At 41.8% G+C, this 113,053-nt stretch overlaps 2 protein-coding genes and 1 long non-coding RNA gene across 9 annotated transcripts; 1 reads left to right on the forward strand and 2 right to left on the reverse strand.

Annotated features, from left to right (window-relative positions):
• The first annotated feature begins 3,672 nt into the window (after positions 1 to 3,672).
• On the forward strand, positions 3,673 to 4,665 carry LOC134312159 (uncharacterized). The gene is made up of 3 exons (XR_010011506.1): positions 3,673 to 3,702; positions 3,822 to 3,937; positions 4,572 to 4,665. It is a non-coding gene; the product is annotated as an uncharacterized LOC134312159 (long non-coding RNA).
• A 1-nt stretch (position 4,666) lies between these two features.
• Positions 4,667 to 84,871, reverse strand: asap1a (ArfGAP with SH3 domain, ankyrin repeat and PH domain 1a). The gene is made up of 29 exons (XM_062993867.1): positions 84,811 to 84,871; positions 79,908 to 80,034; positions 47,725 to 47,797; positions 41,386 to 41,531; positions 39,177 to 39,251; positions 34,966 to 35,015; positions 34,649 to 34,778; positions 33,210 to 33,295; positions 32,206 to 32,281; positions 31,971 to 32,057; positions 29,463 to 29,563; positions 26,478 to 26,547; positions 25,339 to 25,423; positions 25,150 to 25,198; positions 23,919 to 24,082; positions 20,758 to 20,891; positions 19,881 to 19,972; positions 19,438 to 19,624; positions 17,103 to 17,188; positions 16,901 to 17,016; positions 16,228 to 16,295; positions 16,016 to 16,123; positions 13,321 to 13,549; positions 9,418 to 9,582; positions 8,423 to 8,498; positions 7,923 to 7,987; positions 7,281 to 7,840; positions 6,568 to 6,690; positions 4,667 to 4,756 (listed from the first exon to the last, which is right to left on the reverse strand). Exons 1-29 carry the CDS (start codon positions 84,867 to 84,869, stop codon positions 4,682 to 4,684), a joined length of 3,462 nt encoding a protein of 1,153 aa, XP_062849937.1. The 5' UTR covers positions 84,870 to 84,871; the 3' UTR covers positions 4,667 to 4,681.
• Positions 84,872 to 88,354: 3,483 nt separating this feature from the next.
• On the reverse strand, positions 88,355 to 107,503 carry ubtfl (upstream binding transcription factor, like). 7 transcript variants are annotated; one of them, XM_062993872.1, is made up of 20 exons: positions 106,876 to 107,503; positions 103,261 to 103,381; positions 102,766 to 102,947; positions 101,772 to 101,855; positions 101,511 to 101,666; positions 101,343 to 101,407; positions 99,870 to 99,990; positions 99,669 to 99,779; positions 98,915 to 99,042; positions 97,207 to 97,348; positions 97,071 to 97,112; positions 96,865 to 96,972; positions 96,608 to 96,763; positions 93,076 to 93,204; positions 92,654 to 92,739; positions 91,626 to 91,815; positions 91,466 to 91,513; positions 90,154 to 90,219; positions 89,817 to 89,927; positions 88,355 to 88,967 (listed from the first exon to the last, which is right to left on the reverse strand). In XM_062993872.1, the coding sequence occupies exons 2-20, from the start codon at positions 103,316 to 103,318 to the stop codon at positions 88,896 to 88,898; spliced, it is 2,055 nt and encodes a 684-aa protein (XP_062849942.1). In that variant the 5' UTR covers positions 103,319 to 103,381; positions 106,876 to 107,503; the 3' UTR covers positions 88,355 to 88,895. The 7 variants fall into 7 exon arrangements, with proteins under 7 accessions (XP_062849942.1, XP_062849943.1, XP_062849940.1 ...); XM_062993873.1 differs by having other exon boundaries at positions 89,817 to 89,924; positions 106,876 to 107,502; XM_062993870.1 differs by having other exon boundaries at positions 89,817 to 89,924; positions 90,088 to 90,219; positions 106,876 to 107,499.
• Positions 107,504 to 113,053: the final 5,550 nt, after the last annotated feature.

Here is a 113,053-nt window from a genome sequence, read left to right on the forward strand (position 1 = left end):
CACATTCATGCTTTCATACTGTATTTTTACAGTATAAAACAGTATACAATATACCATACAGTATACCCCCCTCCACCACCACCATGTTTTTGGCCAAAAGTATTTGGACACATGACCATGAGCTTAATTAGCCGCGACTGGGTTCTTCGAATTCGATACCGAACCGAGGCATTCGGTTCACTGTTCACTATAATTTCAACTACAGCTTCAGGGACGCATATTCACGCTTTTATGCTGTATAACATGTTTTTGGCCAAAAGTATGTCTGTGGGAATTGGTGCCTGTTCAGAAGTGTAGCGACATTAGCATACACCGCTACCTTTTTGACACTTGCACACGACTCGACTCATTAAACTGCCTTCAACTGATATTAACCTGCATGCATTGATTAGCCGCGACTCGGTTCTTTGAATTCAATACCGAACCGAGGCATTCGGTTCACTGTTCAATGTAATTTAAACTACAGCTTCAGGGACGCATATTCACGCTTTTATGCTGTATGACATGTTTTTGGCCAAAAAAAAGCTCCCTTTTGACACTTCCACACTATTTGATTCATTGAACGGCGTTCGAATGATATTAACCTGCGTTTATTAATTGGCTGCGACTCGGTTCCTCTGAATCCCGAATTCGATACCAAACGGGGTCATTCGGTTCGTTTGGATCACCACTCAGAATGGCGCCCAGAAATCGCTTTTACGCTTTAATTTCAACTACAGCCTCAGGGATGCACATTCATGCTTTCATACTGTATTTTTACAGTATACAATATACCATACAGTATACCCCCCTCCACCACCACCATGTTTTTGGCCAGAAGTATTTGGACACATGACCATGAGCTTGTTGGACATCCATTTCCCCAAATGGCTGAGCACTGATGTCGGTCAGGAAAGCCTCAACCGTTGTTCCAGTTCATTCCAAAGCTGTTCAGCCTGGAGTTTCTTTAAACCAAGAGCTTTTTAGGTCCATATGGGTACAGTCATGCTGGAATGGAAAAGATTTTGTTTGTTTGTTTGTTTATTAGGATTTTAACGTCATGTTTTACACTTTGGTTACATTCATGACAGGAACGGTAGTTACTCATTACACAAGATTCATCAGTTCACAAGGTTATATCGAACACAGTCATGGACAATTTAGTATCTCCAATTCACCTCACTTGCACGTCTTTGGACTGTGGGAGGAAACCGGAGCATTTACATTACATTTACATTTTCAGCATTTAGCAGACGCTTTTATCCAAAGCGACTTACACAATGAGCTGAACACAATGAGCAATTGAGGGTTAAGGGCCTTGCTCAGGGACCCAACAGTGGCAACTTGGTGGTGGCGGGGCTTGAACCGGCAACCTTGTGTTTACTAGTCCAGTACCCTAACCACTGAGCTATCACTGGCCCGGAGCACCCGGAGTAAACCCACGCAGACACGGGGAGAACATGCAAACTCCACACAGAAAGGACCCGGAGCGCCCCACCTGGGGATCGAACCCAGGACCTTCTTGCTGTGAGGCGACAGTGCTACCCACTTAGCCACCGTGTTGCCCGAATGGAAAAGAACCTTCCTTAAACTGTTGCTGCAAAGTTGGAACTTGGAAGCATATTATTTCCTTCATATATTATAACTGAATGTTTACACCTGTTAGCAATCAATGTGGCTAAAACACATTAATTAAAAAAATAGAAGTGTCCCAATACTTTTGTTTTTACAGTTTAAGTCTTTGTAGTCCAGTATTCAGTGCAGTAAACATGAATGGCCCAGTTTCCAGCTGAAGTAACACATTCTTTCACAAAATTCAATCCACTGCTCAAAAATTTAAAACACATTAACTTAAGATACACACACTGACGACAAGGAACTGTTTCGCTTCAACATAAAATATTTATTTATAAATGATAATCGATAGTGGAGTGTTTTTTTTTCCAGACTAAACTTACAGTGCAGCAAAACACAGACGAAAAATCAACAAGGAATGAGTGGCAAAATTCATCCTTAATATTGATAACATGAGGATCCGATCCAGTTCTTTTATCTGCTTTCAGATACAAGATAGTGGGTCCTGTCTGCCATAAAATCACAATTTTGGTCCAACAACAGGCTCACTGTGAGTGTATGATACAGGTATTCGGTTCCACAGGTATTGTTTAGGTTTAGTTACTTAGCGTTAAGTAGCGTTGTTGTTTTTGCTTGTGCTGAATCTGGTCTCTGCACCCCACAGGTCACAGCTAATGCCTCTGTAACATCCTAAAATTAAGAAATATTCTTTTACTTCATATACACTTAAAGGGATACCATCCCTTTACATACTGACACACTGCAGCCCTATCAACGGCAAATACTATCAACAGCAAGTTAGTAAAGGAGGCGTTTGCTAAATACGCCAAAATACATTAATAAACTCAAGTCTTCCCGGTTGAGGAAAGGTCAGGAGGTGGCGTGAAGCTCATTCGGATCTGGTTTTCTACCCGTCACTTGTCGCTCTTCTCCTAAAATCATATTCAAATAAATCCAAGCGTACATAACATACGAACAAAAGACCACAGTTCCACAGGTATCGTAGAAAGCAAACAGATCATCCCAAATATATGCTGACCTACCAATGGTGGTCAATCTACAAGTGTAGAGGAGGTGATGATGGGCTTTATTCATGGCTTTTTTAGGGATCCAAAACCCTAAAACCATGGGACAAGTACACTGTTCCGTATTTGAGAATTTAAGCTATATGAACTAAAACACTGTCCAGTAAACCATGCATAGAATGTAATCAAATAAAAAAAGAACCTCATGTAAAATGTGTGTATTCATTGTTTATGTACCTGTAAAGTGAACAGGAAATGTACATTATTTAATCGTTCATTATTTTAATAACTGCATTATTCCGATCAAGCTCACGGCGACGAATCAGTACCCGCAACATGGCGCTAACCCATTACATCCAACACACTAGTACATATACTTACTTCTTTATGATAAGGGAAACTGGGAGTGTCTAATGCACCTTAATCTCGTTTTTGGAGTCTAAGGGAGTCTATCGTTGACTCATTTACACCAGAGACTCTGAATTAAGTAGGTAATGAATCCTGGTTGCTGGAGTTGTATGGTACTAACACCACCAGCTGTGCCGCCAAAAGGTAGAGTAATTTCTAGTACTGTTGCCATTAAGAACGTAATTGACAAATGGATGTTGGAACAGCAGGTGGAATTTGTGCCACCCTGGAAGCAATTCTCACGTCTCATCTCAATTTGAGAATGTTGTGGCCTAGTGGTTAAGGTACTAGACTAGTAATTAAAAGATTGCTGGTTCAAGCCCCACCATGCTAGGCTGTTGAGCCCTTGAGTAAGGCCCTTAACCCTCAATTGCTCAGACTGTATGCTGTTGCAGAACTGTAAGTCGCTGGTAAATGCCAAAAATGTAAACGTTCTCCATGATCATAACACTTTATGCTCCAGAAGTATGTGGACACTGGACACATTGGAATATGTCTGTGGGAATTTGTGCCCAGTCAAAATGCTAATTTTTCAGGTACTGACATTAAACAAGAAGACCTGGCTCTTAATTGCTGTTGCTGTCTATTGTCTGTTGTTGAGGTCAAGTGGAGTTCTACCCACTCTACACCAACCATGTCATCCTGAACCTCGAGGTACAGTCAAGCTGGAACTGATATGACCTTCCCCAAAATGTTGCCCTGAAGTTGAAAGCATGTAATTACTTTTATATCGTTCATTTGAGATGCAATGTAATGTAGCAATGGGTGTGGCTGAAACACCCAAACTCTTTCAGAAAGGTGTCCACATACTTTTGGCCATACTGTGTTTTTGAGATGTCTTATAGGTAAAGGAGACGACCGGCATGATTGGCACGAAGACGCTCGCACGGAGATGCTGAATAATGGAGAGCAGTGCGTGATGCTCCGTACGTGATACCTCTCTGTAGCAGGTGAAAAGAAGCGGTTCAAAACTGCACATGCCAAAGGGGTGTGTTTTATGCACGGCCCTTCTCGGTCAGGGTAGGAGTCTGCAGCAGTATAGGAAAGATTATAGACAGCTGGGTAATTTAATACGACTAAATGCATAAATATAATTTTTATCCCTGGTTACTTGAGGACAAGACTAATATAATATTCAGTGGAACCTTCATTTTTTTTCTTATTTCATTCATCAATCCGTCCAGGATTTGGAAAGATGACTCTTAAAACACCAAGCTAAAATGTCAAGGAGTCAGTCCAGCTCCCGAGCAAGCAGGGGTTAACATACATTAGCACACTTACATCTTACATAACGTAGGTACATAAACACACACGTATGGTGTGCATACATATGTACAGACACACGCTAACGATGAACATACGTACAATTCCATACGTGAACACATACACGGTTACAGCATACACTGAGAGTGTTAAGTGCTAGTTTCCGAAGATAGCTACTGCATACCCAGGTCAGCATGCTGCGCCGCCGCGGCTACGGTAATACTGGTAGGCATGAGAATGCAGTTTGTTAACACGTTTGTTCACGTGTTCCTTGTGTTTTTTATTTTTGTCTTGATTCCATGTATCTTTTTTTTCTTGGAGATGGGTTTGGGATACAGCAGCTATTTACAGAGCGGAGCCCGAAGTCCAGTGAGAGGCGAAAGGGGCGGAGCTTGTGCTACAGGGTGGCCTCACACGTGGCAGTCGTGTCGTCAGTCGGACACAATGTGCACGAAGGACATCGGGAACACGCCTTTCCTCTCCGGATGCCCTTCTATGTGCCCGATCTAATAAAAACAAAATGCATATAAAAGTGCGTCACCTGTTGTGCTTTGTATGAGAAATACAAACAATGCAAATGTTACATTCAAAAGTCAAAAGTTTACATACACCTGTAAGGTAAAAGTAATTTAACGTTAGACAGACAGGGATTCAATTATAATTTTATTTATTAGAAGAAAAAATGAAGAAAAAAACCAACTTCCCCTCGGTGTGTAAAAGTAATTGCATGTTTTATTAATCAACTAGTTAGCTACTTTAATTCATGGTAATAAATACATTTAATTACAGTAGATAATTAGATGAAACCTTTTCAGGATTGTAGTGAATAAAATGTCTCAACAAACACTGTACTATGCCACAATCAAAATACAGTAGCTGTGTTTGAAACAGCCAACGTTCACACAACCAATGACTGCAAAGTCATAAAGGCTGGCTGGCTGGCTCTCTCTCTCTCTCTCTTTAATCACAGACTGACCCCCATCTTTACCTGCATGCTGCTTATATATCCGTAACTCCTTCCCCTGGCTAAACCAATATTATTATTAGGTAAGTCAAGAGTACTGAATGTACCTATAGTTCTTTTCTTACATTGGGTAATAGCAACAATATACTGTCTACTTATACACGCTCGTGGCCATGGCACTTTCCGTATATACGATCATTCACATTATTTATATTGTACACTTTCTCATCATTTAACAGATCTTTTCTCCCCTCTCCTTCCCAGCAGATGGATCAACCCAGGTAAGTAAAACCCTATTGTTCCCTAATTACTCTTTTAGACATTCATTCACCGGTTCAACAGGTAATTCAGATTCAGATTCAGATTCAGAAAACTTTATTCATCCCCGAGGGGCAATTGAGGGCACAGAGCAAAAAGCAAAAAAAAAAAATTAATATAAAGTGACTAAGTAATTAAATACAAGATATAAAGTGACTGACTGTTAGGTATATACACAGTAGTGCAAATTGCAATGAGGTATTACGAGGAAGTGTTTGAATGGAAAGGCCTTGAGTTTAGGAGCTGGACGGATCTGGGTACAAAAGTCGCCCTTCTTCTTTTGAGTCTTGCACGCCGGACAGCGAAGCCGGCGGCCTGAGGGCAGCCACTCAAACGCTAAGTATAGAGCGTGGGAGGGGTCTTGGGTAATCCGATGTGCAAGCCTGCGTGTTAAATGTTCGTACACTACAGACAGATTTCTGAGTGGCAGTCCAATGGTTTTCCCGCAGATTGTAATGTTCCTCTGTAGGCGGTTCCTATTCTGAAGGCTGGTTGAATGGAACCAGCAGGTGATAGAGAAGGTGGTGATACTCTCAATGAATGTAAGTACATACAATAGTCATTCTGGTGATGGGTAAGGGTAGCTTACTTCATCACACACTGTCAAAGATAGATCATCAGTCACTTAATTAAAAAGGAATTGTAATTGTTAGTAATCAGGTAGCTCTGTTATATTTTTATTTGTTTTATTATAAAGTCTGTGGCCTGTGTTTGCATATATACTTTCATCTGGTCCCCATCAAGAAAAGTTTAAACACCTGCCATAAAGTTTGCTCTATTAGATAATTATAATGAAGAACATCCAGACATCAGTCTGTTACCTAAAACCTCAGGCTTAAATATGTATGCAACAGTGCTGTGAAAGATCTCCAGCGATCTCTTGGTCAATCGAAGACCTTCAAATTTTTCTTTACATGATACAGATGTTGCATAACCTTTTTCCTACATGTGCCTCATGTTCTTGTTGTTACCCTACAAATGTATAGAAACATTTGACCTTAAATGTATGTGGACACCCAGTTTAGTCATACTCACCCACCACTCCTGGTCCTCCTCCCCTGTAACGATGATGACCTCTCCCTCAGTGAAGGTCAGCTCATCATCGTTGTCAGCTTGGCAATCGTAGATGGTTTTTACCCTTTTGATTTTGCTCTTCCCCTATGGAACAAAACAAAGCAGTAATTCACTGACAAAAATATTGGGACGCCCCTTTTTAATTTTAAAATTTGTGTGTTTCAGCCACAACGACTACTAACAGGTGTAATAAATCAATTACATAAAGGAAATGGCATGACTGTGCCCATCCGCTTCTTTTAACCTGCCAGCTGCAGACTCTCAAATAGAGCCGTACTGCTTACGGAAAGCCGTGCTGCCCTGAATCATTCGCCGCTCATGTTTGCAACTCTGTCAACCTCCCTCTCTCAGTGGTGGCCAATTGTGACCGCTGAATACCTGGCCAGGTTGATAGCACTGCTAAAAATTGAACTCAATGCTAGCGCATTATAATTCTTCCACCTGAGCACCCTGGACCAGCTATTTAAAGCCAGTATTGTTCTGTATGGTTACCAGAAGTTAAACAAATCCCAACCCTTATGCCAGGCGCCTTCACGGACTCTGAACAAGAAGCCAAAAATGGGTCGTGGTTGTAATTCGTAGCAGGCCAAATGTTCAAAACACAATCAAAACCTTCAGTTGTGGGGTTTGCTGAAGTCGACAGCTTTATTCCTTCCCACACATCTGCTACTTACCGTGTTTATCTTGCGTGGCAGAGGAACGGGCATCTCCACGACGCCCGCCGGTGCACCGTTGGTGTCCTCGCTGGCTTGCCTCGGCGAGAGCTCGGACTGCTGCGTGGAGGACTGAACCTCCACCTGCTGCGTTCTGGAAGACGCGTCGGCTTCTAGCGTCGGCTGTTTTGGAGGCGGCTCGGTGGTGGAGGACGCTGGAGGTTTGGAGGGAAGGTCAGAGAGCTGAGGCTTAGGTGGAAGATCCTTCAGTTGGGGTTTGGGAGGCAGATCAGACAGCTGGGGTTTGGGGGGTAAATCTGATAGTTGGGGTTTCGGGGGAAGATCGGAAAGCTGAGGTTTAGGGGGCAGGTCCAAGACGTGCGGTTTGGGTGGAATCTCGCCCGTCTGGGATTCCTTTCTTTCGGCCGCCTGTGGAATTTTGGGAGGAGGCTCGGTGGGTCTGGTGATGGTGTCCGCAGCTCTGGTGGGCGTGTCCGCCAGCTGGGTGGGCTTCTGCAGAACTTCAGGACCCTGACCTGGTTTGTCCACTGAGGAAACGCCCGGAGTCTTTCGTAACGCCACTGTGAGAAGAAGAGAATCTTCAGTACATGGGTACAGCAGTGCTCATGGGTAAAAATTTTAAATAAAGGGGTCAAAACTCACCTTTTTGAGGTAGTTTGGGTAAGACTCTCGGCCCCAGAGTTGATTTTGTATTACTAGAAGTAGTGCTGAAAAAAGAAAGAGGTGAATGATATACGTATATACACACTGTATGGCCAAAAGTATTTGGACACCCGACAATAAGCTTGTTGGACACCGCATTAAATATTTTGTATTAAATAGAGCTATAACAACAGAAAAGCGTCTCATAAGACTATGTCTGTGGGAATTTGTGCCCATTCAGTAAAAAGAGCACGGCATTTGTATGGCTGGGCACTGATGTCGGTCAACAAAGCCTCAATTGATGTTCTGATTAATTCTAAAGCTGTTCAGTGGAGCTGAAGTCAGGCACCTCCCTCCCTCGGACACACCCAGGAGGATAACGTAGGCCATGTAGTGTTTATAATGGTCCATATATTAGAATAAACAAGAGAGACAGAGAGAGAGAGAGAGAGAGAGAGAGATAGAGATAGAGAGACATTGGAATTAAGCACTATTGGCACCTTTGCTGCTGCTGAATTCCTTCAAATTTGTTAGCCGGGGAGGTCCTGTTTGCAGGAGGAGGGGTCTGGTCACTCCCTGAGGATCAGAAAAATGTAAATATATTTAATTAAAATGCAATTTAGAAGGCAAACAGAGGTCACATCAGAGAAGCATAACAGTGTGTTTATACTCGTCAGATTTGGTTCAATTTAAACATTTAAATTTTGCATTTAGGAGACGCTTTATCCAAAGTGATTTACAATTATGACTGAATACATTTCAAGCAATTAAGGGTGAAAGGGCTTTCTTAGGGGCCCAACAGTGGAAACTTAGCAAGGGTTGGACTTGAACCGGCAACCCTCTGATCACCAGTACCTTAACCACTGAGCTACTAGCACTACCACTGCCACAAACTTTGGTGTAAACGCTGTTAGTGCGATTCAATACAGTAAGTGCGAAGCTTCCTTTTGACCCTGGTGCACACCAAATAATTGGACCGAGGCCGCCTCAGCAGCAGGGTCAAGGTCCATTTCTAAGCAAATTTGTTTCTTGTTTGGTCTGGACCAAGGGAACCGAATTACGAGTATAAACACACCCCAAGAGTAAAGAAGAGACGGAGAACCTGGGACTGTCGCCCTGGTAAGAAGTCACAGCCATTTAAAAAATACTTTTCCTGCAAATTTGTCACCGCCAAATCCTACCTGTTAGCTTAGAGAGTCTTAGTACACAACAGCCCTTAGTCTAGAAGTTTGGAGGCTAGCATGTGCTTCCTCCAGATCATCTATTTTCAAAATACAGTTCATGCAATATCACAGAACAGCTGAACTTAACTGAAGGGGGCGCTACCTGCTCTATTCTGTATTTGTAAGCTCGCAGATGAACGTGATTGGCTAGTGTCACTCTGACAGACAGAACAGTCTGTTAAAGACCCCCCACCCCCAATGGTGCTATTCTGCTGACTACTGGTAACAAAATTCAGTTGTTCATTTTGAAATTGTACACGGTATTAAACTACCTTTGTTCTGTGGCCCCTGGAGGACCGGGCTGGGAGGGTCCGACAGTGTGCGTTTGTGGCCTCCCGGAGGAGGTGGAGGAGCCCTTTTCTTAGACAGAGTGGAGCTGCCGCTCGGACACGGCTGAGGACCCAGCGGGAGAGAGGTGGGAGGGCCGGTGGTAGGAGCTGTAAAGTAAGAGAGACGTGTAAGTAAACTAAAGCATGAAGTCCATCGTCAGCACTGTGGATTTAAGCACCGATCCCCCAGAGATGCTGTTTTGTTACAAAAAGAGGATAAAAAGACATAAATGTATCAGACCAGAGCATCATCTGATCTGAGAGATCAGTACAAACCCAGTACCAAAAGGTTACAAATGGAGTCAAGTGGCTCATGCTGGTTTGACTGGTTCTTGGTACTGGTAGGGGCAATTTAGAGAGGCCAGTCTACCTACAGCCATTGCATGGTAAGTTAGAGGAAATTTTAGTAAAGATCTTGTATTTCCTTAAAGGTTCTAAACAAGCCCCTCTTATACGTCTGTGGGAATTTGTGCCCATTCGGTCAAAAGAGCATTTGAATGGTTGATGTTGGAAAGCATCAGTTGATGTTCCGGTTCATTCCAGAGCTGTTTAGGTCAGGCTCCGTGCAGGTTTCTTTAAACCATGGCATTGAAAGCTCAGTAATCATAAGGTTGCCAGTTTAAGCCCCGCTGCTGCCAAGTTGCCAATTCTTTCTGCATTTTTCCACATTTTTCTCCTATTTTAACATAGCCAATCCACTGCCGAGGACCCCGATGGCGTGTATATGTGCCTAACACACACTCACTCCAATGTGTGCGCAGTCCACCAATCCCTTCTTATCCTCCCATACTTCTGCGGATTTGCGCGTGAGGTCGGGTACGCGTACGGAGAGCCACGCCCCGATCTCTGCGCTCCTCCACTTTCTGTACAGGCGCCCTGGGCAACCAAGGTCCTTGCACAGCGTTTATAACCCCACCGCGTAGTCCGGTCTTTTCCCACCCAGCAGACTGAAAGCCAATTGTGCCTGCTAGAGGGCGCCCAGCCACCCGGTAGCAGTGGTGAAATTCAGCTACCTTAATAGTTAAATGTAAACCTAGAAGATCAAACTATGGTGTGAGACTCCGTCTCAAATACAATAATAAAATTCTCGTCCATTTTTTGCCCTTTTCTGCGTCCACAGAATTGGTTGGGAGTCATGTTTTTATCAGCTTTAGAGTTCGACACCGATTGCTAACTTAATTGCCGTAGGATTGCTAGGACCGCCTCATAGTGCAGATTAACCAGTAAACATGAGACACTTGAATGGGAAAAGGCTCATTAGGTAGGGTCTTAGTGATAATGGCAGATTCCTTTTGTTCAGCAGACCAGTATAACAGTCTTCAGGCAGGTGTGAGTGACGTGCGGTGTGGAAATTGTGGCCTGGAGAGCCGAACATTCCTTCCTAGTCGAACAAACGCTGACTGCCCGACTGCCAACAGCCCGGGGCGAGAAGAGGGCGTGTTAACGACACTGTGTGCAAACATGTCAGCCTCACAGACCTCAACAACACACCACGATCATCAGCACGCAGTAACACACAGAATCAGACAATAAACGTACGCCATCTGTTCAGGTCTGCCATGCAAATGTAGCTTCCTCTCTGAAGTGAAACATTGTGGTTGGTTGAGATCGTGTCGCAACCGTGTTACTTCCTCCCTCGGGCTATAAACGGTAACTAGCGCCGAGCAGAGACACTTGAAGAGGAGCCGTCGCCCAAACTGCACCGCTGTATTCACACATGCTATGTAGGCCGTACAGTATGTTAATATGCATGCTGACAAGGTCGTAAACTTTCAAGACATAAATGTAAACTATTAAGGCGTTCATATTTCCGCCCGTATCCATAGCAACATACAGAAGTGTGTTGTGGTTTCCTTAGTAAACAGACAGACAACGTCTGCAGGTGATCCTAACATCACAGTGTACACTATATGAACAAAAGTATTAGGACACCCCTTAAATCAATTACATAGCAAAAATTTAATGCATCCAACTTACAGTGTATCACAAAAGTGAGTACACCCCTCACATTTCTGCAAATACGTTATTATATCTTTTCATGGGACAACACTATAGAACTAAAACTTGGATATAAGTTAGAGTAGTCAGTGTACAGCTTGTATAGCAGTGTAGATTTACTGTCTTCTGAAAATAACTCAACACACAGCCATTAGTGTCTAAATAGCTGGCAACATAAGTGAGTACACCCCACAGTGAACATGTCCAAATTGTGCCCAAAGTGTCAATATTTTGTGTGACCACCATTTTTATCCAGCACTGCCTTAACCCTCCTGGGCATGGAATTCACCAGAGCTGCACAGGTTGCTACTGGAATCCTCTTCCACTCCTCCATGATGACATCACGGAGTTGGTGGATGTTAGACACCTTGAACTCCTCCACCTTCCACTTGAGGATGCGCCACAGGTGCTCAATTGGGTTTAGTCCATCACCTTTACCTTCAGCTTCCTCAGCAAGGCAGTTGTCATCTTGGAGGTTGTGTTTGGGGTCGTTATCCTGTTGGAAAACTGCCATGAGGCCCAGATTTCGAAGGGAGGGGATCATGCTCTGTTTCAGAATGTCACAGTACATGTTGGAATTCATGTTTCCCTCAATGAACTGCAGCTCCCCAGTGCCAGCAACACTCATGCAGCCCAAGACCATGATGCTACCACCACCATGCTTGACTGTAGGCAAGATACAGTTGTCTTGGTACTTCTCACCAGGGCGCCGCCACACATGCTGGACACCATCTGAGCCAAACAAGTTTATCTTGGTCTCGTCAGACCACAGGGCATTCCAGTAATCCATGTTCTTGGACTGCTTGTCTTCAGCAAACTGTTTGCGGGCTTTCTTGTGCGTCAGCTTCCTTCTGGGATGACGACCATGCAGACCGAGTTGATGCAGTGTGCGGCGTATGGTCTGAGCACTGACAGGCTGACCTCCCACGTCTTCAACCTCTGCAGCAATGCTGGCAGCACTCATGTGTCTATTTTTTAAAGCCAACCTCTGGATATGACGCCGAACACGTGGACTCAACTTCTTTGGTCGACCCTGGCGAAGCCTGTTCCGAGTGGAACCTGTCCTGGAAAACCGCTGTATGACCTTGGCCACCATGATGTAGCTTAGTTTCAGGGTGTTAGCAATCTTCTTATAGCCCAGGCCATCTTTGTGGAGAGCAACAATTCTATTTCTCACATCCTCAGAGAGTTCTTTGCCATGAGGTGCCATGTTGAATATCCAGTGGCCAGTATGAGAGAATTGTACCCAAAACACCAAATTTAACAGCCCTGCTCCCCATTTACACCTGGGACCTTGACACATGACACCAGGGAGGGACAACGACACATTTGGGCACAATTTGGACATGTTCACTGTGGGGTGTACTCACTTATGTTGCCAGCTATTTAGACATTAATGGCTGTGTGTTGAGTTATTTTCAGAAGACAGTAAATCTACACTGCTATACAAGCTGTACACTGACTACTCTAAGTTATATCCAAGTTTCATGTCTATAGTGTTGTCCCATGAAAAGATATAATGAAATATTTGCAGAAATGTGAGGGGTGTACTCACTTTTGTGATACACTGTATATGCAGCAATAGTTTAAGGAAGGTCCCTTCCATTTCCAGCTTGAGAAGTATCCACTGGTGCTATAATTAAGGCCCTACCTAATTCACAGACTTAAAGTTTTGTGTTTAGTGATTTAACATTTTTTATTCATGTAGCGTTCGAGTGTCTCACGTTGGTTAATTTGCACTATGAGGCGTCCTAGCAATCCTACGGCAATTCAGTCAAAATGTCCAAGATGTCAAATGTTGCGCAACCGTTAGCGATCTCATTAAATAACACATTTTCTAACGCGTACCTTTAGGGCCGCTCTTGACGGCTGGCGTGGGAGCCTCGGCCCCGGGAGAGGCGGGCGTTTCGGTGGACGTGCTGTACACCGGGTTAGCAAAAGCACCGTATGAGAGCCGCTGCTTGTCCCTGTGGCTCAGGTAGCCGGGTAATGAGAGCTTTTCCTGAGGTGAGACGCTCGACGGGTGGCAGAAGCTCTGCGGTCGTGGAGAACGCTCCTTCTTCACCGGACTCGGCTGCTGTTCACATAAAAACAACAAACAAACAAACAATAACCACCCAGTATACAATTATATACATTATACGTATATAGCTACATATCTTTATAATAAAATTATAGCTGTATACATTACAATATATTATATACATTATATGCATTATATATGTAGTTACATGTTTATTATATTTAAATTATATAGTTATATACATTTTACGTGCTGCTAACATGTTTAGTTATTGCATTGAATTACATATTATAGTTATAGTTGTCATGGTGATGGTGAACGCTGGCGCATTTGGCTGCCGCTACCGTTGCCGTATTTTATTTTATTTTATTGTATTTTATTTCATTTTTATCGTAATTTTCTTTCATTTTCATCTTTTCGCACACTCCTGTGGTCACTAGCCATTCGTGCATTTTTGGGTCGTGAGAGTTACGCTGGTGTGTTTGGATGCCGCTTCTCCCCCAGTGAAACTGTTTGAACGAAAACATTGCACGAAACATTGTACTGGATTTTATGCATTGGATTTGGGATCTTTTTTACTGTGCTTGTGTTGCTGATGCTTCTATGATGTGGAGCGGTGTATCCGGAGCAGCGAGAGTTAGCGGATAACTCCTTTCTCTGTCAATGTGGATTGTTTGGAATTGCTCCTTTGGCTGCTGGGATTGGATGGCTTGGAGTCTCTGCAACTTTTCTGGTCTAGACAACGTCTCCGGTCTCATCATGACGATGGAGTGCTCTTTCAGTGAACTCTACGCTCTGGGACATTCACGGTATAAACTGCTCCACCGCGACATTGGTATTTTGCAAAGGCCTAAATATTCCCACCGAGCCTCAGTTCGGACTTTTGTTTACCAACAGCATGCTAAAAGCAACATTCCCTCACTCCGGTCACTGCAACGCCGTGAGGTTGCCAAGGTGATGCTAGGCTCCTCCCACCAGAAGTACGGAAATCTTATCTGCAGCAGTGTTCAAAACCCTCAAAACATCTTTTCCAGCTGACTCAGAACTGTGCCACATGTTTGGTGTTTCCTATGTTTGTAAATATGTATTTTATTTATTTTTGCTTAGTCAATGTGTATTTTATTTATTTTGCTTAGCTTTTCTATATTTTTATTGTACAGTGTCCTTGGGTGTCATGAAAGGCGCTTTTCAAATAAAATTTTATTATTATTATATTATTATTATTATTATAGTCATATTTATGTAGTTATAAAACTATTATAAACATATACATTTTTATGTAATTATTAAAAATATACAAAATAACAGTTATACTGTATATTTTATGTAGTTTTTTATTTTTATAATGTATAATTATACAGTTATATGCTTTTTATGTAGTTATGTTTTTTATTATATACTATTTTACACTTACATTTGATGTGGTTATAACATTGTATAAAAGTGTACAGTTATATACACAATTGTTTATCGGTAGTTATAACATTTATGTTATATAAATTCTACAGTTATATACTTGTATACATATTTAAGAAAATATAACATTTATTATGTAGGTATACACATTTTCTGTAGCTATAAATTCTCAAATATATGAAATTATAGTCGTATACATTACATTATACACTTTATACATTATAAATGTAGTTATATGTTTATAGTATAAAATTATATGCATTTATGTAGTTATAACATTGTATAAAAATGTAGTTATATATGTATATCAGTAGTTATAAAATTTTACTATATAAATACTAGTTATATACTTGTGTACATGTTTATGTAATTATTTAATGTAGTTATACACATTTTCTGTAGCTATACATTTTAAAATATAAAAAAATACAGTTTTATACATTACATTATATACATTATATATTATAAATGTAGTTACATGTTTATTGTATAAAAGTATATAGTTATATACATTTATGTAGTTATAACATTGAATAAAAATTTACAGTTATGTTAATCAGTAATTATAAAAAATTTATTATATAAATAAGATTACGTAGTTATGCACATTTTCTGTAGCTATACATTTTTAAATATATACAATTATAGTTTTATACATTATATATGTAGTTACATGTTGATTACACAAAAAGTATATAAACATGAATAAAACAGTTGATAAATTTATGTATATAAAGGAAACGATATGCTTCCAACTTAGCAGCAACAGTTTAGGGAAGGCCCTTTCCTGCTGCAGCATGACTGTGCCCATGTGCACAAAGTTAAGGGCATTTCATTTCATTTATATGACTGATTTGGTTTGTATATAATAATTATGAGGTGTTCACTTACTTATGTCTGATTTATGAAAACAATAATCACACATTTAATCCCACACTTTGTAGGATACGATTAGTGCAGCTTGACTTTCACACTTAAATGAAAGCTGTGGTTTTTTTCACGTCCTGTACAAGCTAAAGTGTTTATTACACTGGTGAGTCTTTTGACGTGTCACTGTGACTCGAATCCTTGGTTTAACACTAAACTGAAGTGTGCATATCTAACCTTGTCATCCAGATCATCATCGCTCTCATCGATCTCCTCCAGCCGCAGGTTCCAGTCGTACTCCACGTGGACATGAGGGTTGAACTTTCCAGCTGCTGCTTCCACCAACTACATACACACACACAGATGTGGCTCATACTTCAAATGCAGTGTCCAGCGTATTACAGTCTAGAAAGGTCCATCGCTACATTAAATGCTGTGTGGACACTTACAGGTTCCTCACACTGGACGCTCTTCAGCCTCCTTGCAATATCCAGCGATGTCTCCCCGTTCTGATTAACTGCAATGAGAAGATACTGATTAGACGAGTAAGTTACTGCGACTGTGTCTAATGTCCCAAGTTAAACAACACATAGTGTACAAGTTATTTTAAGAACAGTGGTAGGCTAGTAGGTAGAGCTGTTGGTTATTAACTGGAAGGCTGTGGGTTTGAATCCCAGCTTTGCCATGCAGCCACTGTTGGGCCCTTGAAAAAAGTACCTTAACTCTTTTGCTCTGGTCACAGCTTCCAAACAATATATATTATGAAAGTCAAAGCACAGTGTCAGCCATTGTACAATGCCCCTGGAGCCGAGAGGGTGAAGGTCATTTTTTCAAGGGTTCAACAGTGGCTGCATGGCAAAGCCGGGATTCAAAGAAGAATGGCTTAAAATCCCTCTGACCACTGTGCAGGACTTGTATATGTCATTTCCAAGACGAATTGACGCTGTATTGGCCGCAAAAGGAGGCCCTACACCATACTAATAAATTATTGTGGTCTAAAACCAGGTGTTTCAGTTTCATTGTCCAACCCCTGTATATATATATATATATATATATATATGTTTATATATTTATATGCTCATATTCATATTGTGTTGCATATTGTGTAGCTGTTCCACTGACCTATATCGATCATCGGCTTCCCCCTGAGTAGCAGTTTTATACACTCAGGCTTCTCGTAGGTGCAGCAGTAATGAAGTGCCGTGTTCCCACTCTCCGTCTGTCTGTCCAGAGAACCACTGTTCACGCACACACACACACATCAGCACCGTGTTCTTCTTTATTTACATTAAGGAGTATTTAAAACTACAGGGGAAACAAGCACCTGTTCTGAACTAGAAAATCCACCAGGGGCAGCGAGGTCTGGTCCACGGTCCGCACAGCGAAGTGCAAAGCCGTCTCACCGGGGTCCTGCGCATTAAGTTAAAAGCATGAGTTTAATTAGAAATAAATATTTGATTTAGAAATAAATACATTATTTTGCAATCTTAATCAATATTTGTGAATCACATATATTATTAAATAAAACAGTGTTTTTGTAGTGATAATATACAATTATTGGATGCTGCTCTATACACTGTCAGCCTTCTGTACCCCATTTATCAATCAAAAGACCACACAACCAATACACGTCCCATTTCATAACATACAGTATTAAAACAGTGACCTCTATCTGATTTATATGGCTGGGCACTGATGTCTAACAAGAAAGTTCAGTTGATGTTCCGGTTCATTCCAAAGCTGTTCAGTGGGGCTGAGGTCAGGGGCACAGGGGCGTAGACACGCGGGAACAAGTAAGGGCCCTCCCTAAACTGCTGCTGCAAGTTGGAAGCATGTGATTTCCCTTCTATAGCTGATTTATTACACCTGAATCTGACGTGTTGGGTTGTCCCAATACCTTTGCCAATATATTGTACCAAAAAGGCCACCACATGAAAGGACGGTTCGTCTGAACTTTAAATAATTCTGCATCTTTAAACAGAGCCGTAGACAACTGAGACAGTCTCAGATCCTGTTTCTATTACAGGTACTGAAACACGCCATAATAAAGCAGCTATAGACGTGGTGTGACATTTTGTTTTGGAGGAACGGGCACCGGCCACCAACGTTTCACATGCACATGTAAAAAAAAAAAAAATCTCAGTTTCAGATTCTATCATTTATCACGACAATATCATCTGGATCAATATGTAAATAAAAAACTACTACTTAAAGTCTAAAGTGAAGTGGGACTATTTAACCGGGGGTGGTTTATGGCAGAGGGGAACCTTCATGGCCCCTTTACACCCTTAGACAGGGCCTAAGATATTCCAAAAAAAATATTTTAAAATCAAGCAGGTCGCCGCTCAGGTGGCGCAGCGGTAAAAAGACACGCGCTGCAACCAGGGCTGGATCTCGAAGGAGCGTCGTTTCGAATCCAGCTCTGCCTTTACGGTCGAGGCTGGGCGGCTATGGACAATGAATTGGCCTGTTGTCCGGGTGGGGGGCGGGACTTGAGACCGTAGGGGATGCTCTCTCAGGAACGGGGCGGTTGCGCCCTCTGCTGGCTGGTTGGTGGCGCCTGTATGGAGACGGGAGGGGGTGTGGCGGAGTGTGTGATCCTCCGTGCACGGTGCTCTGCCACGCTACACTCGTCAAGTATGGGTGATAAGACGGTCGATTGGCTGTGCACGTTTCGGAGGAGGCGTGGAACGGCCTCGTCAGCCCCAATCAGGAGCAGGAATCCGCACTAATGAGAGGATGATAGATGGGATGAAATTGGACGCGCTAAACTAATATAAATCCAAGCAAATAAATCCTTCATACCCGCCTGTTCAATTTGTATTGAATTTTAAAAGTGTGGAAACTTTTTGAAGATCCCTCATATACGATTTTTATGCATGTGCACAGTTATGTTAGAACAGGAAAGGGCCTTCTCCAAACTGTTTATAAATGTGAAGCACTATAATAGGCGGCCTAAGTATGTGGACACGGGATTCTGGATTCCTGTTTCACACTTATTACTAACACTGGTGAAGTCACATCAGCTCTACAGAGATCAGGAAGTTGTGTTTCTACCCTGTAGTGATCAGAAGAGGCCACATTGGCCACAAATGCCCTTAAGGGCCAAACGGTTCAACCAGAAACACTGTTGTGTTTTTAAACGTGTGTGTACGTAGAGGAGAGAAAAACGAGAAGTGAATCTAGCGCTGTGAGAAACACTATAACGTTTATTTAGCAGCTTTTCCTTGACATTACAGTGTCCGGTGTATTGCTGCTGGGGAGCCTGACTGCACCCCAGGAGGGTATATTTGCCTGACACATGTGCACAGTCCATTCACATGTACTTTGGTGGATTTGTGCATGAGGCCAGTCTCTCGCAGGGAGAGTCACACACTGACCTCCACATTCTTCCACTGACCAGAGTCCATACATAGCCTAGGAGGCCCCGCCCCCTTTTTTTTTTTTTTTTAGTCCTGTCTTTTCCCATTCAGCAGACTAGTGGCCAATTTTATCCGCCTGCTAGGGGCACCCAGTCAACCGGTAGCACAGCAGAGATTCGAACTCAGAATCCAGAGAATTCAGGATCCCAGTGCTGGTGTGGTAGTGGAAAATCCTGCACATCATCTTGTGTGTTAAATTTTTTGAGTTGTATTTTTGTGTTGCTGTTATTTGTGTACCTGTCCTGCCTCTGGAAACGGCTCCAGCAGCTCCACCCCATCGGCATAGAGCTGCACGAGGCCCAGCAGATCGCGAGTCCTGACCGCCTCGTACAGGTCGCCGTGCCTCGCCGTGGCGGTGGTCGCCGTACGCCGCGCGAACCGATGCTCCACGTACTTGGCATTAATATATTCCTTCCTCTCGGTCCTGGAAGAGAACAGAAATGACTCTTTATCCATTTACTACTTCATCCTGATCAGTGTCACGGAGGGTCCTTTAACAAGGCAACAAGCAACTACAAAGTTAATTATTCACATACACACACACACACACGGGCAGTTATAGAATTCAAGCCAATCTGCAGGTTTTGAGGAGGTAGTAAGACACCCATGCTGAATCTAGGAGAACATGTTAAACACCTTGATATTCCAGTAATGAGAAGACAGGGCGCATGTGTACTTACATGTCACTGGATGGTGTAGGCTTCGGTGACGGGCTTGGAAGATTCCCTTCCAAAATTTCGTTAAAACTACTGTTCCCTATATTCTTGGCCAGCTGTCAAAAGAGCAAAACATAGTAAATAATATTTTAAAAAGCTTACAAAAGGCTTTAGTGTGTAATATATGGTCCCATGAGTCTCTCTGGTTTACTAAGAAATAGTCTACGACAGGAGAATTCAGTGTGTGACAGTCTCGGCCCTTCTAGATCGGAGTTGGTGGACATAGCAGTTACAAGAGAAAAATAAGCTCCAACTAGAAATGACTAAATTAAGTGGAAGAAGGGGGCGGCCCTTCGAAATGGGGATAAAATTCAGTGGCAAGCACTAAAAACCGAGCCTCAAAGAGGCAAATCTGCACGGTGTAGGATGCAAGAGCCGCAAAAGCTGTTTCATAACGTATCATGTTAACACAGCCTGAAATAGATTTCCTTATTTGCAGTATTTCTTCTTGTTTTCTTAGATTTAGACATAACCAATTCCCCAGTGCACCTGCAAACTCAATTTTTTTCTAATAGGCAGCAACAGATTCCTACAAAGAGCTTCTTTTTCCATATTCTTTTGCTGCTCATACCAGCACCTTGACCAGACGGTATCCACTGCTTCTCCAAAAGTGTCAGTGGAACCCTGACCTGAAGCCCTGACCTGGAGCCCTGACCTGAAGCCCTGACCTGAAGTCCTGACCTGGAGCCCTGACCTGAAGCCCTGACCTGGAGCCCTGACCAGGCCACCTGAGGTCCCCTTCACCATTACGTATTTTAAAAATGAGGTAAACACTCCTGATTGGTCCTTACAGGATCCTAAACGTTAAACATGATTGGTTAGTTTTACCAAGTCGTCTTACCAAGAGTTCTGAGGTGCCTAGTTTGTCCAGTTCCATGGACTGTATGCGTGAGATGTGGACGCCCATCTCTCTGTGAATCCCTGAACACTCGATACAGGTCAGGATACCCAGGTTAGTGGATAACCATTTAGGCTCTGCAACACACACACACACACACACACACACACACACACACACACACACAGTCCACATTAATGGCATTAATAAGCAGAAAAAATTTATCCAAAGCGACTTACAGTATTATAACAATATACTGTCTAAGCAATTGAGGGTTAAAGGCTATGCTCAAGGGCAAAAAAGTGACAATCTGAGAGTGATGGGGCTTGAACCAGTGACCTTAACTGCCTGCAATTCACAACCTGCAATTCACAACGTAACCAGAAGATGGTGCTGTTTTCTACATTTTGAGGTACAACAGTAAAAGAAAACGAGAACAAACAAGCTGGATGTTTACTGGTCTGGACACCTCTGGACACAGCCTGGACACCCCTCGGACTACCGTTAAATCACATTAAAGAGCTATGAAGCCACGACAAGAGCTCAGGATCAGGAAACTCACGATCAAAAATGCAAACCTGGTCTTCACATTTCCACACGTCCAGCAGTAGCTCAGCAGTTAGGGTGCTGGACTGGTAATCAGAAAGTTGCCAGTTCAAGCCCCACCACCGCCAAGCTGCCACTGTTGGGCCCCTGATCAAGGCCCTTAACCCTCAACTTGCTTGAGTTGTATTCAGTCATAACTGTAAGTCACTTTGGACAAGAGTGTTCGCAAATGTAATTGCAGCATTTAGGGGCAGTTGTAGCCTAGCGGTTAAGGGACTGGACTAGTAAGCAGAAGGTTGCTGGTTCAAACCCCACCAGGTTGCCACTGTTAGGTCCTTGAGCAAGGCCCCTAACCGTCAATTGCTTAGACTGTATACTGTAAGTCGTTTTGGATAAAAGCATCTGCTAAATGTCATTTCATGTCAATGTACAGTGTCACAAAAGTGAGTACACCCCTCACATTTCTGCAGATATTTAAGTATATCTTTTCATGGGACAACACTGACAAAATGACACATTGACACAATGAAAAGTAGTCTGTGTGCAGCTTATATAACAGTGTAAATTTATTCTTCCCTCAAAATAACTCAATATACAGCCATTAATGTCTAAACCACCGGCAACAAAAGTGAGTACACCCCTAAGAGACTACACCCCTAAATGTCCAAATTAAGCACTGCTTGTCATTTTCCCTCCAAAATGTCATGTGACTCGTTAGTGTTACTAGGTCTCAGGTGTGCATAGGGAGCAGGTGTGTTCAATTTAGTAGTACAGTTCTCATACTGGTCACTGAAAGTTCCAACATGGCACCTCATGGCAAAGAACTCTCTGAGGATCTTAAAAGACAAATTGTTGCGCTACATGAAGATGGCCAAGGCTACAAGAAGATTGCCAACACCCTGAAACTGAGCTGCAGCAGAGTGGCCAAGATCATCCAGCGTTTTAAAAGAGCAGGGTCCACTCAGAACAGACCTCGCGTTGGTCGTCCAAAGAAGCTGAGTGCACGTGCTCAGCGTCACATCCAACTGCTGTCTTTGAAAGATAGGCGCAGGAGTGCTGTCAGCATTGCTGCAGAGATTGAAAAGGTGGGGGGTCAGCCTGTCAGTGCTCAGACCATACGCCGCACAATACATCAAATTGGTCTGCATGGCTGTCACCCCAGAAGGAAGCCTCTTCTGAAGTCTCTACACAAGAAAGCACGCAAACAGTTTGCTGAAGACATGTCAACAAAGGACATGGATTACTGGAACCATGTCCTATGGTCTGATGAGACCAAGATTAATTTGTTTGGTTCAGATGGTCTCAAGCATGTGTGGCGGCAATCAGGTGAGGAGTACAAAGATAAGTGTGTCATGCCTACAGTCAAGCATGGTGGTGGGAATGCCATGGTCTGGGGCTGCATGAGTGCAGCAGGTGTTGGGGAGTTACATTTCATTGAGGGACACATGAACTCCAATATGTACTGTGAAATACTGAAGCAGAGCATGATCCCCTCCCTCCGGAAACTGGGTCGCAGGGCAGTGTTCCAGCATGATAATGACCCCAAACACACCTCTAAGACGACCACTGCTTTATTGAAGAGGCTGAGGGTAAAGGTGATGGACTGGCCAAGCATGTCTCCAGACCTAAACCCAACAGAACATCTTTGGGGCATCCTCAAGCGGAAGGTGGAGGAGCGCAAAGTCTCGAATATCCGCCAGCTCCGTGATGTCGTCATGGAGGAGTGGAAAAGCATTCCAGTGGCAACCTGTGAAGCTCTGGTAAACTCCATGCCCAGGAGAGTTAAGGCAGTTCTGGGAAATAATGGTGGCCACACAAAATATTGACACTTCAGGAACTTTCACTAAGGGGTGTACTCACTTTTGTTGCCGGTGGTTTAGACATTAATGGCTGTATATTGAGTTATTTTGAGGGAAGAATAAATTTACACTGTTATATAAGCTGCACACAGACTACTTTTCATTGTGTCAAAGTGTCATTTTGTCCCATGAAAAGATATACTTAAATATCTGCAGAAATGTGAGGGGTGTACTCACTTTCGTGATACACTGTAAATGTAATTTCACATCTCGATATAAAATATCTCGTTTTCTTCCCACAATGCTGTGGTTCTAATTCAAAGTGGAGAACAGCCGTTCAGGGTTATCAGGCAGCCGGACAGCTACACGGACACACGATTGGCTGTGTTTCTGTAAGAAAAGCTATAACGCCACACAAGCTCACAACAAACAGGACTAATAAACATACAGAATGGAAGCGGAGAGTCTGCTTCAACTGCAGAGCTGTAAAGATTCTTCTGTTTAAATCGGAACTAATATGAGCGCTCGTCACTCGCAGTAGCTGCGATCAGCCACCCAGGAGGGGTTGTGCCAGTCTAGCACCTCTGAACTAAACTGAGGTGAAAGACGGTGAGGAGTCAGACAGACGGATAAACACTGATACAGAAAGACGGGGTGTTACAGAGAGACGAAAGTGTGAAACTGTCGGTGCAACAAACACAAACATCCTCTTTCGGGACATGCAGACGTGCAAATGAAAACACATGTGTCAGCTGTGTGTCTGGTTTCTTCACCTGTTAAATATGCTTCAACACACACACACACACACACACGTCTGACCTGGTGCTCCACAGTCGCAGCACATGTCGTTGCCAGGCATGCGCAGCACATCCTCGATTATGGCTTTCGTCAGATCTTCCAGGCCGTCGTCTCCAGCGCTCTGCTCACCCCGAAACGCCATGTTTAACGCCTCCTCTTTACTGTTAGTCAGCACTGAGATCCAGCTGTTCACACACACACACACAGCCATTAATTAAAGGTACAAACCGAGCGCAAAAAGAAAGCTTAACTAAAAGGGAAAGGTATCGACTCTGAGTCAAATGGGGAAAAGAATCGTGACACAGAGTCGACTCAGCAGCTTGGAGAGTAGCTTGTTTGGAGCGGAGGCTGTTACAGCAGCAAATGCAGATCTACTCCATTTAAATGTCCATGATTAACATGTGCAACAGGCATGTATGTAAACATCACATATTTTTTGGACTGTATTGGCATTAGTTTTTGGAAACACACACACACACTTCTCACACGTGCTTGTACTAAGAACACAGATGGTCACACACACACACACACACACACACGCACACACACAAAGAAAGCTAAACTAAAAGGGAAAGGAATCAACTCTGAGTCAGATGGGAAAAAGAATCATGACACAGAGTCGACTCAGCAGGGTGATGCAGAAATGAGCACAAGAGTAGCTCGTTTGGAGTGGAGGCTGTTACAGCAGCAAATGCAGATCTACTCCATATTAATGTCCATGATTAAGATGTTTAAAGAGGTGTGTGTCCATGAGTAACATGTGTAACAGGCTCACTCACATTTTTTGGACTGTATTGGCATTAATTTTTGAAAACACACACACACACACACACTCTTCTCACACGTGTTTGTACTAAGAACACAGATGGTCACACACACATACACACACACACACACATAGCCATTAACACAAGGTACAAACTCAACACATAAACACACACAAAGAAAGCTAAACTAAAAGGGAAAGGAATCAACTCTGGGTCAAATGGGAAAAAGAATCATGACACAGAGTCGACTCAGCAGCTTGATGAAGAAGCAAGCACAAGAGTAGCTTGTTTGGAGCGGAGGCTGTTACAGCAGCAAATGCAGATCTACTCCATATTAATGTCCATGATTAACATGTGTAACAAACGTGTATGTAAACGTCACACAAAAACGCATTTTTTGCATCAATTCTCAGAAACACACACACACACACTTCTCACACGTGTTTGTACTAAGAACACAGATGCACACACACACACACACTTACATCACAAACTCCTGTTCATCCTCTGCCTGGAAGTGATACGTGCGATTATCTGCGGAGAGAGACGCAGAGGGGGGAGTGAATTACATTAACAGCACTTTTACTCGTTACACCGCCCTCAGCTCATGTGTAATAGACTTTACTCTGTGTGTGTGTGTGTGTGTGTGTGTGTGTGTGTGTGTGTGGACTCACGAGAGATCAGGTCGAAGCACTTCTTATCCTCGCCCGGTTTAACCTGACAGGTGAGCAGGTTCAGTCGGACCGGCTGTCTGTTGGACTGCACAGTAAAACACACATATACACACATCAGTGTTGATGTTTTTTACTCACAGAGTGATATAGGTGTTGCATAACCATTTATTATTATTTAAAAATAATTAGTTTGAATGGTTGCCGAATGAACCCTAGGGCACAATCGTAGGAGTCACGCTGCTCACAGAAACCGCATGATGTTATGTGAACCTAGCCATTGTGGGGAAACGTCAGTGCCTGGGTCCTAAGCCCAGATAATCAGGAGGGTTGCATCAAGAAGGGCATCCGATGTAAAACTGTGCCGGATGAAACGGAAGCAGCTGAAAGGAATCATTCAGTGGGTGGGTGCCACTGTGTGAGTAAATGACGATAGAGTGCGTTTTCATAAATGTAGTGTAATAAATCAATTATAGAAGGGGAATAAATTACTTCTAACAGTTTAGGGAAGGCCCTTTCCCACCCTGTGGACAAAGCAAGCTATATAAAGACATGCAAAAAGCTTGTTTTAAAGAAACTCCATTCGCCTGAACAAAGCGCTGACCTCAGCCCCACTGAACAGCTTTGTAATAAACTAGGACATCACTTGAGACTTTCCTGACCAACACCAGTGCTTTTTTAACTGAAGAGGCACAGATTCCCACAGACATACTTTAAAGTCTTGCAGCTGTTGTTGTCGCTGAAGAAATCACATAGACGTCACTCTATTTTAACACTATTTATTTTTTTAAATAGGACGTCCGACAAGCTCATGGTCAGGTGTCCAAATACTTTTAAACAGCGGTTGCCACGGCGTCCTGCGCACCACCGCTTACATTGGAAGAAATAGAAATGTCTGATCAGAATGGGCACCGCACGCCCACATGATTCCAGCTGATTTCACCGCGTGTTCGAACCCCCACTGTGCCGCCGCACTCCAAATCCTGTCTACATGAGTTACTGCACAGCAGGGGGCAGGTAAACACACACACACACACACACACACACACACACACACACACACACACACACACACCAGTATGCAAAGGTTTTACACCTATAAATATGATGTCAAGGGACACTTCCGGGATAAGAGCACTCACCGTGGCATGAGAGATGGTCAGGATTCCACCCTTGACCGAACACTTCCTCCGCTGCCACACCTTCCGGATTCTGCATTAGCAAATGAAAAAGAGCACTTTATTAGGAACACCTGTCAACAGTCATTGGGGTATTCCTCTCTACTGATGTTGACCTCTACCATACAGATACCATACAGACTTTGTGGGTATACAGTTACTGATTGTAGGCCATATGTTGCACTGTACATTATTGAATCCATTATTAAATCAGTTACATTAAAGTTTCTACAGGAATACTATTCCATCATCGAAGGAAAGTCCAGAAATGATCAAATAAGGGTGTACAGGTGGCGTAGCGGTAAAACACGTTGGCACACCAGTGCTGACATTTCGAACTCATCGATTCGAGTCTCAGCTCTGCCACCTGGCAGACTGGGCGCCTACAAGAACAACGATTGGCTGTTGTTCAAGGGGGGTGCCAGAGAGGATTCCTCATAACTCATGCTGTTACAACCTCTGCCGGCTGATTGATGTGTGCCTACTAGTGCTGGACAATAATTCGATATCGATATATATCGCGATAGAAAATGTTTCAATAACGGTGATATGATTTTTAAACAAATTCGATCAATATGCATACGTCAGTGCGTGATGACGTACGCCACAGGCACGAAGCCAGTGCTCAGCGTTACGGCTCTGATTACACTCCGCTACAACACGGTGGTTATTAGCGACTAAATGAGTTCAACAGCTGTGAGTGAACGAGCATCCACAGTTAAAAAAGAAGCAGTAGAAATAGTTGATAAGGGAGAAAAAAACTAGACCCTTTTTTCTGTAGTCTTCAAGCACAACACCTGCTGTAGCAAATTCTGCAGCAACTATAAGCACTTTTGTTCGAAAATGTTTACATACAAATAATAATCAGTCCATGTTGTGGATTAAAGTTAGTTAAGACCAGAGGTGGAAAGTAACGAATTACATTTACTCGCGTTACTGTAATTGAGTGTACTTTTTTGTTTTTTGTGTACTTATACTTTTTAAAGTAGATTTCACAGCCTGTAATTTTACTTTTACTTAAGTATGTTTTGTATTAAGAATTGTAATTCGCTACATTTTAAATAAGATCCGTTACTGAGTAAAATAAACGCTAAAGAAATCGCGTCTGGGAAACTACTGCAGTAAATTCTGCGACGGGGAGTCGAATCTTTTGTCTCGGTTCCTTTTAAAGAGCCGTATATATACATAACGACTCCCAGAAGAGTCGGTTCCTTTATTTCAGGTTAAAGAGCCGTTCAATAGATTCGAATCATTCTACGACACATCACTAGTGGTTATACAGTTTGAAAAAGTTTTATGGCACTTGAAACGACACATTACACATCCCTAAATGTTTTAGATGTTGTATCAACATGTTTCTTCTATTATATTTGAATTAAAAAACATCTATTGTGAGATTTATATCCACTCGTCCTGTTTGCATTACACAGAAGAGACCCCCCCTGCTGTTAATAAAGTAACGAAGTGAAGTTTACTCTGAGTACATTTTAAATGAGTTACCTTTTACTTTTTACTTGAGTAGATTTTTAGACTAATAACTTTACTCGTACTTAAGTAAAAATACATTAAAGTAATAGTACTTTTACTTGAGTACAATATTTTAGTACTCTTTCCACCTCTGGTTAAGACATATGTTAATATATTATATTATATATTGTCAAAGCTTATGTTTAATTGAGAATGATGTCGTGTTTTTCTCTGTATACAAATGCTGAATACAAGTAAAAGGTAAAAGCTAATTTATTATTATTTCTAAAATATTATGTAGTTGTAAAGGGTGAGATTTCATAGACGTTTGCAGGGTTCAGAGGTTCGCAGGTACAGCCTTTCAATGTTGGTGTTCTTGGCAGTTTTTCTGACATTTGTATTATTCATATCGATATCGGAATTATATCGTATCGACCGAAATTAGGAGTTATATCAAGATATAAATTTTAGCCATATCGTCCAGCCCTAGTGCCTACACAAAGACGAGGGATAATGAGGAGGAGTGTGTGACTCTCCATGTGCAAGACCGATCCTCATATGAACTCGTCTCTGGTGAAAAGATGCAGTCGGCTACTGCACACGTGTCGGAGGGGGCGTGTGTTTGTCACGACTCTCCTCAGTCAGGAGTGGAGGTCAACATCAGTAGAGAGGAAGCGTAATGCAATAGGGTAATTGGATCTGACAAGATTGGGAAAAAAGATTTCAAAAGAGATCACGAGCTCTTGAGATTTACTATCACCCAGCCGGGCAACTACACAGACATACAATTGGCTGTGTGTCTGTATAGGGCAGGATGGTGGCTGAACAGCCTTTCCTAATAACTGCTGCTGATCGATAGCACCTACACAATGATAAATTGAGGAATGATGGGTGATGATGGGGATTGGTGCGTGACTCTCAGTACGCGATACATATCTTCATAAGAACCCGTCTTGTGCAGGTGAAAAGAAGAGATCGGTACGGCACATGCACCATAAGGGACGTGTGGCAGTTGCGACCCTCTATGGTCAGAAGTGGAGGTCAGGAGCAGTAGAGGCGAATTACAATCGGGAATTGGATATGACAATATTGCTGGGAAAACATTAGGGGGAAAAAATAAATCCAAATGGGCCATTTTATTTTCTGTATTTGGGGGAGGGGTGAATGGGGTAAATAAATTGTGAATAAATGAATGCACTGTGCTCGATAACAACTAAACCAAAGCCCCCCCTAGTGGCCAGATCTGGTTTACAGCCTACTCATATTGTTAAATCATATTTGGCATTAATGATCTGAAATTATTCAGCGTGAGAAATCCACAATAACAGAAACTGGGCGAGTGCTTTCTTCACACCACTGCATATGCTGGACACAGATGTCTGAAATAAGGTTGAAATGATCAATTAGTCAATGATATGATATGTGATTATTTTTTGTGGATTTCGGTACAGTGTTGCTGGAATTAGCGGCAGGGAGACTCACCCGACGCTCTTCTTCATCAGATAGCCCTTTTTCTCACTGCCAAACTCTTTATTGCCCTGAAGCTGATGCATACTGTAGCCGCTCTGCTTGCTCTGTGAGTCCTACACACACACACACACACACACACACACACACACACACACACACACACACACACACACACACACATGACCCACAGACCTAACAGCATTCATGATATTAAACAGATTCAAGGATACGAACAGGCCTGTCACAATTTTTAACTACAGTCGACGACTGACAATTAATAGTGATTAAAAATGTATAGACACAATCTGAGCAATTAAGTGCTACGGGTCTTGCTCAGGGACCCAACAGTGGCAACCTGGCAGTGGAGCCCTGACCTCAGCCCCACTGAACAGCTTTAGAATTAACTTGAACATCAATTAAGGCTTTCTTGACCACTATCAGTGCTCGACTGACCGATCAGCCATAACATTAAAACCACCTCCTTGTTTCTACACTCACTGTCCATTTTATCAGCTCCACTTACCATATAGAGGCACTTTGTAGGTCTACAATTACTGACAGTAGTCTATCTGTTTCTCTACATACATTTTTAACCTGCTTTCACCCTGTTCTTCAATGGTCAGGACTCCCACAGGACCACCACAGAGCAGGTATTATTTAGGTAGTGGATCATTCTCAGCACTGCAGTCACGCTGACATGGTGGTGGTGTTAGTGTGTGTTGTGCTGGTATGAGTGGATCAGACACAGCAGCGCTGCTGGAGTTTTTAAACAACGTGTCCACTCACTGTCCACTCTATTAGACACTCCTACCTAGTTGGTCCACCTTGTAGATGTAAGGTCAGAGACGATCGCTCTATTGCTGCTGTTTGAGTCGGTCATCTTCTAGACCTTCATCAGTGGTCACAGGACACTGCCCACAGGGCGATGTAGACTGGATGCTTTTGGTTGGTGTATTATTCTCTGTCTAGCAGTGACAGTGAGGTGTTTAAAAACTCCAGCTGCGCTGCTGTGTCTGATCCACTCATACCAGCACAACACACTAACACACCACCACCATGTCAGTGTCAGTGCAGTGCTGAGAATGATCCACCACCCAAATAATAAAAAATAAAACAGATGGACTACAGTCAGTAATTGTAGAACTACAAAGTGCTTCTATATGGTAAGTGGAGCTGATAAAATGGACAGTGAGTTTAGAAACAAGGAGGTGGTTTTAATGTTATGGCTGATCAGGGTATAATATATAAGGCCTAAATATAAAATGCTATTTTCCTATATAGCACTTAAATCAGTGTATGATATTAAATATGTTGTATATGATATAACAGTGTGTGTTATTTTAAAAAAATCCACTCATGCTCGGAAACTGTAGAAACGTTCACAGTCGGACAACAAAACATCACTTATGTGCACTTACTCTCCTAGACTTCAGTCAGAAGGCAGTAAAATAGAGAGAGACAGAAGAGAGTCAGAAATGCTCTACAATGCAGAAGATTTGATTTAATGTGCTGAATGCAGATAAGAACACACAACATATACACCTGAAACCAGAGCACTGTGCTTAAGAAGGGACTTTAAATCAAGCCCATAAAACATCAAACACTTGGAACTACCTCGTAAAAAAAAAGCCCATATCAGACCATGTAAATCTGCAAACAACACAAAGCCGTTCGCTCTGTAGTTCTCTGCAGGCTTCAAATGTCACTTAAAACAAATCCTACTCATAAAAAGTGAACTCAGATCTTTAAAACTAAGTTCAGTCTGCATGAAGTTGAAGTCTGGACACTGAAGAAAGAGGAAAAAAAGACAAAACTGCTGAAAATCTCATAGATGAAGATGATCACCACTGAGCGAGTTTACGAGATGGCCAGAACAGAACAGGAGCTAATGAACCATGTTAAGTCCTGCAAGTGAAGTTACTTTGATCGTGTTACTTTGATAGTGACCCACATGACAACATTGAAGGCAGGCTTATGACAGGACTCTCAGTGGATATGAGACAGAGTGCATTGGAGAAAGCTGACCCATCTGTGCAGCCAACCATCACAAAGTGAGGACGGTGTAGTGACATGACATGACAGGACAATCTGGATTGCTCATATTATCCATTAAAGCAGTGTTCCCCAACCTTTTTTGCACCACAGACCGGTTCCATATAAGATATAATTTCACAGACCGGTGGGGGGATTTAAAATAGAATAACTGTACTACTCACAAATGAGCTTTTTTTTCGCTGCAACAAGATGCTGCTCCCACCTAGGGGTGATTAGAAACAATAACACCCATGAAAAAGTAGTGTTTTCATTGCTGATGTAGCGATCTCTAATTATTTATTCTTTCTGTGCAGCCCGGTAATAAATGACCCGTGGCCCAGTGGTTGGGGACCGCTGCATTAAAGTCTGTCACTAACGCACACAAAACATACATGAGGTCAAAATCCGAAGCCACTATTGGCTGGGTTTTCATCTGAAGCGGACCTATAACGATAACTTGGGGAATTCCAGCACTCCTGTACCTACCTCCTTCTGATCCAGCTGTAAGGAGGACTTAATGAGGTCTCTGAGAGCGGTCAGCTGTTTCTTCTCTTCGTCCTGGGTTTGCTTGATCTGAAATGAAAGTATCAAATTACTGCTGAGTCACGGTATAAAATTACTGCTGAGTCACGGTATCAAATTACTGCTTTCCTCGGTACAGTCCGGCAGTTTTAGGCACAACGTAAGTGAAAACAAAAGAGGGGCTGAGAGGGACACTCACGTTATAAAGGTCAGCTGCTAACTTCTCGATGTATTGCTTCATCTTGTCTGCAGTTTTTAAGCCATCCTGGAAAAAGCTTAAAAACAATTTTAAATTAAAAAAAAAGGAAATGGTCGCTTTAGTGTATATACACCGATTAGCCATAACATTAAAACCACCATTGTCCATTTTATCAGCTCCACTTACCATATAGAAGCACTTTGTAGTTCTACAATTACTGACTGTAGTCCATCTGTTTATCTACATACTTTTTAGCCTGCTTTCACTCTGTTCTTCAATGGTCAGGAGCAGGTATTATTTGGGTGGTGGATCATTCTCAGCACTGCAGTGACACTGACATGGTGGTGGTGTGTTAGTGTGTGTTGTGCTGGTATGAGCGAATCAGACACAGCAGCACTGCTGGAGGTTTTTAAACACCTCACTGTCACTGCTGGACTGAGAATAGTCCAAAAACCAAAAATATCCAGCCAACAGCGCCCCGTGGGCAGCGTCCTGTGACCACTGATGAAGGTCTAGAAGATGACCGACTCAAACAGCAGCAATAGATGAGCGATCGTCTCTGACTTTACATCTACAAGATGGACCAACTAGGTAGGATTGTCTAATAGAGTGGACAGTGAGTGGACACAGTATTTAAAAACTCCAGCAGCGCTGCTGTGTCTGATCCACTCATATCAGCACAACACACACTAACACACCACCACCATGTCAGTGTCACTGCAGTGCTGAGAATCATCCACCACCTAAATAATACCTGCTCTAGGGTGGTCCTGTGGGGGTCCTGACCATTGAAGAACAGGGTGAAAGGCGGCTAACAAAGCATGTAGAGAAACAGATGGACTACAGTCAGTAATTGTAGACCTACAAAGTGCTTCTATATGGTAAGTGGAGCTGATAAAATGGACAGTGAGTGTATAAACAAGGAGGTGGTTTTAATGTTATGCTGATCGGTGTATATATGTATGCTGCTGGGGGAAGAGCTGAACAACACAAAGCGTACTTACTTGCACTGTGCGTGATAATACTTAATGAGGTTCTGCAGGAGGTCCACTCCCTTCTTGGTCTTAATCTCGTTCACTTTGATCAGGTACTGTTCACAGAAACAAGCAAACAGACGGAACAAAGCAAGCAGTCAGAACCACACATGTGATGAAACCCCCTGTTATGAGGTATTCCTTAAATACGGTGTACGTCTCAGAGGAGCCTCAGTGGGAACAGATGATACGTAATGATCTGCTCACTCCAAACCACCTGCTGTGGAATCACAGCCACACGGAACGTGCATGAGGTAAAACAAGAAACACATATGGTATATGGCTTAAAGTATTTGGACACCCGACCATAAGCTAGAATATTTCAGCTATAATAAAAGCGGCTGTTCTGATAAGGCTTCTTACTCACTCACTTTCTTAACCGCTTATCCAGTCAGGGTCGAGGGGGGGTGCTGGAGCCTATCCCAGCTTTTCAATGGGTGCCAGGCACACAGTAACACCCTGGACAGGGCGCCATTCCATCGCAGGGCAGACACACATACACACACACCAATACCCTATAGGGCAATTCAGTGTCTACAATTAACCTGACTGCATGTTTTTGGACTGTGGGAAGAAACCCACACAGACAAGTGGAGAACATGCAAATTTCGCACAGAAAGGACCCGGACCGCCCCACGTGGGGATCGAACCCAGGACCTTTTTGCTGTGAGGCAACAGTGCTACCTACTGTACTTAGCCACCGTGGGCGGCACAGTGGCTTAGTGGGTAGCACTGTCGCATCACAGCAAGAAGGTCCTGGGTTCGATCCCCAGGGGGGATCCTTTCTGTGCAGAGTTTGCATGTTCTCCCCGTGTCTGCGTGGGTTTCCTCCGGGAGCTCCGGTTTCCCCCCACAGTCCAAAAACATGCAGCCAGGTTAATTGAAGACACTGAATTGCCCTATAAGTGAATGGGTGTGTATGTGTGTGTGTGTGTGTGTCTTCCCTGTGATAGACTGGCGTCCCGTCCTGGGTGTTACTGTGTGCCTTGCGCCCATTGAAAAGCTGGGATAGGCTCCAGCACCCCCCGCGACCCTAACTGGATAAGCGGATAAGAAAATGAATGAATGTCTGTGGGAGTTTGTGCCCATTCAGTAAATCTGACAGGGTTTGTATGGCTGGGCCTCAATTGACGTTCCGGTTCATTCCAAAGCTGTACAGTGTGGCTGAGGTCAGGGCTCTGTGCAGGACACTCAGCTTTGTACACAGGGGTACAGTCATGCTGGAACAGGACAGGGCCTTCCCTAAACTGTTTCTGCAAGGTTAAAAGAATATCACTTTATTTCCTTTATATACCTGATTTATTACACCCGTTTGCAATTGTGTCTTATACACACAAACTCAAACATTAGAACAGGTGTCCCAATACTTTTGACCACACAGCGTGTTTGAACATCTGCGACATGCTCACCTCACACATCTGCAGCTGGAAGATCCTGCGTTCCTTCTCCATCTCCTCTGCGATCTCGGCCCCGGTGATCTCGGTGCGGATCATCCCGTGCTGCTTCGCGTGCTCTCGCTTCTCCTTCTCGATTTTCGTACTGTGCAAACACATCCACACGGGATCAAAACACATATCGTCTGAGTTCTGACTGTCTGTGGTCGTTTACAGCATCGTATAAAGCGGATATTGATTACTGAGTTTTCATTACTGTGGATTGCTTTGCATCTAGAGGGCAGAACGTGGTGAAACACTAGTAATAGTAATAAAAACATAAAACTACTTACAACTTCGCTTCGTAGTCCTTCCAGGCTTTGTCGAAGGGCTTTTTGAGATCCTGTGAACGACAAATATGATGTAAATCTAATTAAAATCTAAGCAAATTGTACCTGGTAGTAAACTGTACATTATTTAGAAAAAAACACATTATTTACTTTAACGATAAAGTGACGTTTGGCCATTTGTAATACCATAAAAAAATTTACAACGCACACTAACACTAACCATGTCGGTGTCACTGCAGTGCTGAGAATGATCCACCACCTAAATAATACCTGCTCTGTGGTGGTCCTGTGGGGGTCCTGACTATTGAAGAACAGGGTAAAAGAAGCACCATATAGGGTGCTTCTATATGGTAAGTTGAGCTGATAAAATGGACAGAGTGTAGAAACAGGGAGGTGGTCATAATGTTATGCCTGATCAAACATTATAATACAAGCATTTATCACAAATACTACTTATGCTCATACACATGCACCAAACAACTCCCCACTACATGGTGATCAAATATCTAATGCCAGAGCTTAATAACAAAAAATAAACTCCAAAAATGTCATCCATGCATGATACACAACAATCCAAAAAGCATCATGTGATTTTACTTAATGCTTTGCTTAATGCTTTGCCCCCATAAATGCTTGATGAGGTTCAGGTCAATAGACTGTGGAGGAAAGTCCACAACAGTCAGCACTACTTAATATTCTTTGGTGATCGATATGTTACTGAAAAACATGTGAGCTGTGTTTCTGGTTGTTAGCCTGCTGCAGTATGAATCCTTTTTATGTATTTTTTAATAATTAAAAAAAAAAAAAGTTACTTCTTATTTGTCAAGGTGATGATTCTGTGAGAAAGTCTCCGAGAAAGGCCAACTACATCCAGACTTAAATATTCCTGCCATCACTGTTGTTTTGACATAGTGGTAACTGTCTCATGTTCTTTTCCCAAATAAAGCTTTATCTTACAGCCATAAGTCGTGGATTCATTACGAAACAGGATTTTACTGAAAAATCTACTGAATCTACTGAAATATGTTTCTCTTAATCCAGGCCTAGAGTTTTGCCTTGTTTGCTTTGTAGAGATTTTAATATAACACTGAACTTATAAGGCAGATTATTTAGACGCACTACTTAGACAGCGATCACGTCACCCCAGATTTAGCTTACTAAGCTAACACGTTTAGCCTCAGGTCATTCAAACCAATGGCTGAGGCGACACAACTCGCTAGCATGCCAGCTAACGTCTCCCTCTGTGTACCAAAAACACTTAAATTGTCACTAACGAGGGCCGCTAAGGAGTTGGGGTTTCGAATACATCGTATCGAATCTCAGCTCTGCCTTTCCGACTAGGCTGGGCGGCAGCATGAACAACGATTGGCTGTTGTTAGAGGGTAAGAAAGTCGGATCATAGGTCCTCATAACTGGTGCGACTGCGGCCCCTGCTGGCTGACTGATGGCCCCTGCACAGGGCTGAGGAATAATGCTGATGGGGGTGTGGCCTCCGTACACAGTGCCCGTCAAGTGTATGAACTCGACTCGTGCAGGTGAAAAATGCAGTCTGTACTGACTGTACGTGCCGGAGGGGGAGCGTATGTCAGTTGAGAGGCGTCCTCAGTCAGCGGTGAAGGGTCGAATCAGTATAGAGGACGCAATCAGGGTAACTGGACACGACTAGATTAGGGGAGAAAATTGGGGGGAAAAAGTGGGAAAAATTGTCACTAACGAGCCCAAATTTACAAATAAATGACACTTGTATAATTATACATTTATACATATAAAAAATCAATGAGAATTTATTTACATTTAAAAAGAACTCCGGTCATTGCTCCACATTCATCCACTATATTTGTAATTATTATCGGTGTGAATCAGATGGCGCTAAATCCAGACTATAAGCGTCTCTCAGTCTCTCAGATACGACCGATTACTACTCAGTGCAGAAACTTCTTACAAAAGATCCCTCGTATATAAGTATAAAAACCAGCATAAGAAGAAGAGAATGGAAACTGACTGGTTAAAGAGTTCTCCGTTAGCTAGCAAGCAGGAAACTAAACAAATATCATGACAGATATGCTCGGCGTAGGGCTGGGTTCTGTCCTGAGCTCAGGGCATCCCACAGGGACTGTACTTCCTACTTTCAGGAGCCATATCCGGTGCTTTTCTGCTGGCTCATACACTAAAGGGCAAGAAGAAAGAGCAAACGGACAGAAAATGAAAGCGTGAGAAAGAGGAGAGGTCAGATGTAAAACCACTTGGGCTACACGGCACGGCAGGAGAATAGAAGGATCATCACTTCCTTTCTGAAATTCAGCTGATGCTGCAGGATGCTTTTGCCAGCTAAGCGTAACGCGAAAGCAAACAGCCGTTTCAAAGGCACTTAGAGGCTGGAATCAAATAACAGCTTCGTGTTTAGCATCATAACTGCAACAGCGTTACATTATTTAGTTTTAGGACTGACCATTGGTCACACAGACATCAGCATAAAGTGACCTAGACCTGTGTTGAAATATGTGAATTTAATGATTAGAAGGGGTGTCCCAATACTTACCTTTTCTTCCATATTAAACAGTAGCTAATATAAACAGTTAGCAATGAACTACTTGATTTGCTGTTAGAGACTGTGTAGGAGAGTATAAGAGTGTTTCTGTCAGTGGGTGGGATATATTACACAGCAAGTGAACATTTTATCCTCAAAGTTGATGTTAGAAGCAGGAAAAATGACCAAGCGTGAGGATTTGAGCGAGTCTGACAAGGGCCAAATTGTGATGGCTAGACGACGGGTCAGAGCATCTCCAAAACTGCAGCTCTTCTGGGGTGTTCCCGGTCTGCAGTGGTCAGTATCTATCAAAAGTGGTCCAAGGTTGGAACAGTGGTAAACCGGCGACAGGGTCATGGGCGGCCAAGGCTCAATGATGCACGTAGGGAGCGAAGGCTGGCCCGTGTGGTCCGATCCAACAGATGAGCTACTGTAGCTCAGATTGCTGAAGAAGTTAATGCTGGTTCTGATAGAAAGGTGTCAGGATACACAGTGCATCACAGTTTGTTGCGTATGGGGCTGCATAGCTGCAGACCAGTCAGGGTGCCCATGCTGAGTGAGCGTCGGAACTGGACCACGGAGCAATGGAAGAAGGCGGCCTGGTCTGCTGAATCACGTTTTCTTTTACATCACTTGGAAGGCCGGGTGCATGTGTGTCGCTTACCTGGGGAGCACATGGCACCAGGATGCACTATGGAAAGGCGAAGGCAGTGTGATGCTTTGGGCAAAGTTCTGCTGGGAAACCTTGGGTCCTGCCATCCATGTGGACGTTACTTTGATACGTCCCACCTACCTAAGCATTGTTGCAAACCATGTTCACCCTTTGATGGAAACGCTATTCCCTGATAACTGTGGCCTCTTTCAGCGGGATGATGCGCCCTGCCACAAAGCAAAAATGCTTCAGGAACGGTTTGAGGAGCACAACAACGAGTTTGAGGTGTTGACTTGGCCTCCAGATTCCTCAGATCTCAATCCAATCGAGCGTCTGTTGGATGTGCTGGACAAACAGGTCCCATCCATGGAGGCCCCACCTCACAACTTACAGGAGTTAAAGGATCTGCTGCTAACAACTTGGTGCCAGATACCACAGCACACATTCAGGGGTCTAGTGGAGTCCATGCCTCGACGGGTCAGGGCTGTTTTGGCAGCAAAAGGGGGACCAACACAATGTTAGAAATGTGGTCATAATGTTATGCCTGATCTTTGTATATTATCACATTTACTCGTAGATATAGGTAAAGAAATGTTACTAGACTTATTTTAGTATCTTCCTGGACATTAAAAAAGGGATCAAAACAGATCATTAAATTGTTTTTATTAACTTATTTATGGTAAAAAAAAAAAAAGTAATTTAATACTGTAGCACAATCCCCAAACTTCTCATTAGCGATCATGATTAAGTATAACTAAGATTTCTCTGTGGTCATCACACTATTTACAATCTCATTCAGCTAGATTCCTCTACTCTACTCTATCCCGGCACTCGAACACCAGCACGCAGCTACACAGTTTACCACCGGCTCTAGCACCCATTAGTTTTGTTAAGGCCCGACGTGGAGCGCTCTCTAATTCAACCTCCGAGAGATTTACAGCGCAACTCCGTCTCACCAAAGCACTCGGGATGGTGCCGTAAATCAGCGCCTTCTTTAAAGAGACTCCTTTCCAATTAGGGAAGCAGGAAACTCACCCCTTTCACTCCTTTGAGGTCGCCTTTCAGCAGAGAGTCCAGGGTGAAGATGACGTTGTGGCTCAGGCTCTGGAGCTGTGAATGGATGAAAGAAAGAGTTCAGTGTTACACAAATACAGAGTCTAAAGATCCGAAAGTTTATTTCAGGCCATTTCTGCTTATTATTTAGTTCGATCAGTGTGTTTTTGTGAGACTTGACTGTTTATTCAGGTGATTTCTGTATGAAACATCGATAGATAAAATGTCACCAGGGCTGCATTTTTTTTTCCTTTGAATGTTTCATTTTGCAAATTACAAATTGGTAGGGATATAACGATGCACCACAAGACAGTTAAAAATCAAATCATATGTGTAACGGTTCAAATCGGTTTAATGTATAATGAATCGATATTCACTTTAAACAGCAGAGGGCACTGGCGCTATTCACCTCGCCTGGTTGACGTCACTACAGGGTTGCCAGGTTCGGAATTTTCCAGTCAAATGTATTTATGTGAGTATACTTTCTTTATTTGTATAACTCATTTATTTATTTAATGTGGGATTTATTTAATTTCAGTTTTTTTTACACAAAAAGGGAAATGTGCAGCATTGTTTTGCATAGTTTGTACCTACCTCAAAAATAAAAGGGCATTCATTATTTAGAAAAATAAAAGATAATCACAAATACAGCATTTCATTTTTTATTTTTTTTAAGAAAAATATTAAAAGAAAACTTTCTTATAATTCGTCTTTAATTTAATTTTGTTTAAAAAAATCGGGAAAAAATTGTATCGTGAACCCAGTATCATGAATCGCATCACATCGTGTGTAGAGTGTATCGTTACATCCCTACAAATTGGGTCAATAATGAAAAAGTGGAGAACGTTCAATCAATAAAATCAAACAAACTAATCAGCAGACTTCATTATCCTAGCTGGACTGTTCTGATAATTAATCTTAGGGTACGTTCACACTAGCTGCCTTTTTATTAACTGCCAACGACCTCAATACTTATAACGTAATTAAAAGAGGACGTGCGGAATGTAACCTACCATTTACGTTTTCAGCATTTAGCAGACGCCTTTAACCAAAGCGAGTTACAGAAAAATTGTCTAAGAGTTGAGGGTTAAAGGCTATGCTCAGGGGCTCAACAGTGACAACCTGGCAGTGATGGGGTTTGAACCAGCCACCTTCTGCTTACTGGTCCAGTACCTTAACCGCTAGGCTACAACTGCCCTTGATCATCATGCCACATGAGCTCACAAACATATATCCAATTTAAATTAAGAGCTGAAGGTGGTTGCATGGACTGCCTTATCTCTCGATTTAGGATGTTTGACCTTTTAAGTCCATCAGAAGAGATCCCATAACCTTGGGACAGTTAAAGATAATTTGCAGCGAGGAACAGGTCAGAACATAAACCCTCTGCTGCATAACAAGTCTTTATTTACTATTTTATTTATACACTTTTTCTCTTTTTCTCCCTATTTTAGCATTGCTAATCAGTCTTCCACTGCTGGGGACCCCAATCATGTCTGAGGGGGTATATTTGCCTGACACACGCACCCTCAGACACATGCGCACTACAACCCCCCCCTTCTTATTCATCCATACTTCGAATTATTCGCATGTGAGGTCGGTCTTGCGCACGGAGAGTCACACATTGATCCTGAACATCTGTACAGGTGCCTTGGGCTACTTACCCTTTTTACAGTACAATTAAATTCTTCATCCACATATCAGATTGGAGGGCTAGCCATTGTACTGCATACTTGAAGCTGAAAGGGCCCAACAGTGGCTGCATGGCAGAGCCAGGATTCAAACCCCCAACCTTCCAGTTGGTAACCCACAGCTCTACCCACTGGGCTACCACTGTCCCAATCAAAGTCTGGACTATAAGGTAACGTTGCACTTTTTGGAAGACGTAGGTCCCGCTACATCTGCCTGCCTCAGCGCTCGATATCAACGCCTGCAATCAAACAGCTTTGGTAGTGTGATGGTGCGAGGCGCGGCCATTCTCAATCGTTTGATCAGCTGAGCCGTAAAGAGCCACACTACCTTGTCACAGGTTAGGAAACCCGACCACCCCACAGTAACAGTCTTCTATTTCCTCAGCATGTCACTCTTTAGCTCTTTAAAACACAGCATGGTTGTAGTACAGAGACATGGTGACTGGGTTTTAATCTAGCATGATGTACTTCTGCTATTTCAAACACGTCAGACTTCTCACCAGGTTTTTGAGCAGCGCTGCCAGTTCTTTAACCAGGCTGGAGAATTTGATGAAGGCCGCCCCCAAATCCGAGCTGTCCCGGCTCATAAAGTTACTGCCAAACTTGTCCAGCGCCTGTCCGTAGTTCTCCTCGTTCTGCACATGCTCTGTGGGGAAACAGACACACAGACATGAAAGCAATAAAACATTTTCAGTTCTGATTATTAAAAGTGAAAGTAAAACCTGTGACCTTCTTCCAAATCTGTGATTGCAAATGCTTAGTGTCTGTTTTAAGTGTGAAAAAAATTACTTTTCCCCCCCATACTTACGACACAAATCACTCTAAACAAGAAGAATGAGCCATCAATCCACTTATCAAATTAATTTACTTTAAGGGCACTTTGTTTTTAAGTTAATTTACCCCGCACATGATTTAAAAAGCTCAAGTTTAGCAATAATATTTTGTCGTGAAAACTTAGTGGTTTAAAAAATCCAATTTGTAATATTAGTGTTACTCTGAGTTCCTCAAAATGTTATATAATAATATTTTTATTTTTATTTTTTGCTATTTAAAATAATAACAAGATAAACAATTATAACAATAATAACAATATAAGTAAAATAATATTAATAATAATAAGCAATTCCTTAAATTTCTGAAGAAAAAAATTAATAGCAAGATAATAATAAGAAGAATAGAATAATAATAATAATAATAACAATATAATATTAAGAAAATAATAATAAAAAGAAAATAATAATAATAACAACAATATAATAATAAAAAATTATAATAATTATAACAATATAATAATAAGAAAATGAAAATAATAATAATAACAACAATATAATAATAATAATAGTAATACCAACAACATAATAATAATAATAAGAAAATAACAATAAATACAATAATAATAACAATATATTAAGAAAATAATAAAAAGCAAATAATAAGAAAAAATTCCTTTTATTTCTAAAGAAAAAATAAACAATAACAATATAATAATAATAATAATAGTAATACCAACACTATAATAATAATAACAATATATTAATGTTAAAAAGAAAAATAAGAATAATAACAATAACAATATAATAATAAAATAAAAATAATACTAATTAGGGCTGTCGCGGTGAAAGAATTTCCCTTGCGATATTCAGACTGTCTCAATATCGCGGTATGCGGTGATATCGCCATTTTTTTGTTTTTGAAAATTACTTAATTGATCTGGATTTTAGAGCTATATAAACAAGCTTTATTGTTGGGCTATGATTCGGTATATTATTGCTTTATAATGACAAAGATGAGACAGCTTTAAGACCAATGAAATGCGTGTTTATTGTTAAATACAGAACAGAGCAGGGATGCGCGTCTTTTCTCTATTAAAAAAAGGTTTAAATTAAGCTTCTAGCCTAGGCTAGATATACACTGTGAAACGAAAAAAAAGTGTTTAGGCTAAATATTTTAAATGCACATCTAATCAAAATATGATAAAAAAAAAAATAGAATAAAGAATAAAGTCTGTAAGAGTTTAAACCTGCGTTATCATGCGTGCTAGAAGAACCAACATGTTCACCTGATGTGGTTTGAGAGGATCTGAGTGGGGTAGCGATGTTCCCGGCGGCACTAAAACTCTCTCTGATGGTGTGCTCGTTACACTAATACACACGTGTATTGTACTTACATGCGACTTTACACAGCAGAGGAAATCTAGCCTGGTTATTAATGCGCCACTATTAACCATCTATTTAGTAGGTGTAATTATCATAACAATATATACTACATTTTAAGTTATTATTCGTTTCAATACATTTTTATTCAATGAAAAAATACATTTAAATCATTCCAGCAAGAGAATATTTGCAGGCTGCAATGCCATATTAACTGTCATTAAGTGTTTTAGTACACCAAGGCTTTTTGAATATAGTCTAAATTACAAGTATTTATTGAGTGTGAACTCAATTTGATCATTAATAAACTTGCCTATAATTAATGTTGCGATTATTTACATTTTAAAACACAAAGCCTGACACTCGGCAGCAACGGATGGAAACAGTTGTTGGGAAAATGTCGCTCTTAGCTCATTTTCATTATGAATTTATTTAACATTTATTACACCCGAATGTAAGAGTATAAAACAAGATGGACCCTGCACCAATAAAAAAATAAAAATAAAAAAAAGAGAAGGAAGAAAGAAAAAACGTGAATATCGCGGTGATGCGGTTGGCTGGTCTATACCGCGATATTTCAAAATTGCGGTTAGCGCGACAGCCCTAATACTAATAACAACAATAATATACTACTTCTAATAATAATAACTAAATAAAAAAGAAATATTTGCAAGAAAAATGAAGCTAATTAGACCACAGACATCATTGTGTGTAACATACAAATTAAAAACTGCCTCTGACTTCACTCCTAAGAATCAATATGGCAAGATTCATTAGTAAATGGGAAACTTCACTTGTAAATAATTTGAGGGGGAAAAAACGATAACAAAAAAAAATTATAACAAAATAATAAATAATAATATATTTAATGTTTTTTTGTATTAGATCTTAATAAAAAAAAAAACATAATCACACGACCGCTAGTTAAAGCTCATAGAAACATCCTGGCACAATCCCTCCATTGTTTACATTCACTGAGCATGTATTGTTTTAGCCTTTCCCTTAAGGCCAACCACAGAAAGGGCGAATTTCGACCTTGCCCCACTAAGCACCCAGCTGGGCGGAGAAACCGCGAGAGTGAGAAACGCAGCTGTACAGTAATCCGTCTCCAGCACAAAGCATTCTGGGATTCCGGGCTAATCCTCAGCCTGCGACGGCTTCCTGTACGAGCGGCGGCTCACGGGAAACCTAATAAAGCAGCAGAGCGCAGACGCAGACATTCAACCACAGCGCAGGCCACCAGGGAACAGAGGGAAGATTGAGAGAGCAGATGGACAGAAAGGACTCGTATAAAGAGTATATATACACATATGCAGGAAAAGGTCAGCTGAGTGAAGCAGGACATGATCAGCGGGAGGGAAACACTCGGTGTGGAACACCAGGCTTTTCAGGGAGTGATCCTCGCTGCTTGGTGTAAGCCCAGCCCTTGGCAAAACCACATGATTAGATCATTTTGTCATGTGCAAAGGGACAGACAGCCAAGCTTGTATAACCAGAGCACATCGTTTCCCAAAAACAGCCAGTAGAGGGCCGATCAGTGTCCAAAAAAACAGCTAAAATAAAAAAAGTTTTACATGATTTAGGACTGTTACGGTTGAGATTTTAAGTTTATTTACATTTGTAAGTGACATGTATGCCTGATTTTTTACAAGGGTTCCTTTTTTCTATTCTTTTCAGGGTACAAATATACATAAAGCAGCTCGGATTATTAATCTGGTTGTGCAGGCCCTCAGATGGTGCAGTGGTCTACTGTTTTAAACCCTGTTTTAATCTGCATTTTACTTACCGTTGCAACTTTTTTGGAATCAGGTTTATATTACATCTGCATTACTCACTACGGTTCCAAACTTGGAACTGACATTTGTGTTGTAGCCAAACCACAAGCGATTGGCTTCCAGTGTGTGCCCGGAGAAGCCAGATTCTGGCAGACTGAGTCCTGTTTCCAAAAAGCAGACTTTCGAACCGCCAGTGGAAGCAGCAGTGGAAGATTTGTTTGTTTCATGGATTCATGAATAAAGCTCAGAAACATTTTTTTTTGCATTTTCCTCCCAATCTAGTCGTAATTATCCGATTGCATTACACTTCCTCTCTACTGATTTTCACCTCCACTCCTGACTGAGCCGACTGCATCTTTTCACCTGCACGAGGCGAGTTCATTTGCAGATCAGCTTTGTGTACGGAGAGCCACACCCCAATCAACGCACTCTTTCCCCGTCCCTGTGCAGGTGCTGTAAATCAGCCAGCAGAGGTCGTAATTGCACCAGTTATGAGGTTTCAGCTCCGGCTTACCCACCCTGTATAAACAACAGCCAATCATTGTTCATGTAGCCGCCCAGCCCAGCCGGATGGCAGAGCCGAGTTTTAAACCGCCGAGTTCGAAATCCCAGCTCCGGTGTGCTAGCACGGTTTACCACTGCGCCACCTGAGCGGCTATTCAGAAACATTTATGACGCTCCAGGTTTCAGTGGCGCTCAGGATTTAAAAAGCTAGTAGAGCAGTACACCATGCTACCATTGTGCCAACAGTACAGTTTGCTGTTTTGGGAGACCTCTTGACTACACAGCACGTGAGCCAGTTGTGGTGGTATTTCAGAAGGTATTTTAGAAATAAAATTCAAGTCGAGGCGCCCATGTGGCACAGCGGGATATTAGCACACTAGCACAGGTTTTTGGTTAGCAGACCGAGGCGCCTGTGCAGAAGCACAGGCATAAAGGAAGGGGCCCACTAGGACTGTGCATACATCAGAGGGCATGTGAGCAGCAATATACCCTCTTCGAACGCAATTAGGGATTCACAGCAGAGAAAGACAAGTTGACTATGCTAAATCAGGAGAAAAAGGGAGAAAATGCATCAATAAATAGAAAAAAAACCCTGCTCTAGAGTACGAGACACTTCACACTAAACGCAGTGATGAGTGTGATGAACTGAGAGCTCACCGCTACGACTTTATTGGACGAGACGGCGGAAACAAAAACACAGTCACAGGCTGGAATGAAGACGCTGAATTTATGTGCTGACTGTCAATGCAGCACTGAGGGGTCAAAAGCTAATGGCGGTGTGAGGAACACTGAGGTCAGTGCAGGGTCAGCGCATCAATCTGGAGGAACGGAGTGTTACTGCTGATAAAGTGGACGTGTATACACACCACTGCATTAAATCAGTATAAACTATTATCAGAGCAAACACTAAAGCAAAACAATGAAGGTTTAGAAGTTAAAGTTGAGTTTATTGTGTGTTTGTTTGAGGGAGGGGTGGGGAGGGGTGAGGGGTTTGTTAACACTTATGTCCCTTTTAGGAGACCCTGTTTGACCAGAGGTTTGTGGACAACCAACAGCAAAACATTATATCAAAAATCACTACGAATAAACAGCTGATTCCTTTTTGCTGCTCAGGAAAGGCTTTCCACTAGATTTTGGAACAGGACTGCAGGATTTCAGGTCTATTTGGCCTTTATATTGAGCACTAAGGCTGGTCAGTAAAGCATCACATGCAGTATCATAGCCTCTCAGTTCCGCTTCTCATCTGTAACAGCTGTTAGTTGAGGCAGGTGCATATTAGCATGATGAAGCTAAGCTAAAGAATATGTACAGAGGGAAATTAGCTACAGCTAACAGGTTTGATAAAAGGCTAAAGCTAGACGTCCTAAATGAACTAAGATAGGCTATGTAGTGCACTCATTCACTTGCTTACCCACTACCCATTCACTCACTAACTCACTCACTTACCCACTCACTAACTCACTTAATTTACCGCTCACTTACTTACTCACTCCCTAACTTACTCGCTCACCCATTGCTCACACACTCACTAACTCACTCATCCGCTCACTTCCTCGCTCATTCACTTGGTCATTCACTCACTAACTTACCCGCTCACTCACTCGCTTACTCACTCATCTGCTCACTTCCTCGCTCATTCACTTAGTCACTCACTCACTCCTTAACTTACCCGCTTACTCACTGGCTTACTCACTCACTCACCCACTACTCATTTGCTCACTAACTCACTCACAACTCATTCACTCACTCCTTAACTTACTGCACTTACTCACTCCCTAACTTACCTGCTCACTCACTCATTCACTCGCTCACCCACTCGATTGCTCACACACTCACTAACTCACTCATCCGCTCACTTCCTCGCTCATTCACTTGGTCATTCACTCACTAACTTACCCGCTCACTCACTCGCTTACTCACTCACCCACTCGCTAACTCACTCATCTGCTCACTTCCTCGCTCATTCACTTAGTCACTTACTCACTCCTTAACTTAACCGCTCACTAACTCACTCACTAACTCATTCACTCACCCGCTCTCTCACCCACTCACTTACTAACTCACTCTTTGCCTAATCACTTGCTAACTCACCCACTCAATTACCAATTCATTTCCTCACTCAGCTGTAAGTTGAGGTGGATGCATATTAGCATGAGAAAGCTAAGCTAAAGAATATGTACAGAGGGAAATTAGCCAGTTTGCTAAGTCGCTACAGCTAAAAGGTTGGATAAAAGGCTAAAGCTAGACGTCCTAAATGAACTAAGATAAGCTATGTAGTGCACTAGAAATGTCTAGGGGCCATGTCTAGGGCACTAGGATTGCACACTGATTTAAACTTGTGTTAAACTAAAATGTTGTAATGTTATTTTTGAATAAATTATTGGAAGTTAAGGTGGCGCTCTCTTACCTTGGCCAGAGTTGTAAATCGCTTTGACAGACTTCTTCACTTTCTGCAAAGCTGTGCGGTCCTGGTCCAGCGCCTGGTCAGAAGAGAAGAGAAAAGAAATAAAAATAAAAATAAATAAATATAAAAATACCAGCACTGCTTTTACATGGAAAACATCCACAGCCACATCTGGGCTCGTGTTTTGGCCTGTAAAACATCTGTAAGCAAATTCACGATGTGACGTGTTTTCATTCACGCTGCACCGTCAGACCCAGAACCGAAGCACAGGGGATTCCATCTTCCCCCGTAACCATGGCAACACCGCAGGGCTCCTGGTTTGTATCGTTTTCTTGAACCCGGACGGGGTAACGTGTGGCGAGTGCAGGATTCTCTCCGTCTCTCAGTTTTCCATTAGACCTCCAACGCTGAGACGACTGGAGAAAGACTGAAGCTCTGATTACTGAATGATTCAATAGTGTCAGTGAGTCCATGAGAGATAAATCACCAGTCAGTGTTTGTATCTCTCTCTCTCTCTTTCTCTATCTATCTATAAATATGTACCCATATGTATGTATTTATATGCACAACACACACATTCATTAACACATCTGTTTTACCGCCGCTTTATCTTATTTAGGGTCGTGGTGGGTACGATTCACTGGGCGAAAGGCAGGAAACACCCAGGACAGATCGCCAGTACATCCCAGGGCAAACACACGCACATACACACACAAACACACACTTACACTTACTCCCTAACTCGCTCTTTAACTCGCCCGCTCACTCACTAACTCACTGACTCACCCGCTTAATTACCCACTCATTTACTCGCTGAGGAAAGACTGTGGGAGGAAACCGAAGCACCCGGAGGAAACCCACACGGACACGGGGAGAACATGTAAACTCCACACAGAAAGGACCCGGACCATTCCACCTGGGATTCGAACCAAGGACCTTTTTGCTGTGAGGTGACAGTGCTACCCTACATAAACACACACACACACACTATGGACTGAGGTATTGGAACACCCCTTCATGTTAATGAATTCATTTGTTGCAGCCAAAACAATTGATATGCTTCCAACTCTGCAGTCTATCTAGACAGACAGACAGACAGACAGACAGACAGACAGACAGACAGTGGCCAATTTCACTAATAATCTTCTGACTAAATAAAAGCAACAACTGCAGTTCTGTTTAATTTCATTTCCACAGAAGAGTGGACGCTTTAATATTAGTAAAGGAAATGAACGCCACACTGATTGCTCTAGTTTAACATGAGATGTAAGAGTGTAAGGAGTCAACTTCTGGCCACATGTTTGGTTAGTCAGTAGTGGTCTCTGGTCATTCATTGCAGTAACTGTATACCCAGAGTAAAAAACTAAACAAGCTGTAATGAGTGTAAAAATAAATACTACAGCATTATGTTGATGCATTACAGGGCAGACGGCCAAATCCATTATACCCAGAGTCAGTCCTGCCACTCTGATTTCTCCTGACGTGGACGTTTTTAGATGATGGTGGTTGTTTGTAAAACTGTTTGATATTCCGTCCTGCTGAGAATATGAAATACAACACCAAACAGAACCAAACTGAACACACTTCCTATTTCTCTACTGTTTTATACATTCACATTCTGTTTCATCCTGATGAAGGGAGCAGTTGGTACGTCTCCAACCAAAAAACACAGATGGAAAAGGGTGCCAATTCATTTCACTTGCTCATTCACTCGCTCACTCACTCATTCATTCGCTCCCTAACTTAAATGCTTACTCACTCTCTCATTCACTCGATCACTCACTCACTCCCTAACTTACCCGCTTAATCACTCCCTAACTTACCCGCTCACTCACTCGCTTATTCACTTGATCACTCACCCACTCACTCACACGCTCAATTATGCTCATTTACTTGCTTACCCACTACTCATTCGCTTATTAAGTCACTCACTCGCTCACACAACCACTCACTAAGTTACCCGCTCACTCACTTGCTCACCCACAACTCATTTGCTCACCAACTCACTCACCTGCTCACCCACTCACTTGCCCGCTCACTCGGCCCCTTACTCGCTCACCCACTCATTATCTCACTTGCTCACTAGTCATTCACTCACTCACTTCTTAACTTGACGCTCACTCACTTACTCCCTAACGTACCTGCTCACTCACTTGCCTATTCACTCACTTACTCACTATTCATTCACTCACTAACTCACTAACTCGCCCACCCACTTATTCGCTTGCCCAGTCACTAACTCACTTACCCTCTCACTTCCTCTCACTTGCTCACTAACTCACCTGCTCACTTCCTCACTCATTTACTTGCTCACCCGCTCACTTGATTGCTCAATTACCCACCCACTCACTCATTCACCCGCAATCAGTAACTCACCTGCTCACCCACTCACTTGCTCGCTTACTTGCTCACCCACTCACTCCCTAACTTACCCGCTCACTCACTCACTAACTCACTTACTCCCACTTTCTAACCTTCCCGCTTACTCACTCCCTAACTTACCCGCTTACTTGCCCACTCACTCAATTGCTCATTCACTCGTTTACCCACTCACTCCCTCACTCCTTAACTTAACTTAACCCTCTCATTCACCTGTTCACCCACTCGCTTGGTCACTCACTCACTCAGCCACTCACTAACTCACTTGCTTACTCACTCATGTTCTCACTTCTTTGTTTATTCACTTGCTCACTTGATCCCTCACTCACTCCTTAACTTACCCGCTCATTCACTAATTATCTCACTTACTCGCTCGCTCACTCACTAACTCACTCACCCGCTTACCTACTACTCATTCATTCACTAACTCACTCACCTGCTCACCCACTCACTTGCCCGCTTACTCACTCGCTCGCTTATTTACTCACTTACCCACTCACTTACTCGCTTGCTCATTCACTTGCTCGCTCATTTACTCACTTACCCACTCACTTGCTCTCTACACGCTCATTCGCCCACTCACTCACTACTGGCAATTTATAGCAATTCATGTTCTGTTGCTTATAAAATGTGAGGTGAAACAGAAGCATTCAGTAGAAAAACCCAAGCAGACACAGTGAGAACATGACGAGTTATACAGCTGATATAAACTGATATTAGTGATATAGTACCACACAATGTAGCAGATAGAATACAGTTTGGGATACAGCCATAAGAGAAACAAAACAAAACACACCATTCTTGCAACTAAGAGCCTTTCCTAGGGGCAAGGGGCAGTCTAGTACCTTAACCACTGAGCTAGCACTGTCAGTGCTATGTATTTAAAGCGCTATTAAAAGAACACAGAAAACGCGCCTCATGTCATCAACTCAGCTGTGCTGGGAGCTTAACAGGAAGCTGCTCATCAGTAAAGGCGGTGAAAGGGTCTCGGAGGCATGCGCCCGGCTGATTGTCCAGCGGTGCCACGTCCTGCTTTACATGTGTAGATGATAAGCAACGTCTCATCAACGTTTACACACTTCCTGTGTAAAGTCACAAACAGAGAGGACGTAGTAAAGCACTGATAGTAAAAGCTCCAGCATGGCTAATGAACTTTTTCTGGTCATTAGATCACGTTCACGTCCTTCAGTAAGATTTCTCAGCTCCTCATGAACTGAGTAGACATGACTAGATCTGAGCTAACTGCTTCTCTTTACTACGCTAAAGATTGAGGTTACAATAACAAACTTACCAACATGTCAGCTCAAATCATTTAGCGGACTAATGGCAATTCATAGACGAATTATAGAAAAAAATGAATGTTTTGTCTCCGTCGAGATCCTTGCAAAGCAGAATGTACGACCTGCAAAGCGGACACGTACGAATCAGTGTGAAATAAAGGCGCCAGTTCAGTAAAAAACCCAAAACTGCAGCTAAAGGAGAGAGTCTGTCAGACAGACTGGGTAAAACAGAATATGCTGTTACTGCTGCAGAGGGAGTTTTTGCATTTTTACACCAGGAAGCTTCACAACAGCTACAGATCAATGGGCTGATTTTCCAAGTGTGCATACTAAGATGGCGGTCATTGTCAACGCCGTGATAGCGCCACATTCTTTCAAAATAGCTCTACTGATGAACTATTATATTTGTTGTTTTTATTGTTTAAGGCTAAATGCTGAAGTGAAGGGAATAAGATTATCTGACCATAAATGCATTTGTTAGTTGTCTTGTTAAAGAGTAGCTGTTTAAGCCGCTCAGGTGCCGCAGCGGTAAAAACACACGCTGGAACCAGAGCTGAGATCTCTAATACATCGTATCGATCTCAGCTCTGCCTGCCGGCTGGGCTGAGCGACCACATGAACAACGATTGGCCTGTTGTTCAGATATGGGCGGGACTAAGCCGGATGGGGTCTCTCTCCCATGACTGGTGCAATTACGATCATCTGCTGGCTGATTGATGGCGCCTGCACAGAGATGAGAAAAGAGTGCTCTCAGGGTGTGCCTCTCCGTAAACACCGCTGACTGCACTCGTCGAAGTGTAGGTGATAAGATGTATACGGCATGCTGCCCACGTGTCGGAGGGGGCGTGGGTTAGCTTCGTTCTCCTCAATCAGAGCAGGGATCGGTACTGGTGGAGAGGAAGCATGATGCAATCGGTCAATTGGACGCGCTAAAAAAGGAAGAAAAAGGGGAGTTTCTTTACAGGTTTCTTAAAAGGAACACAAGCCTATGTATTGTTTCCACCAATGAAGTGAGTCTATATCAGTATCTACACTAGGGGACATCAAGTAAGCAGTCAGCTCAGCTTTGATTTTGTCCTCTTTGACTGGGGGGTGCATGGAGGTGGCACATTCTGCTTCTAACAATATAAACTACAATTCCCATGCGCCCTCGGTGCCCTCACGTGACTATCACATGTCCCCGGTCAGCCAATCCTGCGTCTCCGGAGTTTTTTTTTTGTTTGTTCGTTTATGCATTTTCTCCCCTTTCTTTCTCCCTTTTAGCGTGTCCAATTGCCCCATTGCATCATGCTTCCTCTCCACCAATGCCGATCCCGGCTCTGATTAAGGAGGACGGAGCTAACCCACGCTCCCTCCGACACGTGGGCAGCATGCCGTATACATCTTATCACCTACACTTTGACGAGTGCAGTGCAGCTCAGCGTTGTGTACGGAGAGACACACCCTGAGAGCACTCTTTTCTCATCTCTGTGCAGGCGCCATCAATCAGCCAGCAGAGGTCTTAATTGCACCATCATGAGAGAGACCCCATCCGGCTTAGTCCCGCCCATATCTGAACAACAGGCTAATTGTTGTTCATGTGGCCACTCAGCCTTAGTCGGCAGGCAGAGCTGAGATTCCATACGATGTTTTCGAGATCCCAGCTCTGGTTCCAGCGTGTGTTTTTACCTCTGCGCCACCTGAGCTGCCCCCGTCTCAGGAGTTTTGATTCAGTTCAGCTGTGTTCAATTCCATGAATAGGGGCCAGTGATAGCTCAGTGGTTAAGGTACTGGACTAGTAAACAGAAGGTTGCCGGTTCAAGCCCCGCCACCACCAAGTTGCCACTGTTGTGTCCCTGAGCAAGGCCCTTAACCCTCAATTGCTCATCGTGTTCAGCTCATTGTGTAAGTCGCTTTGGATAAAAGCGTATGCTGAAAATGTAAAAGAATCTTATTTAAACACTTCTGTTTGTCTGTCTCGTTGTGAAGTATTGCCGATCGTGTTTGCGTGCCTTATTTCTGAATCTAGCCGTTACCGTGTATGACCCTTGTTGTCTGCGCCCTTTTGGTTTTCTCTGCCGGTCTGTTTATCCTTTGGTTTTCGACTCTGCCTGATTTTGTACACTGATTTTTTTGCTTTTTTAATATTAAACTTTCCTTGATTTATATTCCGTGAGCGTCTGGTCAGTTTCTGCCTCGTGACATGTTGGTATTTTAATTCAAATATAAAGTATGTAAACAATCGTGATTGTCACATTTCTAACATCGTTAGAATTAACCAAATTAATGGTGAAAATCACCCAGCACTAACCGGGTGTATAGATGCACCTTCGTTAAAGCATATCTGTCTGTATTTTACATAGAAAACATTGAGCCTGACGTTCCAGCAGTTCTTCAGTGTAGAAAATGATCTCATGCTCTTCTGGAGCTAATGAATGGAACATAACATGTGTTTTCAATGGAGAATTAGCCAATTCCTTTCCTCTGTGAGCAAGGTTTCACATGTCCTGCTTATGTTAAAAGATTTTATGTGTGTCTGCGTTCTATATGACTTGAATATAAATGGCATGACATGCAAAAAAATGTTGTAGGACTATGGTTGTAAAACTCCAGCTGCAAAAATTCATGTTTTGACGTACCCAAGAGCATCTTAAACGTTTACTACACAGTCCAAAGTTGTGTTGCTACGATACCGGATTTTTGCTTTTTATACACGAGGGGGTTTTGCCATTAGTTGACGGTTAACCAATAACAACTAGCACACAGTGTCGCATCAGAACGTTTGTGATTACAGTGGTACCTTGATACTTGACGTCAGTAAATACTACATAAAGTGCCCCACAGTGGTCATTATCATATTTAACAGACTATAAATCCTTAAATTCATCTGACCAGTGTTCGATTCATGGCTACAGCCTTGCATTGAACACATCAACTTGGAATAAGAGACCTGAGATATCTTTAATATATATACAGTACAGGCCAAAAGTTTGGACACACCAGCCAAAAGTTTGGACACACCTTCTCTTCAATGTTTTTTCTTGATTATTTTAATTTTATACATTGTAGTTTAATACTGAAGACATCCAAACTATGAAGAATTATGTAGTGAACCAAAAAGTGTTAAACAAACCAGAATATGTTTTATATTTTACCAACTCTACCTCTGCACAACCCAACTGATGGTCTCAAACACATTAAAAAAAGCAACAAATTCCAAAAATTCACTCTAGACAAGGCACAAACATTCATTGAAAACCATTCCAGGTGGAAACCTAATAAAGCTGGTTGAGAAAATTTCAAAGAGTGTGCAAATCTGTCATTAAAGCAAAAGATGGCTACTTTGAAGAATCTAAAATATAAAACATATTCTGGTTTGTTTAACACTTTTTTGTTTACTACATAATTCCATATGTGTTCCTTCATAGTTTGGATGTCTTTAGTATTAATCTACAATGTAGAAAATTTAAAAAAAATTAAGAAAAAACACAGGAATGAGAAGGTGTGTCCAAACTTTTGGCCTGTACTGTACATATACAGTGTATCACAAAAGTGAGTACGCCCCTCACATTTCTGCAAATATTTCATTATATATTTTCATGGGACAACACTATAGAAATAAAACTTGGATATAACTTAGAGTAGTCAGTGTACAGCTTGTATAGCAGTGTAGATTTACTGTCTTCTGAAAATAACTCAACACACAGCCATTAATGTCTAAATGGCTGGCAACATAAGTGAGTACACCCCACAGTGAACATGTCCAAATTGTGCCCAAAGTGTCAATATTTTGTGTGACCACCATTATTATTCAGCACTGCCTTAACCCTCCTGGGCATGGAATTCACCAGAGCTGCACAGGTTGCTACTGGAATCCTCTTCCACTCCTCCATGATGACATCACGGAGCTGGTGGATGTTAGACACCTTGAACTCCTCCACCTTCCACTTGAGGATGCGCCACAGGTGCTCAATTGGGTTTAGTCCATCACCTTTACCTTCAGCTTCCTCAGCAAGGCAGTTGTCATCTTGGAGGTTGTGTTTGGGGTCGTTATCCTGTTGGAAAACTGCCATGAGGCCCAGTTTTCGAAGGGAGGGGATCATGCTCTGTTTCAGAATGTCACAGCACATGTTGGAATTCATGTTTCCCTCAATGAACTGCAGCTCCCCAGTGCCAGCAACACTCATGCAGCCCAAGACCATGATGCTACCACCACCATGCTTAACTGTAGGCAAGATACAGTTGTCTTGGTACTTCTCACCAGGGCGCCGCCACACATGCTGGACACCATCTGAGCCAAACAAGTTTATCTTGGTCTCGTCAGACCACAGGGCATTCCAGTAATCCATGTTCTTGGACTGCTTGTCTTCAGCAAACTGTTTGCGAGCTTTCTTGTGCGTCAGCTTCCTACTGGGATGACGATCATGCAGACCGAGTTGATGCAGTGTGCGGCGTATGGTCTGAGCACTGACAGGCTGACCTCCCACATCTTCAACCTCTGCAGCAATGCTGGCAGCACTCATGTGTCTATTTTTTAAAGCCAACCTCTGGATATGACGCCGAACACGTGGACTCAACTTCTTTGGTCGACCCTGGCGAAGCCTGTTCCGAGTGGAACCTGTCCTGGAAAACCGCTGTATGACCTTGGCCACCATGCTGTAGCTCAGTTTCAGGGTGTTAGCAATCTTCTTATAGCCCAGGCCATCTTTGTGGAGAGCAACAATTCTATTTCTCACATCCTCAGAGAGTTCTTTGCCATGAGGTGCCATGTTGAATATCCAGTGGCCAGTATGAGAGAATTGTACCCAAAACACCAAATGTAACAGCCCTGCTCCCCATTTACACCTGGGACCTTGACACATGACACCAGGGAGGGACAACAACACATTTGGGCACAATTTGGACATGTTCACTGTGGGGTGTACTCACTTATGTTGCCAGCTATTTAGACATTAATGGCTGTGTGTTGAGTTATTTTCAGAAGACAGTAAATCTACACTGCTATACAAGTTGTACACTGACTACTCTAAGTTATATCCAAGTTTCATGTCTATAGTGTTGTCCCATGAAAAGATATAATGAAATATTTGCAGAAATGTGAGGGGTGTACTCACTTTTGTGATACACTGTATATATACTGTATATGTTTATGCATTTTCTCCCCTTTATTTCCCTTTTAGCGTGTCCAATTGCCCAATTGCGTCATACTTCTTCTCCACCAATGCAAATTCCTGCTCTGATTGCGGAGAACGAAGCTAACCCACGCCCCCTCCGACACGTGGGCAGCAGCCGTATGCATTTTATCACCTGCACTTTGCAGCTCAGCGTTGTGTATAGAGAGACACACCCTAAGAGCACTCTTTTCTCATCTCTGTGCAGGCGCCATCAATCAGCCAGCAGAGGTCGTAATTGCATTAGTTATGAGAGAGACCCTATCCGGCTTAGTCCCGCCCAAATCTGAACAACAGGCCAGTCGTTGTTCATGTGGCCGCTCAGCCTTAGCCAGCAGGCAGAGCTGAGACTCGATACGGTGTATTCGAGATCCCAGCTCTGGTTCCAGCGTGTGTTTTTACCGCTGCACCACCTGAGCGGCCAAACCCGAGATATCTTAAAGCTAGGTTCAAATATGGACTGTCAGGTGCGTACACTTCCAGTGGGAAGAAAAAATAAAAAATAAAACCATGGTTCCTGGATCTCAGCACTCTTCCAGGAAGAGAAAACCTTCATTAAAACTTGAACCCTGGGTCATGCACACATATGCAGGTCAGCAGGGAACCACCGCGAGCGGCACATCAGTGGTGCAGTATGGAAAGTGGAATGCATAATTCTGAGAAAAGTGCTGAGGCCAAGAGTCTGCTGTCTGTTAGAAAACAGAGATGTTGCAGCAGGACCGTTCACCACACTCCACACTTCACGGCTTCGATCTGCCAAGAAAAGAGACGAGACGCAACACTTTCCAAACGCCGACTGCAAACCGACACGACTGAAATCACAGCGCGGCAACAAGTGAACTTAACGCCCCGTCAGTATCAACACAGCTAAACAAACCCGAGCGCTCGGAGGCCTTAGTGGCCTCAGTAAATGTTCCTCTGCCAGAGCTGGAGGCAGGATCTCAGATACAAATAGAGCAGCACGTTGTAGAAATTATGGTCTGTTTACTGTGTATGCCCAGCCGTGGATGTCCTGACTCAGCACAGAATGTTCCTGAGTTCTTTAGGCCTTTAGATTTTATAGCATCTGCTTATGTATGAATCCGGGATCCAACCCAAACTTGCACACAAAGTCAGGATGGGATTCCTAGAAAAAGCTAGAAAAATAATAATAACGGCTGATTAACCAGTAACCATGACGCTTAGTTTGCAATATTTGGTTTCAACTTCATTGTAAAACACTTTTAATGCTTTACCACAGCTTTATCCAGGTCAGGGTCCCCGGAATCACAGGGTGTCGACTATCCGCCCCGATTCAAACATAGCCAATCATGTCTGTTTGTAGATGCCTGACTGGCTGATTCGAAGCCTAGATCTCAGCAGTAGTGGGCTAGTGTAGTTTACCACTGCACCACCCAAGCTTCCCTCATCCTACCCTAACTTTTTATATATATATACACTGATCAGCCAAAACTTTGTTAGTCCACTTTCATGCTGTTCTTCAATGGTCAGGACTCTCCCAGGACCACTACAGAGCAGGTATTATTTCGGTGGTGGATCATTTTCAGCACTGCAGTGACACTGACAAGGTGGTGGATTTTTAAACACCTCACTGTCACTGCTGGACTGAGAATCATCCACCAACCAAAAATATCCAGCCAACAGCGCCCCGTGGGCAGTGTCCTGTGACCACTGATGAAGGTCTAGAAGATGATCAACTCAAACAGCAGCAATAGATGAGCGATCGTCTCTGACTTTACGTCTACAAGATGGACCAACTAGGTCGGAGTGTCTAATAGAGTGGACAGTGAGTGGACACGGTATTTAAAAACTGCAGCAGCGCTGCTGTGTCTGATCCACTCATACCAGCACAACACACACTAACACACCACCACCATGTCAGTGTCACTGCAGTGCTGAGAATGATCCACCACCTAAATAATACCTGCTCTGTGGTGGTCCTGGGAGAGTCCTGACCATTGAAGAACAGGGTGGAAGCAGGCTAAAAAGGTATGTAGAGAAACAGATGGACTACAGTCAGTAACTGTAGAACTACAAAGTGCTTCTATATGGTAAGTGAAGCTGATAAAATGGACAGTGAGTGTAACTAACATGACCATAAAGTTAACGGCAGCTAATAGCTTACTTTTGGGGTTCATTAAATAATCTATATCCTGTATCTCAAAGTTACACCTGACACAGATTTAACATTAACTAATATAATATAATACATGTATACATGTATATCAATATCAGGAATATTAATTATTATCTGACAGATTGAGAAAAAACAGCAGCATGAATCCAACAGTAGCTTCTTTGTCTTTGAACTTTGTAACAACTCGTGGTTGATGTCTGGACTCAAACCTCAGCTGAAGATCTCCTCTCAACACATCAAGTGCTCTAATTAAATGTGAATGAGAGGAAATCTGACACCCTTTTAACGCGCATGAGCAGGACGTGTTGCGCCACAGTGGTGTCATGCTGAAAGGTGCACGCCTGCTGTCGGGTGCATCCCCCACCATAGCAGTTAAGTAATATTAAACTCAGCAATGAATGGTTAACGTTCTTTTTAACATAAATATGTTGTGTTATGCACTAACTCGACTTGACTAACCCATATAACATATACATTATATTAAATAATGTTCTCGAGAGTAGCTTTGAGAAATGGGTTGTATCTTGATTAGAATATTTAGCTTTAATAGGCGGCTTGTTACACAGACAAGATTTGTCACACCTGAGGCTATCGCCCTGTCCAGGGTATTCCTGAGTTCTGCCTAGTATTTCCCACTGGAATTGGGACTGGAATTGATAACCACAATTTTTGCTCCTAGTAGAGCAAATATCCACCATTATGATAAAGATAATAACTAATCTTTTTAATCAACAGCATTAAACAAACACTGACTAGTTTGTCATGTATCTATAGATGAATATCTGTACTCCAGACCCACTGCAACTCATCATCAGCTACAGAAAATAAATGAATGAATAAAACAAACAGGCTGCGTTGTTTACACTAGCCGACCTAAGGTTTAGTGATATAGCTAGCCTGAAGACAAATGGCTTCAAATGCTACATGCTAATATATATTTTTTGTTTAAAAACATACATTCAAAATGTAGAACCAGTCCCGGTCGTAGCGTTTATGTTTCATTTAGTTCAGGCTAATAATAGTAAACAATGCTAGGCTACACTACTGGCAAGACTGATTGTCAGTTAAAGCTTAATAGCCAGCTAGCGATGGGTTTTGGTTAAGAAGGATTTTTCTGTTACACAGAAGCAGCAAGTTTAAAATTCTGTGTTTGTTATGGTCATATTAGTGGCTGTAAACATTCCTCCTTGTTTCTGTTTTTCATCAACCAGACAAAATAGGTTAAATTACAAACACATTTCTAGCTTCATCAGATCAGTTTACTTTACAGGGTACAAGCAAAAAGGCTTTTATACACTATATAGAGAAAAGAATAAGTCCTTAAGTATTTACTCTGTTAGCTCGTTAGCTTTATTATAGATGTAGAGTTTGTGTTTATTAGCCAGCATGCTAACCTCACATACACTGCATGTTAGCGAACTGGAAGCTTGAGTATTAATGTTTCGTAGCCAAACCAACACCAAAATTCAGCCTTATTCTATCAATTTCATAGAAGATTCAAATAAATGTGCTTTTACTAATAACAAATTGCATTTTAGCCTGAAAAGCAAAGTTAGGGTGACCATACGTCCTCTTTTTCCCGGACTTGTCCTCTTTCTGGGTCGGACAGGGATTTCTAAATCACCAAAAATGTCTTGGATTTAGCTTTTGTCATCTGCACACGCTATTCTTTGTGTGGTTCAGCACTGATTCCACATTTCTCTTTAGATCTATTTAGATTCTCTTAATAAATGCCCAACCGCAAATGAAAATTCACAGACAAATTACAGAAAAAAATTCAGTGCTTTTGTGTCGCTCGGGATCCCTGGGAAGCAGAATGCATGACCTGCAAAGTGTCCAATAAAGGTGATAATTCAGCAAAACACAAAACTGCAGCCAAAGGGGAGAAAGTTCATCAGGTAAAGACCGGGTAAAACAGAATATGTTGTTACTGCTGCAGAGAGTTTTTGCATTTCACTCCAGGATGCATCAGCTACAATAAAAGCTACAGATCTTTGGACTGCAGCACATCTGCTTTGTTAAAAAGTATTTTCCTGTTTCTGAAACAGCGTAAACATTTCCAAATGCACGTACTAAGATAGAGGTTATTGTCAAAGCCGTGATAGCACCACATTCTGTCGAAATAGCTCCACTGATTACCTATTTTATTTGTTGTCTTTATTGTTTAGAACATTTACATTTACATTTTTGGCATTTAGCAGACGCTCTTATCCAGAGCAACTTACAGAAGTGCTTCCATAGTAAAAATTATCTTACTCTAGTTTAAACAACAGTTCCAGAACACAAGTCTGCTGAAACCCTGTTAGAACCAAAGTGTATTTTGTACAATTTTATTTTAGTACAAGTCAGCTTATGTGTTTAGTAAAGAGGTGATGAATGTTTTTAATCGCTTTTTAAAGACAGCAAGAGACTCAGATGTTCGGACAGACAGAGGAAGCTCGTTCCACCACTTGGGTGCAAGTACAGAGAAGAGCCTTGATGCTTGTCTTCCTTGAGTCCTGGATCAAGTCGAGCGAGACTAGTGGCTCAGAGGTTGCGTGGTACAGAGCGGGGTCCATTTTTGGCTTTGTAGGCGAGCATCAGTGTTTTAAACTGAATGTTTGCAGCTACAGGAAGCCAGTGAAGAGAACGCAGCAGTGGCGTGATGTGGCAGTGTTTAGGTTGGTAAAGAAATACGATTAACACACGCGAGACAGATTTGTTAGTTGTTTTGTTCAAAATAAGCAGTTTATTTATTAAAGTTCAATAACATAGTTGCATTATTAATACATTTGTTAACCCAGTGCCATCTTACCACAAGTGTCCTCTTGTGGTAAGAAAAGCTGTGATCAGAAAAGCTGTGTTTACACGTACCCCAGTTAGCATAAACTAGGTCTCATTCCTTGTAAAAATGAAACATCAACAGTGAGCAGTTTTAGCAGAACTGTTCAGACGGTCAGATGTGGACCAGATGAGATGAGTCTCAGAACCTGTCCAGAACGAAGTAGGTCAGTCTTAACATTCCCGCTGTGTCGGCTACTTTCGACATAAACAAATGAACTCGTTCCACCATCGCACGTCTTGAATATCGGCACACGGAACAGAGAATCTCTACAGTAACATCGGCATTGTTATGAAAAAGCTACTTGAGGCGAAGGCAGAGACGGGACGAGCCGCCGCACTCAAGATTCCACAGGAAATGTGTCCAAAAAAAGAACCTTTTCCTGAGCAACCGTCAATTACACTGCATTGTGTCCCGGCAGACTGCTTTTACACACACGGGCCTCCTTCCTTAAGAACAGATCGATGTAGCATACTCTCGTTATTCAGATAAAGATTCACAAAGAATCAGGAAATACCCAAATAATGCAGAGTATCAGACATCCGTGCTATCAGCCGAACGTCTTATCACTTAGAACACCAAGGCCACGGCACTAAGTGTTTTTCTTCTGCTTATCTGATTAGTAGCAGACTTATGGCAGGTTTGCTTTGGATGTAGTTCTTAAATCACCTCTGATTTGTATACTGACAAAAAGAACTAGCCCTGTTCTAACAGAGGAAAAGAACTAGCCCTGTTCTAACAGAGGAAAAGAACTAGCCCTGTTCTTACAGAGGAAAAGAACTAGCCCTGTTCTAACAGAGGAAAAGAACTAGCCCTGTTCTAACAGAGGAAAAGAACTAGCCCTGTTCTAACAGAGGAAAAGAACTAGCCCTGTTCTAACAGAGGAAAAGAACTAGCCCTGTTCTAACAGAGGAAAAGAACTAGCCCTGTTCTAACAGAGGAAAAGAACTAGCCCTGTTCTAACAGAGGAAAAGAACTAGCCCTGTTCTAACAGAGGAAAAGAACTAGCCCTGTTCTTACAGAGGAAAAGAACTAGCCCTGTTCTTACAGAGGAAAAGAACTAGCCCTGTTCTAACAGAGGAAAAGAACTAGCCCTGTTCTAACAGAGGAAAAGAACTAGCCCTGTTCTTACAGAGGAAAATAACTAGCCCTGTTCTTACAGAGGAAAAGAACTAGCCCTGTTCTTACAGAGGAAAAGAACTAGCCCTGTTCTTACAGAGGAAAAGAACTAGCCCTGTTCTAACAGAGGAAAAGAACTAGCCCTGTTCTAACAGAGGAAAAGAACTAGCCCTGTTCTAACAGAGGAAAAGAACTAGCCCTGTTCTAACAGAGGAAAAGAACTAGCCCTGTTCTTACAGAGAAAAAGAACTAGCCCTGTTCTTACAGAGGAAAAGAACTAGCCCTGTTCTTACAGAGGAAAAGAACTAGCCCTGTTCTAACAGAGGAAAAGAACTAGCCCTGTTCATACAGAGGAAAAGAACTAGCCCTGTTCTAACAGAGGAAAAGAACTAGCCCTGTTCTAACAGAGGAAAAGAACTAGCCCTGTTCTTACAGAGGAAAATAACTAGCCCTGTTCTAACAGAGGAAAAGAACTAGCCCGGTTCTAACAGAGGAAAAGAACTAGCCCTGTTCTAACAGAGGAAAAGAACTAGCCCGGTTCTTACAGAGGAAAAGAACTAGCCCTGTTCTTACAGAGGAAAATAACTAGTCTGGTTCTTACAGAGGAAAAGAACTAGCCCGGTTCTTACAGAGGAAAAGAACTAGCCCTGTTCTTACAGAGGAAAATAACTAGTCTGGTTCTTACAGAGGAAAATAACTAGCCCTGTTCTAACAGAGGAAAAAAACTAGCCCTGTTCTTACAGAGGAAAATAACTAGTCCGGTTTTTACAGAGGAAAAAAACAGCCCTTACAGAAAAGAAAAGAACTAACCCTGTTCTTACAGAGAAAAGAAAAGAAGAAAAGAACTAGCCCTGTTCTAACAGAGGAAAAGAACTAGTCCGGTTCTTACAGAGGAAAAAAACAGCCCTTACAGAAAAGAAAAGAACTAACCCTGTTCTTACAGAGAAAAGAAAAGAAGAAAAGAACTAGCCCTGTTCTTACAGAGGAAAGAAATGAAGAAAAGAACTACACTGCACATCTTTGAGATAAATTGAACCATCAATGTGCCTGACATGACAAAATAAGCACAAATTCCCACAGTCACAGACTTCAAGTCTGCCTCGATTATAGAACAGCACGCTTTGATAACTGAGCTGTGTTTTTAGCGCTGAACCTGGTCTCTAACGCTGGCAGAGTTTCTCTCAGGCAAACACCCCATCTGCACTGATTCCACATCTGGCTCAATGGCTGGAGAAAAGGTCCGACATAAAACAGGTCACCACGGCGATTTATCTTCATCAACTACACACCCAAAGTGGAGGAGAGGGGTGGACCACACGATCCGAATTTGGATCCCAAGGACATTGTTGCAGTTCTACTGTAAAACCCTGGTATTTCAGAAGCGTCACAGTTCAGCAGGGGTGAGGGAGTGAGCATTAATATAAGAGTGTGAGCTCACATCATGCCAGACCTTTCAGTGCAGTAATCTGAGGCTGAGCTTTCTCTGTATCTACTGTGCCAAGTCTGTAATGCCACCGTCAGAACATCGGTAATCTAGATCTGGTTTGTGGCTGCATCAGCCATTCCTTTGCTTTTAGGTAGTAACACGTGTAAGTCACGGCCCTCCCCGGAGTAGAGCACGAGCGGGTAATGGGATACGACTAGATTGGAAGAACTGGGAGAAAATGCATGAAAATAATAATAAATGGGTGGCACGGTGGCTCACAATAACAACGCAGCGTCTGATGTTTCCTTAGCGATGAAGGCAATCCCATGCAAAATATATGCGATGCAACCAACTGAGTTCTTTTCAAATGTAAATAAATTCTCACTGATTTTTAATTTGTATACAGGTGTAATTATACAAGTATCCTTTATTTGCAAATTCAGGCTCTTCAGTGACAGTTTTCGGTACACAGAGGAAGACGTTAGCTGACATGCTAGCAGGTTGTGTCGCCTCAGCATGTTGGTGTGAATGTCCAAAGCGACTTACATTCATCACTGAATACAGTTCAAGCAATTGAGGGTTAGGGGCCTTGCTCAAGGGCCCAACAGTGTCAACTTAGTGATGGTAGGGCTTAAACCGGCAACCTTCCGATTACTCGTCCAGTACCCTAACCACTGAGCTATCGCTGCCCTAGCCCAGCTTGTCATCGTACGACGCCCCAGAAGCGGACAGTGTTAAGGGCCTTGCTGCTTAGCTGAGCCTAGATTTAAACCAGCAATCTTTTGATTGACAGCCCAAAACTTTACCCACTAGGCTCCACAACTATTTTATTTTTAATTCACCCACAAAAAACATTATATCTGTAAATGTTTTGCTTATTTTTGTGTGTGGGTGTGTGTGTGTGTGTGTGTTGTACTAGGAAACTTCCCCTACAGTCTCAGATCAGACAAGTGCCGGTGCAACCAGACACGATCAGCTCTACCAAAAAGAGGGAGGTTGATGACGTGATTACCACTCCAAAAGCGACCCTGCACTAGTGGTGGCTAACCTATTGTGAGTGTCCGCCACTGGCGGGTGAAAAGAAGCGGTTGTCGTGTTACGTGTCAGAGGAGGCGTGTGCTAGTTGAGCATTTCTCCCCCTTTTCACCCAATACAGTTGTACCCAAACAGACATGATCACCCTCTCTCATCGCTGCTGCCACCCACAACCTGGTTAAAGAGGGGGGGGCAAGACTGTCATGTCCCCCTCAGACACACGTGTATCCACTGATTACTTCTTTTCAACTGCTAGGGGCGGGGTCTCACAAAGCGTGGACACCTCGACCAGTCAGCAAAGTGCAACCCTGTTGTAGTCAATGTCCCGCCCCTTACAGGCAAACAGCCAATCGTGTGTCTGTGTAGCCACCTGTCCGGCTGATACCTGCGCTAATTAACTTCAAATTCTAATCTCAGCTCTAACATGCAGCATGCAAGCGGTGGAACTTAAATGGCATTAGCGCAATCGAACGCTCTTGAGTGCACGTCGCATGTTGTTTTCTGTTAATGAGAAACGACGCTCAATCAAACTGCCATTTCGAGTGGCTAATAGCGTCCATTAGAGCTAAATGGAACGGCGCTGTATTAACACAGTGGTTCTGGTTATTCGCTGAAGTCGGAGCACTTAAGCTCTCGACTGGACAGCTAAAGGAAGCGCACATCTGTTCCTGGGCATTACGGCTTGGCACGAGCAGACGCACTAATTCCTGCTTCACTGAGGCCAAATGGAACCCGTTCATCTCAAAATGTGTTTGGCTCCGGTCGGACACAGAGTATTTGTCAGTTTCTTGTGTCTGTCTTCAGGAATAAAGCTGCACAGCATGGCCAAAATTATGTGGACACCTAACTAAGCTTTTGGACGTCCCGTTTCCAAAACGAATAATATAAATGAATATGTCAGTTTTGTATCTCCAATCCACCTCACCACTTGAATGTCTTTGGACTGTGGGAGAAGACCCATGCAGACACGAAGAGATCATGCAAACTCCACACAGAAAGGACCTCGACTGCTCCGAATGGGAATCGAACCCAGCCACCATGCCACCCAATAATATCGAAATACTGTGATCTTTCCAGCTATGACTACAGCCACTCTTCTCAGGAGGCTTCTCACAAGGCTTTGACGCATGTCTGTGGGGATTTGCGCCTGTTCAGTCAAAAGAGATTGTATGGCTGGGCCTCAGTTGATGTTCCGGTTCATTCCAAAGCTGTTCAGTGGGGATGAGGTCAGGGATCTGTGCAGAACACTGGAGCTTCTCTGAACCATGTCTTTATAAAGCTTGTTTCATGCACAAACAGGAACGGGCCTTCCTTAAACTGTTGCTGCAAAATTGGAAGCATGTCATGGCATGCCCTGTATACAGTATAATCGATTCATTACACCTGCTAGCAACTGTTGTAGCTGAACATACCAGCACAACACACACTAACACACCACCACCATGTTATTGTCACTGCAGTGCTGTGAATGACCCACCACCCAAATAATACCTGCTCTGTAGAGGTCCTGTGGGGGTCCTGACCATTGAAGAACAGCATGAAAGGAGGCTAAAAAAGCATGCAGAGAAACAGATGGACTACAGTCAGTAATTGTAGAACTACAAAGTGCTTCTACATGGTAAGTGGAGCAGCTGCATTTGAATCTAAAAATGCGACGCTCACACCTCGTCAGGTTTTGGTGCAGTGCAGAACGTTTCACTGTGTCTCTTCACGAGAGATTCAGTCAGCATTCGTGTCACTGAAGCACCGAGCACAGAGTCGCTCCTCAAACAGAGGATTAATAACTCAGACAAAGACCCCCCTCGTACCCCTGCGCTTCCACAAACCTTTCTTCATTCTAGCAACAGCCCGAAGAAGTACGAGCCGGCCCAAGTACCAAGTACGAGCCATTTCAAAGTGTCTTCAGGTTCGGGACATTACGAGAGGACAAAGAGGGGAAGCTTCAATTATTAGGAGAGGGTAAACGAGAGCAGAGAATACACAGTTCCCGGCAGGTCAGCCATACATTAGGAGCGCCATCTGTTCCTCGTATTCAGACGGGAGGGACGGGAATGTGAGCAGCACCATGGAAACTATTATCAGGTACGGTATGGATTAGAGAGGCGGAGAAAACAGAGGAAGGAATAAAAGAATAGACGGGACAAGAGCGACAACATAACGACCAAGTGCAAGGTTGCCACAGTCTCACTTAATCCCCCAAAATAATGAAACCCTCCAACATGGAATAAACTCACAAAATATATAAGTACTCGGACTCCTGACCATGAGCTTGTTGGACATTTTATTATAAAAACAAATAGTATTTAAATAGAGTGACCTCTATGTGACATTTTCAGCTAGAACAACAGTCACACTTTGAATCATGTCTGTGGGAATTTGTTCCCAGTCAGTCAGAAGATGAAAGCAATTCCAAGCACTTTGTAGTTCTACAATCACTAACTGTAGTCCATCTGTTTCTCTGCATGCTTTGTTAGCCCCCTTTCATGCTGTTCTTTAATGGTCAGGACCCCCACAGGACCACTACAGAGGAGGTATTATTTGGGTGGTGGACCATTCTCAGCACTGCAGTGACACTGACATGGTGGTGGTGTGTTAGTGTGTGTTGTGCTGGTATGAGTGGATCAGACACAGCAACGCTGCTGGAGTTTTTAAACACCTCACTATCACTGCTGGACTGAGAATAGTCCACCAACCAAAAACATCCAGCCAACAGCGCCCCGTGGGCAGTGTCCTGTGACCACTGATGAAGGTCTAGAAGATGACCGACTCAAACAGCAGCATTAGATGAGCGATCGTCTCTGACTTTACATCTACAAGGTGGACCAACTAGGTAGGAGTGTCAAACACTCATACCAGCACAACACACACTAACACACCACCACCATGTCAGTGTCACTGCAGTGCTGAAAATGATCCACCACCTAAATAATACCTGATCTGTGGGGGTCCTGACCATTGAAGAACAGCATGAAAGGGGGCTAACAAAGCATGTAGAGAAACAGATGGACTACAGTCAGTAATTGTAGAACTACAAAGTGCTTCTATATGGTAAGTGGAGCTGATCAAATGGACAGTGAGTGTAGAAACAAGGAGGTGGTTTTAATGTTATGGCTGGTCGGTGTATAACGGATTTTTTACACCAGTTAGCAATTGCTGTGGCTGAAACACTGAATTCAATGATTAGAAGGGGCGTCCCAATACTTTTGTCCATATTGTTTATCATGACTCACACATACCAAAACAAAAACACACAGTAGACTTCCTCTACACCGATCTACTGAAAGAGGCTGACAGGTTACCCCTCTGAGACGAGCCGGTGAAACATGAGTCACTCCGATCGTCCTCACTGCTACCTGACAGACCGTAAACACACCAAACCAAACCAAACCCCCCTGTACAGAACATCATATCTCATGAGTAGGGCTCTACTAAATTCACAGGAAAATGTTCTTAATGGGCAGTTATTACATTAAACGTATAAATTAATTGATAGAATAAATGGAAGCTACAATACACAGCACAGGTACCTTAATAGATGAATGAAAGGGCTCCGTCTCAAATCCGAAAATCCTCGTCCGTGTTTTGACCCCCTCCAAGTCCACAGAATTGGTTGGGAGTTTTCCAAACTCAGTTACCCGAGTCATGTTGTTAGCTGCTTTAGACTTCGACACCTTGGACATTGTGACTAACCGATTGCTAACTGAATTGCCGTAGGATTCATAGTGCGAATTAACCAGTAAACGTGAAGCACTTGAACGCTGCACGAATTAAAACGTTAAATTTTAAAGTTTAAAGATTGAATTTCACAGCAAATTGCTTATTACACAGGAAAAGGCTTGTTTAGGTAGGGACTAGGGCTGGCTCTATACCACTTTCTAAGTCCGATACCGATACTACAAACTGAGTGCGGCCGTAGGGCGGCTGTAGCCTAGTGGGTAAGATACTGGACTAGTAATCAGAAGGTTGCCGGTTCAAGCCCCACCTCTGCCAGGTTGCAACTGTTGGGCCCTTGAGCAAGGCCCTTAACCCTCAATTGCTTAGATTGTATACTGTCACAGTACTGTAAGTCGCTTTGGATAAAAGCGTCTGCTAAATGCCGAAAACGTAAACAAGTATCTGCCGATACCGATACCAATCCGATACCGTCATTTTTCCTCTCAAACAACTAAGCAGTAATAATACACGTCTCAATGCACTATGGTTAAACTAGCTATCTAAATAACAATGATCAGACTGTGAAACAAATATTCTAAATGAATAAATACAGAACCTACAACATCACACTAATACTAAACTGCTGTTTTTACACACAGAACATTTAGCAGTATTTTTTGGCTTGTTTAACAGCACCGTACACACATTTAAAATAAAATTTTAAGTGCAAATTTAAAGTTTTCAATTCCTTGAGTTTAAAATAACTCCACACAGCTGACATTACAGCCACGCTACTAACAGGTTTCACTTACGTTCGAGCTGAAGTTCACGTGACACATCTCGCTTTACGGCGTGTCGTCCAAAGTGTCTACAATTGGAAGATGTGGATGTCAATCAAACGCGATGGACCAATTAGAATTGACGCAGAGTTGAGATGTTCCGTTAAAGTTCTGTCACGTTTTTAGATGATTAAACCCTGCTGGATTTTGAAGAGGACGTCTGTCGGGAAACGATGTAGTTTGTTGTATTTCATAACACTAATGGATTAATGGTTGAGGATGTGAGATATCTCCAAGCCGGGACAAGATAGGTTTTCGGGTGAGCGATTTATCATTTATGAAGCAATTTTTATTGTGTTTAAACAGTGTTTTTAGATGTGGCAGTAGTAGATCATTTTTAAAATGCTAAAAATTTAAAAAGATCAGTGTGTTTAAATTTCTAAATGGCCTTATTTACATTAAGTGTTATTTACATTAAGTGTTATTTACATTAAGTGTTATTTACATTACAGTATTGGATCAGATTACATGTTTTTTCCTTCCGATATCCGATCCAGTGATTTGGGCCAATATCGGAGCCAGCCCTAGTAGGGATTATTTGAAAACCTCGGGGTTGAGTAAGCGTCGGATGCAGCTAGTTAACTGTGAGTATTACTTTTATGACTATGAGCATGTGAATATTTCAGGTGGCGCATTACGTGAATATTAAACCATAAAAGGTAATAAAACACATGACATGAGAATAAATGTCACACAGGTATAAAAGTTACATTTAAAAGATCATGATTGACTTTATACAATAATAATAATAAGGCAGATTTAACACCTTTACTGAATTTGTCATATACACCATATTGCCCGACTCCTGAAAAACAACCCCACACCATAATCCCCCCTCCACCAAACTTTACACTCGGCACAATGCAGTCAGACAAGTACCGTTCCCCTGGCAACCGCCAAACCCAGACTCATCCATCGGATTGCCAGACGGAGAAGCGTGATTCGTCACTCCAGAGAACACGTCTCCACTGCTCTAGAGTCCAGTGCCGCCGTGCTTTACACCACTGAATCCGACGCTTTGCATTGCGCTTGGTGATGTAAGGCTTGGATGCAGCTGCTCGGTCATGGAAACCCATTCCATGAAGCTCTACACACTGTTCTTGATCTAATCTGAAGGCCACATGAAGTTTGGAGGTCTGTAGCGATTGACTCTGCAGAAAGTTGCCGACCTCTGTGCACTATGCGCCTCAGCATCCGCTGACCCCGCTGTCATTTTACATGGCTACCACTTCGTGGCTGAGTTGCTGTCGTTCCCAATCGCTTCCACTTTGTTATAATACCACTGACAGTAGACTGTGGAATATTTAGTAGTGAGGAAATTTCACGACTGGACTTGTTGCACAGGTGGCACCCTATCACGGTACCATGCTGGAATTCACTGAGCTCCTGAGAGCGACCCATTCTTTCACTAATGTTTGTAGAAGCAGTCTGCTTAGTGCCTAGGTGCTTGGTTTTATACACCTGTGGCCATGGAAGTGATTGGAACACCTGAATTCAATGATTTGGATGGGTGAGTGAATACTTTTGGCAATATAGTGTATTTATATTCATGTTTACAGTACAGTAAAATTCTTCTTCTGCATATCACAGCTTGTTTGGAAGCTGGGGTCAGAGCGCAAGGTCAGTTCGAAATACAGGGTTAATGCGGGTTAACCTCGTTCCCAGACTGTGGGTTCTTCCCTTTCCTCCAGAGCCTACACACCAGCATGTCTGCCAATATTGAATGTTTGGTGTTGTGGTTAAAAAGACCACACCGGTGCTGTTGTATTGACTTTTGTACCAAAGCTGGCTGTACGGCTTTACGCTGAATGGATTTGTTTGCACGTTTATATAGAGTCTGTCTGAAAAACTAGTGAGCTGCCTTGCTGCCTACTGCATACCTGGGCAGCCGCCTAAATAGAGAGGGTTCTAATAATAATAATAATAATAAGACATCAATTTCATAAGGCAGATTATTTAGATGCACTACTTACACGGACATCACAGTTTTCGCTGACTAAGCTAACACAGTTTATTCAGTCTCATTATCAGTCAGAATTAAAGCACCTCAGTAGGAGCATTTTAACGGGATCTATTAATTAAAAGACATGCCCTCTTCTCAGGAGTGTGTAAGTAGAGAGATTGCGTTTTTCTCACATTTTTGCTAAATGTGAAACATAATTAGATGCAGTTTTTTGGCAAGGCATCATGGGACTTTGGATGATAATAATATAATACACTGATCAGCCATAACATTAAAACCACCTCCTTGTTTCTACACTCACTGTCCATGTTATCATATAGAAGCACTTTGTAGTTCTACAATTACTGACTGTAGTCCATCTGTTTCTCTGCATACTTTTTTAACCTGCTTTCACCCTGTTCTTCAATGGTCAGGACCCCCATAGGACCACCACAGAGCAGGTATTATTTAGATGGTGGATGATTCTCAGCACTGCAGTCACGCTGACATGGTGGTGGTGTGTTAGTGTGTGTTGTGCTGGTTTAAGTGGATCAGACACAGCAGCGCTGCTGGAGTTTTTAAACAACGTGTCCACTCACTGTCCACTCTATTAGACACTCCTACCTAGTTGGTCCACCCTGTAGATGTAAAGTCCGAGACGATCGCTCATCTATTGTTGCTGTTTGAGTCGGTAATCTTCTAGACCTTCATCAGTGGTCACGTGACGCTACCCACGGGGCGCTGTTGGCTGGATATATTTCTGGTTGGTGGACTATTCTTAGTCCAGCAGTGCTGCTGTGTCTGATCCACTCATACCAGCACAACACACACTAACACACCACCACCATGTCAGTGTCACTGCAGTGCTGAGAATGATCCACCACCCAAATAATACCTGCTCTGTGGTGGTACTGGGAGAGTCCTGACCACTGAAGGTAACAAAGCATGCAGAGAAACAGATGGACTACAGTCAGTAATTGTAGAACTACAAAGTGCTTCTATATGGTAAGTGGAGCTGATAAAATGGACAGTGTGTGTAAAAACTAGGAGGTGGTTTTAATGTTATGGCTGATCAGTGTATAATATAATGGATAGCCCTGTATATTATAGCATGGTCCCTGATGCAGAACAATTCCCCGGCAGCCTTTCGAACCTTGTGACAGGGCCATGTGGAGTCCAGCAGGAGAAAACCCCTGTGCTCTTGTCCTTTCAGGTCAGGTGTGTAGTGGCCCATGTGTAAGTAGGTTAATCCGCTCTCTGCCTCCTCGCCGTGCTCCTGGAATCACCGCCCAGGAGAATAACCTCGTTCTGCTACATGAGCTCTCGGGTTATTCTTAGATCATCACAGATCTTAAGCAGGTCTGGAAGTGGCTTTCTAAGATTTGCTAAGAATTGCTTCTATGACTTAATAATCTCCTGTTTTATATATAGAAAAAAGCCGTAATCCAATTCAATAACCTGAATAAATTCACACTGATGTGTATCAAGGGCACTGAATTAAAAAAAACACAGATTCACAGATATTTAAAGAAAAGTGCCAAATTTCACAGCAGTCATTAAATGACACTCATAAACTGGAAGCAACATACACAGCACAGCTACCTTAACTCCAGCCGTATGCATTTTGTCACCTACACTTCGACGAGTGCAATGCGGATCAGCACTGTGTACGGAGAGACACACCCTGACAGCACTCTTTTCCCATCTCTGTGAAGGCACCATCAATCAGCCAGCAGAGGTCGTTATTGCATTAGTTATGAGATCCGGCTTTAATATCCCACCCCTATCTGAACAACAGGCCAGTCGTCGTTCATGTGGCCACTCAGCCCAGCCGGCAGGCAGAGCTGAGACTCAATACGATGTATTCAAGATCCCAGCTCTGCTTACAGTGTGTGTTTTTACCGCGGCGCCACCTGAGCGGCGAAAGCCAATATCTTCAAATGAAAAAAAGCAAACCTGGAACAGTACTGAATCGTCAAGGAAAATAACTGCCAGCTTACCAAAATTCCTCCAAGTGCACAATGATGTGTCATCCAGGAAGTCCAAAAACACAGATAAACATCTAAGAAGCTGCAGGAACTGACTGAGTTCAGATAATATCGACAATTATGATTCTAGCATTGATATCCGTTAAGAGAAATGCATGGCAAACACTACTGTCATCCAGGAACAACATACAGGTTCCTCTAACATTTGCCCTAAAAATGCCCAATGTTGCCCATGCCCATGCCTTTTCTCGTCTCAAGACAAACAACATTTGGGTTTCGGCGTGAACGAGTCAAAGCCCTGACTTGAACCGTACTGAGATGCTATGGCAGGACCTTAAACAGGCAGTTTAAGGTCCTTTAAAAAGCCCTTTAAAGTGGCTGTATTAAGGCAACGAATTAAATTCCAAAATTCCTTTACAGCGATGTGAAAGACTGATCTGATCTTCAACTATCAAAAGTGGCTGCTGGTGCTGCTGGAGGTGGCAGAACCAGTCTATCTTAACCAGATTAGAGAAAATTAACTTTCCCCAGAGGCAATGACCTTAAAAAAAGTTGGTTTTAGTGTTTTGTTCTGGATGTTTCTGTTCTTTAGAAATCTTTCCACTTAAAAATTAAGCAAAGGGGTGAAATCTTAGCTCTGCTATTGGTTTGGCTGGGAGCCTGTTGAGTGGGAGGGTCAGAGATTCCTTATTAATGCTGCAATTACGGCCTCTGCTGGCGGGTCGATGGTGCCTGCACAGGGACGGGGAATAATGGACGGCAGTGCGTGAGTCTACATAAGCGATACTGATCTCCATTGCGGGTGAAAAAGAGGCGGTGTGGAAGGGGGCTTATTAGGTGGCCCTCTTTGCCCACTGTAAAGATTTGCACCAGTGGAGGAGAGATATACAGGGTAACTGGATATGATTAGATTAAGAGAAAAGGGAAAATGCATAAATAGAAATTTAAAAATCAAACTAAAAATATGAAGAAAAATTCAGGAAGTAAGCAAATGCTTTTTTCATTCCACTGTACATATTTAGGAGTTGTAGCCTAGCGATTAAGGTACTAGACTGGTTCAAGCCCAACCACTACCAGGTTGCCACTGTTGGGGCCTTAAGCAAGACCATTAACCATAAGTAAGTCACTTTGGATAAAAGAGTCTGCTAAATACAGAAAATGTAAAGATTAAATTACAATCATATGTTTGGCTCCTTGTTATCAGCTGAAATGTCCTAATAATTTCTACGTATATCTAATTTAAAGAAAACCAAATGTCAGCAAGCACACCTAATGCAGCAGACTGATTTTTATTCCTTCCCTCCGTGCCTGTTTTTTGCCGCTTCTTAAGCTCGGGCTCATGAATAAAAATGAGACGTTGCCAACTAGGTCATGGCAACATGGAGCACATCTGAGTTCATTTATGTTGCGCGGCGTTTGTGTTATTCACTAATTAACTAGGGAGGATCTTATTACATGAGGACTTTCTACAAAAGACTGTGTATCCCAAAAAAGCTAAGCTGATGGATCAACTACAAAAAAACATTGTTTATAACAACAGTACAAGTAAAATACATTCTTATGTTCATCTATTTATAGTAACAGATGAATACATTTTTACTTTAATTATTACATATGAACAGTTGCTTGTGGGTCTGAGAGCTTATAAAGCCACAATAAGACAAACTGTCAGTGAATAAAGGTAATTTGATGTTGTTACAGCTCACTTCCCCTCACATTCACATGCTAGATTAGATTACAGGATTTAAAACTGTGCTAAATACTTGCTACTTATTGTAGCTATATTATCAATTTTCATTTTACTGATTTTAAAATTGTAATCTCGTTTATTAAACGTATATGATTTATATATATATATATATATATATATATATATAGTTTTCTCCCCTTTTTCTCTTTTTTAGCGCGTCCAATTGCCCGATTGCGTCATGCTTCCTCTTCACCAATGCCGATCCTCGCTCTGATTGAGGAGAACGAAGCTAACCCACGCCCCCTCCAACACGTGGGCAACAGCCGTATGCATTTTGTCACCTACTTTTTGACAAGTGCAATGCGGATCAGCACTGTGTACGGAGACACACACCCTGACAGCACTCTTTTCCCATCTCTGCGCAGGCGCCATCAATCGGCCAGCAGAGGTCATAATTGCATTAGTTATGAGAGAGAGACCCTATCCGGCTTTGAATATTCCACCCCTATATGAACAACAGGCCAATCGTTGTTCATGTGGCCGCTCAGCCCAGCCGGATGGCAGAGCTGAGATTCGATACGATGTTTTTTACCGCTGCGCCACCTGAGCGGCAAACGTATATGTAAACGTGTATTTTTTACTGATTGATGATGAGTGTCATTAAAGGTGCCATTAAATAAAATGTATTATTATTAATATTATTATTATGATGATGATTAAGTGAGCACCCTAAAAAAACACCAAGAACAGAATGTCTAACCCGAAAGAACTTGAAATGCAAGAAAAAGAGTGACGGACCTGAAGAAATCCCACTCTTACTATAAAAATAACAATTAAAAAATTCTGCACACAGAATCACAGAGCAAATCAGTGTTCTCCAATAACACAACAAAGTCCCAGTAAACACAGAAAGGATATTTATCGATAGATTCAAGCACTGGGTCTCTTGTGCACTATTATTCACCCTCCAGTCTCAGTACTTGGTGGAACATGATTTTGCCTGGATAACCTCTAATTAGCGATTTCGGTAAGAGCTAGCAAATTTGTGAAACCTCTCTTGTGGAATCTTCACCCATTCTGACGTTTGCTCTCTTTAAATCCCACCAAAGATTTTCTCTAAGCCCGCTCCAGGATATTCCAGGACTGATTCCCTAACCAAGCTTTGGTTGACTTGGAAGTGTGCTTGGGATTATTGTCCTGCCAACTCCTGCAGCAGAAAAACATCCCACATCATCACTGACAGACCTCCATGCTTGATCATGGGGAGAGAATTCTTCTGGTCAGAAGCTTCATCTTTCTTGTGCCAGACAAACCATTTGGCCAAACAGTTCCAGTTTTTCTGTAGAATTACGTCAAACACTCTGCAGGACTATCCAAATTCCTTCTAGCGTATTCCAACCGACCCTTCTTGTGGTTCTCGGTCGACAGTGGCACGCTTTGTGGAGTTCAGCCATAAAATCCTTGGTTGTTAACAGATCATTGTATGGTTGCCACTGACACATTAGTACCAGCCTTCATCAGGTCATCCTGTAAGTCTTTTGCAGTAACACTGAGGTATTCGCGTCTTGGTGAGACTGCTAAAGCTTCTGGACGAAATAGCGAAAATTCTCCAACAGTGAGACTCCCAATAGCCTCTCTAGCTCCTTAGTTTTCACCATGGTTGCAACACGCCTTAAACATTTGAATATAACACATCACACCTGAAGCAAATGAAGCATGGTTATTGAGTTCCCACTGATTTAATCATGTTGTAACCCAACTTTAGGTCATACAAACAGATCAGTATGGATTACACTGACTGAGGATATTTGACCGAGCTTCTCTAGAATGTTATTTGTTTTCATTTTAAATAACTAATTTTTTTCCCCTTTTTTTCCCCCTTTAGCGCATCCAATTGTTCAATTTGCATCGTGCTTCCTCTCTGTCTATGCCGAACCCTGCCCTGACCGAGGAGATCGAAGCTAACCCATATCCCCTCTGAAACATGAGCAGCAGCCAGATGCATTTTTGCCACCTGAGTGAGGTGAGTTTGGCGCCACCTAGCATTGCATGCGGAGAGACACACCCTAAGGGCACTCTTCCTCATCTCTTGTGCAGGCGCCTCTAATCAGCCGGCAGAGGTCGTAATCGCATTCTGACAGAGAGAGACCCACATCCGGTTCTTTGTCCCACCCCCCCAACTGAGCAACCGTTACCCATACAGCCACTCAGCTTCGAACCGGTGAAGCACAGCTGGATTCGATACCACGTACTCAGAATCCAGCCCTGGTTGCAGCGTGTCTTTTTACCGCTGTGCCACCTGAGCGGCTTAAATAACTCATTATTGATTAGTCATTAAACTGCTGTCCCAATTAAAGCTTTCTATTAGATGAGAGCATGATTTTTCATGATCTATATGGGCCGGTTTTTCAGTCATTGCTTTTCCTAATCAGTCCTGACCAGACTCCCAGTTCTTGCTGCTGAAAACTGGTTCCCATATCAAGACACAAACATCACATTTTAGTGGAGATGGTGTTGCCTGGCAAACATATTATTTAAAAAAGGACTTCCTGCTGGCTTTTGGTGGAACACCTTGAATATGCCTGACCCCTGAGGGAGTCAGAGAGACAGCTGGTGTCACAGTAGTCCTTCCAACAAGTGTCCATCTAATGTTATCACGTTTAGTATATTTAGAGACGTGGCCCTGACCTAGGTAATGCGGCAGCTGTATAATATTTTCCAAGCTTAGAGCCAAAATAGACTTTATTTCAATTTATTCCCTGAACAGTCTACCATACTGACAGACCTCAAAAAGATGCTTACAATAATTAAAAAACAGCGGATCCTCACATTATGTACACTGACTATTAACAAATTTACAACAACAAAGTTGGCCAGAAGACTGATTTGCTCTATTTAAAATGTACAATCTAAGACAATAATATCAAATAAAGCAATAAAAAGTCATTGTAGTTCTAAGCCCAGAGAGCAAAATAATTCTGACAGCATCTAAATTCAAATCATATTTCTCAAATGAATGTGGACAGAATCTTTGACCTTCAACAAGATACACGGCTGCAGTTTAAAATCCAGACAAATGATGTAAAGACAAAATCTGCAAGTGATCAAAACTTGTCTGATCCTGAACATGGCGGTGTGTGTAATCCAACCAGAGCAACAACAACATCAGCCTGTAATCCTGCCCAGTAAAACCGTTATTCCACTGCAGCCTGTAATCTACATGCACCAGGCTTTCATTTCAGCTGGGCATCAACAAATACCGGGCACACCCTGCATGCATCACTTTTTTGAGAATGACCCAAGCCTGGATGAAAAAAAAACAACAATCCTGAATGAACAGAGTGTTTGATTTGATGTTTCCACATGCCTGACCTCATCTGTGCGAATCGTGGTGCGAATCTGAGGTCGCAGCATGATTAGCTGATCAAGAGAGCGAGCTCGGTCTTGAGCTCTCCTCTCGAATGTGTAGAGGAGGTGGGAGAAAGGAGGATGATAGCCAAGCTGTCATCTATCCTGGACAACACCACACATCCACTACACGAGTCTGTAGGGGTCCTAAAAAGCTCCTTCAGTACCAGACTCCGACACCCCCTGTCCTTCATTCCTGCAGCCATCAGGGCTTACAACAACATGCAATATATCACTCATATCTACACTTACATGTCTATAGTGCAATACAAAGAGTGCAATATGTAATCTATTATTCATATGTTTATCTTGCCTTATCTTGCCTTATCTTGTCCTGTCTTATCTTGTCTTATCTTATCTTATCTTAACACCAGCAACCGAAGGAACAATTAAATGATCTGCTGGCACAGATCCTGTACAATATCAAGTCAGTGTGTTGAGTCTATGTAGGCAATAAAGTATTATCTTATCTTGTCTTGTCTTATTTTATCTCAACACCAGTAACCAAAGAAACATATACATTATCTGCTGGCACAGATCCTGTACAAGATCAAGTCAGTGTGGTGAGTCTATGTAGGCAATAAAGTATTGTCTTATCCTATATTATCTTGTCTTATCTTGCCTTATCTTATCTTATCTCATCTCTTGACACCAACCACGAAGGAACAATTAAATGATCTGCTGGCACAGATCCTGTACAAGATCAAGTCAGTGTGTTGGCAATAAAGTTTTGTCTTATCTTATATTATCTTGTCTTATTATGTTTGATCTTTTCTTGCCTTATCTTGTCTTATCTCTTAACACCAGCAACCAAAGGAACAATTAAATGATCTGCTGACACAGACCCTGCACAAGATCAGGTCAGTGTGGTGAGTCTATGTAGGCATTAAAGTCTTATCTTATATTATCTTGTCTTGTCTTATCTTATCTCATCTCATCTCTTAACACCAGTAACCAAAGAAACAAATAAACGATCTGCTGGCACAGAGTGTTGAGTCTATGTCAACAATAAAGTCTTATCTCATCTTATCTTATCTGATCTCATCTTATCTTATCTCTTAACACCAGCAACCAAAGGAACAATCAAATGATCTGCTGGCACTGGTCCTACACAAGATCAAGTCAAGTGTGTTGAGTCTATGTATCTTAAATTATCTTGTCTTGTCTTGCCTTATCTCATCTTATCTCTTAACACCAGCAACCAAAGGAACAATTAAATGATCTGCTGGCACAGATCCTGTACAAGATCAGGTCAGTGTGTTGAGTCTATGTAGACGGCAGTGATTCATGGACAAATGGAGATGAGACAGGCCCTTACCTCCTCCAGCACGCTGACCGTGTTCCTGCAGTTCTGTAAGCGGGTGGTGAAGCTCGATGTGGTCGGGGAGTTGTAATCCTCCGTGGTTTCGGACAGAAACTCGGACACGGAGATCTGATCCGGCATCCTGGCACACGCGATCGCCCGGTAAAGATGGAGGAGAGGGTTTTGATCAGAGATGCAGCAGCATTAATTACAAACACAAACTGCTTACCACGGCGGAGCGAGCTTTCCTAACGCAAATCGCAATGCGTAAAATCACCCAAACGCGGCGGACTGTCGGTGCGGGCAGCGCGCTGCGTACTCGGACAGACTGGATTCGGGTGTAATATCCACCTTCTGTCCTTTACTCCTCTCTGATCGCCCTCGTCTCTCTAAATACTAACAACACCACGGTTCTCCTTTAGTCTCCCGGTTATAAGATGCTCGGCGGTTCAGAATTCCCTCCCCATTTCGCGATCCACAAACTCAGCGTGCTCTCGTTTTCCTCTGCGCTGTTTTATTTTAAAGCATCATTGTTTTACTGGCTTGTTTAGTGACAGTGATTTCATTCTGAATGTTTAATCCTTTCTCTCTTTATGCGCTTTTCTCCAGTTCAATTCTCCTGCTCGCTCTCTGCTCTCTTGACATGAGCGCGTGCACGCGTCCCGAAACCCTGCCCACCGCCGGTCACGCGCAAAAACCAGAAGACTGTCTGCGCATGCGTCCTAGTGCAGCTGCTATCCCAAAGCGCATATGACGAACTATTGTAGCATAGATCTTCCACACATGCATCAATTATATCATTTTTGATCATTTTAATGCCACCTTTACCTGCCTAACAACAAATACAACATTTAAACTTTCACATTACATCAGTTTATTAGGATTTTAACGTCATGTTTTACACACTTTGGTTACATTCATGACAGGACACAATACACAAGATTCACCAATTCACAAGCTTAATGTCAAACCCAGTCATGGACAATTTAGTATCTCCAATTCACCTCACTTGCACATCTTTGGACTGTGGGAGGAAACCGGCGCTCCCGGAGAAAACACAAGCAGACACAGGGAGAACATGCAAACTTCACAGACCCGGATCGCTCCTGACACATGGGGATCGCACCCAGGACCTTCTTGCTGTGAGGTGACAGTGCTACCCACTGAGCCACCATGCCACCCTCACATTACATTACATGTCACACTCACTGTCCATTTTATCAGCTCCACTTACCATATAGAAGCACTACAATTACTGACTGTAGTCCATCTGTTTCTCTGCATGCTTTGTTAGCCCCATTTCACCCTGTTCTTCAATGGTCAGGACCACCACAGAGCAGGTATTATTTAGGTGGTGGATTATTCTCAGCACTGCAGTGACACTGACACGGTGGTGGTGTGTTAGTGTGTGTTGTGCTGGTATGAGTGGATCAGACACAGCAGCACTGATGGAGTTTTTAAACACCTCACTGTAACTGCTGGACTGACAATAGTCCACCAACCAAAAATATATCCAGCCAACAGCGCCCCGTAGGCAGCGTCCTGTGACCACTGACGAAGGTCTAGAAGATGACCGACTCAAACAGCAGCAATAGATGAACGATCGACTCTGACTTTACATCTACAAGGTGGACCAACTAGGTAGGAGTGTCTAATAGAGTGGACAGTGAGTGGACACGGTGCTGCTGTGTCTGATCCACTCATACCAGCACAACACACACTAACACACCACCACCATGTCAGTGTCACTGCAGTGCTGAGAATGATCCACCACCCAAATAATACCTGCTCTGTGGTGGTCCTGTGGAAGTCCTGACCATTGAAGAACAGGCTGAAAGCAGGTTAAAAAAAAGTATGTAGATGGACTACAGTTAGTAATTGTTGAACTACAAAGTGCTTCTATATGGTAAGTGGAGCTATTAAAATGGACAGTAAGTGTAGAAACAAGGAGGTGGTTTTAATGTTATGGCTGATCGGTGTATATACTGATGTAGCAATTTCCAGTTGTGAGGGAGGAATTCTATCACAATCTTAAAAAGAGTAATTAGCTGTCAGATTTTACTAATAAGTTGGACTGCCTTTCAGTTTTGGTGTTTTAGAGCACTAAGGTGTGTCTGTACAACAACTGTGATAAGTATGTTTACAAATGTACAGCCTTCTAGACAGTTCTCAATCTTCCTAGGAATGTGGGTCTAAATTGACCAGCTGGTCCTCTACACAGCCATGTCAATGGCAGAGACAGGGGGCAGGTGGTGGAAGCCCTGTGATGGATTGGCATCCTGTCCATAGTTTTCCTGCCTTGTATCCAGTGTTTTTGTCTGAACCGGACCTGCCATGACCCGGATTGGGCAACTGGTAAAAATCCAACAGGACAACCAACAGGACAGTTATGCCAAGCACACCGGTAAATCAACACCAACATCAGAATGGCTAAAGAAGAATTACATTAAAGTCAAGACCACAACCCCATGGAGATGCTGTGGTGGGATCTTATGACAGCCGTGCTTACACTAATGGCCTCAAACATTATTGAACTAAAGCAGTGTTGTAAAGACGATTGGGCCACAATCTGAATGGTTTCTGAATGTTTGTTTACTTTATTGAAATCTGTTGTAATTTTTGATGACATCTGAGGTTATTTGCTTAATAATCATTTTGTCAGGACCACAAAATTGTTATTTTGGCTCTGAAAATTAAAGGAGAGTGTACTTCTCATGACCTAGTCACAATGAAAATTAACTCTGAGGTTGCACAGCACCAAGATCCTGGTGACCCGGGTTCTGTCACTGTCAGTAAAGAATTTTGGCATGTTCCCCTGTGTCTGGGTTTTTTATCCAAAAGAATGCAGAAGGTGGATAGTTTTGAATAAGTAAAAGAATGATTAATGATGGTGTGGAGCCCTGCAATCAACTGGCACCCTGTCAAGTGTGAATTTCCGCCTTGTGCCAAGTGTTTCCAGGTAGTGTAGGACTGAAGCGGAGAAAATAGATAATAAAAAGAAAAGAATGTAGATGCTGAAATCCCTCATTTTTGAGGTAGTACATGATTGTTGCTGTAGTTTTTATCTTTGAAATTTACCATAATGTTTGACAATATTATATAAAATGCTATTTATTTACTGCTTTTACTGTTCATTTGTGTATATAGCCATGTAAGCAGCTCTAGTGCCAATAAATAACACCTTTATATATTAACATAGTGATTATTTGATACATACATCTTAATCTCATTGTAATGCTGCCATCATATACAATAATTATTTAGTCAGTTGTTTAACACAAATCCATACTAAATACAGCTAGTCAATGATCATTAAAATTAGAAAGCATTGATTGTTTATAATTAAACGTATTGATGGTTGTCTCTCAGACCAATCACACGTCATGTACAATTAAATTCTAATGCAGAACTGGGGTTTGTTGGCACAGTGGTTTTTTTCGGGACATTAAGCAGAGCTGTAAGAAGAATGTAACAGTGAAATGTTCACCCTCATGAGCTGCATCCGCTGGTTTCATTAAGACGTAAAAGGAACTGTAAAAGATCATCTTTAATATAAGGTGAAGATTCTAGAGATATATATTATTATGAAGACCCAATGAAACCCTTATCAGTATAAAGCTGAGGAAAACGGACAATGAATGACTCAAGATATTCAAATTAGTTCAGACTTAAAACTCAGGAGGGCACAAATTTATATATTTGAAAAAAACATAGCTTCTTTATTCAGGGATATTATGGGATTATTTTGAAAATATGACAACTGCTGGCTCAACAATACACATACAACTAATAAAGTTTATTTTGTAGCATTGCCTCCTTTTTTTTGTTAGCGATTATTATTGACTACAGATGGTGACTTCTCTGAGCCCATATACATCAGACTAAGTCACAAGCATTACCACAGGGACTCTAGAAAGATCTCAATTGGAGCCAGTGGCATTTCTGGATGTTGCTGATACACTGTCTAACCAGTATTTCAATAAGAAAATACTTTTATTTGAATAATTTCGGCAATGATTAATAAGCCTCAGCTGGTGACAGCTTTTAACCCTGTTGCTGTAGCTTCTAATTTCTTAAACAACCATGTTGGAAGATATTTTTATGGTTGTTGATTTAATATATCTGTGTTTCAGAAGGGTCATATTATTGCCCTACATCAAGCAAAAGAAACAACAGAAATTAATGCTGAAATACTGGAATACAACGCATTATTAAAACCTGAATGTATATTGGTGAAAATATTGAATATCTTTACTTTTTTTCAACTAAATAAAGTAAATGAATGTTTTCAAATTAATGCTTTAAGTCTTATTTGCATTTTAGCTACTGTCCCAACATTTTTGGAACTGCGTATTTAAAGCCAATCGATGATCTGATCATCTAGCTTACGCCTCACCTATGCGGAAAAACTAGAGATATTTATATTTTTCCAGACTTGTATTTTTTTCCTCAGGTCTGCTGGACTTTTCTTTAATCATGGCATAGTGTTCCTGTAGAAAATTTAAGGTGTCAGTGTTGCTTTGGTAGAGTTCACAAGGGCATTATGAATGCTGGAAAACTTTTCCTAAGTAAATGTAATCATGTTTTACAAAATATGTTGCATTTTACTGAAATTCTCTTTGTGTCACACGTTTTATGATCTAAAGTCATTCATTTTACACCACTGTTCATAATGTCTGTAAAGCTTGTTCCTCTTGGAATCACAATAAAGATTAAAAACTGTGCCAACCAACCCCAGTTTCTTCAACACTGGGGCTGCAGGACTGCAGGATCTTCTGCAGCATGACTCGAAAAGAACCATACAGCCTACTGATGGTTGATGCTCGATATGGAATGATTGAACTGAACCAGGAATAAAAGTTATACAGAAACTTCTGTGAGCAACCTCATTAGAAGTGTGTGGACATTTGTAACTCACCGGCTCCATAGAGAATCCCTGGAGGAGAAGCTGGATAAACGTGAGGATGAAGCCCTCATGACTTTAGTGGTCACCTCAGTAAGGAATTCTGCGATCAGATATATATAAAACCCATCTTTAGACCTGGACTCAACACAAGACTATAAGGCTATATATTACAGACTCTGTATAAGAGCTGGTATATATGCTGGTATGTATAGATCTATATGCAGCTGCACAGATCGAGTGAACCACGCCTAATAAACTCACCGACACCGCCGCACTTTCAGCCGCACTTAGTTTTGTTAGAAGATCCAGTTGTGCATTAATGTGCGTCTGTTCCAGCGCCACCATATTCACTTCATCTTCACCAGTGATAAAAGCAAAGAAATCCACACAGTCGGGTCCTGGTTAGGCTACTGCACCGCAGGAATGTGCGCACTGGTCTGCCCCATCTGGAGCTGGCGAGGAGATCAGCGTTTGGACAGGAAGCGAGAAATCCGGCCATGTGGGCCAGAGGTGGGCCGGGAAAAGAGGGGGGAGATGCCTCCTAAACCTCATGCTACATTCACTTAGAACAGTCTAAACGTGCAGTGTTTATGAAGACTGTTAGACAGATGTGCAACAAAAGACACATCTGAAACTGGATGCGTTGGATGCGACGTAAAGGGAGTCAGTTACTGATGAGTCGTTTGAGAACGAGTCGGCACTTTGAAACCACTCTTTTGAAGACGCACAGATCACAAAGCCATCAAACCGAGGTTGAGAAAACAGCAGCTGAACATTTTAACAGCCGGGCTGAGATGTTTACATTCCTCCTGCCTTCACTCAAGGGTGTTCTGGGATTATAATTCAGGTGGGACCACGATTTTTGCTCAGGAGCCACATGTTTGCGTCAGTGGCGGCTCCTGCCAAATCTCTCAGGGGGGGCAATTGTTGCTATGATGGCCAAGGTGACCCGTTCAATGGGTAAATTAAAGCTTAAATAATTAACATCTTAAGTCATCTGTCAGTTTGCCCTCACAAATAACTGAACATGGAGACAGACCAGCTTTACCATTAATCATAAAATTAAGTAAAACCTTCACACTAACAATTTAATTCAGTCTCCATCAGATAGCATTTTATTTTAGGTGCAGCAGATCCAGAATAAAGATTGGCATCGGGGCTGATGTGCAATGAATAAAGAAGTACAATTAAACTATTGGGGAGATACAATAAGTGCAATCACAATTCACTATTTAAAAATTACATTACTTACTTGTAATTTACTTGTAACTTATATGATTTTTCCCCCCTTTGTAGATACTTGATGTTTAAATTTGGTCTGGGTGGCCGTAATTCTTAAATTGCTAATTTATCCTGATTACACGATGGAGTTGCTCCGAACTGAGGTGATGGTAGTCATGGTGACGAGATTGCGACACCAGGTTATGTGTGACGCAAGCTTAGTGCGAGCCCTCCCGGAACCCAGACAGATTGTATTGCAGCGCCTGCAGTTCGAAAAAAAAAGAGCCTTAACATGAGAGTCTATGAGAGCAATCCGGGGCGAATTTCAGTTAGACTGAAATCGCCCCAAAAGGGGCGGTACTGTACGGAACACAACTCTACGTTGATTGGACTATGATATTCCAAGGCAGGACAGACTGTCCAGAACAGTCACAGCTGTGATAAAAAAACTTCTTCCCTTTCGCCTTTTGGTGGTGCGTCACCCGATCGCCCTAAGGAACGAGCCGCCCCTGATATGCATTCAAATTACAAAAAGAGACTCCTAGCACTTCTACCTATTCATTCTTTTAGTCATTGTCTGTTTTACCACTTTACCACTTTATATTAACCAGGGTCAGAAAATGTAGGAAACACCCCGGGCAGGTCGTCAGTCCATCACAGCTCCAGCTGGCCTGAATGCATGTCTTGACTTGTGGGAGGAAACCGGAGCACCCGAAGGAAACCCATGTAGAATCTGGGAGAACATGCAAACTCCACAAAGAAGGGATCCTGGCCCAGGCCCGTCTTGCTGTTTGGTGACAGCTCCTCCCACTACACCACAGCACCACAGTATAATATATGTTTAACATCAATCACTATTGCATATCCTTCACTTCAAATGTATTCGAAGCATTGCTACTAATGTACGTGACACCTTATATGGAAACTGGAGGCCTTCTACTCTCAGGATCCTTTACTACAACCTCATATTTCTCATTTGCACACTCATACATACATACTACATAATTCATGCCTGTCTATATGTTAAAGTGAAACATTGTACTTTGCATACAATCTCCACTGGAGATTTATCTAATTTATTTCCTAAATAGAGCACCTACTAGTCATCAATCCTACTGATAACTGTTAAAATTACTTCATTGTTGTTTGTGACTTGGTAAGTAAACTGTTATTACCATATTGTTAATGTTTATAGCACAACTCAGTTTCATTGGTTTCCTATTTGAGTTCATGAAGTGTGACGCTGTTAATACCTTATTCATTCCGCAAAATATACTGCTGGATTGTAAATGTGGTAAATGTGTTGTAATGCAGTATCGAGCAGCCAAAAGTTAGTACTTTATAATTTTGCACTTTTGTAATTTTGCATCATAAAATGAAACATATAAACATATACTTTGTGTAAATGTATCATTTTACACAGCAGGTATATATTTAGTGTTATTCTTGCTTTGTGCAGGGTTTATTGGGTAGATTTTATACCTAAAAATATGCAAACCATGACCATGAGTGTGTGTGAATTTCTTTCATAAAAAGCAAAACATTATTTATTATTTGTACAACAATTACATTACATGGTCAGGTAGCTCAGCACAGTGGTCTGCTATGCTGACCCAGCAATGCTGATATCCAGGTTAGATTCTCTGGTGCGATCATCTTTTATAGCGACACTGTATGGACAAAAGTATTGGGACACCTATTCTAATTATTGAATTATTGTGTTTTAGTCACAATGATTGTCAACAGGTGTAAGAAATCAGTTATAGAAAGGGAATTTCAGCTTTCCAGCTTTGCAGCAACAGTTTAGGGAAGGCCCTTTCCAGTTCCAGCAAGAAATTAAGAAAAGCAAGAAACTCCAGTGACCTGCACAGAGCCCTGACCTTTGGACTAGTATTCAGAAGATTGCTGGTTCCAGCACTGTTGGGCCATTGAACAAGGCCGTTAACTCTTAATTGCTTAGACAATATACTGTCACAGTACTGTAAGTCACTTTGGATAAAAGCATCTGTTAAATGCCAAAAACAGAAACGTAAGTCCATCATGATAAACAAACTTACCCCTCAAACTTTAACAGACAAGGCTCACATGACAACCAGGTTATACAGTTGTGGGTGTGGTGCAAATGTTCATGAGAACATAGAGGTGGTTTGGTTTGTTAGGGGTGGTACTTGGTGTAAAATAAAACAACTGACCCTATTGTAAGCATAGTTAAATGAGGGAGGGAGGGATGGATAGATAATACCAAGGAAAATTAAGACTAGAGTTTAGCAAGTTTTTGTCTGGTCATTGTCAAAACAGGTGAGATAAAGCAAATAAATATGACTCAAGTAGAGAATAAAAGAGAAAAAGTGCATTTATTGTGGCTGATCTGTCCAAAAAAAATGAACAAACATGACCAGAGTAGCTTAACACAGCGCTCTGAGCCTCAACAAATGGACCGAGGTGTACAAACATCCATCCCAGGCGGCTGGGCGTCTCGCACTCTGTTCAATCCATTCATCACCCAGGGTCAACCTCAGACCAACGATGACGCTCTCGAAAAACTTAAACTGCTTTTATCAAATGATTAAAAAAGGAACAGGCAACACCAATTTAATAACACACCTATATAAAGGCAATAAAAATGCTTCAATAAACACACACGTAACAGCTCGTTAATAACAGAGGTTGTCCGCTTGACTTTGAGTCTGTGACGTGGACATTTCGAGGGGAGAGCCGTCGCCCTTGCAGGTGCTCTCCCTTTCTTAGACGAGAGGGAAACACTGGCGCGTGCTGTGGCGCTCACAGTCGCCGGTCCCTCCCTCATTTTCTCGAGGGAGGTTGCTAAAGGGGTGTGTCCTGCACAGCCCCCAAACACCCTTTAAGGGTCGGATGCATTAGTCCGAATCGTATTCGCTGCTATCGTCTGTTGAGCCACTTGAACCCTCAGACTGGTCGTCGTCATCGTTCTGTAAAACAAACAGGAAAGCACTTAGAATGATGGATGTACTGACTCCTCAGAGCACTTCTACAGACAGGGTGAGCACAGGTACGTTTATATAAACATAAATGCATTACATACTGTACTTATATTCAAATATTTAACCCCACCCTACCTCTTCTTTCCCCATTGTCACAATTTGGATATATCCAATTCTCCTGTACTCTGCAGGTTGGCACACAGACCATCCAAAATGTGTGAGGCTGCCAGTCTTCACCAAATTTGAAAGAGAGCCTTAGGGCGCATTCACATGAGAAGCGACACAACCGCTTTTGCGTCGGCTGTGCTGTTGTTTCCTATGGATTGTGGCGGTGCTACTTAGCTTGCCGCCACGCTTCTCTAAGCTTTTTGGGCTCATGGCTCAATGTTCGCCTGATTGCCGCTGACCTTTTCAAAGTGCCTCCAATGAGACAAACTGTTCGTTATGATGCTGTAAAAGTGTCTCAGACCGTACAAACAACACTTATTCGAACGAGCGAGGAATTTCATTAGTGGAGAGAACTTATGAGCACAATTTCTCAGATCCCCGAGCTGTAACACAAGTTTAAAAGTGAAACAGTGAGGACAATCCAGATAAACACATACACGTGGAGCTTTCAGAGGTATTCCTCACAAATGCAGGTTCATCTCATATTCGCACTTTGATGACGTCACTCAAGCCGAGCGCTGAACAAAGCGAGGCGCAAACAGCTTCTCATGTGAATGTGCCCTTAGCATATACTAAGGATTGCTCTCTCAGACACAGCCAACTGTGTGTTGAGTGCCCAACTTGGCTGGTGACAATGCTGGGACTCTGCACTGAGGTCTGCACATTTACCTCATCCTCGTCGTCGTCACTATCCGAGGAACCGGAGGACTCGTCGTCTTCCTCCTCGGAATCTGTCGAGTCTGACTTTTCTTCCTCCTCCTCTGACTCTGAGGTGTCCTGCTAGAGATCACAGAGTCTTCTAATTCTCTCACACTGCATCTATTTACTGTACTGCACACGAGCTATTTTATAACATTGATTTATCATATCGCTGAGGCCCGAGTGGCCCTTTGGTTTTTTGACTGTTTTGGGCAAGGGGCCCAGAGAGAGCGAGCGTTACCTTGACCCGGTACGCCATGGAACGTTTGCCCCCCCCGGCCCCCAGCGCGGCAGCTCGGTCACCTACCGCCTTGCCCTTGGTGACGCGCACTTTGGCCCCGGGACCTCCTGTCTTTGACGTGCTTCGCCGTTTCTGTTGAGACACAGACAGGGTAGAGAAGAGGGGTAGGGAAGAGGGAAGGGCAAGAGGAGAACAAAACAAACAAACAAACAAAAGAAAAACACAAGAAACAACAGTTCAAGCTTAAAGCCAACAATTAGTAGCCACAGAGTAGCCCACAGAACAGTACCGCCTGTCAGGTTAGTTTGATCTACACAGTGTACGTGATCAGGGTGTCTGCTGGCATCCATACGACTTCAGTACTTTTGAAACGTTCCTAAATGTATTAAACGTACCTAAAGATATTTTATGTTCCATTTTCAGTGTTGTCACTGGCCAATTTTAAATATAAACAAAACACACCAATACACACAACCATCACATGCATGCAAGTCACACATGCCATGGTCACTGAGCCCGACGCAAACGGTCACTTTGCTCAGCGCTCGGCTTGAGCGGTGCAGTAAAACGTCGTGAAAATGCGAATATGAGACGAATCTGCATTTGTGTGGAATAATCATCAAATCCACTCTGAAATCATCCACGTGTATCTGTGTTTATCTGGATTTTCCTCACTGTTTCACTTTTAAACTTGTGTTACAGCTCGGGGTTCTGAGAAATTGTGAGAATCAGCTAAAACGCTTATCATTAAAAAAAAAAGCTTAATGTGACAATGTAATAAAAGAACGACATAGGAGCACTAAACCTCTCTTAATTATTACTGCTCATAAGTGTCTCCACTAATGAAATTCCTGGCTTGTTGTTTTAGTACTATAAGTCACGTAATCTCTGTTCACGTTAAGTGGTGTTCATGCTGCCTGAGTCACTTTTGAGTCAGATCAAACAGTTAGTCTCATTGAAGGCGCTTTGAAAAGGTCAGCGGCAAACTGGGTCTATATAAAATATATTAGCATTATTTTAAATTCTATGACTATTATTCATGTCGGAAAAAAAGACAATTTTGCCTTTTTAACTAGCAGTGATTAAAAAAAAAAGGGCCATGAACTAAAATGAGAAAAAAAAAGAAAACCAACAGACACTGTGATGATTTAGGAATTAGGAAAAATTATCAAAGTGCCAAAACAGCCTCAACTTAGTATTATTTGACTAAGTAAACAGCAGAATAATTTCTTGCCATGCAGAGCAGAGTACATGCACATTTTTAAAGATTACATTTAGTTCTTAGATTATATTCAGTTCTATACACATTATTTTATTATGATGTTAATTAGCAAGATTATATAGGGCTAAAAGACAAGCTGAAGGAACTCATACTTACTGCAGCAGTAAACTCTTTATAAACCGCTCGTTCCTGAGGAGATAGAGACTGAGAGAGAAGAAAAGAAGAAGAGAATAATGACATTCGCAGTTCAAGACTCGGGAACTAAAATGCACTCGCTGAAGAAGAGATCGAGACGTTAGGAAAACTGGATGCGAACCTTCACCCAGGCTTCTAGCTCGGCTTTGTACTCCAGCTGCTGCTCCTCTACCTGCTTCTTGTACTTGTCCTTCTGACTCTGGCTGAGCTTGTGCCAGCGCTTACCGATCTCCACCATGCGCTCCTTCAGGCTGAAGTGATTCAGCTCGCCGTTGGTCAGCAGCTCCTGCGAGAACATCTGATAGCCGCTCCTGCAGCCGGAACAGAAGAAATTGCGACATGAGGGACTTTGAGAGAGCACAAAGTTTAGTGTAAAGAAGCTCCAAATAACTCAGCCTCACTGAACAGGTTTGGAATGAACCGGAACATCAACTGAGGCCTTTTTGACCAACATCAGTGCCCAGCCATACAAAACCTTTTTTCTCCAATTCCCCCCCCCCCCCAATTTCCCCCTCTAATCTAGTCGTATCCAATTACCTTGATTGCATTACGCATCACCTCTACCAAATCAACCCTCCACTGCTGACTGAGGAGCTTCTCAACTGTCACACGCCCCGTCCAACATGTTAGCAGTACCGACTGCCTCTTTTCACCTACACGAGGCAAGTTCATATGCAGACCAGCCTTGTGCATGGAGAGCCACACCCTGATCAGCATTATTCCCCAACTCGCCATCAATCAGCCAGCAGAGGTTGTAATTGTCCGGCTTTCCCACCCTGTGAACAACAGCCAATTTTGGGACAATTTTGTGTCTCCAATTCATCTCACTTGCACGTCTTTGAACTGTGGGAGGAAACTGGAACTCCCGGAGGAAACCCACACAGACACGGGGAGAACGTGCAAACTCCACACAGAAAGGACCCGGACTGTGGCACCTGGGAATCGAACCCAGGACCTTATTGCTGTGAGGCGACAGTGCTACCCCACCCAGCCATACAAATGCTTTTTCTTTTTTTGAAAAGGCACAAATTCCGACAGACATACTTCAAAGTCTTGTGAGAAGCCTCCTCAGAAGAGTGTTTATACAGATTCCACCCTATTTTAATTTCATTTATTCAGGATAGAACAAAATATATATTTTTTACATACACTGGAGGTTTCTTGGGTTCTCCGTCAAACTTGGGTTTCCTCCGACCCTGTACGGTGGGCACCGTTCTCATCTCGACCAGCTCCCTCTACAACACAAACGCACACAGAACTTCAGCTTCCTTCATTCTCTTTCAAAATAACTCAGCAGCAAAACGAAGCAGAACACAAACACAGAACACACGTCAAAGCTGTGCACATGATCAACCTAACACAACGTGGAAAAACAATTCTAGTAACGTAGAATTCAGTGAATTAAGTACAACACTGGAATAAAGAAACTCGTAGAATGGAGACAGCAGCAGGCACTGCTTCACTTCTCCCCTGCTTTACTCTGCGGAAGAGGAAGGTTAAGCGACGACCAACATTTTGACATTTCTTCAGCAGGGATGAGAAGACAGTGGTCAAAACGTTTGGTCACTGACCACGGTCCGGTACTGAACCTCGTATCGCTTCTGGTCCTCGGCAGCCTTTTTAATCCATGGGATCTTCTCCTTTTTCTCCATGGCTTTCCAGGTAGCCTCCATGGCGCTCTGTGCTTTTTTCCGATCATTCTGCAGAGAAAATAGGCAATATTCAGTTGTACAGCAAAATCTCTTTGGATTTCTGAGCTGGCTAATGTAAAGACTTTTTTTGGCTGCTCCTGTATTTAAGGGTCACAGCAGCAGATCACTTTGGTCTGCATACCAGATTTCATGCAACCCTTTTAATTTTTATTTCGGCTGGAGGCCATCCGCCTTTATGAGACATGGTCAATTACTTCTTAAGCGTCTTTGAGTATCTTGAAAAGCGCTATATAAATAAATGTATTATTACTTCTGGGTAGACACCCGACATGAACAACAAAAGCTTGGTTTAAATTGGTCCTGACTTCAACTGAGGCTTTCTTGGCCGACATGAGTACACAACTTCCAACAGGCATACTTCAAGGTGAGCGTCTGTAGTTATAGCGGAAAAGATCACACTATTTTAATTCCATCTGGTATTTAAATGAGATGTCTAGCAAGCTCATAGTCTGGTGTTCAAATACTTTGGCCATATAGTGTACATTACAAGAGGAAATAACCTGGTGTATATTGTCAATGTCAATGTTGTTTTAACAATCGTGTTTGAAATCAATGTGGTCCAATGAAGGTCTGTGACAAATGATCTCTAAACATGTGTTTTAATACTTAGCAGCGTTAGGGCTGCACGATATTTCGTTTCAGCATCGTCATCGCGATGTGTGCATGCGCGATAGTCACATCGCAGGACGTGCGATGTTTCTTAATGCAAATTATATCAAATACGTCATGCTACAACTTTTTTTGCTGCTTGACACAAAACGAAAATTCACACCGTTCTCATTTTCAATGACGGCTCACACGCCTTGTGTACCGAGCAGCAGCCAGTCAGAGGACTCAAAGGATCCGGGTTCATTGAGATTTCGGACTCGTGATTCCTGATTCAGTCCAAAGATTCGAATCATTAACCCGGTTGATTCAGGAACCGCCCAGCTCTAGTATTGAACAGTCTTATCTGCAGCATTTCTCTCCCATTGATAAAAATACGGAACAAAGCGCGTCCTGTATCAGTTCAATACGGAACGCGACATTTAGTTTTCAAATACGGAACGATTCCGTATTTTACGGGACGGTTGGCAACCCTAGCGCTAACATGTCAATATAACATCTCGATTCGTGTACAGAAAACAGTTACATTTGCTGACAAGCCCAAACTTGCTAATAAAAACACTCGTTAAAAATCAGTAATTATTTATTTACGTTTGAAAATAACTTTGTCCGCTCCGTCAGCCATGTTTATTTTTCTGTGAGAGAAGAGATATTGAAGCTTTCTTAGTTTAATGCTCAGTTTCAACCAAGTACAAAGATGTAGCTGGTCATAATCTCTTGTAACTAGGGTTGCCAACCGTCCCGTAAAATACGGAATCGTTCCGTATTTGGAAACTAAATGTGGTGTTCCGTATTGAACTGATACAGGACGCGCTTTGTTCCGTATTTTTATCAATGGGAGAGAAATGCTGCAGATTAGACTGTTCAATACTAGAGCTGGGGCGGTTCCTGAATCACCCGGGTTAATGATTCGAATCTTTGTACTGAATCAGGAATCACGAGTCCGAAATCTTAATTAACCCGGATCCTACGAGTCCTCTGACTGGCTGCTGCTCAGTATACAAGGCGAGTGAGCCGACTCACCGGAAACACCTCTGACTCTGATCATTTGGCTGAACCGGCTTCACTCCAGTCTATGAATCTAAGTAATAAGTTAAATATTCCAATAAACAGCGATTACACACACTGGTATTCGTTATGTGGCTGATTTTATGCACATGCTATTATTATTATTATTATTATTATTATTATTATTAATCAGTAGTAGTGGTATAGATTAGTAATGCAGCATATTTTCTTGTAAGCAAAAGAACATAATATAGTTATATTATTATTAAAATGCAAATGCTTACAGGCTACTTTAGTACTGTACCACTTAAGGAGTATCATAGCCACCATGGTAATTTTAAACCCTTGACCCATTAATATACCCATCTGATTGGTAGGTGAGTCCACCCCCCTCTCCCACATGGTCAAGTATTCACTTAAAAAAAAGTGTCAACTTGTCACTGACAGGAGGTGCCAAGAGAATTAAGAGAGAAGGATTTATTTACAGAAGATGAATGCATGGAAGACAAGTGATATTTGGATGCATTTTAATGCAATAAATCAATCGCAATCAGAATGTCAGTACAAGTGACTCAACTGACTCAAGTGACCCAAGTGAACCGGATCACATTACTGAGTGACTCAGAATAACCCAAGTCCATAAAATGAACTGAATTTACCACCACTATAAATATTTTGCTGTTTGAGTAGCGCAGTGGACAGCGCTCACGTTCTTCTGCTCTAGGTTCGAATCCGGCTTAGGGCAAAACTAAAGTAACACAAGCAGGGCCGGCGCTATGGGGGCGCTGGGGTAGGCATTTCCCCAACCCTCCCCCAATTTTCTTACTGCCCCCCTAAGCAACGCAGTCCAGAACCGGGCTGCATGTCGGTGTGAAGATGGATTATGTAAAAATGTTGTTTTCACTATTGAGAAAAAATGTTACATGATGTTGTTTATGCATGTTCTTTTACCTAAAATATGGTTCTGATTTATCATTAAAGAATGAAAATTCTTTAAATCCCTTAAATTAAACATTTTGATAATGTTTCTATGATGGTGTAAGACCCGTTATATTGTTTACAGGTGCTCGCTCGCTCGCTCAGGTAAACAGGGTGTTCCTTATTTCCAGTTCTGAAAGTTGGCAACCCTACTTGTAACCCTTGTAGGCACCACGCTTTTTCACAGATGAGCCCCTTATTTAGAGTAAGATACATGCATTATTAATATTACTAATAATGTGGTGAAAATTCCTGCATTTTTTTAATATCGCAATATATATCGCAGGGGAAAAAAATCGCAATGTCAGTTTTTTCCAATATCGTGCAGCCCTAAGCAGTGTAGGGTTTATATAGCAGAAGAGATATAAAAAGAGTAAGGTGCAAAAATACAGTACTGTGCAAATTGCAATACTGTGATGCAATAAGATACAAGTAATACAGTCACTGAGTAGTTGTATGTATTGAAGTTGTCAGAGTCCAGGGAACAAGACAGTATTGGTTGTGTGTGCGCGCGAGTGTGTGTATGTGTGTCTGAGTTTTTTGTGTATATTAGTGTATGTATGTGCAAGTGTGTGTGAGTTTATGCATGTGTGTGTTTGTGAGTGTGCGTATGTGCATGTTAGTTTGAGTGTGTATGTTCATATGAGTGTGTTTAGATATGTAAGTAATTCTGTGTCACAGTGTGTGTGTGTGTATGTATGTGTGTATTTAAGTATGTAAGTGTATATGTATGTGTGTGTGTGAGCCTGAGTGTCAGTTTTGTATTCCGAATTAAATTCTGGAGGCTAGTTTAGCTCACCCTGTATTTGGCCAGGTAGTCTCCTATCACGCTCTGCTGCCACATCTCCTCAGCAGTTTTGGGAGTCTCCGGGAGCTGTGCCTTCTTCTTTCCATCCCTCTTATCTTTTGTCTGGCCATGCGCCCACTGGTCTACCACTGGGTCACGGCTGCGGTCCTACAGCCCAAAAATCAGCATTTCGATGGTTTTAAGAAGCCACATTAGCAGTAACTGACTGTATGAGTGCTCAGGTTTAATGGATTTAAGTTGATACCCACCTTGCTTACAGGGGATTTAGCACCAAAAGCACTGCAGAGCATACTGAGCTTGGTGCCTCCCAGCTTCTCCTCGGTCAGTACTCGATCCCGTTCCTCATCTGGCAGGGTCTGTGGGGAAATTTAGGAAAAATTAGTTCGGTTAGAGGAACAAGAACAAAGCACGCCTTAAAACCTTAATTTAATTTGAAAAATATGAGGATTCTCACCTCCAGGAATCTCTGAAGATCAACCTCATACTGCTTCTTTTTCTGACAAGGTAAAAGTTTACATTTTGTAAGATTCTGCATGTAAACACAGTATGTGTATAAACTTTCCGCTCGTGGCTTGTGTGTTTTAGGTTACCTGTTCACATCGTTTCTGGAACATGTCCTTTTCCTTCTGGGTCATAATTTTCCACTGCTTGCTGCACAGCACCATCCTCTCTGTACTCGGCACATCCTTCATGTTCACCATCAGCTCAGCGCAGTATAGAGAATAGCCGTTCCTGCAAATAAAACCGTGCTTACTGTGTCTGCAGGTAAATTAATCACTGGTGGAACATCATCTAGGTATTTTTGCTAGGTGCTGACAAGCCTCTGATGCCTCTCTTGTGGAATCTTCACCCATTCTGCTCATGTAGAAGCTTCCGGCTCATTGAGGTTTGATGTCTTGTGTGTTGCAACCAAAGATTCTCTATAAATAAGACCCTACCAAATTAACAGCCACAAAAATTGCACCACGGACCGTGAAATGAGGAGATAATTTTTGTATTTTAGACAGAACATGAAGCCTTGCATCATCGCTGAATGTTCTAGGTTTATCTGACCCGGTATGAAGTCCAAGCAAACGGCGACGGAAGGTCAGACTCTGTCTGTTACCGCTGCAAAAGGGGAATGAATGTGAGTCGCATGGAGCTTAGCGTGGCTCTCCGTACGCAATACAGCTCTCTATGGGTGATAAAAAGGGATGTGGTGATTCGTGTGGTTGCTCTACTTGATTAGATTTGGGGTTGTCAAAGTGAATTCACAATCGGGAACTGGAGATGACTCGATTGGGAGCTAAAGGAAATCCATAAACATGTTCTAGGTTTACATGTTTTAGGTTTACAGGTTCTATGTTTACAGGTTCTATGTTGGCATGTTCTAGGTTTACAGGTTTTAGGTTTACATGTTTTAGGTTTACATGTTTTAGGTTTACAGGTTCTATGTTTACAGGTTCTATGTTTACATGTTCTATGTTTACAGGTTCTAGGTTTACATGTTTTAGGTTTACAGGTTCTATGTTTACAGGTTCTATGTTGGCATGTTCTAGGTTTACAGGTTTTAGGTTTACATGTTTTAGGTTTACATGTTTTAGGTTTACAGGTTCTAGGTTTGCATGTTCTAGGTTTACAGGTTCTAGGTTTGCATGTTCTAGGTTTACAGGTTCTAGGTTTACATGTTCTATGTTTACATGTTTTAGGTTTACAGGTTCTAGGTTTACATGTTTTATGTTTACAGGTTCTAGATTTACATGTTCTAGGTTTACAGGTTCTAGGTTTACATGTTCTAGGTTTACAGGTTCTAGGTTTACATGTTTTATGTTTACAGGTTCTAGGTTTACAGGTTCTAGGTTTACATGTTTTAGGTTTACAGGTTTTAGGTTTACAGGTTCTAGGTTTACATGTTTTAGGTTTACATGTTTTATGTTTACAGGTTCTAGGTTTACATGTTTTAGGTTTACAGGTTTTATGTTTACAGGTTTTAGGTTTACAGGTTCTAGGTTTACATGTTTTAGGTTTACATGTTTTATGTTTACAGGTTCTAGGTTTACATGTTTTAGGTTTACAGGTTTTATGTTTACAGGTTCTAGGTTTACAGGTTCTAGGTTTACATGTTTTAGGTTTACATGTTTTAGGTTTACAGGTTCTAGGTTTACAGGTTCTAGGTTTACAGGTTCTAGGTTGACATGTTTTAGGTTTACAGGTTCTAGGTTTACAGGTTTACATTCCACTATTAAGGTCATGCATTATGTGAATGCAGCTGAAGAGATTTCACAAAAACACACTTCTAAGCTACCAGGTAACACTTACGGTGGTGGCTTAGTCGGCCGCCCGTCAAACTTGTCCTTGAGCTGTCGTTCGGCTTTGGTTAAGACGGACTTGATGTGCTCATCTGAGTTTGAATCCGGGTGCGCTTCATGGTACGCTCTCATACTGCCCTGTCAGGGAGACACAGCAATGTTTTTGTTAAGTCTTGAATGTTGAATGCATTTTCTTTTATCTTTTCTGATGCTCAGTAATGCAAATAAATTGGAACAAAAAGCTCTTTACATCTCACTAAAATGACCAGGATCAACAATCAATCATGAATAAAGGATCTGGAAACACGCCATGTTCTCCTGCCGTTCCATAAAAGCTGAGAGCTGTGATTTGTGTATTTGAAAGATTATTTGTATTGATCCAGAGATGGTTTGTTAAGTAAACAAGTAGTGTCGTTTTTTTGTTGTATGAACGTGCTAGCACATCACTGCAAACACAACTGCTCATGTATAAGGGAGGGTAGGTCGGACGGGGTCTGTTCCCGCTGCAAAAGGAGAATGTGGGGGAGACACATAGAGCTTAGTGTGGCTCTCCGTAGGCAATACAGCTCTCTACAAGTGATAAGAAGCAGCCACAGATTGGACACGTTTCGAAGGGGGGGTGATTCAGTTTTTTTTTATTACATGAGGGTTGTCCAAGCAACAGCAAATTCACAATCAAGAACTGAAAATGACTCAAGCAAGAGCTAAAGGAACAAGGAATCCATTAAAAAAAATAAACAAAAATATAAGAATGGGGAATCAACCTCATAGTTTTTCTGGAGCTCCAGGGCTTTGCTGATCCATTTCAGTCGCTTCTTATCTGAAAGCTGAGACCACTGACGGCGTAAAGCTTCTTTCAGTTCCTTCTGACTTACCTACAGATTTAAAACTTACATTTAGAATGCAGAGGTGAAGGATGTTTACATAATTCATTAATGCTTCAGGGTTCTAGCAAACGCACTCACTTCTGGGTGGAGCTTCATGAAGGCCTTCTTTTCATGGTTGTACCAAAGCTGCTGAGGGGTCTTGGGTTTCTCTGGAAGGTCTGATTTCTTGCGCTCTTCTATAAGTTCAGGGTGATCCTCTCTATTAAGAACAACAGAGAAGACTTACACTTGTTTTTAACAAATATACTCAATATAGACAAAAGTATTGGGACACCCATCATAATCAGTACCTGAAAGCTTTACTTGAGTACAAGTCCAAAGTCATCACTTAGAATATTACTTGAGTAAAAATCTTAAAGAATCTGATGTTTAATGTACTTAAGTATTGAAAGTAGAAGTAGAAGTAAATGCTGTTAACAAAAAACGCAAGCAGTCAGAACTGAGAAAAATATGAAGCTTGTTCTTTTAAGCCTGTAAACCACCTTAACAATAAAGCCTACCCTACACAAGGTCAAGGAAAAACAAGGTCCTCACAACATAAAAAATTACAGAACTAAATACATGTTCTTCCTTTCCTCTTCCACACCCATTCTTATTAGGTGTATAAAATCAATTATGTCAAATAAATTGTGAAATTTATTTGTCAAATAAAGTGTCCAAATATGTGGCAACAATTTGGGAAAGGTCATTTCCATTCCCTCCAGTATGACCGTATGACCCCTGTGCACAAGGTCAATAAAGACATGGCTTGTTTTGGTGTGGAGAAACTATACATTCCTAACCTTTACCCTGTTAAAAACCACTGGATGATTTGGAATGATTATTTCGAGCAAGCCCGTCTTGTTCAACAGGCGCCTGGCCTCACAAGTTTATTTTGACTGAAAGGCATACATTTTGGAAACCCTTCCCAAAGAAATAAAGGCTGTCATTGACTTAAAAAGAGACGGTGGTGGTGCCACTATATTAATGCCTGAGGTTTTGGAATGTGGTGTCCAATAAGCTCATTGTAAGGTGCCCAGATACTTTTGGCCATATAGTATTTTAGCCTAATCTAACAAGAAAAGGCCAATGTAGTCTTAAAACAAATAAATATTTACATAATTTAAAGGTATTTACTTCATTAATATGTTTATTAATAATATGTTACTATCTCTGAATCCTTTTCTGATAGATGTTATAAGGCTGCTTGGTTCACCCAGTTATGGGCGCTTGGGTGGCACAGCTGTTTTCCATGATAGCACATCACTGCAGAGTGCTGGAACTTGTAGTGTGGAATCTCAGCAGAGCCACTGACCTGGCCTGGTCGTGTCTGAGGGAGGGAAAGTCGGACCAGGTCTGTTCCCAATACCGCTGCGATATGCGATCTTTGTGACTGGTCCGGGTGTCTGCGTGAGTGGCGCATCCCATGAGGTGAAGGACATGCGTAGGAGGGGGGAGTTTGGTGATTCGGCTCTCCTTTATCAGATCGGGGGTTGTGATTCACAATCGGGAAATGGAGATGACTCAGAAAGAGAGTGATAATGTTACATTTAAGATAGAGTGGGTGCTTACTTGAAGCGGGCCATATTCTTCTCAAAAGCCTCCTTCTCCCTCTGGAATTCCTGAATGTATTTGAGCTGATAATACCACAAAAGTACCACTATTATTAATATCATATCATTATTATTTAATTATTATTAACAAAGACGTATTGAAATCCGGTCCCTTCACTGTCCTCACCTTCTTCTTCTCTGGAAGCTCTTTGTATTTTTTGGAGAGGATCTTTGTGAGATCTAGGTTGCTCATCTCTGGGTGAATTTTTGCATACTTGGCTCTCTTCTCCATAAAGAAACGAAAGTAAGGTGTGAGGGGCTTCTTCGGGAAGTCCGGATGTGTCTGTGGGGGGGTGGGGGGGTGGGAACAAAGATTTGCCTGAGTTTAGAGCACTGCATTTGGAAGTTCTGCTGCAAATGCAAAAACTAAAAAAAGTGGGCGTCTTACCTTCAGTTTCTTTCCTTTGTAAGGGTTCTTTACAAATTCTATTGCATCGACGATAAGCTCCGTCATCGTCCTGTATTTCCGCACCTGAGAGGAAAAAAACCACAGTTACAACTTATCTAGGAATGATTTAAATTAGCACTGAGTTTTTCTGCTGATAAAGGTTAAGCCTTTAAGGTACATCCTAAATACTCACAGTAACAACCAGCTGATTACACATTAAAACCCATTTGCATGCCAAATATACACTATATACACAAAACTATTGGGATGTTTCTTAGGTTGCTAAGGGCTCTATATACACTTACACTCACTCACTCACTTTCTTTCTTTCATTCTTATGGGGGGGGGGTGCTGGAGCCTATCCCAGCTTTTCAATGGGTGCAAAGCACACAATAACACCCTGGACGGGGCGCCAGTCCCCATCGCAGGGCAGACACACATACACACATACACACACCCACTCACCTACAGGGCAATTCAGTGTCTCCAATGAACCTGACTGTATGTTTTTGGATTGTGGGAGGAAACCGGAGCTCCCGGAGGAAACCCACACAGACACGGGAAGAACATGAAATCTCCGCACAGAAAGGACCCGGACCGCCCCGCCTGGGGATCGAACCCAGGACCTTCTTGCTGTGAGGCGACAGTGCTACCTACCGAGCCACAGTGCTGCCCTGTACACTTACACTTTAAATTTTTCAGGTAAACATTATCTTATAAGCTACATTTTCCATACAGGGTTATACAATTACAGACTGTAGCCCATCTGTTTCTCTGTACACTTGGCCATCCCACTGTATCCCTATTTTTAATCTAAAAGGACTCCCATAGAACTCCAGATGATATTAAGGTGGAGGGTCAATACCTTTTTATAAATTGCTTATTACACTTGTTAGCAGTTGTGGCTGCAACACATGAATTCAATGTGTATATGCATTTTTTCTATCCTGCAACACACACTCGTGCACACTCATCAGTTGTTTACACAACTCACCTCTGTAGAAACCTTCTGCCATTTCTGTTTGCACATGACTCCGGTGTAGTTTCCAAAACCCACTTTGTCCCAGTCAAAATGAGACTCGGTGGTCTTGTATTTCAGCGTGTCTCCGTCTGGCAACATATTCCGGATTCTCTCCAGCAGAGTCAGACAATCCTCCTTACTCCATGAATTGACATCTAACAGAACCACACAAAATGTTTCATTTATCTTTAATCACAAGCAAGAGCTAAAATCTACTGAAAAGAAAGATCAAGGTTCGAATCTCAGCAGTGCGATCAGCCAGCCTGGCATCTACCTTGCTAAGAATTGGCGCACTGTCCAGACTGCAACCGGTATGTGAACTGACCAGGACAAAGATGTTGGTGAGAATGAAACATGCTTAGATGTGCAGCCCACACTTGTACTTGGTCACTCTTGCAGCTCAGCTATTTAAAAGCCCTGGCATAAAAATGCCAGCTGTCAGCCACATTGAGTTCACGGCATGCCTACCTGTCTCGAGCTGTATCCGCCCAGTCTGGGTGCCACTCACACTGTTACTGCCATTCATGACGACTCAGTCGAGGTGGCTCTGACCAAATATGCCAGAGTGGAGCTTCACAAAGCCTCAAACCTGTACGGCAATACAAGACAAAAAAAAAATATTATGGAACATGTGAAAAGACATATTTACTTTATTTAATCAAATTCTAATTCATCCAAATTATCCTCTAGATCACCCATGAAGGTTGGAGGTTCCTGATGATTCTGGTTCCTCTAAAGGTTTCTTCCTTGTAATATTTAGGTAGTTTTACCCCTAATTTGACTTGACTTTGAACATGTCTATATTGTATTAAAATCAGACTTTTAATTGGAATCAGCTGTACTTTTAACTCTTGATTATTTCATAATCAGCAAGGTTAACAAGAAAGGAAAATAACTAGAGTATATCAGTAATTATTAAAAATACAAATATTCTAATGCTTACAGTCTTACTTACATGGTCTAATTTTGTTCTTCTTCCAAGTAAAAATATTGGACCACACATTCCACAGATTAAACACAGACGTTTCATGTTTTCCACAGTTAATCATTCACAGTCCAGGCTAAAAATGATGTGAACTTTTGGACTGAAATCAGGTGTTTTAGTGACCAATAAGTGTAGATCGCAGAATTGACCTCTTATTTAAAAAGCCACACAAACACATACTGATCTAAACAAATTTTAGTCTGGCGCTCGGGTGGCACAGTGGTCTAACACGCTAGACCATCGCTTCTGAGACCTCGAGCTTTCGAGTATGAATCTCAGCTCTGTTATCAGTCGTCCAGGTGCTTATACAGACATGACTGGGGGAAGGGTGACAAACATCCTCCAAAAATCTTTAACCTGGTTAACATCTCTGTTCATGAGTGAACTACAAATCCTGAACAAAACTGTGTTAATAATGTAACAGCTCAGGAAAAAACATGTGGCACATCTTGAGATTACAACACATCAGTTGGATGTTTGGATGGACAGCATTTCTACAACAATCTTCTGTGGCGAGATATAAAAGAAAAGCTTTCTGCAGAAATGTACTATGCTATGTTTGGGGAAAAAAGACCACAATTTTATAAATAATAAAAAAAATCCAGCTTATTTCAAATTATGCCCAAAACATTCCCAGCAACAGTAAAATTTGAAGGTAATAGATACTTGTGTTGAAGATGAGAATTGAGAAAGCCTGTAATTGTGTATTTGGAAGTGTGGGTTTAGTTTTTATGGTTTGTGTACCATGTGACATCAACTAAAAAAAGGTAACAGAATGAAGTAAACATGTCTAAAATAGTTCTTATTAAAGAGGGGCTTTCTCAGAGTTATATCATTGCTACATTCAAAGCCCAATTTACCTGACTAGACAGTCTGTCATGGATTTTTCTCGCCAAGTCACTTGATTAAACTCAACACTAAAACTGTTATGCTGATTATATGATTTTTCATGAACATATGTGAAAGACAAATGCAAAACAGAATAATTTTCACTGCTGGTCCTTTACCGGCTACTACTGTATACCTGCATTCAGTATGATGAAAACGTTTGCGCCCCTCCAGATTTTTGAAATGAAATGGAGACCATGAGGAAACACAAAACACAGTTTTCAAATGATCATTATATATAAAAATTTCTTCCCCCAGGTGTGGGAGTTACGCACCTAAATCAGGACATAGGCTCAGACATTGAGCTTCTATTTTTATTCTTATTACATTTGATTTAGTATCAGTATAGCATGGTATGGAAGAATTATTAACACACAAATACAGTACGCGATTAATGTAACTAACAGAATGAATATTAATATTTCATGAAGCCATATTTGCTCAATGTGGACGGATATTACACAAACTCTTAGGGTTATGATGAAGGGCATGTACTCGTATACTCTTACACCTTTATTATATATAGTATAGTATATAGTATAATATAGTATACAGTCTGTAAACCAAACAACCAAACAGAGGCTGTTTTGTGTCAGTATGGACTGGAGTGACATGATAAACAACATGTTGTACATGTGGATCTGTGTGTAATGTTTTTTTTTTTACTCTTTTACAGAAATGATGTGAATATATTTACATCATCTTTCAGTACAACAGTAGAACTCTTCTTATAACTTTATAATAACTGCACTATATATAGTATATAATATAGTATATAATAATATACTCATTTTAATACACTAACCTGTTGCATCTCTGTTATTTGATTAACGTGCTTGTAAATTGCATTCTGTATGTTGAACTGGTTTTACACATAGTGTTTATTTTTTTTACTGCCAAGTTTACTACATTAAGCTGTTTTTCATGTAATAAATGTATTTACATTTTAATTAATATACTAGCACATGTGCCTGTGTGTCTGTTTATTTATAATGTAAAATGTTGAGTGAAACTCAAGAACATTTCAGAATATAAATAAGATTTATTTATACAATATCAGACCAAAAGTGTAAACAAAAAAGTGTAAGAAATAAATATAAAATTACATATAGTCTAAGTCATAAGTCTGAGGCAGTCGGAGCAATAACATAGCACTACGTTGCTAAGCTAAGCAGTTTGCTAACTTAGCTGTTACTCGTTAGCATGACAGATTTACAGCTGCCTGACACAAGTTACCAGTTTATAAACTATTAACTAATTATTCATCAAAAGCGCGGTTTAATTAAACTAGTTTATATTATTTGCGTTAGCAGGACAAATAAAATGGCGAGGAATTCTCATAGTTGGGGTTTGTTGGGAAGGGTTCGGACTGGGCAGATCTCTCCGTGCGGTGGCTCCGCTTTCCACGGTTTCGCTTTTTTCCTCATCGCCGAGCGCACAAGGTCAACCGAGCTAACCAGAAAACCCAGCTTTAAAACTCATAATAAACTACTGAACATTGAACAAACTATTGCTCTAATTTATCGCGCTTTGCTTTTGGAATAATTTTACTTATTATTGAGTCATAAAACACAAATATTAAACTTAAATTGAGTAGTAAAACACTAGTTTTAGCATGTTAAGTGCTAACGGTCAGTAGACGCGCTTTAATAGCTGTACTTAATCGGCCTAGCTGCATAAACTTGGTTACGAAGTTACCGACCGTTGCGTGAAATGGAGCCCAATAATGGCGCCCTTATTCCGGGAGGAGTCAGTACACAGCTTCCGCTGGCACCAACGCCTCGGCTAGAAGCAGCGAGCACAAACAAAACCTCACTCCATATACTGTATTAAAATATTAAACTATTCCACCGTTTATCCACATTAATCCACACTAATTTTACACCATTCCAGTATCAACGCGTATCTATTTAAGTTAAAATGTCTATTTTTGGACGGGGAAAAGGGAAAATCGGATTAATCATTACAATATGAGTCGGATTAAAACCATATGCGGAGCAGCAATGTTTTCGAAATAATATTATACGTCAGATTTGAACCAAAAATAGTTTGCGTAATCGTCTTTTTAATATTTAGACGCGACCGGGTGGACTAGGCTTTCTTCGCCCTGAAGCACTCGTTGCAGAGCCGCCATGAATGCTACAAAGAGTCGGGGACGCGCGGTGTGAAAAAACGCACAAAACCAACCTAAAACTCGTTAACAAACTCACCCTTTCGCACCACTTCGTGACAGACGGTCTTGGCGATTAGTATAACACTCGACCTAAGCACATTTGGTGTAAATATCTGGTATAAACTGTGGTATTTTTCAGCCGTAAACCCCGGGGAGTCGAGTCGAAACGGATCCGACAAAAGGAGCGTCTGGTTCGGTATGAAACTCCGCCCAGCGCCGCAGGGGGAGGAACTCCGAGAGAAAACATACGAGAGCAAACGGGACTACACGTTTAGATTTACTTATCGAACCTGGATTTCTTCTGTCAATCCGAAATTAAAGGTTTAAATATTTGAGAGATTTTTATTCTATATGAAGCGGTCTAGCCTGTCATGTGCGCAGATATCCATCCAGACACCCGGTGCTTAACCAAACTACGATGCGATGCAGAACATGCACACAGGAACGGCGTTAACCCAGAAATACCCCAAAAACTAGAGTTTAATCCTTCTGACTAGAAATTTTGTCTAATAAAATATGCCGATAGACTCCGAAGCTTCACATTTTGCAGGTATTCGGTACACATTCGTCTCCAGCGACAAATACCGATTAGATCAAGGCGTCCCCAAACAACTGGCTGAGCTCAGACGATCCACTCGCCCTCAAAACAACCCTAAAATAGCATTAATAAATCCGCATCCATTCAAACTCCTCAGTTTAAATCGACATAACAGACTAAATGTTGTGGAAGTATGTTTTTATCGTATGTATTCATTGTGATATGAGTGAACGCTTCACCGGTAGAATCAGCCTCTTTACCCTGGACTGACCCACACAGCCCAGGAGGAGGAGACGAGCGTCGGAGCGTCACCGAACCTGTGGGATCTGCGCCACCGCCCCACTGCACAGCGACACCAACGGTGCCCACAGCGATGTATCCAGCTGTCTGATCCAACTACTCATTCATTCATTCATGCATACATTTATTCATTCATACATACATTTATTCATTCATACATTCATTTATTCATTCATGCATACATTTATTCATTCATGCATACATTTATTCATTCATACATACATTTATTCATTCGTACATACATTTATTCATTCATACATACATTTATTCATTCGTACATACATTTATTCATTCGTACATACATTTATTCATTCATACATACATTTATTCATTCGTACATACATTTATTCATTCATACATACATTTATTCATTCATACATACATTTATTCATTCATGCATTCATTCATTCATTCATGCATACATTTATTCATTCATACATACATTTATTCATTCATGCATACATTTATTCATTCATACATACATTTATTCATTCATGCATACATTTATTCATTCGTACATACATTTATTCATTCATACATACATTTATTCATTCATACATTCATTTATTCATTCATGCATACATTTATTCATTCGTACATACATTTATTCATTCGTACATACATTTATTCATTCGTACATACATTTATTCATTCGTACATACATTTATTCATTCGTACATACATTTATTCATTCATACATACATTTATTCATTCGTACATACATTTATTCATTCATACATACATTTATTCATTCATGCATACATTTATTCATTCATGCATACATTTATTCATTCGTACATACATTTATTCATTCGTACATACATTTATTCATTCATACATACATTTATTCATTCATACATACATTTATTCATTCGTACATACATTTATTCATTCATACATACATTTATTCATTCGTACATACATTTATTCATTCATACATACATTTATTCATTCGTACATACATTTATTCATTCGTACATACATTTATTCATTCATACATACATTTATTCATTCGTACATACATTTATTCATTCATGCATACATTTATTCATTCGTACATACATTTATTCATTCGTACATACATTTATTCATTCGTACATACATTTATTCATTCGTACATACATTTATTCATTCGTACATACATTTATTCATTCATACATACATTTATTCATTCATGCATACATTTATTCATTCATGCATACATTTATTCATTCATACATACATTTATTCATTCATACATACATTTATTCATTCATGCATACATTTATTCATTCATACATACATTTATTCATTCATGCATACATTTATTCATTAATACATACATTTATTCATTCGTACATACATTTATTCATTCATACATACATTTATTCATTAATACATACATTTATTCATTCGTACATACATTTATTCATTCATACATACATTTATTCATTCATACATACATTTATTCATTCATACATACATTTATTCATTCATACATACATTTATTCATTCGTACATACATTTATTCGTTCATACATACATTTATTCATTCATACATACATTCGTTTATTTATTTATTTTACTTCATTCACACTGGGCGCAAGACAGGAATACACCCTACATATCCTTAAACCGAATAAACAAACAAATAAATAAAGGCCAGCTCCATAGTGGGGTCTGAACAGGACTCAGTTCAGCAGGTAGCAGAGTTAAGAATGCTCACAAAGCTTAACTCGATAATCAATAACCATTCACACCCACTTCATACCCTGGAGGTGTTTCGACAGAGCACCTTCAGTCACAGACTGATTCCTCCCAAATGCACGACTGAACGCTACAGGAAATCTTTCCTTACATCTGCAATCAGACTGTTCAACAACAACTCATAATAACTTAAAATAACTCATAATAATTTATAATAAATACCTACTTTTGTATGCTATGCATGCACCATAAAACCAATGTTTACATACCCAATAAATACTATATTTTGTATGCTATGCATGCATCATAAAAAGTGTTTACATGTACAGTGTATCACAAAAGTGAGTACACCCCTCACATTTCTGCAGATATTTAAGTATATCTTTTCATGGGACAACACTGACAAAATGACACTTTGACACAATGAAAAGTAGTCTGTGTGCAGCTTATATAACAGTGTAAATTTATTCTTCCCTCAAAATAACTCAATATACAGCCATTAATGTCTAAACCACCGGCAACAAAAGTGAGTACACCCCTAAGAGACTACACCCCTAAATGTCCAAATTGAGCACTGCTTGTCATTTTCCCTACAAAATGTCATGTGATTTGTTAGTGTTACTAGGTCTCAGGTGTGCATAGGGAGCAGGTGTGTTCAATTTAGTAGTACAGCTCTCACACTCTCTCATACTGGTCACTGAAAGTTCCAACATGGCACCTCATGGCAAAGAACTCTCTGAGGATCTTAAAAGACGAATTGTTGCACTACATGAAGATGGCCAAGGCTACAAGAAGATTGCCAACACCCTGAAACTGAGCTGCAGCACAGTGGCCAAGATCATCCAGCGTTTTAAAAGAGCAGGGTCCACTCAGAACAGACCTCGCGTTGGTCGTCCAAAGAAGCTGAGTGCACGTGCTCAGCGTCACATCCAACTGCTGTCTTTGAAAGATAGGCGCAGGAGTGCTGTCAGCATTGCTGCAGAGATTGAAAAGGTGGGGGGTCAGCCTGTCAGTGCTCAGACCATACACCGCACACTACATCAAATTGGTCTGCATGGCTGTCACCACAGAAGGAAGCCTCTTCTGAAGTCTCTACACAAGAAAGCCCGCAAACAGTTTGCTGAAGACATGTCAACAAAGAACATGGATTACTGGAACCATGTCCTATGGTCTGATGAGACCAAGATTAATTTGTTTGGTTCAGATGGTCTCAAGCATGTGTGGAGGCAATCAGGTGAGGAGTACAAAGATAAGTGTGTCATGCCTACAGTCAAGCATGGTGGTGGGAATGCCATGGTCTGGGGCTGCATGAGTGCAGCAGGTGTTGGGGAGTTACATTTCATTGAGGGACACATGAACTCCAATATGTACTGTGAAATACTGAAGCAGAGCATGATCCCCTCCCTCCGGAAACTGGGTCGCAGGGCAGTGTTCCAGCATGACAATGACCCCAAACACACCTCTAAGACGACCACTGCTTTATTGAAGAGGCTGAGGGTAAAGGTGATGGACTGGCCAAGCATGTCTCCAGACCTAAACCCAATAGAACATCTTTGGGGCATCCTCAAGCGGAAGGTGGAGGAGCGCAAAGTCTCGAATATCCGCCAGCTCCGTGATGTCGTCATGGAGGAGTGGAAAAGCATTCCAGTGGCAACCTGTGAAGCTCTGGTAAACTCCATGCGCAGTAGAGTTAAGGCAGTTCTGGGAAATAATGGTGGCCACACAAAATATTGACACTTCAGGAACTTTCACTAAGGGGTGTACTCACTTTTGTTGCCGGTGGTTTAGACATTAATGGCAGTATATTGAGTTATTTTGAGGGAAGAATAAATTTACACTGTTATATAAGCTGCACACAGACTACTTTTCATTGTGTCAAAGTGTCATTTTGTCAGTGTTGTCCCATGAAAAGATATACTTAAATATCTGCAGAAATGTGAGGGGTGTACTCACTTTTGTGATACACTGTATATAGTACCATACTGTAAATTTTTATTGCGTGTTTTTTATGCTATTAGTTAATGTTGTATGTAAGAAGTTGTTGTCTGATGTGAGCTGCTTTAACAAAGAAATTTCCTGCAAAGGATCAATAAAAGAATCTATCTATCTATCTATCTATCTATCTATCTATCTATCTATCTATCTATCTATCTATCTATCTATCTATCTATCTATCTATCTATCTATCTATCTATCTATCTATCTATCTATCTATCTATCTATCTATCTATCTATCTATCTATCTATCTATCTATCTATCTATCTATCTATCTATCTATCTATCTATCTATCTATCTATCTATCTATCTATCTATCTATCTAATCTATCTTATCTATCTAATCTATCTAATCTATCTAAATACATTGCAAAACCCAACAATTTCACACATGCACTTACAGGCTGGGGCAATTTAAAGCAGCCAATCCACCTCAGGCATCTTTTTGAAAGTGAGAACAAAACTGAGTGCTTGAAGAAGACCAACTAAGACACAACGAAAACATGCAACCCTCTTAACAAATGATAGAGAGCAGTTGTAACCTAGTGTTTCAAGCCCCACCACTGCCAGGTTGTCACTGTTTGGGCCCCTGAGGAAGGCCCTTAACCCTCAATTGCTTAGACAGTATACTGTCAAAGTACTGTAAGCCATATGCTATGCATGCACCATAAAAGTGTTTACATGTATATGCAATCATAAACTTAAACTTGAGAACTTGAACACTGCGTATTTGCACATCTTCATACAACCATTCTCTCACTCAAGCATAAAATAATCATTTTTTAAACTGAACTGGTATCTCCACATAGCACAGTCACTTTATATATTCATATTCACCCATAATTTAATTTATTATTTATCTTGAAATCCATACTTTATATTGTACTGGTAATTCTGTGTAAATATCCATATGTTTATGTAAATACTTTTGCTTCTTCTTTTTATCTTTTGGAGAGTGTCAAACTAAATTTCATTGTACGCAAGTATAATGACAATAAAGTTTCTTCTTCTTCATACTGTAAATTTTTATTTTTATTGCTTGTTTTTATACTGTTAGTGAATGTTTTATATTGTATGTATGCAAGAAGTTGTTGTCTGATGTGAGCTGCTGTAACAAAGAGATTTCCTGCAAAGGATCAATAAAGTATCTATCTTTGGATAAAATGCAGAAAATGTGAATGTGAAATTAAGGTTAAAATAAAATCCAGGGTGGACCCATGTTGCTATGTGGTACCCAATCTGACTGTCAATGGGTGCCAAATTAGGCTGGGACAAGGACAAACTGAATACATTAGCAAGGGTTATAAGTCCAAATGCTTTCAGCTGTTTGTATTACTTGAAACAATTAAGCAACTACAGGGAGATTCACTCAAAAGAAGCCCCAAATATTCTGTTGTAACTCCCGTTAGGATGAAGCAATATAAATACGCTACATGCTTTGACATATGTGTAATTGATTGCATTACATGCGATGTTGGAAGTGATCTCCATTTTCTGCCAGATTTCAACAGGCACGGAGGTTAAACGTTGCGACGGCTGTCTGGCGCCTACCTCATTGCTCCAATGGAGGGGCATACCAGCTTGTTCGAAGCTCCATATACTGAGGAGCACATTGCATGTTGTTTCGTTTAGATTGCTTTGTCCTAGCGAGGGTTATTACAGAAGTGAATCTCCCTGTACCATCCTATGGTAGC

Source organism: Trichomycterus rosablanca, chromosome 4, assembly GCF_030014385.1.
Source record: "Trichomycterus rosablanca isolate fTriRos1 chromosome 4, fTriRos1.hap1, whole genome shotgun sequence".
NCBI classification, from domain to species: domain Eukaryota; kingdom Metazoa; phylum Chordata; class Actinopteri; order Siluriformes; family Trichomycteridae; genus Trichomycterus; species Trichomycterus rosablanca.

Bases quoted from the DNA above. Each gene is read 5' to 3' on its own strand.
- asap1a (XM_062993867.1), bottom strand. From the start codon at position 84,869: ATGAGGGCTTCATCCTCACGTTTATCCAGCTTCTCCTCCAGGGATTCT. The intron at 47,798-79,907 runs GTAAGGGCCTGT...TCTTCTGACCAG, and splicing joins CGGTCAGCGTGCTGGAGGAG to GCGCTGGACCAGGACCGCAC. The intron at 39,252-41,385 runs GTGAGAAGTCTG...ATCCATTCACAG, and splicing joins CAGCGCTGCTCAAAAACCTG to CTCCAGAGCCTGAGCCACAA.
- ubtfl (XM_062993868.1), bottom strand. From the start codon at position 103,318: ATGAATGGCAGTAACAGTGTGAGTGGCACCCAGACTGGGCGGATACAG. The intron at 97,349-98,914 runs GTAAGTGTTACC...TTTTATTTGCAG, and splicing joins CGGCCGACTAAGCCACCACC to GAACGGCTATTCTCTATACT. The intron at 91,816-92,653 runs GTATGTAAAAAA...TTCCGGCTGCAG, and splicing joins GAACCCAAGAAACCTCCAGT to GAGCGGCTATCAGATGTTCT.